At 41.6% G+C, this 121,896-nt stretch overlaps 1 protein-coding gene across 4 annotated transcripts; it reads right to left on the bottom strand.

Annotated features, from left to right (window-relative positions):
• Positions 1 to 2,159: 2,159 nt before the first annotated feature.
• LOC307197581 (uncharacterized protein) lies at positions 2,160 to 54,520 on the bottom strand. Of its 4 annotated transcripts, XM_079943633.1 has the most exons (9): positions 54,390 to 54,520; positions 33,700 to 33,801; positions 33,471 to 33,570; positions 29,045 to 29,152; positions 25,558 to 25,622; positions 25,071 to 25,143; positions 17,483 to 17,643; positions 11,737 to 11,887; positions 2,160 to 2,644 (listed from the first exon to the last, which is right to left on the bottom strand). In XM_079943633.1, exons 2-6 carry the CDS (start codon positions 33,700 to 33,702, stop codon positions 25,108 to 25,110), a joined length of 312 nt encoding a protein of 103 aa, XP_079799759.1. In that variant the 5' UTR covers positions 33,703 to 33,801; positions 54,390 to 54,520; the 3' UTR covers positions 2,160 to 2,644; positions 11,737 to 11,887; positions 17,483 to 17,643; positions 25,071 to 25,107. The 4 variants fall into 4 exon arrangements, 1 of the variants encoding a protein (XP_079799759.1); XR_013831454.1 differs by lacking the exon at positions 25,558 to 25,622; XR_013831456.1 differs by lacking the exons at positions 25,558 to 25,622; positions 54,390 to 54,520 and adding an exon at positions 52,121 to 52,146.
• Between the last annotated feature and the right edge of the window lie 67,376 nt (positions 54,521 to 121,896).

Here is a 121,896-nt window from a genome sequence, read left to right as displayed (position 1 = left end):
GGGGCTCCTCTTCCATGCGGTGCGCGGGCTTCTCGTTGTGGCTTCTCTTGTTGTGGAGCACGGGCTCTAGGTGTGCGGGCTTCATTAGTTGTGGCACGCGGGCTCAGTAGTTGTGGCTCATGGGCTCTAGAGTGCAGGCTTAGTAGTTGTGGTGCACGGGCTTAGTTGCTCTGTGGCACGTGGGATCTTCCTGGACCAGGGATCTAACCCGTGTCCCCTGCATTGTCAGGTGGATTCTTAACCACTGCGCCACCAGAGAAGTCCAAAAGTGTCTTCTGTTATGTTAATGAGGTGACTTTTGGAAAGTCTCTAAGTAACCTAAGTATGGGGGCTGGTTGCCAGGGGAACCAACCCTGTGATTAGAGGGTTGGAACTTTCAGTCTCACCTCCCCCTTTAATCACCAGTGGCCAATGATTTAATCAACACTGCCTGTGCAACAGAGCCTCCATGAAAACCCCAAAGAACAGGCTTCAGATAGCATCCAGGTTGGTGAACACTTGGCCATTCAGGGAGAGCAAGGAAGCTTTGGGCCACTTCCCACATACTTGCCCTATGCCTTTCTTCCATCTGGCTGTCCCTGAGTTGTGTCCTTTTGTAATAAACTGGTAACAAGTAAGTAAAATGTTTCTTTGAGTTCTGTGAGTCACTCTAGCAAATTAATTGACCTCAAGGAGGGGGTTCTTGGGAACCTCTGATCTATAGCTATTGTCAGAAGCACAGGTGACAACGTGGACTTGTGACTGGCTTCTGAAGTAGAGTGGGAGGCCATCTTGCAGGACTGAGCCCTGAGCTTGTGGGATCTGACACTATGTAGCTGTAGAATTGAGTAGGACACCCAGCTAGTGTTGGAGGATTACTTGGTGTCGAAACACACACACACACACACCCGCCCACACACACGTTGGAACATGTGACCAAGTTCTGCTCAATAAGATGGAGGGGAAATCTCCTGGAACCTTCTGAGAAAAAATTTTCCTCCTGAAAAGAAAGAGGCATGTGAGAAGAAAGCCCTTTCCTCCCTCATTCCCAACTTGATCCTCTTTGCTCTGGGGATTGTCACGAGTGGACCTGGGTTTTAGAGCTGCAGCAGCCGTCTTGTGGACACCAGGTGGCAGGCTTGGGGGTGGAAGCCGGGATGCTGAGTCAGGTGGAGAGCAAAACTGAAAAGAACCTGGGTTCTTGCTGATATTACTGAGCCATCGAACCTACTCTGAGACTGCCTAGCTCCTGACTTTTCATTAATTGTAATAATAATAGATGTCCTTATGATTTCAGCCAGTTCTCTCCAAGATTTTTTTTCACATTAATCATGATTTAATCATGATTAAAATGCTAATAATTTAATTATTATCACACTGGGGTAAAATGGCAGGACTTTTGAGGCATTGATGTGGAGGCTGGAAAAGAAAATTAATTATATTTCTTTATGTTATTTCCTTAAAATATAAAAACTCAAACAGAAAAGTTTAGAAAGTAATTAAATATTACAATTTTACAAAACTTCTTGTTATAACATATCAGATTTTTACATGAGAAACTTGAATTTGCATCCATAAAGTTTGTGTATCATGTTTTATGCTTAAAGTGGCTCCATGCAATTCCTGTTTGGGTCTTTTTAATGACGATCATGTTACATATATGATAGGTACCATCAGTGCAAAGCTTTGTTAGCACAGGAAGCTATATAAAAACATACACTATGGTTTTATTGTTTTCTTAAATAAATTTATTTATTTATTTTTGACTGCGTTGGATCTTTGTTGCTGTGTGCGGGCTTTCTCTAGTTGCAGTGAGAGGGGGCTACTCTTCGTTGCGGTGAACAGGCTCCTCATTGCGGTGGCTTCTCTTGTTGTCAAGCATGGGCTCTAGGCACGTGGGCTTCAGTACTTGTGACACATGGGCTCAGTAGTTGTGGCTTGCGGGCTCTAGAGCACAGGCTCAGTAGTTGTGGTGCACAGGCTTAGTTGCTCCGCCACATGTGGTATCTACCCGGACCAGGGCTCAGACCCGTAACCCCTACATTGGTAGGCGGATTCTTAGCTATTGCGCCACCAGGGAAGCCCAAAACATACGCTATTTTTACAACAAACTTTCAGAAATTTCCAATACTAACGTTTTATTTAAAGGCTCTAACAGCAAGCATATCCTTTCCTGTCACTGGTAAATGTTGGAATTTCTTGTGATAGTGCAAATGGCTTTCAAGTCCCATCAGACTTAAAGGTGAAATACTGTATATTTTACAATAATGATGAACTACCACCAGCAAAGCACAGAGGTGTGGTTCAAGCAATCACTTGCTGGTAGCCTGCATCCAGTAAACAGGCACAACTGAGGACGCAGTGAAGTAACCAACTTATATAAAGGCAGAGATCGGGACCACTACGTACCTGGAAATGGACCAGCTAGGAGACCTGGCCAGACGCCCAACCAACCCCATGCTGGTCGGCTTGGGCACCATGTTCCTTGGGCATCTGGAACACAAGCTCCTCCAGCAGCCCAGGACGCCTTGGCCACTGTTCGTAGCAGCGAGCTCTGCAGCTGATGTGGACGTCCAGCTGGTGGAGCATCTTCTGGACCACATTCAGCACATCTTGCACCGTCCCAGCTGCTCAATGGAGGACCACAATGAAGACCTGGTGCTTCCTGGTGTGGAGGGTGCATAGCTTTAGTACTTGTCAGTTTTCTTTTGTTAATGAAATCCAAATTTGAACTGGCTTTAGACAAAGAAGGGAATTAATGACTTCCCCTTCAAGGATGGTATTACCAGGAATGGCTTTCTCTCTCTCTCTCTCTCTCAGACCTTACATAGAAAAAGAATATATTTCATCAAGTTAAATTTTTAAGTTTAGTTTTAATTTTTATCTATGTTATAAAGGCACGTATTTTAAAGAGTTAAATAATTCTGCAAGGCTTGTTATGAACGAGAGTGATCTCCCCACCCCTATTTCCCAGGCCCCAAAGGAATTACAGTGTAATTATGTTTAGACAAATATTCAGTAGTCATAGTTGCACCATAGGGTATTCTGATTCCTTTTCCTGTTCTGCACACCTTTTTGTTTTCATTAGAGTTAATAATTTTCCTTTTCTCCTTGTCTGCTTACTTTTTTGTGTATTAATTCATCTGAATTAGTCACCACCAGTTGTGTAAATCTCTTCTCAATGTATTCAAACACTTTACAACTTCTATCGATTTCATCTTCTGAAGAAGTTTCTTCAATGTGGATTGGAGCAGCTGAAGAGCAATTGTCTTAAGACGTTGTCTTCACCATCATCCTGGGGATTTCTTATGTTTCTTCCTTATGGCAGATCCCCTTATGTCTTCACCTCTTGGTTTATTCCCTAACTTCTCCTTTGTGTGTGTGTGTGTGTGTAGTAGATTCCTGTGACAAAGTATAAGGAAGGTACAGTTTAAGATCTGTGTATCTTCACACTTTATGGATTTGAGTTTAAAATTCTAGGCTATGTAGACTATTACTCAGCAGTGAAAAGGAGCAAATGGTAGCTACTTGTAAAACCTTGGTTGAATCCCAAAACATTAGGTTGAATGAGGGAAGCCAGTCTCAAAAGGTTCCTTACTGTAGGATTTCACTTATATGACACTCTGTAAAAGACAAAATGATAGAGTGATGGAGAACAGGTCAATCATTGCCAGGGTTTAAGGGTGAGGGGAAGCTCTGAGTACAAATGGGCCACACCAGGGAAATTTTGGGGGTGATGGAAATATTCAGCATCCCGATCGTGGTGGTGGTCCCCCAAATCTATACACGTGTTAAAATTCATAGAACTGTACACTGACAGAAAAATGTCATTACCTGTATTATAAAACAAAAACGAAAGAAACATCCTAGGTTATAATTCTAATTGATTCTTGGTGTTTGAGTTAGTTGTGTCCTGCAGTCACCATGACTACCAAATCAGCAAAAACCGAACCACTGCTTCTAGAGGAGATACAGAGTTGGGTTGCTTTGAGTCCCTGGTCATGACATTTTCATCAACACATCAATACATAACTTTATTTTATGTGTGTTTCTGTTGAAAGACAGCTTATTTAATATATATTGTTCATTCATTAGCGTTGAACTCTCTGCCAACAGAGCTCACGGTCATGCCTGAGCAAAGCTTACCTACCACGCCGATGTTCTCCACAAGGCTCATGGCAGGCTTCTTGTACTTAGAGCACTAGATAGCAGTTCAGCACTAGGCTTGGGGGCTGTTTTAAACAGTCTGAAATCACTAACAAAAAGCACACACACAAAATGTGGCCCTAAATAGACTGTGAAGAGGCCACTTGCTTAGGTATGAGATCTGAAACAAGAAGGTAGAGCATTGCCTTGGTTGGCCTCAGCTGGAAATGCACGCTTCATGTGATTCAATTTTTTTTGCTGCTCTGCACGTCTTTGAATGACCCCAAAAGCTTCTCGAGTATTGATTTTGGTGATAAAAATAAACTGTAACGAGTTGATAAATTCCAAATACTGAATCCGCTAATAATGAGGATCAACTATATAATTGTCCCTCGGAAATCTGAAGGCCTTGCTCCACTGTCTTTGAGTTTACCGTGTTGTTGATGATATGTCTCATGCCATTCTGATTGTTGTACTTTTAGATGCAAACTTCGTATTTTTTTCCACTAGCTTCTACCTTTCCTTGTCCCCTTGTAATCTGAATTTTAATGATGATATTTATTGGTTGGGTCTATTTCCACCCATTGCATGGATCCCTGCTGTCTAATAACTCATGTCCTCTGGTTCTGGGAATCTTATTGGATTTTTTTTTTTTTCATTCCCTCTGTTTCCTCTGTTCTCTTCCTAGAACTCCCAGTGTTCGGCATTGGAACTCCTGCATTGGTCCTCTCCTTTTCTTAATTATCATTTCTCTCCAAGTTCCACGTCTTGTTATTTATTTATTCTTTTTGCTCTACTTTCTGGAATATTTCTTCAACTGTGTCATCCAAGCTTTCAACTTAGTTTTTCATTTCTGTGCTCATATTTTTAATTTCCCAGAACTCTTCCTTGTTACCTGAATTTAAAAAAAAAGAACTCTGATTCTTATTTTGTGGCTGCAGTATTTTCCCTTATCGACGATGTTAATGTTTTAGGGAGAGAGAGTTTTGGTTTCCTCCGTGCGGGCTGCCTTCAGCGGTTTGGTTCTTTTAGCCTGTGTCTTTCAGTTTTCCTCAAAGGTCTCGTACTCCTTGGGTGTCCAATTGTCTTCTAGAAGAGGCAGCCTGAGCAGCGCTGTGGAGTGACCTGGCTGGGCTGTGTCATTGCCGATCACCCACCTCCCTACACTCACATATCAGTATCTTTAGGTTTTCTTCTTTATGGGCAAAATTTCCAGAGAATTCTTGTCCACTCACCTGCCTGGAGGAGTTCAGCCTTCTTGCCTGGTCTTGGAAAGGGTGGGGAGGAAGGCCGGGGTCTCAGCAATCAGAATGTCACCTTTCCCCCGTCCCCTCTATCTTCAGTTTAGTCCCCGTCCACAGACCTTCTTTCTCTTTCATCCTCTCAAAAGCACAAAGCCCAGTCATTTAACCAGGTTTGAAGGGCGTCGGGTGCCCAGCATGTGGCATGGGGGAGGGGAGAATGGGGATTTGACTCTTTCTTAGATTTTCGGCGCACTCTTACTATTTTGGGTCACACTTCCACCTCCAGCTTGCAGAGGTATCTGGTGCCGCTAATTCCCGAGCATCTCCAGGGCTCCTTTCTGGCCTCTCCCACTGCCGGCTCAGGATTTGGCTCTCCTGGATCTGCTGATTCAGTTACCACTTGTTCGCTGCATTCTCAGTGTTGCAAGAGAATTCTCAGAAAAGCTAAAATCATGACTCTCATACTGGTAGAAAAGTGAACACACTTTAAAGATTTTAAGATTTTAAAGGGTGGGGGGAAAGTGTGACTACCAAGGGGCAGCATGAGGGTCTTTTCTGGACAGTGATGGAACTGTTCTGTATCCTGATTGTGGTGGTGCTTACACAAATCTATACATGGGTTAAAATATATAGATCTGTACATTGAAAGGAAAAAGATCAAGTTATCTGTATTGTAAGCTAAAACAAATTTTAAATGTATTAATTAATGAAAAATTTAAGGAAAGGCTTTACCCTTGGAAAGGTATATAATCTGAACCCCTAGAACTGGGCTCTGTGGAGGTGAGACTTGAGGTTCAGAGAGGGAGTGTGTGTGTTGATGGAGTTCTACACGCCCCTCCTTTTCTGACACCGTATTAGGGGCAAGTTGGTTTCAAATTTCCTGTCTCTCCTCCTGTGTAGTCAGTGTAATGCTCTCTCCTTCCCGAGATGTTCAAGTCCTTATTCCTGAAAACCATGGACTGGTTACCTTACTTGGCAAAAAGGACTTTGCAGACATGATTCAATGAAGGATCTTGAGTTGGGGAGATGACCCTGGATTGTCTGGGTGGGTCCCGTGTAACCACAAGGGTCTGTATAAAAAGGAGGCAGGAGGAGATGTGGTAATAGAAGAAGAGGTCAGAGAAAGAGAGAGATTTGGAGATGCTACACTGCTGGATTTGAAGATGGAGACAGGCGCCATGAGCCCAGGAAAGCAGGCAGCCTCTAGAAGCCGGAAAAGACCAGGAAACGGATTCTCCCATTGAGCCTTCAGAAGGAATGCAGCCCTGCCGACACCTTGGTTCTAGGACTTCTGGCTTCCAGAACTGTAAGCTAATAAGCCACTTAGTGTTTTAAGGTCACTAATTGTGGTGATGTGTTACAGCAGCATTAGGAAACCAATACACCTCTTTTCACACATTCATTCAATATCCCTGGTCTGTGAATGTGTTTGTTCTTTGGATCCTCCTTTGAACTGGTTCTAACACCTCCACAAGGAACCAGACCTGCTAACACCTTGAATTTAGCCCAGGGAGACTGAGTTTGGACTTCTGACCTCCATGACTGTAAGAGAGTACATTTGTGTTGGTTCAAGCCACTAAGTTTGTGGTAATTTGGTACAGCAGCAAGAGGAAACCTCTCTGCTTTGGGACACAAAGGGAATTTTAGTGCCTGTGCCTCAGATGAAAAGGTTGGTGTGGAGAAGTGCTTGAAAAACTCACTAACATAATAACTCAAAATGAAGCCTGCAGCCTGAATTAAAGTAAGCTTTTATTATATCAGGATCACTTATGTGGTTTTCAAAATGCATTCAAATCCCCAAGTTCCTATTAATGTATCAGAAATTCAACTAAAAGTATGAGAAACAAAGATAGTGTTGGGTCAGCATTTCTGTTTGACCATAGTACATAAAAGGTTCTTGAGACCTCCTGTAGTTGTAGGAAATAAAGCTGGTGTTAATGAGGCCATGTCCAAGAGGTGTCAGAGACAGAAGAAAATTATACAGTGATGGTTACCGACTTTAATCTCTTTTACCACATTGCAAAGAGGACTCAATGGTTGAAACATCACAACTGACTTCCTTTTTGATTTTTACCAGAGATTTCATTGTCTGCTTTGTTTTTTTGTTGGCAGGGATGTGACATTTTTTTCCAAAAAACTTATTCAGCACTTCAAGGTGTCATTACTCTTTAGTCTTGTGTCCTAGCATATTTGGCTCAAGTTAAAAAAAGAAAAGGATGACTTTGGTGTGTACACTTGGCTGACCAGGCCTAGACTAAAAATGAGAAAGAAAAGTGAGCAGAATTGATCAAGAAGATTTCAATAAGGTCTCATAACAGCTCATTTCTGGCACAAATTGCACTTTTTTTTTTTTTTTCCTTCAAGGCTTCCCATCTGGGAAATGCTTAAAGAGACACACAAATAACTTAGTTTAGGTCCCAGCTTCTGTTGTGGGTTGAATTGTGTACCCTCCAAAATTTATGTTGGTTGAATCCCCCAGGGAGCTCTGGGGGCAGTGTTGCACATACTCAGCTGTTGTCTTGGGCAGCTTGGGCTGCTATGACAAAAATGCCATAGACTGGGGGGCTTCAGCAACATAAGTTTGTCTCCTACACTTTTAGAGTTTGGGAAGTTCAAGATCAAGATGCCAGCCAATTCAGTTTCTGGTGGGAGCTCTCTTCCTGGTTTGCAAATAGCTGCCTTCTTACTGTATTCTCACATGGCAGAGAGAGAGGCAGAGAGAGGAACGGGAAGACACAAACATTCAGTCCATAGCACCTGTCTAGATCTGTTCTGTTCAATATGGCAGACCCCTAGCCACATGCGGCCGCTGAGCCCTAGAAGTACGGCTAGTCCAAATTGAAATGTACTGTAAGTGTGAAATACACACTAGATTTTGAACACTCAGTACCAAAAAAAGAATGTGAAGTACCTTATTAGTAATTTTTAATATTGATTACATGTTGAAATGATATATTTTTACTGTAATGGGTTAAATGAAATGCTTAATTAAAATTATTTCTACCTCGGGGCTTCCCTGGTGGCGCAGTGGTTAAGAATCCGCCTGCCAATGCAGGGGACACGAGTTCGAGCCCTGGCCCGGGAAGATCCCACATGCAGCGGAGCAATTCAGCTCTTGTGCCACAGCTACTGAGCCTGTGCTCTAGAGTCCGCGAGCCACAACTACTGAAACCTGCGTGCCTAGAGCCCGTGCTCCACAACAAGAGAAGCCACCGCAATGAGAAGCCCGCACACCGCAACAAAGAGTAGCCCCCGCTCGCCGCAACTAGAGAAAGACCGCGCGCGGCAACAAAGACCCAAGGCAGCCAAAAACAAACAAACAAACAAATAAGTAGGTAAAAATTATTTCTACCTGTTTATTTGTGCTTTTGTGAAAAGTAGCTTCTAGAAAATTTTGAATGACACAGGTGGATGGCATTATGTATTGGATAAAGCTGGTTTATACCCTTGCACCTATTGGTCATTAGTTAAAGGCTTGGTTAAGGCATTTCTAGCTCTGCCTGATCCCAGGCAGAACTGCCTTTGGCAGCTTGAAGTGGACAAAAAACCCAGTGCAGGGCTATGGGAAGCAGGTACAAGTTGAGAGTCCGTGTGCAGGAAAGTGGGAAAGGGGTGCTCAGAGACATTATATACTCACATCAACTGTTCTAGTCTGTGGAGTACTTATACAATGACTTAGTTTTATTTTCATTTATAAGAACTTTTTTTTTATAAGAACTTCTTTTAAAACAAAAGTTCATCATAATCAATACTGTGGCGTCTCAGGCTTGACACACTAGTCATATTTCTAAGATAAAGTAAACACAGAACAATTAAAATAGAATCATATTTATCTCCTGTCCCACTGATGGTGCAAATTTTGGAACATTCTGGCAAAAACCAAGTTTTTTAATCTTCAGCAAAGGAATTCTGTAGAAAGAATAGTCAATCATTCTCTGATATGTGTAATTATGACTTTCCTACTTTTCGATTTTATGAAGCCATTTGAATTCCTCCAATGTGTTACTTTGACACTTAATGCAATGTTTATGCAACTATCATAAAAGTTAATTGTCTTCCTTCTCAAAACTATTTGAAATCCTCATCCTTGGTCTGCCTTATTGACATGTGCACATTAAAGTATGATTATGTGACAACAATAATTTTACAACAATGAATAAATGTCAAATTAATTATGTTAAAACAGTAATTTGTCTGCTTCCTTCCTAATATGTATAATTATTAATTTGGAGGAAGTGTGCGGAAAATATTAAGGATATTGTCAGAGCTGAGGTTCAACCTCTGAAGTGATGTTTACTTTGTCTTCTGAAATGTATTATTTGGAAGTTTCCTTTTTGTCCATATCTGTTACTTGGTGGTCAATAAGTTTTAGGGAAATTCCAGACTATGTCTTAGATTGCAAACCAGTGGCTAGGAGGTGTCAATGGCCACATCACCAGAACTTTCTGTTCATGAAAACTTATTTTTTTGGTGGGAGAGGGGGCAGGGTTTTTGTCTCTCACAATAAGGATTGTACCATCTTCTAATTTTGTTTGTTTGCCAGGATATCTATGCAGCTAAAAATGGAAAGCACATGTGCTTCTTTTCATTCTTTAAATATTACCTTAAATGTATATCCTCAAAGAATCCTTCCTAATTTAGGCTTCACAATTTTGGTAGTGTTCTTTGCCGTCATCTAAGATGATACAAAGAGATGAACCGAATCTCTTTCTCTTTTTGTAATTATACTTAGTTTATAATTTTCCATGTGTGCATTTACAGAGTACTCCTTAACTGGAGATGGAGTTGGTGAAAAGCATCGTGGATGTAAATGGGGGCTCTGGCAGACTGGGGTTTAGCTGCCGCCCTCCTCTCTACTGTGATACGGTATCAATAGTACTGCAAAATTTCTTACTAGAAATTACCAGAGCCCAGAGACCTCAGCCTGTTCTCAGGGCGCCTCCCTAATCCTTGGATGATTTGAAGCCTGCCTCCCTTTTTGGGGGGCCGGCTCACCTCCAATCTTCTGGGTGTGTTGTGGGCAAGCCCCTCCTCTCTCTCCCACACCAGGACCTGCCTCTGAGTGCTGAGCCCTTTCTCTTTTCCTCACTGTCTCCATCCTCCTTTTCCCCCTCCTCCACTCCATTCCCCTTTCTAACAGCCGGGGCTGGGACTAGGGTCAGTGAGTCTTGCAAGTGGAGGGATACATTCTGTCCTTATTTAATTTTTAAATATTTGTTCATCATGGATTTTTTGGATTAATTTAAAAACATATTGCATTAAAATGTTATTTATCCTGATTACTGAGCTTTTTGGGGCCTCCTTAAATTTTTTACCTGAGGTGAGTGCCTCACTTGCCTCACTCTAAACTTGGCCCTGCTCCTGAGCTCTTCCCTGATAAACTGAAGTAAAGGCAGCACAGTCTTAACAATTCTTGATAATCCTTGAATCTGGATAATGAGTATATGGGGCGTCATACTGCTGTGTATGTTTGAATTTTTTCAATACAAAATACAACTTTACGAATATAATACAAATAGATGTGTAATAGAGAAAGCTTTGTTGTATTGCTTTACATATATATTATACATATAAATATAAGTATTAATTATAATTAAAAATTCTACACTTGTATTGTAAAAATTTGGAAAACATTTTGCAAGTATAATGAAAAAGATTAAATCCCACATCTCAGAGACCACCGATGATGTTTTTACGTATTGCTCTCCTATCTTTTGCCTTTGTGTGTGTGTGTGTGTGTGTGTGTGTGTGCGCCTGCATGCATGCGTGGGTGTGTGTGTTTGTGTATATGTATAAGATATCAACCAGAGGCAGATGAAGACATCAATTAGAAAGGCCCATTGGCATGGGGATTTGGGGCTTCAACATTTGGGATCATATTTTATAATATATGCAATTGGCACTTTCTATTTTTGCTTAGTATGTCATTAAACATCCATAAAATGATTAAAAATAACTTCTTTTATGTCTAATTCTGATCATAAAAGGGATATATGTTAATTTTAGAAAACTCTATGTTTGTATGTGAATGTGCACTTCCAAAGTATCATCAGACTATACACATTGTTGAATTATATATATATATATATATATTTTTTTTTGCGGTACGCTGGCCTCTGTTGTGGCCTCTCCTGTTGCGGAGCACAGGCTCTGGACACGCAGGCTCAGCGGCCATGGCTCACGGGCCCAGCCGCTCCGCAGCATGTGGGATTTTCCCGGACCGGGACACGAACTCGTGTCCCTTGCATCGGCAGGCGGACTCTCAACCACCGTGCCACCAGGGAAGTCCGAATTATATCTTTTTATGGAACAAGAAATCATGAATATTTTTCCAGGTCAGTAATATTCCATGATATTTAATGGCTACCTTGTATTCCATCAGATGAATATAGATGAATGTGTTGGTTAAGAACACAGGTTTTGGCATCTTGTCCATCTGTTCTGATCCCTCCTCTACTCCTCACTAGATGCGGATCTTGGGCAAGTTATGGAACAGCTCATGCCTCTGTTTTTTTTCCCTATAAAAGTAGAAAGAAACAGTGTATATCTCATATGATTGTTACAAGAGTACATGGCAGAAGGTCCATTAAACCCTTGGAACAATGCCTAGCATATTATAATCAATAAAGGTAAGATAATAACAACAACGATAACAATAATAATAATAAAATCATCTAATCCTCTCTGACTGGATATATAGGTTGTTTCCTGCTCTTTGCTTTTTAAAGTAGTGCTGTTAGCATCAACCCTTTTCTTAGGCTAAATTTTTAGATGTTAAAACATTGGATTCAAGAGCACAAATGTTTGTGAAGTTCATGCTATATAATGCTGAGGTGCCTTCTATAAATTTGTGCCAACTTCTGTTTCTACCGTCCACTGAAATACTTTAAATACCCTTTTTGCCAAGTTAGATATTATTATCATATTAGTTTACATTTCTTTCATTAGATATTCACGCTTTTTCCTTCCCTAGTCCCTATTACTCACACTTATTTTAATATTATCCCCTTATACGTCACATAAATGACATTGTTTTCATTCTTTGCTGAACCAGGGTATAGACAAAATTAGTATTGTTTAAAGCAATGTGGGGTCTTTTGTTTAAAAAGAGTAACACGGACACATGTAAAGAGTGAATGTGTTTCCCTCACATCCTGCTCACTACAATAACTCTTAACAGGTTTTTTGGTATCCTCTGGACCCTTTAAATAATCATTTGAAAAATAATAGTGAGCAAATAATATATTTTTGTCATAATAATGCAAGCAATGTTCAAATATATCTATGAATGCTTATTTTAGAATGACATCTTACTATTCTTACTGAATGCAGAATGCTTTGTGTCTTCAATTCTGTGTCATGGATAAACTTCCACACTGGTATAAGCAGATCTGCTCAATTTTTCAAAGCGTCTGCAAAGCATTCTATATCTCGATTATATGACTCTAATTAAAATGTATTAGTCATTCCCTATTGATGGACAGTTGTCTCCAATTTGTTAATATTATATTTTGGTGAGCTGTGACAGGGCGAGAGAGAGGCATGGACATATATACACTAACAAACGTAAGGTAGATAGCTAGTGGGAAGCAGCTGCATGGCACAGGGATATCGGCTCGGTGCTTTATGACCGCCTGGAGGGGTGGGATAGGGAGGGTGGGAGGGAGGGAGACACAAGAGGGAAGAGATATGGGAACATATGTATATGTATAACTGATTCACTTTGTTATAAAGCAGAAACTAACACACCATTGTAAAGTAATTATACCCCAATAAAGATGTTAAAAAAAATTATCTTTTGGTTCATTCAACGTCTTTGTACCTATATTTTTGCTTATTTGATTACGGATAAATATCTAATGTTCAATTGTTGCAGTGATTTTTTAAAAATGCTAATGCAGTCAGCAAGCAAAGATAGATAAGTTAAGATCTGAGAAAATACAGTTGTAATCCCTTTTTCCCCTGCCAGCGGTTGTCTGAGGTATTCCAACATAAATAATACATGTGCTTAATTAAAACAAAACAAAACAAAACAAGTCATTTCCACCCAAATTTGTTTTAAATTCTTACTTACAAACATTAATTTTGTCTTGTTTTTTCCAGCCTTTGCTGTGAAGTTTAATTTTTATCTGTAACCTAAACCATCTTTCAAACAAATCATTTATTCCAAAGGTTTGCAATGTCATAATTGCCTGGTTATTTGGATGATGGACGTGTCATATCTGAAAACAAACTAGTTATCGTGTGAAATTTATTTCAACATGCGTTATCTAAACCACCAACGATGAGAACACTGCATGGATAAATATGATAAAAAATATGATGGATTCAGAAGCACAATGGTCAGGTTTAGTACTTAGTCATTTTTATTATATTGTTGGGTAAAAAATATAAAAGAAGACCAGCAGAGGGACTGTTAATGCATCTTAGAATTTTTGCCCGTTCTCTTGCCTGGGAAGGAGGTAATTCTAGCCTATAAACTCTTGAATGCTTTACAAGTAATAGAAACCAAGTGGGAAAAGCATGTTCTATGTTTTAGTGCTGACATCCTCAAAGGAAAAAAAAATTAAAGATTCAGAACACTTGGCTGTGATTCAGTACCTAAACACTTCCTGGTGTTTTTCAGAATTCCCTGGAGACCCATAAATGCTTCTGTACTGGAGGTACCCACTACCGCTGCACACTTAGGCCAGTTTATCAAACTAACGAGCTCAAGAGTGATGCTATTTCCAAGTTCAACTCCATGAGGGAGGGACAGAGAGAAAACAAAACCAAAATTCAGACAGAACAGTAATCCTAAGGGCCGGACTGACAAGAAATTTATTAACTCATACACACCAAAAAGTTACCCAGTGTAATATTCTTGGTGGAGATTTTACTACAAATCTTATGCTAGTTCCTCCAGTCCAAGCATCATAGATAAAGCACTGTGGTTTTTACACTGGGTGATGTTTATTGATATAGACTTGAAAAACAGCACTCTACAGCTTTTTCCACTAGCATAATATTTTCAAATAACTGTGAAATGTACAGAATGTATTTTTCTCGTTAGGTGCCTAATGCCTTGAAAAAAAATTAACAGAAGGGGAAGGAGGTCCTAAAATTCATTTAAAGGAACTTTTTCTTTGACTTGGAATTTGAATGATGGGTAAAATTGGGGGAAAATAGTGAGTTTCTGTGTAATTTGTGTCATCAGAACAACCACTGTATTAGAACATGAGATACAGTATCAACAGATAATAGAAAATGGAACTTATACGAATGTGTACTTTTTTTTAAACAACTTTATTGGAGTATAATTGCTTTACATTGTTGTGTTAGTTTCTGCTGTATAACAAAGTGAATCAGCTCTACGTATACATACTACCAAATATAAAATAGATAGCTAGTGGGAAGCAGCTGCATAGCATAGGGAGATCAGCTCAGTGCTTTGTGACCACCTAGAGGGGTGGGATAGGGAGGGTGGGAGCGAGACGCAAGAGGGAGGGGATATGGGGATATATGTATACGAATATGTACTTCTTAAAAGCTTTTGTTATCTATTATTTTCTAGCTGTGTAGGCAAAATTTAGACACGTGTTGGATATACTTCTATTGACAGTAACATATCATATAATTTAAAATAGTAAGTCCCTCTTACAGTTTTGCCTCACACAATGCTGAATCATTTTGAAATTCAACTGGCGTTTGTTTAAATGGATTATTCAAATACCGTCAATCAAACATTAAAAAAAATTCTCAGAGGTAACTTACTTCAGTTTGGCTCTAATATTTACAGTGTAACCAAATATGAATTTTTGAGTTGTAAAGGTGTTCTTCTAGCATTACAACTTCGGGTTCTTTTTATTCTTTTTCATTTTCTTTCTTCTTTTCCCCCACCACTCTTCTTCCTTCTTCAACAAATTCACAGAAGTAGGAGGCCTTCTGTATTAACTTTATTGTTTATTTGAAAAATTCTCTTTCGGGCATATTTCGACATATCATTTGGATGAAGCATGACAAAATTTTTAATTGTTCTACATTTTTTCTTGTTTTATGGTAGAAAAACAAAACTAGTAATATATATGATCTGCTAATATTTCTTAACCTTTATATATGTGCCCAAGAGAAGACATTTTTTCCTGGAATGGCATTTAAAAAAAAAGAAAGTCAAGTATTATGTATATAAGTCTTGCATTCTTGGTAACATTTTTAACTTTAAAACATTATTATTTACATTAATGCCTGAAGTACTTCCCCTTGAGGAACTACCTGTATTTTTTGCATAATGGCCTAGGTTTCAATAGTAATATTTTGTAAACGATGATGGTAAAATTTATGTTCTTGGACTTTCAGGCCATGATTCATTCTCTTTTGAACCTAAAGAAGAACATTTCTTTCCCAACTGAATGGTCATGCCTCACATTTATTCTAGCCACATGATCTACTACTTTTGCCTTAAAAATGCATGATCATGTTTTTATCATCAGGAATTTCATACATGAGTCATGAAGCCCATGGATTTCCTCATGCTTAACATGCTCTTATTTACTTATCTTTTTGCTATTTATGGTTGATACTTTTGGGAGAAGAACTTGTATTTGTATAAATCAAAACTTAGAGCCTATGTTTGCAATTAAGTATATAAATTTTTGCAATAATGCTGGAAACAAAAAGAGTGTGAAGAAGTCCTTTAGGGGAGCAAACACTGCCCCTCCCCAGTGCCCCTCTACCCCAAATGTGTACAGCAGGGCTTCCAGGTAAGGACAGGAAATGGTAATGTTACCACTACTTTGCGTTTCTGTGACCGTTTATCTTACAGTCAACCCCAGGATTTTCCCTCTCTTCCAACAGTATCCTGTTTTCATTTTCAGATATTATCTTTCCCTCATGAGCATGGTTAATCAAAGGGTTCTCACTTCGCACTGTGGAGGCCAAAGAGGTCTCTTCCAGAAACTTCTAATTATTCCAGTGCAGCCAAGGGTGGACAAGTGACCTAAGGTCAGTAAATCAGATTCTCTTAACCCAGGACTTTGAATTGTGAGTGAAGTGACTCAGAGATGGAAAGATAGTCCAAGAGCAATGACCCCTGACTCCTGTTCTGCACTAGCTCCTGCCTTTGTTCCTGACCTTTGTTCACGCCCCATGCTGCAGCCTTCCCATAGATTCTGGAGGCTCCCAAACCTCCTTGCAGTGAATGCCCTTTTTGCTTTTGCTGGCCAAGTAACAGTGCTCGCCACCCAATAATTCTAACGGAAGGAGCATCTACATTTCTCATTAACCACACTGGAGTGGGGAGCAGGCATCCCCACCCCCATTTATAGATTGGGAACTGTGGGTTCAGAGAGGCTAAATGACTCGCACCAAATCTCACAGTGAGTGCCTGACAGAGCTATAATTTGTTCCCACAGTTTCTACTTCAGAGGTATGTCTTCAAAGGTAAGTTTGATTTCCTTCTGTGGCAAAGCATGGCTTAGATACCAAACAGCTTTGTGTTTGCATCTTGGTCAGTGGCTGAAACTAAGTTTCATTCCCTCAAATATAAATGAGAATAACAATATAAACTCCAAAGGACTATTGTGAGGACCATATAAGATAATGATCTTGGAAAGTACTTATCACAGTGCTTGGCATGCAATTTGTGCTCAGTTAATAACGATTCCAAAATGAGGAGTTGACAACGTAAGATTCAGGACCTCTAGATGTTATATGGGCAGGTCTAATACAATTAAAGCTCCTTAGCAGTAGAAGAGTTGGTGAGATGGAGAAGCACCCTCAGAACAACAGGCCTAACTGGGTTTAACCAGATTGCGTGATCAGGTGGCGGGGCTACTCCTACACCAGCTGCCTGTCCTCCGAGCTCTTCAGGAGTCATCAGGTATATGCATCTCCCCGTCCAGGACTATGGGAACCATGGGAAAACTGGCACAGATTTTTTCTCTTGAGGATTGATCAACCAAGACTTTGTTGGGTCGTGCCCTTAGCAAGGAGATTGAATGCACTGTAAAGAATATAAAAGGCAATGCAATGGAGTGGACAGAGCTGAGATCTCAGAGTTTGAATTCTGACTCCACCTCTCACTGGTTTTGTGACCTTAGGCAAATAGCTTACACTTCTGAGCAACAATTTCTTACCTATAAAATGGGCATAACTCAGCTGTCATCTGTGGGCTTCATTATCCCACATCTGGAGAAACTTTCACCTCTGTTCCTCAGGTTCCAGTGTTTGCGGATGTCCAGCTTTACCTTCAATACTTTGCTGAATCCCTGAGAGACTTTGATCCAGACACCATCTGCTGGAAGATGAGAGAGGAGAAACCTTGAAAAACAAAGTTTACTCAAGAACTTCCTTTAAATGGGAAGAGATTGTCTTAAAACTAAAAGAGGCTAAGATACAGTGATGGGCAAGTTTGTTTGCTTTTCCCTCTTGTGTGCGCCAGACCTGGGTTGTTTAATACAGACCGTGATAATGGACACGGTCTGTATCTTCATGTCCAATTTTAGTAGCCACAAGCTACATGGGCTACTGAGAGCTTCAAATGTGGCTGGTGTGGCTGAGAAACTGAATTTGTAATTTTATTTAAATTTAATTAAGTACAATTTAAATTGAAATAGTCGCATGTGGCTCATGGCTACTATACTGGAAAGCTAAGCTCTAGAGGAAGAACAGGCCAGTTATAGAAAACAACGATGCTCTATTTACATTGAGTGGTAGAGTTTAAATTAGTGACCTTGTGACGTAAGCAGCGTGGCCTTACTTCTGAGATTCTGGGGGGAGTGCAAACATTCAGACCATGGACCATGAGGCTGGGATGGAAATGGTGGGTAGAGAAGGGTGAAGGGTGGCCCTCTGTAGCAAGAAAGAAGAGCCATAGAAAATGATCATTAGAGTCTGCTATGGGTCAAATTCATATACTGAAACCCTAATCCCCAGTGTGATGAAGTCTTCGGGAGGTCATTAGGTCATGAAGATGGACCCCTCATGGAGGGATTAATGCCCTTCTAAGAAGAGACATGAGGAAGCTTGTTTTCCTCTCTCTTAGCCATGTGAGGGCACACGGAAAAGGCAGCAAGCCAGGAGGCAGGATCTCAGACAGCAGATATGCCAGCACCTTGATCTTGAATTTCTAGCTTCCAGAACCATGAGCAATAAATGCTGGTTGTTAAAGCCACTCAACCTATGGTTTGTTATAGCAGCCTGAATAGACTAAGACAGGGTCCCTTTTTGGGTTATTACTTTTTTTAGAGTACTATACTTTTTGGCATAGAGGAAAGTTGATCTTACAGAGCAGGTGGGGGAGAAACCCAGAAAAATGCAACAGTTAGCCAAAAGTGAGAGAAGGTTACTTGAAAGATACTATTTTGAACTCAAAGAGGCTGCATTTAAACCAGAAGAGACAGAGATACCTTAATGAGCAAGCTTTAATTTTTATTTCTGCATGTCCCTCTCATCTGGCCACCCCACTGCCCCCCAGGGCCTGTTATAGAAAATGAAGATACATTTTCCCTTGCGTATCTGAACACAGCTTGCTGAATGTTATTTTTTTTTTACCTCAGCTACAATAATTGCATATTTATCTGTGTAACTAGTATTCAATTAATGTCTATCTTGCCTTCTTGACTGTTAACTCCCCAAGGGCAGGGGTTGTGTTTGCTTCCCTCCCTATTGCATAAAGGACCATAAAGCGTGTGTGCTCAGTATGTTTTTTCTGATTGTCCAATGACTGGCACCCAGCAGTTACTCAGTAATTGAAACTCACTTAGTAACTGAATCTTTCTGTCCGCATATAGTAAGGGTCCCCCAAATAGGGTAGTTGAAATGTGCTTTTTGATATATGCTGCCTGATAGAGATTGTTGGAGTCATTTGTCTGTGATTCTGACAAATAGGGATTCTTTTTCTTTTCTTTTCTTTTTTAGGAATCCTTATTTTTAATAGATTAAGAGGAATGGTTACTTAAGGACAATTGATTAGTTACTTAACAGATTAAAATACTGAATTTAATTTACCTAAAAAATTATAAATATATGATTTCTAGAATTATCTAGATAGCTGTTTCCCCAAACTTGTACAAGACTTTTTGCCATGGGTACATAAAATGTGTACTATCATTTATTTTTACTTAATGAACCCACTTAAGAAAGTAAATAACTATCTGAGCATCTTCTTTGACATGAATGTCTATAAAATCACAGATTTACTGTGCTAAATTTTCCCTAATACTTTTCTAATACACAGGAAAATAAACGCATACCTAGTAGAGTATAGAATCGTCAATGATGCCACTTGAATATGTAGCATAACTTGGGGAACTCCAGATGCTTCATTACTGAAGTCACGTTTTATGGATTGTACCTATTTGTTACACATAGAAGGCTGGGGCCTCTAAATTCAGAACTGTAGCCCCCTCCACACAAAGGTGGTAGCTGACTAGGGTGACCAATGGGTCCTGGTTTGCCTAGGACTTTTCACTGCAAGTTCCATCTCTTGGGAACCCCCTGAGCCCTGGGCACCTTATAACTGGCACACGCATGACTGAAAGCCACCATCTTTTTAGATTTGGCTCAGTTAGTCCAAAGACCTTGGGGCAAGGAAGCAATGGCAAGGAGGAGACAAATAAAGACCATCCTAGATGTGGAGGTAGGAAAACCGGGCTTAAGAAACAGACTCTACTGCTCATTTACTACATAATTGTCTTAATTTGGGTTTCCTAAGTAGCAGACCCTGAAATACAGATCCGAGTGCTAGTAGATTGAGAGGTGACCCCAGGAAACACATAAAGAAATGGGGCAGTGAGACTAGAATTGAGAACAGCCAATAAAAGATGCGCTATCACGCAAGTTAGTTCTGTGAGTAAATGGGGCCACATCCCTTGTGGGAACCCCAGGAGCTAGAGTGGACGGCATGCCTCCCTGACAGGATGGAGAGGGAGCTGGGGTATTTATACACCCGTTCCTGTTGGTCATTTGTTGAGAACTGCTCTTGGGGATGTTAATTCTCCAGGACTTCTGGCCTGCGATGAGTGCATATGCAGAGTGGGCTCCCTCCACTGGAAGGAGCCCCTAGGCAAAGAGATGGGATGCTGGCAGTGGGAAGCTGCTCTAGAGAGCACAGCAATGGAAATGCCTGAGGGGCTGTGGGCAGACACCAGCCAGGTCCCTCCAACAGCCTTGGGCAAGGCAGTTTCCCTTCTTGAGTTTTATTTTCGCCAATCATGTGAGAAGCTAGAGTTTGAGGAAAGCTTCCTAAAACTGTGGACATGGACCACTGCCAGAATGAGAGATGATTTTAGTGCTACATGGACATAGCTTCAAATAGCGCTGAATCCTGATTCGTTCAGTCCTTCTAGAAATATGGATGAGAAAGTCTACCTTGGGTGCTATTTTGTCCCAAACACTTCTTTTCTCTTGCAACCTCCTCTTTTTCATAAAAAAGAGCAAGCCCCAATGCAAAACCCAGTCTCTAGAATGTAATACTACTGTTTTCTTTTAATTTATTTTTATGGTTAGTTTCTATTTATGGTATGTGATCTTGGTCTTTAAATGAAAGTCAAACTGGTTAAAGACAAATATTAAGCTAATAACTGTACAGATGGGATGTTAATATGGTAAAAATCACGAGGGTGAGATACTGAGTAAAATAAACTCTAAATGCTCTCCTGATTCAAAAGTTCAGTGTTTCTGTGTTCTTTGAGAACCTTGCTGTTTTGGTGAAACTCTTATTGTTGGTCTTTTGGATCATATGTTAAACCTTCTCAGTGTTTAAGCGTTTAATATCTTTTCCCTGTTACTTGTGTGATGAGTTCTTTGGTGTACCGAATAGGGAAAAACTACGATTAACGGTTGTATAAAGATGGCCAGTCTTGGTTACTTTTCTGAAATATGCTGTGGTAGGCTTCCTCAGCACCTTTCATTTCTGCCTAAAGAGGGATTTTAATTTGGTCGTTATCACTGTCTGCATCAGGCCACAAGTCAGCATCAGCAGATTTGTACTGAAGGCCAAAGAAGAGTTTTTAAGAGGGGCAACTGTGTCCTCATCTTATATTCATCTGAAGTCATGTTTGCAAGATTCAAGGATTTCTGAACAAAGAAGGTATTTTAATAAGAAAAAGTGATTGTTTCCAATCTTGATGTGCTTTGAGAAAAAGAAAGATATTTTAGACTAACCAATTGCATTTAATAGTTGAAGAGAAAAAGCATTGTGAAATGTAATGATTTTAACAAAGAATACTGTGATTTGAAGCAATATATTCTAAGCATAGTCTGTTTTATCCATAGCAAATCTGAGTTGCAACATTTTCTGGAAAATAGGTCAAATTCTGAGTATTTTGTATAAACATTATCTCCCACTAGAGGGCGCTCTTTAGTTGCATATTTAACATTCTCTTCCTTTTTGTAAAAATAATAAAAAAAAATGACTACAGTGCTATGAATTCTGATACAATTCTCCTTGAGCATGTTATGAAATTTTCTCCCAGACATTGTTTTATTTTCAGCTTATGTGTGTGAAATTCCACTTTAAGAAGTATAACATGATCCTGAGTCTTTCAATATGTATAAAAATCCCCATGGTATTATGGTACGATAGAAGCAAAGACATAAGTCTAAATTACTGTAATCCCATAGGTCTTTTGACTATTGTTTCTCTATATATGTTACTGCACAAAGAAAATTTATTGTAAATATTAATACCGTCCGCTTAGATCCTTTGTGAAAAGACAAAGAGAGGCAGTGTGGTCTAGGTGGGTGATTCTGCCGGTTTTTCCAGAGTGATTTTTGTTATCTAAGCCAATTTTCCAGGACATTCTTTTAATTTGTTTTTCAGGATTTCAGTCTGTTTAGCTTGTATTGTCTTAGCTCTCTGATAATCATGGCTTACTTTTCTATTCTTCTAAATTCTTTCCCTTTCTCTTTAGATTTGGGCTTCTCAAACTATGCTGTATGAGATGCTAGTATTCTTGAAACCCCACTGAGGTATGCTGCGTTTAAAAATAAATTATGGGGCTTCCCTGGTGGCTCAGTGGTTGAGAGTCCGCCTGCCGATGCAGGGGACACGGGCTCGTGTCCCGGTCCGGGAAGATCCCACATGCCGCGGAACGGCTAGGCCCGTGAGCCCATGGCCGCTGAGCCTGCGCCTCCGGAGCTTGTGCTCCGCAAAGGGAGAGGCCACAACAGTGAGAGGCTCGCATACCACCAAAAAAAAAAAAAAAAAAAATTATGACTTTCCCACCTGATTTTCAGAAAAGTAAATTAATCAATAGGGGTTTCTCAATTTAAGTTGTTTCAGTGCTTTACATTTTTCTTAAACTGCTACAGTTTAAGGCTATAGTTTAATATGATATTGACATAATGCAGACATGCAAAATTTAGTTATTTAAAGTTTTATAAATTGATTTCCATGGTGTTCTACAAAAGACTTCATCTGCATATGCTTGAGAATTCTAACTTTGTCCTGAAATTACAATTCTTTTTTAATTTTTGTAATTACACATATAATGTAGGAACATGTTTTCATAAAAATTCAAACAATAATCATTTCATGACATAATTTTTAACATAGAGGTAAACATTATAGTCCCTCTTTATCCCTTCCTGAAAATCCTCATCCTTCCTCAGAAGTAATCACCGTTCACATGTACATGTACAGACTGCAGACATTTCCTATGTGTATCTGTACTTTAAAAATAAACTGTTGGAATGAATAAAGAAGATGCAGCACATATATACAATGGAATATTACTCAGCCATAAAAAGAAACGAAACTGAGTTATTTGTAGTGAGGGACATGGACTTACAATTTGTCATACAGAGTGAAGTAAGTCAGAAAGAGAAAAAGAAATACTGTATGCTAACACATATATATGGAATCTAAAAAAAAAGGTTCTGAAGAACCTAGGGGCAGGACAGTTTTAAAGATGCAGATGGAGAGAATGGACTTGAGGACACGGAGAGGGGGAAGGGTAAGCTGGGAGGAAGTGAGAGAGTGGCATGGACATATATACATTACCAAATGTAAAACAGCTAGTGGGAAGCAGCCGCATAGCACAGGGAGATTAGCCTGGTGCTTTGTGTCCACCTAGAGGGGTGGGATAGGGAGGGTGGGAGGGAGACGTAAGAGAGAGGGGATATGGGGACATATGCATATGTATAGCTGATTCACTTTGTTATAAAGCAGAAACACACCACTGTAAAGCTATTATACTCCAATAAAGATGTTAAAAAATAATAAACTGTTAGCTTTTATTACTTCTACCTTATGTAATTATAGCCTATGTATTGATATATTGCTTTTTCTAGTTAACAGTGTGTCTTGGTGACCTTTTTATTTTACTATGTGTGGACCTAACATAGTCTTTACAACCATTGGAGAATATTCCATGGTCTCTGTGGATGTTCTTTCATTTATATTCAAAGATTAAGGTTGAATCCAATTTTTGAAATATTTCACACAACCCTGCAGGGGACACCTTTGTTTATATATCTTTGGTGCCCATGTTGATGGGTCTGTTGAATGGATCTCTGGTGGGGGGGCGGTCCTCCAGGATCACCTGAAGCTTGTGAGAACTTGGGAAAGCCCTAAGCCTCCATGTGTGGATTTTGTGAAAAATCTCAGCCTCTGGTTCCTCAAGGATATGACTGCGCCCAAGCTGATTCAGTTTCTCAGAGAGAAGTGGCATCTGAGACCATTAATCTGATGAGGTAAACCTTCATTAAAGAAAAAATGAGAATTCAACTCTGAGTACTTGTTGAGTACCTGATCTGTGTAAGCTGCTGTGCCAGTCATGGCTTTAAATTAAAAAAAAATAAGTTAAATAGAGTCTGTGCGCACAGAGGGCAGCTAGCAGGCAGGGTAAATTGAGAATCCAGCTAAATCTAATCCCAGCCAGAAGAGTGGGAGACAGTGGAGCAGGTCAGAGAGAGGGAGAGAGAGAGAGAGAGAGAGAGAGAGAGAGAGAATCGCCCAGCCGCGGAGGCTCCTGAAGGAGGCGGCATCCCTGATGGGTCTTGAGAGATGGGCAGACCTTTCACCCGTGATGATGAAGGGCAGGGTGGGGAGTAGTTGGAGTGGATGAACTATTGTTTGAAAATGACATGCATTCATCTAGCAGAAAATTTAGAAAACAGAAAACACTCTAAGAAATCCTATTCATTTGCCCTCCCAAAGGGAAACACTGCTATAATTTTGACATAGTTCTTTTGGGTATTTTTTTCCAATGCATATTTTGTAATGGGGGGGGCACTCATCGCAGCTGTTGGGGTCCTTAGTGAGACTGACTCAGCTGACAAGAGCGGATGCAGAGGCCCCCCCCCCCCGCCCCCCCCACCCGCTACCCTGAGAGCATCTGGGAAGGGCCTGATTGATTGCCTGTTAAAAGGAGCTCCAATTGTGAACACTATGAAACCAGATACTCCTTCCTCAGGCTCAGCCTCTGGGATATACAAGTGGCTGATCACCATTTCCAGAAGGCACCATCCATTGTAGTGAAGAGAAAGTCAAAAAAGTGGAATGTACCCATCAAAACATGTTACATCCTTCTACACTTGTCGAGATGTCAATCCACACTGTTAGGGGATTTTTCTCCACAGGGCTCCATCACTCTTGTGCAGGAATGGTGGTAAGGGATAGCTGGGAGGATTCCAGGCTTTCCAGGTTAAGGAAGAAGTTTCTGTTTGCTCATTAAGCAAACTTAAAAAAGATAACATAAGCATCAGGAGGATAGGTACCTCTCTTTATGGTGTTTGTCTTCCATCCTGGAGAAAGTTATCCTCCCCAGAAGAACGGGCCAAATGTCTTCCTCTAAATGTAGCAAGAAAGAAGCAGAAGACAAGTTGATATTTTTTCTCATGAGACAGTTTGAAACTTCAGATCCTGCAATACATTTTAAGTGTGATTTTTAATGGAGTGTAGCCTGGACCAGCAGGGTTTTGACAGGCAGAAGAAAGAGACAGCATCCCAGGGAGAGGTATCAGCATGTATAAAAATGGGATAATAGGTGTAATGGGGGATGGGAGTGACTCTGAATTGCCTGACTTAGATGGAACAGATGGAAACTTCTGAAGTTCCAAAGGTACCGTTACATGTGGATCAGGTCCTCAAGAACTGTGGCAGACACTCTCCATTTTTCTGGCAGCTCAAACCCTTTTTGCATCCTTCCTAGGCACGGGAGATTCTCCACGTTGTAAGAACTGTCACCTACCATAGAAGGCTCACCTTCCCAGCCTCCCTGGCACCTCTTGTATAGCCACAGTCAGACAGCCACTGCAGATCCTGAGGTCCTGCCAGGGAGACAAAGCAGGCACCATGTGGAATGCATTCTGGTGACTGGAGTGGGAACCCCATCCAGGCTCTGGAGGCGGCAGCTGCAGGGACGTTAGGACTGCTGTCCAGAGCATACAGGGTGATGCAGGTGGTGCAAGCTGCAGGGTCTGAGTCTGCAAGGGGACATCAGTGTCCCCCTGGAGCAGTTCTGCAGTGGCATTGTGGGCATTCTTCCTGGCTGAGCTGCCTCCAAGCCTGGTTCTCAGTCTCTCATGAAGATTCCCTGACCACAAAATATCATTTCCCACTCAAAACAGCCAGAGATGGTTCCTACTGCAACTCTGAATGCTGACTTTAGGATGAGTGCCTTTGAGAGTGGTGGGAGACGAGGCTTCGTGAGGTATCTGTGACGTAATTTGACACTGAACAAATGTCTATTAGGACTTGGCTATATAATAATAAAATTTAATTTCTCAGACAATTCAGAAAAGAATGTATTAAGCACATGAAAAATTATGCAGCCTCAGTAATAACAAAATTGCAAATAAAATCCAACATTACTTTTATTTCAGAGAGCTGGAAAAGATTTTTTAAATGCTCGGTGCTGATAAAGATGTGGAAAAATAGACATTTGCGGTTCCGTCAATATAAACGTTTTGGAAAGAAACCTGCAATAACTAGCTAAGTAATTCACTAACTTTATATGGCCATGTGCCTTGATCCAGCAGTTTCACTTCTAGAAATTTACCTAGGGAAATAATTAGATGGGTACAGAAGAAATTCAGATAGATGGGGATAAAAACGTCAGCTTTATTTCTGATAAAAATTTTTTTGGAGGATGTTTTTAGGAGTGCGTCCACCTGGGCACAGCCCACCCAGGGAAAAGCTATGTTTGTCAAAGATTGTTGCCTCAAAGATTGCATGGTTCTGGGACAGAGAGGAAAGGGAGCAAGTTGCAATTAGCCTTTTAATATGTTAGCCCATCCACCTGAGCAATGCGGACCAATGGCTATCACCCATCTATCAAGTAACTCACTCCTCTGTGGGGTGGGAGCAGGAGTGTCACTGTGATTGTGGTCCCTCTTTAGGGAAATGTGAGACACAGAAAATAAATGTACCCTGCCCAGCATCATCGTGTGATTCCATTTTTGCTTTGAAAATGTGTGTATGTTTGTGGAAATAGATATACAAATAAGCCTGAGATGGATGTTTGATCAGTAGTTCTCCCTGTGGGTTGGGACTATGAGGAGGATCTTTAGTTTTTCTTTATTATTTGACTTTCAAAAATACACAATAATTATTTTTCATGAGAAAAAGCTGAAATGTTTCTATTAGAAAATGAAGTTTCTGTTCATATTGAGTGTAATTCTTACTTTATGTAAATGACATCTAGTCATACAGCAACCATCTTTTATAGTTAGCTAAACATTGGCAATCAAGCTGTACAAGTTCCACAATGAGAGAAACGGCTGGGATTCTTCATGTGTTCTCTGCTGTCCTTTCAATGTTTGGATGTAACCCAAGTCCCTCCTCTGCTATCCCTCAGACGCCCTCTTCAAACCCTCTTTATTAAAACCCATTTCTCATGTTTCCATTGTACCTTGAGTGAGAAGTCATTCTCAGTACGTTAATTTACTGTGGGAACACACGAGTCACAGGGAGGTATCAGGATTGAAAAATAAAGTGTTTACAAATAATGATTCTTTGGGGGACTTGAAGGCAGTAAATCTGGAATCTGGTAAACCTGTGTCCCAGATTTTGTTAGGGTCGCTGTTTCAGATGCAGTTCATTAAAATGAAAACTAAAAAAAGAAAAGACAAGAAAAAAGGCAAGTGATTGGTGTAAGAGGATTATTGGTCTCTTTCACTTACCTTTTCATTTTCCCCCATTCAATCAGCTTGTATTTAAGACTAAAAATAAACCTATTTAAACTCACACCTGAAAAATCAGTGAGATTTAGGAGGTAATGACAAGGAGGACTGTATCTTTTGTTTTCAGAATTTCAATACCACACCTGCTCCTTCTACCTCCACTGGCCTCTGTTGAAGTCCTACTTTGTTGCAGGCACATGGAAGACAATGCTAGTTGTCTATCTAGTATCTGTTCTCTTTTCCTCCTTGTTAGCAGAACCCCAACTTTGTTTAAGCACGCAATGTGTCCAGATAAAAAAAGTGCTCTTCCACCGTCTCCCTGGCAACCAGGGGTAGCCATCTACCACAGTTCTAGTCAGGAAGACTGAGCTGGTCTTTCTGTCAAACTTCAGTTTCCTGATACATGTGCAGTCACTTCCTACCTTCCCCCTGTTGTCCTTTTGCCTTTATTATTCTTCCCATCTGGAATACAGATGTGATGACTGGAAGAGAAGCAGCCATCTTGTGACCATGGGGATAAATGCCTTATGCTGAGGGTGATGGAGCAGAAAGAAGGAAAGGTCTGAGGGCTTCACTGACCAGCCCTCGCCTATAAACCTTCAGACTTCCTGTTGTATAAGACAAATAAATCTCTACTTTTTAGGCCAGTGGCTCAGGGTTTTCTCTTATTTGCAGCCAAAAGTATTCTTTTAAAAAACTGAGGGATTTACATAACATAAAATTAACCATTTTAAAGTGAATTCAATTCAGTGACATTTAGCACATTCACAGTGTTGTGCAACTACCACCTCTATCTAGTTCCAAAACATTTTTATCACCCCCGAACCAAAAGAATTCTTAATTGACACAGGTGTTAGACCAATATTGTCTTATTGAATGCTCAACAGTCCTAATAAAGTGGATATTGGTACCAGACATTTTCTATCCAGCATGCCTTCTTCCATGTCCTGGTAACAGCACACAATTTCCCTCTGGGGAAACAATGTCTTCCCCACAGTCTGTCCATGTCATTTGAGTACTGTTGACACCATTATGGCTCCATCATGGGCATGTGGATAACCAGAGCATTGCTGATTTAGGGATGGGCTTAGGGATGGGCACATGACACAATTTGGGCCAACGGTCAAATGGCTGGAGAGGGGTGTTCTATTTTTCATTAGAAAAATATGTAAGCCAGGAGCACCTGGCTGCCATCCTGCTCCCATATGGAGCTGGTCAGCCTGAGTGTGAAGCTGAGATAGGGGAAAACGGAGACAAGAAACAGAGTCACCAGGTCTTGATGAGATTTTTGAGCTTCCAAATGTGGCTGGGTTAGAAGCCAGCTCTAGCTTCAATATTTTCAAATACTGAAGTGAGTTAATCTCCTTTTTCTTTCTTAAACCCATTTGAATGGAATTTCCCATTACACTCAAAAGAGTACTACCACTCACTCAAGAGTATACCGTCCCCGTTTTACAGATGTGAAGCCTGAGCTTCAGGATGGTATAATTTGTCCAAGACCACCCAGCTTTGAACTCAGGTCAGTATCCCTCCAAGGCTTGTCAGTTTACCAGTAAGAAATCACTTACCTACTTCTGTTCCATGCTGGCTGTGTCCAAAGCTGGGAGTTAAGGTCCACCATCTTGTTAGTGAACGCAAATCTGTGATTCTCTTGGGTCCCAGGCCGAAAACACTTGCTGGACACAGGCAAGAAGAAAAGTAACATTTCCTTGAACAGATTAATGGACTTAGTATTTACAGTTAGCTATTTCTGAGTTAGTGACAGCAACCTCTGTGGGTTATTTATTAGATTGCATACGACTCTGAAGCAAAACAGCTTTGATATGGTTTCCCAGTGACCAGATGAACTGTATTATTAGGCAGTTGATAGAGGGCTTCCTAATTACAAGAAATAAAAAGAAAAATCTGAGGGCTTCCTTGGTGGCGCAGTGATTAAGAATCTGCCTGCCAGTGTAGGGGACATGAGTTCGATCCCTGGTCCGGGAAGATCTCACATGCCACGGTGCAACTAAGCCCCTGTGCCAAAACTACTGAGCCCGCGTGCCACAACTACTGAAGCCCGCGCCTAGAGCCCATGCTCCACAACAAGAGAACCCACCGCAACGAGAAGCCATGCACTGCAACGAAGAGTAGCCCCCAGTCACTGCAACTAAAGAAAGCCTGTGCGCAGCAACGAAGACCCAACACAACCAAAACTAAAAATAAATAAATGAATTTATTAAAAAAAAAAAAAAAGAAAAATCTGAGTACTCCTTCCCCTCCAACATTCTTTGCAAAACATGCTTTGCTAGGCCCTGGACTAGTTCACTAAAATGTGTCACTAGCAAAATATCGAAGAGGCAGAAGAGCCTGAAGGAAACAGTTTTATTGAGTGCCTCTGTGACAAAAATATCTTCAAAGGGAGTTCTATCAATTTTATTAAGCTACATTGTGCACTTTTACATGACAAGCATATCAAGCACAATAGCATTTGAATTAGCAATCAGGTTTTAATAGTATTTGACACTTCCCCACCTTGTACTGGCAGAAGCTGTCTCTCTGAGGAGAGATGCCAGAGAGGAAAAGTCAGCCTCCCGTGGAGAGATGGGTGGCGTCCGAAAGTTCATTTGTGAATTTGTTGGTTGTTGCTCAGAACACGTTTTTCCCACAGTAAGAATGGTGTTTAGGGTCCTGTGCTGACACTTAAGAGCCAAGTGAGCCCCTTTTATCGATTACAGGGTTTTGGTTGCAAATAATAGAAACTAACTCTGGTTAATTTAAGCCAAATTACTGGAAGGCTAGCGGGAGCCCTGAATCAGTGGGAAGGTTGAGGGACCAGACTTTCCGAGAGGGAGCCCCAGAGAGCTACGCAGCAGACCCACAGTAATGACGGCCATCACAACGTCTGACATCACCCCGTCTACCAAAAACCTGATCCTTCTCGTGGTCCTCCACCTCAGTAAATGGCTCCTCAGGCCAGCGTGTTGGAATTGTACTTGACTCTCTTATTTCTCTCACGCTTCACATCCAGTCTTTCGGTAAACCTGGTTAGCTCTACTTTCTAAATATATATGGAATGTGATTACTTCCTATTCACCCCACAGTTACAACCCTGGTTCTAGGCAGTATCATTTCTCACCTGAAGTACTACCATCACCTCCTCGCTGGTCTCCCTGTCTTCTCCCTCAGTCTACATTCCACTCAGCAGCCAGAAGGATTAAGTTAAAATGGTTGCCTCATGTCTTTGTAAGTGGCTTGATCTGACTTGATCCAGTTCCTGACACCTCTCCTGCCTTCTCACCCACCATATTTCCATTCCATCCCTCTGCTCCAGCCACATTGACTTCCTCCTTTCTGTTCCTCAAACATACCAAGCAGGCTCCTGCCTCAGGGCCTTTGCACTTGCTCTGCCTTCTGCCTGGAACACTTTTGCAGAGCTTCTCTGTTCAAATATAGTTTCCTCTGATTGCCCTCTAAAATAGAAGCCATGTTTTCCCCATCTCTCTCACAATCTATCCCCTTCAGCCTACTTTATTTTTCTTCATAGCCTCATCACCACGTGATGTTATATAAGACACAGATGTGTTTATAGTCTAACTCCCTCTTAGGATATAAGCTACTTGAATTTGTCTGTTTTCTTCAATTCCATGTCCTCACACTGCACATATTAGGTGTTCAATAAATTTTTTTCAGAGTGCATGGATGAATGCATGCATGGGTAAATACAGGAACAGCCCTGTGGTGGAAACAGACTCATTAGTCATTGTGCTCCCACTGGAAAGAATGAACTCCAATAATTTTCCATTTCAAAAATCACATTTCAGGGAGGGGTTTCTGATGAGTGTATGTTGACTAACAGGCTCATATCTTACCAAAAGGAGAACAGGATGGAAGTCCCATGAGCTTCCCCAAAGGGAAGAGACACTCCCAAAAGGAACCTACTCCTTATTTTCAACAAATGGTAATGGTTCTTGGGACATAAGTGAGGAAGTTCTGCCCACCAACATGTGAAATTACGCATAGAAATGAAATAACTTTCTGTTCCAGTTTGGGATAGTTGATGCTTCCAGTAACCAAAACCCAAGTTAACAGTAGCTTAGACATACAAGGGCTTATTTTTGGGGCATAACAAATCAGTGAGAAGGCAGTTGCTGGTACTGGTTCAGTAGCAACACATCAGCATCTGGGCTGGCATTTCTGTGATCTTCTTGGTCTTTCCCTCATGGTCACAATATGGCAGCCACTGTCCAAGCTTCCTGCCTTCACACATCCTTCGAAGGAAGAAAGGGGTGGAGGACAAATGACACAGTGTTTTCTTCTGGTACATCTCTCTCTAATCACAGAAGGAAATATCCTTACTAGGAGTTGTCTGAGACTTCCTATTTTCTCTTTTTGGTAAAACTGGAGGACTTGGGACAATGCCTATTTAGCCTTTCCAGTCTCTATGGTAAGAGTTGGGCGTTGAGAAGGGTGTTAGAAAAAAAAAAAAAAAGCAAACAACTCGATTTTTAGGGACTTCCCTGGCAGTCCAGTGGTTAAGATTCCGTGCTTCCACTGCAGGGGGCCCAGGTTCGATCCCTGGTTGGGGAACTAGGATTCCGCATGCTGAGAAGGGTGTTGGGAATGCTTTTAGGTGGTTGACCAAAGCTGTCTGCCCAAGATCAAACAGCTAGAGGGTTAGGACTTGATTTAATCTGAGTTTTGTCTGGTGCCAAAGTCTATCTCTTGGGCTCCAGGTTAAATTGCCTCTTGGGAGGAAGGTTTTGTTTTCCCTTTCATTTTGCTTTGTTTTGTTTTTAGATGCTGTCTAGGTAGCCAGACACAAGTGGCCATATATTATATGATTCTGTTGATATGAAATGTCCAGAATAGGCAAATCTGCAGAGACAGAAAGTGGATTATCGGTTGCCAGGGTCTGGGGAGTAGCAGTGAATGAGGGAGGGTGACTACTAATGGGTATGAAGTTTCTTTCTGGGGTGATGAAGATATTTTGAAATTTGATGGTGGTGGTGATTGCACAATTTTATGAATATACTAAAAATCACTGGATTGTGCACTGAAATATAGAATTTTATGGTGTGTGAATTATAATAAAGCTGATATTTAAAAAAAGGTAAATGCTGAACATATAGTTTTTGTAACCCCCTACATTTAAAAATACACCAGGATCTTCAAAACATCAAAATGCCCTATGCCTCTCCTGCCCTCTCAGGGCTCTTGGGCATATTCACCCCTGCTGAGCTCCCTGGGGTCCAACCTGTCTATTAACTTCCCCTGCCCTCCTTTCACAGATCAGCACTCATTTCTCTCATTCCTTTTAGGTTTCCTTTCTAGGTATTTTTCCATATGTACTCACACATGAAAAACAATTTATTTCCCTCGCACTCTCATGACCTCATTAAATTGCAAATTCCATGAGACGGTACTTGACATTATAGCTAATATTGTTTCTACGTAGTAGTTGCTCATGTGTTGCTAAGTGGAGGGTCTGATTATAAAAATATTTGAGCAGGACTTTAAGAAGCTCCATAGCAATATTAGACTAGCTGCTTTAGGATGGACATTCTCAACCCAGGCTGTGCTTTAGAACCCCTGGGTAGCTTTTCCAGTGCTGGCGCCTGGGGTCCATGCCCAAAGCTTCTGATTCCATTGGGATGGCGTCAAGGGTAAACCTAATATTCAGCAAGAACTGGAACAGTGGTTTTCAAATGAGAGTGATTTTACTCCCTGCCCAGGGCACATTTGGCAATGGCGGGAGGTGTTTTTGGTTGTCACAGCTTGGGGAGAGGTATGCGCTGTTGGCATCTTGTGGACCAAGAGAGGCCAGGGATGTTGCTAAACAACCTGCAACGCCCAGGGCAGTCCCCACGACAAGTAATTATCTGGCCCCAAACGTCAGGAATTCCGAGGTGGAGAAACCCTGGGTTAGAGGAGTCAGAGAAGCCTGGCTAGCTGCATCATACGAGTTTAACTCTGGGGCAGATGGTGGAAAGTAGAAACGCATGAATACTGTACCCAGGTAGCCAAGTGGGTAACCATGGGGGTTCAACACAGCTTTGAGTTTGGTCTCCTCATGTGTTCCATGGATCCAGACCTCCTTTGTTGATAAGCTCATCTGAAAGCAAGCCAGAAGTTAGGTTGTTAAAATTCTTGTTATTTTTACATGCATTCTACAGCTAAAAGCCATCAACTGTCAACCACGATGAGCAATTCACGTTCAAAATGAAGAACTTCTGACAATTACCATGTGTCTTTATGCCTTCGGCATGCTTTCAGAATTATTGCTTTCATTATGGAGCAAAACTTGGGCCACAGCAACACACTCCAGACAACAGTACGCCAGCGTCTGTGATAAGGGGAACAGTAGATAAGAACAAACATCCACAGGCTCAGGAGAGAAGCCTCTGTGGGCCGGGGTGAATGCCCAAATCAGACGCGGATCACTCCAAAGCCATCGAAGCAACAAGCATCCTATACACCTTGGGACAAATGTTGACTCTGCGGATTTGTTTGTTTGTTTAAAACCAATCACTTGATATGATCTCATAAGCTATTCGAGAGATTGCTATCATGGATAATGAAAACAAAATGACAGGCAGATAAATTTAGTTGCTGTTTAAGAAATCTTGTAAGGTATTCTCAGTAGTATAAAGATAAGGAAATCTCATAATTGAAAGAGCTGAAAACAGCATTAGCACTAGAGCATATAAGGAGAGTAAGGAAATCAATTGTGGAATGTAGGAAAGAAGTTCAGATAAGGCCGAGCTCCCTTCAGTGAATAAAACTGCCCACTATGAAAGCTAGGCGACCTAGCCTAGTGCTTTTCAACCTAGGCTGACCAATAGAACCTCCTGGACAACTTTAAAAGCTCTGATGCCCAGGCTGTACTCCAGACCAATACAGTCTGAACCTGTGGGGTGGGACCAGGTTACAGCATTTTGTAAAGCTCCCCAGATGGTTCCACTGGGCAGCCACATTTGAGACCCACTGGCAAGTACTCCCTCTCTCTCCCCACTGTGGTACAGGGCTGGCATCTTGGCTTGGCTCACATCATACCCTGCTGCACTTAAACCTTGAGGGACGTAGAGGTACTTTACTTAGTATTTGTAGCAAAGGCGTTGGGACAGTGTTGTGAGCTCAATGGCAGAAATATCCAGTAGCAGCAGTGGCCATGCTACTTGGGTAACTGGGTATTAACAAGAGTTAAGGTCCCTCTGGAGTGACCTTGAAGTGGTTCCTCTGACACAACTTCCCTTGCTTGGCTCCTGCTCATTTTTCCAGCCTTCTTCTCTTTTGGGGGACTTCCTGATTTCCTGCCAACAAATTAATTTCTGCTAAGTTAACCAGATTTGGTCTGTTACTTGTCGCCAAGAACCCTGATGGGTATATTTATTGAACATTTTCTTGAAATTGACAAATTAAAAAAAAAACAACCTGTTTCAGCTTCATCCTAAGTAATGGTATCCATGGAATCACTTTAGATGTGTTAGTTTTATTTTTCTGAATATACATAAAATAAATACACAATGTTAGAAGTAGACATCTCTATGCTACTTAAAACTGTCCTGTACCCCAGCTGTTCATGAACTACCTTTTGGGAAAGGTTGCGTTAAGATTCTTTTAAGTGCAGTTAATAGAAAGCGGGTCTGAGTAACTTAAGCTGAAATAAGGAATTTATTGGGCTTTCTCATAAAATCAAGGAAGCAGCCATGGGCAGGGCAGCCACAGGGCAGCTTGGGACTTAATGAAGGCTGTGGCTCTTTTCTCTCAAGTGCTCCCAATAATGTGGTTTAACTCGAAGACATCTCCCGCTGAAACCTGCAAATACAGGGGAGGAAGAGGTTCAGTTGTGGCCAGGAGAGGCAGGCCATGGTGTGTAGACTGCTGCTGGGGGCCCTGGTCCATGTCTAGGGGCAGTTCCCAGCGCAAGGTCATTGACTGGAGCAAGGTAACCGCCTGAAGAGGTGCCTTCCACATTACAGGAGAATTCACACGACCTGGTGGGATAGACTATACGTCAGGCAGGATATGTTCAATGGCAAGTGACAAAAAAAAAAAAAACACCCAAACCCCCCAAAGGAAAAAAGGGGCTTTACTGACTCAGAAGACTGGAATGTGTAGGAACGAAAACCGGCTGAGTCATTGCTGGATCCAGGTCTCAAATGGTTATGTCAGGACTTAGTTTCACCTCCCTCGCTCTCCCCGGCCTCCAACCCCGACCCCACGTTGGCTTCATTCTCGGACAGGTTTTCCCTTCCTGGCAGCCCAGAAGTTCGGGGATTATTTGTCCTCTGTAGAGATGCCCATCTCAGTGCCTGGAGCACCTCTCTTGAGTAGTCTGAGCAACATCTCAGGAGAGATTCTCATTGGTCAGGCAAAAATAACCTGTCCCTCTGTGAACCAATCACTGTGGCCCTGGGAGGCTTGGCCCACACTGAGTGGCCAGGCTTTGGCCAAGTATCCACCTTGGGTGGGCTGTGGGTGGGGTCAACTCCCGTCAAACCACATGGGCTGAAATCTGGTAAATATTTAGTAACTGGCTCTGGGGATGGGCAGGGGACATTTCTATGTGCAAATACTCCCACCATGCCTGATTTCAGACTACCTGCACAGTCTCAAATGGCTTAGAAGGTTGCTAAAAATTTAACAGTCAGCTTTCATGAGCTGGTAAGACAAGGGAGAGGTGGCAGAGGCCAAGAGATAGTTTACTAAAAAAAAAAAAAAATCATCATTCTAGCACCAGCACCAGGATGATGGGGAATACGGTGGGCCAGACAAAGCCAACAAAAGCACCCTACAGAGAGTAAAGAAACTTCCATTTATTTTACTAGATATCTATTGAGGTGTATTTCCACAAAAGTGCTAGGAAGTGGGTTCTAGAGGAGAATTCATTGATCCGTCACTAAGTATTTATTATCTACCAAGGACAGAGCCTGTCTCAATTTTGGGGCACAGAAATGAACTCATCACCTAGTGTGGGAAGCCAACATGTCACAAAAGGTAAAAGATATGGTAAGTGCTCTAATAGAGGACAGGTGTTAGTGGAGGGAGCAGGCAATCTAAACAGGGAGGGAAGGACTAGGGGACATTCCAGAGAGCAGGACTTATCTGTGCTGCTTCTCGCAGGATGTGTGAGAACTTGTCAGAGTAAAGGGGTAGACATGCCAGGCTGAGGGTACAGGGTTTGCAAAGTCATAAGGGTATGAAGTAGCTCTAAGTGGTTTCAGATGACTCACGTGGGAGGGGGAGGCGGATAGTTGGGGGCTAGATCTTGCATGATGTGTTAAGGATGTTGGATTTTATTCTGCTGCCATTGAGAGCAATTAAGGTGTTTCAAACAGGAAGAAGGGTCATGATCCAATTGGCATTTTAGAATGGCTGGGCAGCTGTGTGGAGGACTGATTCTAAAGGAGGGAAATTGAAAGCAAGGAGATCAGTAGGAATTTAGGTGAAAGAAGGTGGGAGGAGCAAGGAGGTGAAGTGGAATCAACTTGGTGGCCCATTGGGTGTGAGGGGGAGGTGGAACCAGGAACTCACCATTTCAGTCTAAGAGTAGCTTTAACCCATTTGGAAAGACAGGCTTATATGTAGGAGAGAAACATAATACCTACATGCTAAGGAAGTAATGCCTTAGAAATAAAGTGTCTTACTGGTTTAATATCATAAGCTAAAATGATTCATGATCAGGAAGAAGAGAGATCCATATTGGTTGGCACAATTCAGAAAAACTCATGGATGAGGTAGAAAGGGATGGGCTCTAACTAGCAGGGATTGCATTAGTCAGAATGAACCAAAAACTGCGGTGCTGGTGACACACCCACACTCCTCGTCACTTTTGGGTTCAGGGCTCAAATGATGATGGTGAGATTCCATCTTCCCTCCCCACTGCCCTTTCTCTTTTCCTCTGGGTTGCCTTCATTCTCAGACAGACGTACCCCCTTTATCTGGAGAAAAAGAAAAAAAGTCCCCTTTTTTCTAAAGAAAGGGGATCTGAGATTTCAATTTTTGAGAGATTGCAAGTTTGAAAATATTTTTATTCTTGAGTAACAATTTGGCTGGTTACGGAATTCTTGGTAAGAGATACTTTTGCATTAGCATTTTGAAGAAATGTATTGTCTTCCAGTTTTCAGCATGGCTGCTGTGATGTGTGATGATGCTTTTCTAATCTCTGTCTCTCTGGGAAGTTTTCAGGATTTGAAATTTTATGATGATATAACTTGGTGTGGACTTCTCTCACTTACTAAGCTGGGTAACTAATGGGTTCCAAACTTTCTTGTTATTTCCCCCTTTTCACTCCTAATTTTTAGTATTGTTGTTTTATAAAACTTCTATTATTTGGATGTTGTATCTTTAATTTTCTTCTTAATATTTTCTCTCTATTGTCTACCTCTTTTTCCTTAGTTCTACTTTCTGGGAGAATTCTCACCATCGTCTTCCAAACTATCGTTTGAATTTTTAAATGTTACACTCTTTTAATTTCCAAAAGCTATTTATCGTTGTATGCATTTTATTTATGAATGCTTTAACACTGAAGATATTTCAGTATTTCTGACATTTTTTTCTTGCACATTACACAGTCTCTATTTCCTTAGCGTTCCTCCTTTTCCCCACGTCTTCATCTCTGAATTTTATCTTAGAGGTTTTTCTCAAATACATGTGATGCTTGGATGTCCATCTGTATTTTGAAGTGAGGCACTAAAAGCACACTCAACGCTTTACGTCTGGGATGACTGCTGACAGGTAGGCCTCTGAGTGGGAGCAATGGGCTGTGACTTGCCTGTTTCATGGAAATCCCCCAGGATGTCAGTATCTGTAGTTTTCCTTTCTCTTAGGTGAGTTTTTTTCAGAGAGGAAACAGTGAGCCTCTCACTTGGGAGGGAGGTGAGTGCTGACCTGGTAGCCCAGACTGGGAGCTGAGCAGAGACAGGATGGTGAGGGTCTTTGTCAGTATGCCTGCTTGTATCATAAAGGGCTGTCACTCTCAGCCTCCTTTGTGCTGGGTGTCCTTCCCTCCAGAGTCTTTAAACTCATGCCCTTAGTAACTTTCATTTCTGTAGGAGGAAGGTGGGGGAGGAAATCCTTAAGAGTTTTCCTGATTTCACTCCAAGCCTGCACTTCTGCCTTCAGAAGTAACTGGTGCCTCCCAGTCTCAAAGTTCTCCAGGTGCTGGAGCTGAACTGGCTTCACGATGCCTTCCCACCATCCAGTCCTGGGCTAATGGGAAAGTACTGGGACCTAGTCACTTACCACTTGTTCATTCATTTTCCATCTTTAAAAATGTGGCTGACATTTCTCTCCTGTCATTGTCTGTTCTCCCACTCTCTTTGTCCTTGTGGAGTTTATAACTCTTTAATCCCTTTACCATCATTTTAGCATGGTTTTGAGAAGAAGAGAAGATAAACCGGTGAATTCAACCCACCATTTTAAACCGAGGTCCTTTAATATACTTTCTATTCATTTTTAACATGTCCATCCATCCCCCTCTCTCTTCACTGCTGCTCCAGACAGTCGGACACCTTGCTTGAGCTGTCCTTGATGGCTTTGTTCAAGTCGTTTCCTGTTGAGTATTTCACAAGGTCAGCATCCACAGAGCTGAGGTCAGCCCCCCAAATGTGCAGTCACAGGAACTTTAGAAGAGCATCTTATTCCTTGTAAATGCTGCCCATCATGTCCTCACCCGCCCTCTTTCCTAACTGGAAGGGGGAAATGGGGCATGACGGAAGAGACTGTGATCTTTGTGACAGATCCTACAGTCATACAAAAATGCAAATGGGAGCCACAACATGGCTGTCCATTTTTTGGTTTTATTATATTTTGAAAGCCTTTTAATTTTCTTTTTCTGATAAAGCCTTTTGAAAAACACTCAATTCTAAAAATACTCCAACAGTGTAGAGAATCAACACAACCTTCCCTAGCTTGTCTCCTTTAATCCTGTGCCTTATCTTTTATACATTTGGTTTGTATCCTTCCATATCTTTAATGCAGACCTTTATGCTTGTACCAGCATATGAGAGTTCATTTATTCATTTAACAAGCAGTTATTGAGTCTCTATTTTGTGCCAGGCACTGATACAGCGATGTAAGCAACATGTTGGTGAACAAGACAGGCCAAATCCCTTCCGTTCTGGGGATGTACGTTCTAGTGAATGTGTAAAGCTTTAAATATCCAACACACTTTACATCCACAAATACACACACTCACTGGCCATATTATGCATAGCTTGTTTTTTACTAATCATCTAGTACATCTTTCCATATTAGTACCATAGATCTTCTTTATTATTTTTAATGGTTGTGCGGTGTCTCATTATATGAACCCATCATTTGTCTACTCTCCTAATAATAATCATTTAGATTACTTCCAATATTCTTCTGTTACAAACAATGGATCAAGCATGATTTGTGCAAATATTCCCCTATTGATCAACCTTGAAGGGTTTCCAGTTTTCTATTTAAAAATCTTTAATTTTACAAACAACTTTGCAAAATTGATTTTGTACATTTAACTTTGTACTCCTGTGCAAGAATATCTACAGTGCGTGTGTTCCTAGCAGAAGAACATTGGGGTCAAATGGAACAGCATTATACATTTTGAAAGCTATTGCCAAACTGCCCTAAAAAAGTTTGAATTTATTTAAACTCCCACTAGCTATGAAGGAGTGTGCCTGGTTCTGAAAAAGGTGTTTTTGATATGTATGGTGATTTTTTTCATTTTGCCACGTTGCATTTCCCTAGTTAATTTAAATTTGACTGTGCAGGACTGTATGCTTCCAGACACTGCTTGATTTACACCATGTGAGATTTCTTAACAGACTCTCTCAAAGCAATGTGGACATTAAAAACTTATCATTTTCCTTCCACTAGATCTTGAACAAACAAGCTAAAGAAACTTGGTCTCAGACTCATCTTTGAAAAAGTCATTTAATGAAAAAAAAATCTAAGAAAACCCCCCAACTATACATCTATATATAATCTTCAATCACTTTTAATCCATAACAAAATGTTATCCTTCAGTTCATATTTAGAAAAGCAAAGCAAATTTTATGTGTAAGATCATCTCTATCTACTCTCTCAATAAGCAATCTCAAAGATCTCTATGCAGGTTGTGGCATGGTTTGGTTGTAAATGAATGTGCATTACTAGACGTGAAAACCAGAGTCATCCAAACGTGGTGACTAGGATGGGCAACGTCAGACATCACAATATGAACAACGGTCACTCACAGCAACTTCAAGAAGTTATCTCCAATCACCTACCTTCCTTTCACAGAAGAGCTTTTCTGTAGGGTTGCTCAAATCAGATCCTTGCTCCTTTAATTTCTTTCTCTCTAAGCGAATGCAAATTGTGCTTGACTTAACCAAGCAGCTCTGCTTTAATTTGCTGGCAAGATGTGATGCGTAACCAAAATGGATTTTTAGGCCCATCAAATGTCTATACTATATGGTTCAAAAGCAGAGTGACCTTTACGACTTGCATTGTGCATTGCATATCTAAAATCAGAGACCAAGATTGGAAATTCTCACACTATTTTCCTTCATTAGAGGAGAAAACAGAATTCAGTTGGACACATGCACTAAAATTAGATTCTTAAATAAACAGCCAAGGTCTTAATAATTCATGCAAAGACACGGGGAAAAAATGAGGAAAATAATTGAGCAATGGCGGGCAAATACCATGTCGTTTTGTACTGCCTCACACTAATCATTGGTACCGTATATCTCTGATATACAGGTTTATTAATGAAACGAAAAGGCATCTACTATGGATAAATAATACATCATATGGCATTCACATATGCTATGTGTAACAGAGATCAGTGACACCTATCAATTCATTTTAAATCAGGTCATGCGTACTTCGCTCAGTCTGCAGTTTGTCAATCTCTACTTTCTGCTTAATAGACGTCGTGGTTTGCTGTGCTTAAAAAAAAAAAGGCACTGTAGTGAGGAACCAGGTGAGATATAAAAATAATTTAAAAAATCAGCAAGACTCACTCTGCCTCCGTAAAGGCAGCCTAAACAGTGATATATTTGTACATTAATCATCACTAACATGGGCTCAGCCTAGAGATTTAGTGAAAGAATTCAGCAGTGCCATTAAGAAATGAAGACATTTTGCAAACTTTTTTTTTTCAATTCTACAAACCCATTAGGATATTTATGACTCTGGATGAAGAAGAATTAGTATCATTAACATGAAGGGGTTGTCAGGGAGGTTACAGGAAGCCAGGGGTCATGGGACGGGGGGCAGGAAAGAAAGGCATAATCCAAACTGAGAAAGTAGATTAAATAGAGATTTCTAAAAAAACAGAAAATAATTAGTGGTATAACATAAATAGACATCATTAGCTGTAGTAATGTCTATGACAAATAAATAACATTTGAAAACAATAAAATTCGTGGTAATGTACTGTGTTGTAATATTGCTGGCAACATGTGGGAAGCCTCTGACAGATGTTCAACAGATGTGGCAATTAGCAAACCTTATGGTCATGCCGGTAAGATTATTATGCAACACATTCTCCAGCAAAATTAGATGATTTCCTTCTTTGTGTGGCTTTATCCACGTGGAGAGTGAGCTAGTCTAATGTTCCATTTAAGCAAAGTCGTTAGCTGATATCTCCTCAGCCACATACATATGCAACTGTGTGTGTGTGTGTGTGTGTGTGTGTGTGTGTGTGCATACATATACATATATATTTTTTGATGTCTTCTGAAAGATTTAGAGTAATTCAGAATTTAAACAAGAACAATATCAATTCAGCTGTGTAGCAGATACTTCAATTATAATCGCTAATGGACAAATTGAGAGATAAAAAGACTTTTCTATCATGTTGAAATTCAATGAACAGTTTTCAATTAGGCTCAGGATATAAAAGGAAAAAAGAAAGCGACTTTTCCTTGATGTTTAACATTGCTGAGAAAGATGAGAGGAACTTTGCTTTTTCATTATACTGAAGAGATGCATATAATGCGGCATATTTAAATTATAAATCAGGTTGCTATCTGCCAACTGAAAGCAATATCAATTAGGACTTAGGTGGATTAAGCTTTAAAATGCCTTATATTTAATGACAAAAGTATGACTGTTAATCTCCACAGCCATCAAAGGGATAATTTAAGGCAGCAAGAAATCAAAGAATGATGCCACAAAAATAGGCCCTTGCAGCTTTTTGGATAGTATTATCGTAATTAATGTACTTCGGATGACTTTTTTGTGGGCTATGGGCTTTCACAAAAGCATTTATTGCAGGCATAAAATATAAAACTCTAAAGAGTGGGTTTGACTAAGGTTGACTGGAGGGTCCTTACCCTTTCTGCTCAGTAATTCCTGTAAAATAACAGTTTCATTTACAGGCGCAATTTATAATGTTGAATTTATGCCAGTTCATCTGATATAAATCATGGTAATAGCATGATCTATTGTATGTCACTTGAGCGAATGCAAATTAAATATTGTTAAATTAAAGAAAAACTGTTAAAATAACATTAGGTTGTAACTAGAGCTGCTGGAATAAAGGAAATGTGGGGTTAAGGATGAAATTTCACTATTGTAGGTCTCAATCTGATACTGGAATGTGTTGCCCAAAACAAATGTACATATGCAAATAAAAAAATGGGAATGTGGAATTATGGACAAAGTTATAAATCCACTCCAGAGCATCCTTTCATTTTGATTTCTAACCACAACCCTAAAAATTAAATAGCTGTTTTTGTACTGGGTTTTGCTTCCTACAATTCTTTAATGTCTTATTCAGCAACTGGAAATGAAGTTTCTTTTGTAATTACTTGGTGGTTTTTTTTTTCTTTTGAGTCATAGGCTTTTTTTTTTCTTCCAGGAGCACTTTCAACAAAGCTATTGTTTATTTACTTCTCCAGACCCCAGCATCTCTCTGTTAACAGGCCCAGAGAAGAGAGCACAGGGGGTTAGTCGGTTAGGCAGCTGCTGCTGATTCTTTTCATTGCTTCTACAGTGATACGTTGTGAGGCCAAATCAGCAGAGCCGATTACAGCTTCAATTCTTGAATGTGTTTCTGGAAAGCCTGGGTCATTAATAAGCAGAAGTCATTAAAATGCATCTATCAGACAAATTTACTTCCTCCTACAAATAAGAATTCTCTTTATTCCACTTCAGAAGTTGATTACAACTCGTGTTCAAAACGAACCAGAACCACTGTGCTAAGATAAATTTGGCGTGGGAGGGTGGAAGGAAGAGGGAAAGAAAGAGGCGGTGGGAGGGCACAGAGAGGGAGGAGGTGAGAGGCAGGCTAAGATGAAACAGGGAGTACCGGCAATATTATTTCCCTTTTACTTAAAAAAATATACATTACAAACCATATCATCAATGGATCACACTTGGCAAGGAATAAGTTGGGGATTTTGGTGTGTGTGTGTGTTCTGTTTCACGTGTAACCTAGCACATTGTCAGAACTCACTAAATGTTGATGGATGACAGGGTGACATACCCATTATAACATCAATTAATTTGCTGTCAAGAAAAAGTGGGTCCTTCAAATTATCCAGCCATAATTGCCTTGGCTTTGCTAACTTTTCCCCCCTCCATAACAGGTTATATGAGTAGTTAGCAACACATATGCTTCAGAAATATTCAATAAAAGGCTGCATTTTTTTCCCACATGCCATGATAGAAAAAAAAGATATAATGATGTGAATATGTGGTTATCCTGATAGACCAAGGAAGCAGCATGGGGGCTGTAAAAAGGAACACTGATAGTAGTGCTGCATAAACCGGGTTTGAAGATGAGCTGTAATATTTATTAAGCACTTATTTGCCAGGTATATACTAACCAGGGCCAGGACTAGGGTAAGGAAAGTGAGGCACTCACTGTGGGTACAAAATTTAGGGGGGAGGGCACATCAGAAAATTCAGTTATCAAGATAACTCATATTTTGTGCAATATTTTAAAAAATCAAAATTAACATAAAATCCAAAATGAACAAAATATCAAAAATTTAAATAAAGACAGTGCTGTAAATAAATAAAGACAGTGGAGCCATATTGAAACCTAAGGCAAAAAAGGAAAATTTGCATTTCCCATATGATGCTCATATGTATTTTTTTAATTGTTAGTTTTTTTTCCAGAACATTAAAGTTGGAAAAAAATACTGAAAAACTGACAAGCAGTTGTATTAAAATGCATAACATTAAGTTTAAATATTTTATTTGTACCCCAAACAGAATTGATGATAGTTTCACTTTTCTCCTTGAATGGAAGTAAAACCATCATCAACATTTTTAAAATCTAATTCAGAAAAAAATTAACCACTAAAAATATATAAAAGCATGTTTATGGTAATGTATATTTTTTTGTTTTGACTAAGAATCCAGTATGCATTCACACAGAGTTGTTACTGATCCTACTTTTGCGTAACATTTTGATATTTTGTTCATCATGGATTTTTTCCGATAACTTTGTTTTTTTAAAAAAATGTTGCATCAAAATATGATTGATCTTTTTTTTTTAAAAAAATAAAGTTAACACTCTTTTGGTTTTGTTTTGGTTTTTTTGGCCGCGCCGTGTGGCACGCAGGATCTTAGTTCTCTGACCAGGGATCGAACCTGCACCCCCAGAAGTCGAAGCACGGAGTCTTAACCACTGGACCTCCAGGGAAGTCCCAAAATATGATTGATCTTGATTACTGAGTTTTTTGGCATCCCCTTAAGTTCTATGCCTGAGGCAAGTGCTTCATCCACCTTTCCTAGTCTCAGACTTAAAGCACTTTATATATTATTCATTTAATCTTTCAATACACCCACAAGGTAGGCCTTATTATTATGCCTACTTGCAGATGAGGAAGCTGAGTGGCAGAGGACCTTTCAGTGCCGCCCGCCCCCCCACCGCCCCATTCCCTAGGCATTCTGTGGCTCTGCCCCAGGGCCTTCTCTGGTCCCCAGTGAATGGTCTTATCTACATGGGTATAGAGGTACTGCCCTGTCATTACCCCTGAGAGCAGCCCTCCACCACTGCTGGCAGAGGATGAAAATCCCCCCATCCCCCTTCCTTGCTAGGCGGGGCAGTACTGAGGCTTGTCTCCTGGAGGGCCTGGCAGGATTGTGTCCAGTTGTCCCCAGCAGTAACCTGCTCCTTGATGAGCAGTAACTTTCCATATTGGGCTCCCTCCCTTCCCTGTCTTGCTTCCTACATCCCCACCAGTGCTTCTGGGGAATCACCTCCCAAATAAACTACTTGTCCTCAAAACCTGTCTCAGGGTCTGTTTTGGGGGAACCCAACCTGAGATACTGTTGTACAGAGATATTGGTTAAGTAACTCATTAAGTTTCTATATTTAAGATGATGTGGGAGAGTAGGAATTCACACCAAGGGAGCCAGCCTCTAGAGTCTGTGTTCCTTCCCACACTCTGCCAACAGCTTGGTGAACTCTGGCCTGTGGGCCAAATCTGGCTCACTGCCTTTTTCTGTCTGGCCATGGGCTATGATTATTTTTATCTTTTATAATAGTCAAAAAATAATAATGAAAAATTACATTTCTTGACATGTGAAAATATGAAGTTGAAATGTCACTGTCTATAAATAAAGTTTTATTGGCACACAGCCGTGCTCATTCATTTACATATCACCTGCGTATGCTTTCTAGCTACAGGGGCAGAGCTGAGTAGTTGTGACAGAGACTGAATAGCTTGCAAAGCTAAAAATATTTACAAACCTTTATGCAACAAGTTTGCTCAGCCCTGCTCTATGGCCTTTCTATTCTAGCTTTGTAGCTTATTAGTTGGGTGGCCTTAGGTAAGTTCCTTTACTTCTCTGAGTCTCATCTCAGATTTTGTAAATATAAAATGGGATAAATAATTGCTCCCTTATAGTACTTGTGAAGATTTAACATTTGAGGTAATATTTGCAAAGCTCCTTGCACACAGCTCACTTCCTGTAAACATAATTTCCATTTCTACCAAAGTAAACTTTATGAAAATATTGTTATTTAAGTTGTCCCTTAGCCTATGAAAACCCTATTTAGTAACCAGCAGATTTTTCTGGTGGATTGGCCTGGAATAGTGTTTACATTCTATAGTTAATGGTGGGCCTAATTGCCTGTTAGCTGCAGATTCCTTTAAAGTTGGGCAAGACGTGGGAAAGCAGAGAAAACAAACGCATAAAAACAAAGCAGCATGGAAAATGTCAGGGGTAGTATGTGAGAAACTGGAATCAATATTCAAAATGCATGCATGTCTCAATTTTTCTTTGTTACTGTGTCACTGTTTGGAAAAGTCTAAATTATGCTTGCAAAAACTTAACATGCATACATATGTATGAAAGTATACAATTTAGCAGGGATGAGACAGACACACACAACAGTAGGTTTTGCTTAGAGTAAGAGGCAGAAGCAAGTAGTAAAATTCACTTCCTTACACAAGTGGAGGAGCGGGTCACTGAAGCAGACCCTTCTCAGGGATGTATAAACTGATGGTGGGAAATTTAAAGGGTGTGTCTACATTTCTCTTAAATCCATCTCCTTTCCCCATTCCTACAGTCCAGACTGCCTTCCTCTCTCCTGCTTATGGCTTCCCAACCTGGTCTCCTTCCCCCCAGTGGTTTTCAACTGGGGTGATTTTGCTTCCCAGGGGATTTTTTTTTGTCATAATCACGAGGATGCTACTGATATCTAATGGGTACAGGTCAGGGATGGTGATAAAATCTTACAATGCACAGCCCCCCTCCCCAACAAAGAATTCTCCAGACCAGAATGTCAACAGTACCGAGAATCCCTGCTCTAGTCATTCCCTCCGACGTGTTCTCAATTCAGAAGCCATAGTGATTTTTACTTTCTAAAATGTAAATCTGGGGAGTTCCCTGGTTGTCCAGTGGTTAGGCCTAGGCACTTTCACTGCCATGGCCTGGGTTTAACTAAGATCCCACAAGCTGTGCGATGTAGCCAAAAAAAAAAAAAAAAAAAAAGTAAATCTGATGACCTCATTTCCTTGCTTAAGACCCTTTATTGTGTTCTCATTGCCTGTAGGGTAAGACCTGAATCCTTATTCATGATTACAAAGCTCCCTTGTCTGTTTTTTGCCTACCTTTTCCCTCATCTCTTTCCTCGTCCCATTCTTACTTTATAAACGCACTGTGTCCTTGCTTTCCTACAGACTTTGCATAAACTGTTTCCAAAAGCTGAGTCACTTTTCCACAACCCTCTTCACCTTCTCCCGGCTGACCGCGCTATGCATGAGTGGTGTCAAATATCAGCTTACAGGTTAGCTCCCCTGGATGGCAGCTACCATCTCTCCAACATGATGCTTAATCCCTTTCATTGTAATTGCTTGATCAATTATCTGCATTTCTATTTAGACTTGAGGCTCTCCCAGGGCAGGGATCGTGTCTGTCTTTTTCACTATGACATGTGCGGTGTCTGGCACATAGAAGGCTCTCAGTAAACATTTATTGATGGATGGAGTGCTTACGCTAGTTTGTTTATATGAAACAGTCTATTTAGAATGCTGTTAAGACATTTACAAGTATAGATAGTTGTGATAACTCATACTTTGGGGTTGTGATAATACTGATGTGCCATGTAATTCTACCAACTGAAAAATGAAGAAAGGAAGCAGAAATCCAAAAGGGTGGAACCTGAGCAATGTAAATTAATAGGCTGTTCTAGGTCCTTTGGAGAGGATGGAAGAATACTGGTTAATTTAGTAAATTTAAAAAATAAATTAATTAAAAAATCACTAGATAATGGGCAATGTCACTGTCAAGATCTGTGGAGGGTATAAGATTTCACTTTGCTTTCTAGCTGACAAGTGAGCCTGCCACAGTTTCATGGATGCTGGCGGAAGACATAAGACTTGGGTCAGAGAAAAAAGATTTTGATACTCCATAGCACAGCAGAAGGCATGAGCTTCCTATTTGTATCTGTTCCCCTTGCCTGCAAGTCCCATGTGAGCGCTGTGGAGTGGCCTAGGTAGATTTTGCACATGCAGCAGGTTTATACTATAGCTGAGGACCCCCATGTTTAAGAAACTTCCAATATCATTATAAAGGGGCTACTGGCATATCTGCTCAACCTTTGCCTTAGAGGGGGGCGTTACCTTTATTCTCTCGTTCAGGAAACAAATCTGCTTTCTGCTCTGGAGGAAGACACAATTTCTATTTTTCAAGGATATATGCTATACAAACAAACATCCTTGAGAAGACAGTCTGGGACAAAACCTGTCACAAGACATGTAGAAACACCATGCAGAATCACCCCCTCCCCACTGGGAGTCACCATGATGCACTGAACTGTTCATGCTTTTAGAATAAGCTTCAGACTCAACCTTTTTTCTACCCTTTGAAGTTTGAGGTAACATGTCCTTGTATACTCATTTACATGCAAGATAGATGGGATGAAGAGAAAACGTAGAAACATGCCTGGGTTTTTCTGTATTAAGTTATTCTTGTACACGCATAGATAGAGCTTGCTGGCAAACATTCGAAAATGTATTTCTCTGGGAATGGCACCAGCCACCAAACCATCACATCTTGTTGATTCCACCTTCCAAATATTTCTTGAATTCACCTATTTGTCTTCACCTCCATGGCTGCCATCTTGTTTCAGGCTGCTATTTTCTCTCTTGGGGGTTATAGCAATGGCTTCCTAAGTGGTTCTCGCCTTCTGCTCCAGGCACTGCTTAGCTTGAGTCTTGAAGCCCAGTTTCCTTATCTCTGAAATGGACATAGCAACATACCTACCCCATAGAATTTTTGTGAGAATGACATGGAATAAGGTAAGTCAGCCTGACAAGTACTGAGGCTCAACTAATGTTAGCTCTCATGATTTACTACTTCTATATGCACAGGCCCTGAATTCATATTCTCTAATTTTGATTTCTTACAACCAACATGTACTCTGAGGCAAAAATCTTCAAAGTGAAATCACTCCTTATGAATGGAATCAAGTAAGGCCAAAGCATTTTTGGCTGAGAGCCGCTACGCAAGGAGAAGGGGTTTTAAATTGGGAAAAAGGATAAAATAGATCAGTCGATGCTCGCCCTTCAAGGAAATAGAATTTGAACTATTCTCCTACGGCAAAGCTACTCCATCTCACTGGGAATGCACATTTGCTAAGCGCATCAGAATTTTAAAAAAAGATTTGAAAGCTCTTCTCTATTCTGTGATTAATTGAACATATTTGGGCCAATACAGGAGGAATAAAATTACCACATCACTATATATATGTGAGATAAAATATACGATTAAAAGTATTTATTATACTGATGTGGAAAAGAATAATATGTTAAACAGATAAGCACGTAATAATGCATATTTTCCCCATAAAATTTAATTTATCCCTTGGGCTGAGTATAAACTTTCCTCTTGAACAACTTGCTTTCCAACTATAGACTGCTGAGCTAAACTGCTTAGTTTTACAGCAAATTGATCACTACTGTAATATTTCAGGAGCAAAATGATCCTCACCAGTCAGTTTGATTTCAAAGGCCAAAATTTATAGTATTGTTCCTGATTTAGTGATAAGATTTTTTAACATATGGAGCATTTTATCACCTTCTATCAGGACATGGAGTTGAACTTACAAATGAAAAAAAAAAAGCCAACAAAAGAGGGACCATAAATAATATACTACAGAATGACAGAAGAGTTTAATATTCTCTTCGGACTGGTGGGAAATTACTCAGATTTCTGTCCTTGTAAACATATGTCCTGGTCTCTACGGAAGATGTGTTATACGATCTTTATGCTCCTGAAAAAGTCAAAGACAAAGCTGTAAGTCCAAACCACAAGGACTTTGCTAATGCATAAAGGAAACTTTATTATATGTATGCTCCCCTGTGTCCCAACTCGACTTTATTCAAGGCAGATAAAATGTAGTCATTGGACACTTCTGATACGTTGAAAATAGGTGCAGACATTTAATGATGGGAAAGTTCATGACTCAGTAAAGATTACTCCCTAGCTGGTAGCTTAGGACAGAAAACTATAAAATCAAATTATGATAATCACTGGAGCCAGGAGAAAAAAGTAGGCCCACCGAGCTCTATTTCCTGAATTTTCGACTTCATTGTACAATGAAGCACAAGGAACAGATTTTTGATAATCTCGGTAGATTTGCAAAGTAAAACTATTTTGTGATTCCTACAGTGATTTTTTGGGAGATGACAAGTTTGTAAGGGAAGCGACTGGGGTAAGATGAAACATGCAATAATAGAGAATAAAAACAATCTGCTTGCACCACAATCTACTCACATGTATCTGGAATTTACCTTTTGAAGTGTTGGTTTTACATTAAACCAGTAAAAACAGATGTGGTTGTCTTGGTTTTTAACCACCAAAACCTAAAACTCATTTTTTCCCAAACAACATTTCCATCACATAGCGGTGTCTACCTGTCCTGACATAGGAGTTAAACCATTGATCTGGGGCTTAAATAGGATTTTGAGCTTCAATTGTCTATTTTATCCCATGTAACTTATGTGTTGAGTCAGCAAGGCCAAATACACTTCTAGCAGACATCAAATCTAGATAGCTGGGGTCTGCAAGTTCTTTATTTTTTAGCCTTCACTCAGATCCGTGTTTTAGGGAGAGGGTCGACATTTTTCTACCTGTGACATTAAGAATATCTATGCCTTGGAAAGTGCCCTTGGCTGAAAAATCTCGCTGATGATTTTATATGGACTATCAGCCCCCACTCTGTCAAATTACACAGCTGCTAGCATTAATAGGAGGCCTTCTTTTTGATATGCTTGTTAAATTTATAGAGTTCTTACTACGTGCTTGGTTTTTTTGTTTGCTAAACATTCTTTTTTTCTTTTAACCATTCTGTATCATTAAGGTATTGCTGCAAAAGCTCAGCGACATACACATAAGCATTTGTTACTCTTGCTTGAGGGCGGCCAGCTAAGTGGCCTTTGTCTGGATTGCTCGCATATGTGGGTGTCAGCTGGGGCCACTGGGTGATGGATGACTTGTCTCTGCTCCACATCTTGCATCCTCTGGCAGGCTGGCCTGGGCACGTTCTCATGATAGTGGCAGAAGGCCAAGCAGGATACACAAGACTCTTGAGGCCTAGACTCAAACTGCCACACCATCATTTCCGTCGCATTCTATCGGCCAAAGCAAGTCACAAGGTCAACCCAGGTATAAGGGAGTCTTCCTCTTTATCGAGAAACACTGTAAAGTGATCTGGCAAAGGGTGTACACACAGGGATGAAAAAGAATTGGGGCGTGTAATGGAATCCTCCATATAGCTCATTAAACCTGACCATCACACTATGCGGTAGGTACTGTTATTATTCCCATTTTGCAACAGAGGAAATTAATGCATAGGGTGCTTAATTAATGCTGTAAACAACAAGAAAATCTCCAGTCAGAAATTGAGAGAGTCTGGGCCCTTGCTGCTGTACTAGACTGGTTGTAACCAACACAAAACCTGTAGCTCATGGACTTGGGCTTTGGAAATCTCACACCACCATGGTGGAGTGAGTATCAATTTTAGTTTGCAAAGTGAAATGCACAATGGAACTGTAGTCTCTAGATTTCAACCTACTTGTTGACTGGGAGCTCCCACTCTGCTGACTAAGTTCTTCCTGGAGATTCCCTTCTGTCAGGGACATGTGTCCTTGTTTGTGGTTGCTGAGCATCTGAATTCCCTCCTCAAGTCTGAGGAGCCCTCATGTGCACAAAGCTGAGCTCACCTCCCACTTCTGATGATGGAAAGGTGCTTTCCCAGTCTCCTTGGAAGTTCTAGATTCTGTTGAGAACAGGAAAAGCAGAGATTGCACAGGATCCATTCTGGCAGTAGGCTGTAGCAATAGCAATGGTCACGTCCAGGCAGAGGTAGAAGTTGTTCTGACATCAGTGTCCAATGTCCAGCACTGCTTAAACTACAGGGTCTGTGCCCAATGCTGGCCATAGGGGGCATCACCATGGGACCAGCCTCACAGCTCAGTTTTAGGCATTGTTATGACTGCAAGTCTCCAGAGCTTCTCGTTCTTCAGAGCTTCTGGGAGATTCTGTGAGCTACAGAGAATACTTTAAAACTTTTTTTTTCCGCTGAAATTAATCAGAATGAGCTTTTGTTGCTTGCAGCCGTGAGTCCTGATCCTTCCTGATTTGTGCCACAGTTTGGGGACCTTGCACTGTGTCCAGGCATCAGAGATGAGTCCCTTGATCTACTGGCTTTAAACCACATAGGCATGTCCACTGCCCAATTTGCCTGACAAACCCAGCAGCTTCCTGCTAACACTCTGCCATGTTTGGGATGAAGGGACTTTGGGGGAGATGCTTATGGCCCCATCTGCCTAGACTTGCTGTGTGATCATTCGCATTTTGGGACTTGCTGCCTCTTTAGTGGGCTACAAGAAGTGAGGTACAGGCCTCCCACCTTTCTGAGCCCATGGACCACCTTCCTTCTCTCTTTTGCTTAAATTCATCTTCTCCAGCCTGGAAGGATTCTCCTTCTATTCTGGGGAAACCCCTTTTCCTACATATTTTGTCCAATATGCTTTGGGTTTGTTTGCAAACCTCCTCTCTCTGTCCTTTAAAAGTCACGTTTGTTAATTGCAGGATTTAGGAAAAAGAGAGCCAAAAAACCTTGAGAACATCTTGAGTTCTGACCCGAACTATTGAATGCAGATCTGAAAACCTGATTAAAAGTGAGGAAGAGGGCTTCCCTGGTGGCGCAGTGGTTGAGAGTCTGCCTGCCGATGCAGGGGACACGGATTCGTGCCCTGGTCCGGGAAGACCCCACATGCCGCGGAGCGGCTGGGCCCGTGAGCCATGGCCGTTGAGCCTGTGCGTCTGGAGCCTGTGCTCCGCAACGGGAGAGGCCACAACAGTGAGAGGCCCGCGTACCGCAAAAAAAAAAAAAAAAAAGTGAGGAAGAGAGGGGTTCAATGCTGGGAGAAAACGCTCCTTTTCCAAAGGGTCGCATCTTAACAGGATGAGTGTTGGGACCTCTGGCAGAATAGATTTCCAAATGCCTGGCATAGTTTTGGTCTACTATGTTTTTTTTAAAAATTCATGTTCATGACTAATTCGAAATTTTCTTTTTTTTTTCTTTTTTTGAAGATGTTGGGGGTAGGAGTTTATTAATTAATTAATTTTTGGCTGTGCTGGGTCTTCGTTTCTGTGCGAGGGCTTTTTCCAGTTGCGGGAAGTGGGGGCCACTTTTCATCGCGGTGCGTGGGCCTCTCACTGCTGTGGCCTCTCCCGTTGCGGAGCACAGGCTCCGGACGCGCAGGCTCAGCGGCCATGGCTCACGGGTCTAGTTGCTCCGCGGCATGTGGGATCCTCCCAGACCATGGCTTGAACCCGTGCCCCCTGCATTAGCAGGCAGATTCTCAACCACTACGCCACAAACGAAGTCCTGGTCTACTATTTTGATCTCATGTCCTGACATTTATTCCTCCTCCTTGTAAGGCCAACTGGCCCGAGGCAGGGGAACGCAATCAGACTCACAGGTTGCATCAGACCGAAACTTTCCGGACCACCCAGTTCCAGAAACTGACCTGGAGACTTTCCGGACCACCCAGTTCCAGGAACTGACCTGGGGACTTTCCACCCGGCCCAGCCTTCCCGCCTTTCGAGGGGCGGGACTAACGGTCCCAAGACTGATGCGACCCGCACCAGATATTGCCACGATACCCGAAAAGACCACCAAATAAGGAATACCCTGCGCCTTCCCGGATTCACCACACCCCTTTCCCTTCTTCCCCTATAAATTCTGCCAAAACCCTCGCCCAGACGCGACTTCTCTGGCCCCTTTCTCTCGGACCAGTGAACCTCGCCCAGGAGCATACCCAAATAAAGCTTGTTTAAGCTCTCCTCCGTTTCTTGGTGCCGTTCCTTACACTCCTGTTCCACAGAACCCATGTTCCCGTTGAACCAAACTGTCACCGGCAAAGCCCAGGAACAATTCCCAGGAAGTAAAAATAGAATCTGGGTAATAAAATAAAGCCTAACCTTTTTCTCCTGTGTGCTTCATCTGGTTTCACTGGCTCACAGGCTGCTACGTGCAGAGGCCTCGCACCCGGCGCTTCAGACCAGAGTTCCTGATGCAAAACATCTGCGCCGGCACCTCAGCTGGGGCGCCGTGTACACAAGCGCTGCCCTCGACACTCAATCCAAGATGGCAGCGGCAGACCGTGCGCAGAGACACTGCACCCGGCACTGTGATCTGGAGCCGTGAGCAGCAGAGCCACTGCTAGCCCCGCGAGAATTCCGCCTTCTCCCTTCCCCGCTGCTAGCCCCGCGAGAATTCCGCCTTCTCCCCTCCCCGCTGCTAGCGCCGCGAGAATTCCGCCTTCTCCCCTCCCCGCTGCCTGTGGGGCAGCGTGCGCTCCCGAGCTTTTTGCATCAAACAATGAAGCTTTCCTTTGCTTCTGAACTGAGCTCCGTCTCATTTTGTTGTCCTGAGTGACACTGGGCAGGAGGCCTCTTGCTGGGGACTGACTCCAGAGGGTCATAACAAAACCAGGTAACGTCTCCAATATCTCCTTGCTTCCACATCTCTCTGCACAATTATTATCTCCGTCTGACATGTCCCTTATTTCCTGGTTCTTAGAGGCCAAATCCTAACTGCCCTCAAGAAGAAATGAAGATGGTGAGGGGAATACAGTCAGTAACTATATAATATCCTTGTATGGTGACATATTGTAACTGGACTTATCTTGGAGATCATTTTGAAATGTATAGCAGTATCGAATGGCCATGTTGTGTAACTGGAACCAACGTAGTGTTGTTGGTCAGTTATACTTCAAAAACAAACAGACTCATAGAAAAAGAGATCAGATTTGTGGTTACCAGGAGTAGGGGTGTGGGGAGGGGGAATTGGATGAAAGCAGGCAAAATGTACAAACTTCCAGTTGTAAGATAAATAAGTACCAGGGATGTACAACATGATAAATATAATTAACTGCTGTGTGTTATATATGAAAGAGAGTAAATCCACGAGTTCTCATCATAAGGAAAAATTTTTTTTTCTGTTTCTTTAATCTTGTATCTATATGAGATGATGGGTGCTCACTAAACTTATTGCGGTCATCATTTTATGATTCTCAGTCAGTCATTATGCTCTATACCCTAAACTTATACAGTGCTGTATGTCAATTATATCTTAATAAACATGAAAGAAAAATGAAAAAGAAGTGAAGAGAGGAAATCCCCATTGGCAGGCAGAGATACTATTTGAATAAGCGTTTCGAGAAATAGTTTGGCTGTTTTTGGAAATGTGTATAGACAGAGTTCTTATTTTATGAAGGCTTATGTTTTGATAGAATAACTAGTTGAAAACTTGAACTTTTGGAGTTCTGGGGTAGTACCATGCTGCTTTTCCTCAGGGAGAAGATACATTTCCTAAGCCCCTCCTTCCTTGGAACTCTGGGTTCTTATCATCAACCTCATTTGTTCACTGACTTAATAACAGGAATGGGTGCAGAGGAGAAAGTTTCAAGTGCTCAAGAATAAATGGAATGATAATTTTAATGTCAGTTTAAATTTAAGTGGGCTAGAAATTACCTATGTGGATTTCGTCCTCTTGTGCTCTCTCTTCCTTCTCTTTTATCTTGAAATGGTAATTTTCAAGGATGTCTTCCTTCTTTCAAAGACATTTATTGAGAATTTACCATGTGTAAGACATTATGCTAAGCATTGGCTTTATGTATATAGTAGAACATTAAACAAGTTAGGAATAATGGGGTGGTGTAAACATAAAGCAATTTTATTTTATCTCCCACTATCACTTAAAACTTTATTGAACTGGCAGGGGTTTTCCTCTGCCCTTAGATGATTTTTATTTTGATCACTCATTTTAATAGAAATTTCTACAGTTGCTCTGTTACTAAACATAGGTTTAGTTCAGAAATTAGAATGTCTTGCACCATATAAGAAGCCAATTTCTGAACGTGACTTAAATTGAAATCTCCTTCCCTTAGACATGCTCTTCAGGAAAGCCTACATCCATTAAATAGGGACGTGGTCACCTTCTTTCTTCCTTTACTCTGTAGATACAAGACAGTTCAAAGGGGTTTCTGACCTTCTTCTTCAGAGAATGGGGATGGAGTTGAGGCTGGGTGAGCAGGGAAGTGTCCACGTTCCTGATAATGCTGTGAAATGCCTCCACAGTCTGGCACTAGCAGATGTGTAAGCTGACTCTTTTCCCTCTCATTGTCCTGGGTTCTTTGGAGATTCTTCTCCCACTGCTGAGAACTTGCATAAGAACTTTTCTGTTTTTCCATTAATTCTTGTTTAGGGGACAAGGATTTCCCTTGATGATGCTCTCCCTACTCAAGATATCCAGATCCCCCAACTCTTTGCTCAGAGGGTTTACAGGTACCTTGGATTATTGCATTGAACTGTCTACATGGGGATGTGTTGGCACTAGGTCTCATATTCTGTTCTGAGGTCCTGGAGACAAAATGCCATCGGTAATGAATTCTCTCTTGCAGCTTCCGGATTCCAAGGTGTTTACTCCTTCCCCAGTCTGAGCCACTTGTCTGCCCCCTGCCCCCCTTTCCTACTATCCAAGTCTGAGCCCTATTTATTGGGAGACAAAAATTCCCCCTGGAAACATGCATCTAAATTTTTCTGTCTCAGAATTAGTCTTGTGGCTTCTTTGACTCTGTTTTTGGTTTGGGAGAAAATGTTCCTCGGAATGCCAGTGAGAACAGTGGGGGAGGGAGTGAGGCTGAAATAACGCAGAACAATAGTTCAAGACCTACTCCTGCTACAGACCTTGATTAAAGGGTCATTAAAGGTTTTTCTAAGAGGTGTTATTTTTTGCTGGTACTGAAGGATAAGTTTGTCTCTGAGGTAAAGTAAAGAAAAAGGATGTTCTTGACAGAAAGGATAGGGCCCCAAAGGGAAGGTGTCTGAAAGTACATAACACGTGTGTGAAAATGGAAGATCCTTCATGAAGAAGCACTTGGTTTGTCAAGCGAAGGGGCTTGCCATTTACCCAGCAGCCCCTGAGGACTCTTTGGAATGTTGTAAACAGGTAAGTGAGGTGTTCAAGAAAGACAGTGACACCTATAGGAAAAAACTAACAAAAGACACGTAAGATATCTATGGAGAAATTTACAGAAACGAAGCAGGCACTTGAAAAATAGAGAAATCTGCCGTTGTAAAGCCCAGTAGTTGTGCTGTTCATTGGTCTGATTTTCATGTCTATTTTTTCCCTTGATTACTTTTCTGCTGGATGTGGAAAGGTAAGGAATGGAAACAAAACTTATTTAAATATTTCCTCCTCCCTTCTCTGCTCCTCTTCAGAGAGTTGTTGAAAAAGTGAAAACAAAGCAAGACCATTTGGGTTTTAGAAGTAAGTGGGAAAAAAGAAACATGCCAAAAAGGATATGTATATGTGTATTCACTTGTAAAAAAGTGAATGAATAAATAAACAGAGTACATATGGCAGTGTTAGTATACTCATGGAAAAAAATTTGGAGGAATATACACCAAACTGGGAATATCAGTGTTTTGGTGTATTTTCAAGTATTATATCTGAAATACAATATTTTTAAAAACAATAAGTATGTATTACTTTTGGAACCAGAAAAAATGTGTATATATATATATATATATATATATATATATATGTATACACACACACACACACCCCTATTAAGATGTCACACTTAAAATAATATCCAAAGTCCTATTAGGGCTCTCACGGCCCTACCTGATTCCACCCCTCGCTATCTCTGCCCTAATTTTCTTCCTTTCTTCCTCTTGTTCACTTCCCTGCAATGCAGTGGCCTCCTTGCTCCTTCTTCGTCATGCCAAGCACATCTCCACTTCAGTCTGCATTTGCCTACATTTGCGGCCCCAGGTATTTGCATGAGTCCCTTCTCCAGTTCAGATAGGTCTCTTTCAAATGTCATCACTTCAGAAAGGTGTTTCTGAAAGTCCTCATCTCTTAACTTACTTTATATTTCTTCATAGCACTTACCCACTAAATTGTATCATGTCTATTATCGATCTATCGGTCTGTCTGTCTGTCCGTCTATCTTCTATCTATCTCAATCTATCAATGTAAACTCTGTGAAGACTTTTCCTAGAAGAGTCTCTGACACACCGTAGGAATTCAATGAATATCTGTTGAATAAATGAGTAAATATATATAAATATATATAAATCATTAGCTTGTAAACAGACAGCAATTTAACTTTTGTGTAGTAAGGGTTGAGTTTGCAATCTCAGAACTTTTGAAAGTTTGGGAGGGATAATTCTTTGTTTTGGAGGCTGTTCTGTGCATTGTAGTATGTTTAATAGCATCCTGGCCCCTACCAATTAGATGCCAGTAGCTCCTCCCTCCCTGACCCCTCACCAGTGGTGACAACCCAGAATATCTCCAGATGTTGCCCAACGTCCTCTGGGGGTCAAAATCCTTCCCCTTTCCCTCATTGGGTACCACTGCTATGGGAGAAACCCAGAGTCAAATACCTCTTCATCATTCTAAAAATATGTAGAGCATCATGAAAGTAAACAGGGTAAATTTTGATCTACTGCTATGCTATAAGAAGGTGATGAGCTTAAAATTCCATCATGGATTCTCATACTTTCATGAGATTTACTCAGGTCTCAGCACCTCTCTACATTTTGGTTTTCTTGTTTAGTATAAATGCAATCCAATTTAATCTGTATATAAACATATCAATTGCATATTAAAATCAACATATTATAAACATCAGGCTGAATGCTTTCTTGAAGAAGCAAACTAAAAAAATTCATGCATATTAATATCACAGATAAGCCAATTATTATATGAAGTAGTAAATAAAAAAATATGATTAATCTAAAACTAGGAGTTTCATAAAGCAAAATATATGATATTAAGATGAGACTGCTTTAGAAACAATATTATGAATCCTCACATTTTACATGTAATTTGTTTAAAATTAATTTCCCAGTGTGCTATCTTATTTTTGTTTCACCTAGACTTATACTAATAAGTTTTATGAAACATTGATATTACTTAAAATCACAGCACAGAGAAGAAACCATTTCTCTGCTCTTAATTGAGACAACACACACTGGTTAGCTTCAGAGTACTCAAGGCCCTGAGGCTTTGCAGATATGCTGGAATTCTTGATTATATGCTGGAAGGGAGCAGCGATGCAGCTCACCTGGTTTATTAAACAATCAACATTTTGGATTACCTAATAAAAAAAATAACCTTTATAATAAAGACAGTACAATTTTGAGCACTTAGTATGTGCAAAGCCCTTAGCACTATGACTACTTAATTCAGTCCTTACAACGACCTGGAAGTTTGATATTATTATTATTATTTACTTATTTTTAACATCTTTGTTGGAGTATAACTGCTTTACAATGGTGTGTTAGTTTCTGCTTTATAACAAAGTGAATCAGCTATACATATACATATATACCCATATCCCCTCCCTCTGGCATCTCCCTCCCACCCTCCCTATCCCACCCCTCGAGGTGGTCACAAAGCACTGAGCTGATCTCCCTGTGCTATGCGGCTGCTTCCCACTAGCTATCTATTTTACATTTGGTAGTGTATATATGTCCATGCCACTCTCTCACTTCATCCCAGCTTGCCCTTCCCCCTCCCCATGTCCTCAAGTCCATTCTCTACGTCTGCGTCTTTATTCCTGCCCGGCCCCTAGGTTCTTGAGAAACTTTTTTTTTTTTTGAGATTCCATATATATGTGATAGCATACGGTATTTGGTTTTCCCTTTCTGACTTACTTCACTGTGTAAGACAGACTCTGGGTCCATCCACCTCACTACAAATAACTCAATTTCATTTCTTTTTATGGCTGAGTAATATTCCATTGTATATATGTGCCAGATCTTCTTTATCCATTCATCTGTCAGTGGACACTTAGGTTGCTTCCATGTCCTGGCTGTTGTAAATAGAGCTGCAATGAACATTGTGGTACATGACTCTTTTTGAATTATGGTTTTCTCAGAGTATATGCCCAGTAGTGGGATTGCTGAATCGTATGGTAGTTCTATTTTTAGCTTTTTAAGGAACCTCCATACTGTTCTCCATAGTGGCTGTATCAATTTACATTCCTACCAACAGGGCAAAAGGGTTCCCTTTTCTTCACACACTTGCCAGCATTTATTGTTTGTAGATTTTTTGATGATGGCCATTCTGACTGGTGTGAGGTGATACCTCATTGTAGTTTTGATTTGCATTTCTCTAATGATTAGTGATGTTGAGCATCCTTTCATATATTTGTTGGCAATCTGTATACCTTCTTTGGAGAAATGTCTATTTAGGTCTTCTGCCCATTTTTGGATTGGTTGTTTTTCTTGATATTGAGCTGCAAAAGCTGCTTGTAAATTTTGGAGATTAATCCTTTGTCAGTTGCTTCATTGTAGATATTTTCTCCCATTCTGAGGGTTGTGTTTTCATCTTATTTGTTTTCCTTTGCTGTGCAAAAGCTTTTAAGTTTCATTAGGTCCCATTTGTTTATTTTTGTTTTTATTTCCACTTCTCTAGGAGGTTGGTCAAAAAAGATCTTGTTGTGATTTATGTCATAGAGTGTTCTGCCTATGTTTTCCTCTAAGAGTTTTATAGTGTCTGGCCTTACATTTAGGTCTTTAATCCATTTTGAGTTTATTTTTGTATATGGTGTTAGGGAGTGTTCTAATCTCATACTTTTACATGCACCTGTCCAGTTTTCCCAGCACCACTTATTGAAGAGACTGTCTTTTCTCCATTGTATATTTTTGCTTCCTTTATCAAAAATAAGGTGACCATAGGTGCGTGGGTTTATCTCTGGGCTTTCTATCCTGTTCCTTGATCTATATTTCAGTTTTTGTGCGAGTACCATACTGTCTTGATTGCTGTAGCTTTGTAGTATAGTCTGAAGTCCGGGAGCCTGATTCCTCCAGCTCCGGTTTTCTTTCTCAAGATTGATTTGGCTATTCGGGGTCTTTTGCGTTTCCGTACAAATTGTGAAATTTTTTGTTCTAATTCTGTGAAAAATGCCATTGGTAGTTTGATAGGGATTCCATTGAATCTGTAGATTGCTTTGGCTAGGATAGTCATTTTCACAATGTTGATTCTTCCAATCCAAGAACATGGTATATCTCTCCATCTGTTTGTATCATCTTTAATTTCTTTCTTCAGTGTCTTATAGTTTTCTGCATACAGGTCTTTTATCTCCTTAGGTAGGTTTATTCCTAGGTATTTTATTCTTTTTGTTGCAAGTAAATGTGAATGTTTCCTTAATTTCTCTTTCAGATTTTTCATCATTATTGTACAGCAATGCAAGAGATTTCTGTGCATTAATTTTGTACCCTGCTACTTTACCAAATTCATTGATTAGCTCTAGTAGTTTTCTGGTAGCATCTTTAGGATTCTCTATGTATAGTATCATGTCATCTGCAAACAGTGACAACTTTACTCTTCTGATTTGGATTCCTTTTATTTCTTTTTCTTCTCTGATTGCTGTGGCTAAAACTTCCAAAACTATGTTGAATAATAGTGGTGAGAGGGGAGAACCGTGTCTTGTTCCTGATTTAGAGGAAATGGTTTCAATTTTCACCATTGAGAACAATGTTGGCCCTGGGTTTGTCATATATTGCCTTTATTTTGTTGAGGTAAGTTCCCTCTATGCCTACTTTCTGGAGGGTTTTTATCATAAATGGGTTTTGAATTTTGTCAAAAGATTTTTCTGTATCTATTGAGATGATCATATGGTTTTTCTCCTTCAATTTGTTAATATGGTGTATCACATTGATTGATTTGTGTATATTGAAGAATCCTTGCATTCCTGGGATAAACTCCACTTGATCATGGTGTATGATCCTTTTAATGTGCTGTTGGATTCTGTTTGCTAGTATTTTGTTGAGGATTTTTGCATCTATATTCATCAGTGATATTGGCCTGTAATTTTCTTTCTTTGTGACATCTTTGTCTGGTTTTGGTATCAGGGTGACGGTGGCCTTGTAGAATGAGTTTGGGAGTGTTCCTCCCTCTGCTATATTTTGGAAGAGTTTGAGAAGGATAGATGTTAGCTCTTCTCTAAATGTTTGATAGAATTCACCTGTGAAGTCATCTGGTCCTGGGCTTTTTTTTTTGTTGGAAGTTTTTTTTTTTTTTGGTGGTACATGGGCCTCTCACTGTTGTGGCCTCTCCCCTTGCAGAGCACAGGCTCCTGACGTGCAGGCTCAGCGGCCATGGCTCATGGGCCCAGCCACTCCGCGGCATGTGGGATCTTCCTGGACTGGGGCATGAACCCATGTCCCCTGCATCGGCAGGTGGACTCCCAACCACTGCGCCACCAGGGAAGCCCTGTTGGAAGATGTTTAATCACAGTTCCAATTTAAGTGCTTGTATTGGTCTGTTTATATTTTCTATTTCTTCCTGGTTCAGTCTCGGAAGGTTGTGCTTTTGTAAGAATTTGTCCATTTCTTTCAGGTTGTCCATTTTATTGGCATATAGTTGCTTGTAGTAGTCTCTCATGATCTTTTATTTTTCTGCAGTGTCAGTTTTTATTTCTTTTTCATTTCTAATTCTATTGATTTGAGTCTTCTCCCTCTTCTTCTTGATGAGTCTGGCTAATGGTTTATCAATTTTGTTTATCTTCTCAAAGATCAAAGTTTTATTGATCTTTGCTATCGTTTCCTTCATTTCTTTTTCATTTATTTCTGATCTGATCTTTATGATTTATATCCTTCTGCTAACTTTGGGGTTTCTTTGTTCTTCTTTCTCTAATTGCTTTAGGTGTAAGGTTAAGTTGTTTATTTGAGGTGTTTCTTGTTTCTTGTGGTAGGATTGTATTGCTATAAACTTCCCTGTTAGAACCGTTTTGCTGCATCCCATAGGTTTCGGGTTGTCGTGTTTTCATCGTCATTTATTTCTAGGTATTTTTTGATTTCCTCTTTGATTTCTTCAGTGATCTCTTGGTTATTTAGTAGTGTATTGGCTAGCCTCCATGTGTTTGTATTTTTTACAGATTTTTTCCTGTAATTGATATCTAGTCTCGTAGCATTGTGGTCAGAAAAGATACTTGATACGATTTCAATTTTCTTAAGTTTACCAAGGCTTGATTTGTGACCAAAGATATGATCTATCCTGGAGAATGTTCCATGAGCACATGAGAAGTGTATTCTTTTGTTTTTGATATAAATATCAATTACGTCTATCTTGTTTAATGTGTCATTTAAAGCTTGTGTTTCCTTTTTTTATTTTCATTTTGGATGATGTGTCCATTGGTGAAAGTGGGGTGTTAAAGTCCCCTACTCTGATTGTGTTACTGTTGATTACCCCTTTTATGGCTGTTAGCATTTGCCTTATGTATTGAAGTGCTCCTATGTTTGGTGCATAAATATTTACAATTGTTATATCTTCTTCTTGGATTGATCCCTTGATCATTATGTAGTGTCCTTCATTGTCTCTTGCAATAGTCTTTATTTTAAAGTCTATTTCATCTGATATGAGAATTGCTACTCCAGCTTTCTTTTGATTTCCATTGTTATTTAAAAATTTATTTAGTTATTATTTATTTTTGGCTGTGTTGGGTCTTCGTTGCTGCGCGCAGGCTTTCTATAGTTGTGGTGAGTGGGAGCTACTCTTTGTTGCGGTGTGCAGGCTTCTTATTGTGGTGGCTTCTCTTGTTGCGGAGCATAGGCTCCAAGTGCGCGGGCTTCAGTAGTTGTGGCACATGGGCTCAGTAGTTGTGGCTTGTGGGCTCTAGAGTGCAGGTTCAGTAGTTGTGGTGCATGGGCTTAGTTGCTCCAAAGCATGTGGGGTCTTCCCAGACCAGGGTTCAAACCCATGTCCCTTGCATTGGCAGGTGATTCTTAACCACTGTGCCAACCAGGGAAGTCCCTTGATTTCCATTTGCATGGAATATCTTTTTCCATCCCCTCACTTTCAGTCTGTATGCGTCCCTAGGTCTGAAGTGGGTCTCTTGTAGACAGCATATATACGGGTCTTGTTTTTGTATCCATTCAGCCAGTCTGTGTGTTTTTGTTGGAGCATTTAATACATTTACATTTGAGTTAGTTATCAATATGTATGTTCCTATCACCGTTTTCTTCATTGTTTTGGGTTTGCTATTGTAGGTCTTTTCCTTCTCTTGTGTTTCCTGCCTAGAGATAAGGAAACACAAGAGAAGGAAAAGCATTTCCTTTGTAAAAAAGCATTTGTTGTAAAGCTGGTTTGGTGGTGCCGAATTCTCTTAGCTTTTCTTGTCTGTAAAGGTTTTAATTCCTCCATCAAATGTGAATGAGATCCTTGCTGGGTGGAACAATCTTGGTTGTAGGTTTTTCTCTTTCATCGCTTAAATATGCCGTGCCACTCCCTTCGGGTTTGCAGAGTTTCTGCTGAAAAATCAGCTGTAACCTTATATTTGTTGCATTTCCCTTGCTGCTTTTAATATTTTTTCTTTGTATTTAATTGTTGATAGTTTGATTAATATGTGTCTTGGTGTGTTCCTCCTTAGATTTAGCCTGTATGGGAATCTCTGTGCCTCCTGGACTTGATTGACTATTTCCTTTCCCATATTAGGGAAGTTTTCAACTATAATCTCTTCAGAGATTTTCTCAGTCCATTTTTTTCTTCTCTTCTTCTTCTGGGACCCCTATAATTCATATGCTGGTGCATTTAATGTTGTCCTAGAGATCTCTGAGACTGTCCTCAATTCTTGTCATTCTTTTTTCTTTATTCTGCTTTGCTGTAGTTATTTCCACTGTTTTATCTTCCAGGTCACTTATCCGTTCTTCTGCTCAGTTATTCTGCAATTGATTCCTTCTAGAGAATTTTTAATTTAATTTATTGTGTTGTTCATCATTGTTTATTTGCTGTTTAATTCTTCTAGGTCCTTGTTAAACATTTCTTGTAATTTCTCCATTCTATTTCCAAGATTTTGGATCATCTTTACTATCATTACTCTGAATTCTTTTTCAGGTAGACTGCCTATTTCATCTTCATTGATTTGGTCTGGTGGGTTTTTACCTTGCTCCTTCATCTGCTGTGTATTTCTCTGTCTTCTCATTTTGCTTAACTTACTGGGTTTGGGGTCTCCGTTTCTCAGGCTGCAAGTTCGTAGTTCCTGTTGTTTTTCATGTCTGCCCCCAGTGGCCTCGTTTCGTTCAGTGGGTTGTATAGGTTTCCTGGTGGAGGCGACTGGTGCCTGTGTTCTGGTGGATGAGGCTGGATCTTGTCTTTCTGGTGGGCATGACTGCATCCGGTGGTGTGTTTTGGGGTGTCTGTGAACTTATTATGATCTCAGGCAGCCTCTCTGCTTATGGCTGGGGTTGTGTTCCTGTCTTGCTAGTTGTTTGGCATAGGGTGTCCAGCACTGTAGCTTGCTGGTCATTGAGTGGAGCTGGGTCTTAGCATTGAGATGGAGATCTCTGGGAGAGTTATCGGTGTTTGATATGACATGGAGCTGGGAGGTCACTGGTAGACCAATGTCCTGAACTTGGCTCTCCCCCTTCAGAGGCACAGGCTGGAGCACAAAACCCTGTTAGCCACACGGCTCAGAAGGGAGGAAAAAAAAGAAAAATATAATAAAATAAAATAATTAAAAAATTATTAAAAAGAGAAAAAATTAAAAAGTCATAAAAAATAGAAAGAAATAGAGAGCAACCAAACCAATAAACAAATCCACCAATGATAATAAGCACTAAAAACTATACTAAACCAACCAACCAACAAACAAACAAAAAAGAGACAGACAGAACCCTAGGACAAATGGTAAAGGAAAGTTACACAGACAAAATCACACAAAGAAGCATACACATACACACTCACAAAAAGAGAAAAAGGAAAATAAATATATATATTAAAAAATAAAAAGGAAGAGAGCAACCAAACCAATAAACAAATCTACCAATGATAATAAACTTATTATTATTATTTTTTTTTGTGGTACACGGGCCTCTCACTGTTGTGGCCTCTCCCGTCGCAGAGCATGGGCTCCGGACGCGCAGGCTCAGTGGCCATGGCTCACGGGCCCAGCTGCTCCGCAGCACGTGGGATCTTCCCGGATCAGGGCACGAACCTGTGTCCCCTGCATCGGCAGGCGGACTCTCAACCACTTTGCCACCAGGGAAGCCCAGATAATAAACTCTAAATACTAAACTAAGATAAACATAAAGCCAGAAACAAATTAGATGCAGAAAACAAACCCCAAGTCTACAGTTGCTCCCAAAGTCCACCGCCTCAATTTTGGGATGATTCGTTGTCTATTCAGGTACTCCATGGATGCAGGGTACATCAAGTTGATTGTGGAGATTTAATCCGCTGCTCCCGAGCCTGCAGGGAGAGATTTCCCTTTCTCTTCTTTGTTCGCACAGCTCCGGGGGTTTAGCTTTGGATTTGGCCCCACTTCTGTGTGTAGGTCGCCTGAGGGCGTCTGTTCTTTGCTCAGACAGGACGGGGTTAAAGGAGCCAGTGATTAGGGGGCTCTGCCTCACTCAGGCCAGGGGGAGGGAGGGGCACTATAGTTATAATTGGAATGCAGGGTGAACCTGTGGTGGCAGAGGCTGGCGTGTCGTTGCAACAGCCTGCGGCGTGCTATGTGTTCTCCCGGGGAAGTTGTCCGTGGATCACGGGACCCTGGCAATGGTGGGCTGCACAGGCTCCCGGAAGTGGGGTGTGGATAGTGACCTGTGCTTGCACACAGGCTTCTTGGTGGCTGCAGCAGCAGCCTTAGCGTCTCATGCCTGTCTCTGGTGTCCACGCTGATAGTCACGGCTCGCACCCATCTCTGGAGCTTGTGTAGGCAGTGCTCCGAATCCCCTCTCCCTGCGCACCTCGAAACAGTGGTCTCTTGCCTCTTAGGCAGTTCCAGACTTCTTCCCGGAGTCCCTCCCGGCTAGCTGTGGCGCACTAGCCTCTTCAGCCTGTGTCCACACAGCCAACCCCAGTCCTCTCCCTGGGGTCTGACCTCTGAGCCCAAGCTTCAGCTCCCAACCACCTTTCTCCCTGCCCCGGCAGGTGAGCAGACAAGCCTCTCGGGCTGGTGAGCGCTGGTTGGCACTAATCCTCTGTGTGGGAATCTCTCCGCTTTGCCTCCGCACCCCTGTTGCTGCGCTCTTCTCCATGGCTCTGAAGCTTCCCCCTCGCCTGCCCACTGTCTTCACCAGTGAAGGGGCTTCCTAGAGTGTGGAAACCTTTCCTCCTTCACGGCTCCCTCCCAGAGGTGCAGGTCCCATCCCTATCCTTTTGTCTCTGTTTATTCTTTTTCCTTTTGCCCTACCCAGGTACGTGAGGAGTTTCTTGCCTTTTGGGAAGTCTGAGGTCTTCTGACAGCATTCAGTAGGTGTTCTGTAGGAGGTGTTCCACGTGTAGATGTATTTCTGATGTATTTGTGGGGAGGAAGGTGATCTCCACGTCTTACTCCTCCGCCATTTTGAAGGTCTCTCTGGTATTATTATTAACCCCAGTTTATAGAAGGGGAAACTGAGAGGCACACTACTTGAGGTCACGTACTACTAGTAAGTGGTGGAGGTGGCCTTTGACTCAGACCTGGTAGACTCCAAAAATGCAACATAACCATTATATCACTCTCTGCAGAGATAATTAGCAGCCTTATGTTATCTGAATTGCTATTTTTTGTGTTAAATAGATTTTCTACATTGATAACTTGTCAGTTTTTGTATCCTTATTCATAATGTCTTTTCACAAGATCAAATGGACTCTAGCAGAGAAAAATATGCCATGAATAAATGAAAATCCATATTATAAACTTAGGGAAAATGGCTAGACTGTGAAAAGGGAGACATGCAATGAGAATGCTGTTAGAATGGTCTAGATAAGAGAAGATGGCAGCCTGGGCTAGGCAGTGGTAGAAGCAAGAAGAGAAGAGGATGGATTCTGGAGACCTTTGAGGATTGGCAGGGCTGGGTGACTGGGATGTTGGGAGTGAGGATGAAGGAGAAGAGAAGAATGGTGCTAATTATCTGAGCTGTCCTCTTGGGAGGGAGCCACCCTTCATTGAACTGGAAAGGGTGTGTGTGGCAGGAGATGTGGGTCCTCGTTGTCCTATGTTGGGGTGCAGTGCCTGCAGGACAGTGAAGTGAAGACGTTCCTCAGGCAGTTGGATACGTGGGCCACTCTTCTAGGCTACTTCTCACTTTCCCCCTTGAATTGGAGATGCTTCCACACACTATTCTTCTTTACCAGAGTGTTAACTCTGTGAGGGCAGTGTCAAGGTTTCTTCATCCCCGTCTCCTCCAAAATGCATGATGCATTGCTGCTACTTCAAGAAATATCAAGAAACGTGAAGAAATATGACCCAGCTTTATCTTGGCCTTGCCCCTGTTTGTCCTGGGCTGTGTCCTGTACTTTCCCATTCACAATATGCCATTTCTTCAGTTCTCTCCAGCTAAAGACCATTGTGTTCAAGCACATCCCTATGTATTTTACGCCTTCTTACACTTTAAGGTCCATTACAACTTTCACTTCCTCAATGAAAACTACTTCTGAGCTTCCTATGGGCACTCAATGTAACAGTTTTCTCCTTTTAACCTTTGAAGCATCTTATTTGTAGCCTTTTTTCCAACCCACCATAAGCTTCTTTCTATACCGATTTATATTTTAACAGCGTTTTCTGGTGCTTGAAACATACTAGGCAGGTAACACATGCTAGCTTATTCTTATTATATGCTGGTATCATATATTTGTGCCAAGGGGCATGCATTCAAATGCCCACAGGGTCCTCCCAAATCCTAGCAATGGACCTTGAGCAAGTCACTTAACATCTTTGAGCCTCAGTTTCCTCATCTGTGAAATTGGATCATAACAACATCTACTTCATAGAGTAGATGTACAGATGAAATGCACTTAAATACATAAAGGGCTTAGAAAATTGCCCGACACATAGTTGTAGAAGTGTTAGCTGTTATTTTTATGGGGACCTACTAGTGAAATGAATCAAGCAAGCTGAAATTGAGAAAATTTTTTTCCTTGAAGCACATGAATTGCTTGATCTGTTTTAATTTTCCCACTTTAGATAGAGATGTGGGTATAAGGAATAGTAGTCATATTTCTTAAATTCACTGTAAGGAAAACAATAGCATAAGTATGGTGATAAATGGCACCTGAGACTCAGCTTCTATGCAAAGGACGTTAGGGAGTGGTGGGGACTGGAAGAAGTGGAGCGAGCTCATGCAGTCTAAGGGGGCAGCCACTACTCAGGCGAATTGTTTTCATGTGGGAATGCAGACCTCCTTATGTTATGGGATTGTCAGGTTTTTAAAGAGAAGCCAAAACTGAAATCTTATATGAAGTCTCCTAATTTTTAAATGTTGGCAGCTAAATAAGTAAAATTTAATATCCTTTGCAGTGCAACAACAGGAGGGTAAAAAACCCCTGCATCTCTAGCTCAGCTTGGCCCCCAGGCCACCAGTTTGCAACCTCTGCTTCATCTTATAGCTTCCTCTAGGGTTTGAACTGTGACCTCCCCACAGAAGATAGGCAGATAGATGTGAATGGAATTGAATTTTGGTCAAAGAAGTCTGGAGCATTTTCCATACATAAAACTGGGCTTATAATTTTTCTTTTAATAATCCAAAAGATATTTCCCATTGTTACTGTATATTTTTGTCTTTGTGTGCACATTGGTAACATGCCCTGAATGCAGAAAAACCATAAACTAGGTCCTTTCCTTGGACAGGGAAATTCTCTGAAACAAAAGTAGTAAAAAAAATCCATCATTTTCCTGCCAAAGAAGTATATACTTCCCCCCCCCCAAACATACACAGAGTTTGATACAATAAAAAAAAAAACACGTCAGACCAAAATGCTAAATTCATGCAGTTTAAAATTTTTAATCACTAATTTAAGCAGAAATCCTGAATTGGTTTTCCTGCAAGAACACAACTCAACTGCTTAGTTTCCCTTAAGACAACATTGACCTCTACAAGGAACGTAGTTATTTGTTTTTATTTTTTCTCCTTCCCTTCCAGAAGTTTGTAGGTTTTTTTTTTTTCCATTTTGTAGAATTTAATAATGGGTGAAGTAACAAATGAGGAGATAAAAATATTCCTGGAAAACTCTAGGGCACATGTGGGTATGTAAACAGATATTGTAGCCATTCCCTCAAGTTGCATCAGTATTTGACTTTATAATTTGAGCTCTGCTTATTACTAAATTTAACTTGTATATGTGTGTCTCTCCTTGAATTCAAGTACATGGCAGGATCAGAATATATAACATGCCAAATTATCTATTTCATCAGCGCTTCTGTCGGTTTATGTATTGGTTGGTGCATTGATCTATTTTAACATGGTCTATCAAGGAAGGCATTTCCACGTCTTTGTTTCTTATTCCTTCTTCTTTCCTGAGAGCTGTTCCTCCCCTCTATTTCAAATTGCCCTCTCTTCTCGTTGGCAAATGTTCAAGGTATAGCTATTTCCTTTATTATTCCCTCTAAACTTTCTTTGTTCCCATCTCTGTCTTTTATGATTTCGACTGTGTCATCAGAAACTGACTGCTGAGCCTGCCAATTAGCCTTTGTTAGCGCTGGCCTCAGCCTCCGCGTGTGTGTGCTGGACAGGAGGGCAGGTCCTATTTCGTATGTACTGCTGTGTCCCCACGTGGAGATACGCCATTACGGACAAAAGAGCAGTAGTAGATGGGCTCAGATTAGCTGCTGACAAACTTCCTGTGTTGTGTGTATGGTGGCAGTGGGTTTGGGGGGTGGGCAGGCCAGGGCAGGAAAGGGAACCAGGCCCTGACCATGCACCAAAAAGCAGATTTAACTGACAAGGTAATTTTTCAACACTTTACCAAAATATCAGTTGTTCTGAAATGCTTTCCAGCAAAGCCGTTGTCTGCCTCTATTGGTGAGTGCAAATGGGGGTTGGGGGCACAGTGACAGAATTAACCCACCTTTTTCTGCCCCTTGGTTCCATCTGCCCAGTTCTGCACCATCAAGTGGCCTCTCTCCTTAATGAATATTTTGGGGTACCCTGAAGGATGAGGCAAGTGAGGCACTCGCCTAGGGGTGCAGAATTTAAAGGGCACCCCAAAACTCCATTATCAAGATAAATATTTTAATGGAACATTGAAAAAATCAAAATGAATGCAAAGAAATCCACTATGAACAAAATATCAAAAATTTAAAATGAGGACAGGGTCAGTACAGCCGTTGTTTCCTGATGCCTCAGGCTCCCACATGGCTTGGCTATGCAGTGCTATTCCTGATTCTGTCTTTATTTAAAATTTTGATATCCATCTTATGGAGGAGAATACTGAGAAACTGGGTTCTCAAGGCTCCAAGGTGTGCTGTATTATGTGGAGGTGCCCCCCTGTAATACTCTTTGATAAAGGGGCCCCAGACAATCTGCTGGTACCCCCATGTCTTACAGAGGTCCCGTGCCTAAAGCATCTTCAGTGTTTACTCACATTTTCCAGTTCTGCATCAGACTTGGGGACAAGAGTCCAATAGGGTCTTGGCCAGGAGATAAACCCAAGAGCCTCAAACCATGTTATATTTAGAACCACGCCTTCTTTTAGGTGACTAAGAATTCTGTACGAGGCCAGTCTCACTGTGTTGGAATCCTTGTTCCCTTGGGATGACTTCTCTTCCAGGATGCTCCTCAGGCTCCCTGCAGGTTTCACCACAGTGAACCAGACATACCCATCACCCTCATCACCTTCATCACTACTGGTCCACGTTTATTGAGTGCAAAGAGCACCATTTCTCATTTAATCCTCACAATCACCTTGTCTGGTGGGAAAAATGATTATCTGCCTTTTGCCAGTGAGGAAGCTGAGGACCCAAAGAGTAAATTCCCTGGCACCCTCTTGCCTGGAAGCAGTGGAGCTTGAATTTGACCCACGTCTCCCTCATTCTAGATTTTGAGCTCTTCACCTCTCCCAGTTTTGTATTTGCTCTAGAGTCTGTGGCGTCTCTAGAGCCAGGAAGATGTGTAGAACTTTATTTGCTCTACACTCTCCCCCACCCCCCAACACACTGCCAAAGTGCTGGTGCTCTGCCCCTCGTTAATACTGTGGTCCTTGGTCAGTAGTTCTTGGTCATACTGGTGATTAAGGCAGAGAAACTGCCCTGAGAGAGTTCAGCCCAGAAATAGAATGAAATATCTTATCAGTTAGGGTTGTTGGCTGTAAGCAACAGAAACTAACTCTGGTTAACTTAGACAAAGCCTGAGTTTATTAAGAGAATACTGGCTTCTCACAGAAGATCAGGAGAGTTAGGGATTCAGGCTCAGGGGCCACATAACCTCTGGTTCCAAAGCCCTTAGCCCTATTTAACTATTTGCCTTTCTGTAGATGTGCGTTTGTGGAATACATACCCTAAATGAGGGGGCCACCAGGGAAATTCAGTAAGAGGTGATAAAGCCCTCCAATGAACATCTTAACTTGGAATCACAGCCTTTCCTCAAATAACAGAATCTAATGACTCAGAGAGGCTGAATATGTTGCCCACGGTCACAACAACGTTATACTCATTCCTATCGTAGAGATGAAAATCTTGAGACCTACTGAGGTTAAGTAACTTGCCTAAGGTTTCTGAGCCAATAAGTGACAGAACCAGGATTTGAACCCAGACTACCCACCTCAGACACCAGGCTTACAACCATCTGAAAAATAGAATTTTGTAAACACCAAATCTAAAAACACATTTAGAAAGTATAGAAGGTTTAAATTTACCTTTATATTTGTGTCAAAATACATACCCTATGCTGAGGGGTAAATCATTTTACTCTTGATATCGACCTCTTCATTTAATTCTTACAGCGTTATTTAAAAAAACATTCCCTGTGTATATATCATCCAAGAGTTTTTTTTAACAAAAATGTTCATAACTACTTAAATTTACAAGCAGTATTACCTTTGGGGTGTAATTTCTAGAAGTTTACCATCTGTTATGGAAAGAAATTGAGAACTTTAAAAACGTTGCTTAGAATATGGCAATTTAAGTGTATCTGTGAGTTTAGCCTTGTCTAAACTTATCAGCCTTGTCTTTCTCAACCACCCTGAGATCCCAGATTCCCAGGCCTCAGCCACCAGGGGCAGTAATAGAGTGCTGATCACCGACCTGCATCATAGCCTTTACCTGCACGGTAATACTGCCCCACAGATCCTGCAACCCACCTTTTTCTCAGGCATTTCTGAGAGTTCCCATGTGGGGTCTCCCATGTGCATACAAACTATAGGATCACTATTTATCCCAACTTCTGTTTATGGGAACAACTCCCATGAAAGGGTTGAGACAAAAGGATGTGCGTTGTGCTTATTTTGTCTTCTTGATCTCCTTGTATCTCCCCATTCTCCCTCTCCAACTCCCACTGGGGACCTGAATAAAGCTGGGTCCTTGCAAGTTTCTTCCCCCTCAACATGTACATAGATTCTGTCTTATTTAGGGTTCTCCGAGAAGAAGTTGAGATAAAGGTCTAAGTGCAGGTCGTTTCCTTGGGAGGTGGTACCAGGAAATACTAAAAAAGGGATAAGGAGTGAGACAGGGAAGGAAAGTTGCGTCATCAAGACAGCTACCACCACAGGCAACTGGAGTTTAATGCCTTCTGGAAAATTCTGGAAGCCAGTGTAGAAAAACACCTCACAGTTGCTCCCACCGAGGAGGGAGGGAGTTGGGGTATTTATACACCAACACTGTCAGTTGGTGGTTGAAGGCTGCCTCCCGAGGTCCTCCTGGTCCTTCTGATCTACTGTGCCAATGGCCAACTTGTCTCCAGAGGCCAAAGAAATCTCCCAGGCAAAGAAATGTAGGTGCTGCTGGCTTTGGATGTCAGTGTCATTCACTCAGGTGATAAGAGCCTGGCCCTGAAGTGACGGGTACAGATGCCACAGGGCTCCCCATTTCACTTATCAGAGGGAGCTTTGCATGTTTCTGTCCATGGCCTTGACTCAAGAAATTCCATATTACCCATCTTCCTGTTTCAAAGTCAAGAAAATTTTGGAAGAAAATGTTAATGCAAAACTGTTTTGCCAAGAGTAGTGTTTGGTTGTTTTTCTGGAACTATCTGGCCAAATATCTCAAATTAGTAGAAGGACATTTTCTTGTGCCCTCCTCTCTTACCCCTCTTTAGTAGATACTGCTTAGATTCATTTGTCATGGTTTCTCTATTTCCATGTGACAATAAGAAGATTAAATCACACAGCTTTAGTTTTTTTTTTGTCTATTTTTTTCACTTACCTCTGCTATGACTAGTGTTTCTATTTATTTTAATTAGAATTTGGTCTTTTATTGAACCTATTTTCTTTCTATGGAATTTTTTATAAGCTGTGTTCAGGAATGCACAGCGTTTCTAATAAGCTGAAAAGAATTCTTTTCTTTCAGTTGAGACAGTGTGTGCCATCCAGGCTTGGTTCTAGTGGGCTAGAATTCATTTCAGAGATCAGGCAAATGGGTCATAATAGCAAATGAAGCTAAATTTTATTCTTTGGAATCATTCCAGTTCTGTTCTAGTACCTAAACACTGAACATTTACTTAATTTTTTTACTATTATAATCTGGGCCTTCCTTTTTTTTTTTTAATAAATTTATTTATATATAAATATATTTATTTATTTTTGGCTGCATTGGATATTTGTTGCTGCATGCGGGCTTTCTCTAGTTGCAGCGAGTGGGGGCTACTCTTCATTGCGGTGCGCAGGCTTCTCATTGCGGTGGCTTCTCGTTGCGGAGTGCGGGCTCTAGGTGCGCGGGCTTCAGTAGTTGTGGCACGAGGGCTCAGTGGTTGTGGCTCACGTGCTCTAGAGCGCAGGCTCAGTAATTGTGGCGCATGGGCTTAGTAGCTCCACGGCATGTGGGATCTTCCCGGACCAGGGCTCGAACCGATGTACCCTGCATTTGCAGGCAGATTCTTAACCACTGTGCCACCAGGGAAGTCCCTGGGCCTTTCTTTCTATACACTAACTGCTGACAACACCAACACCAAGAGTAGCTGGTATTAGATAGTGCTGCACTGTTTCCAAATGTTGGGATCCCTGTTCCTGCCTCTTTTGGCTGTGTTATCTGGGGTGAGTTGCTTTACCTCTCATCAATTTTCTTCATATGTAAAGCGGGCATGATAATAAAGCCCAACTTATCCGTCACTATATTTATTAAACAGACTTAACGTATATAAAATGCTTAGTCCAACGCCTATAACATAGTAAACACTTGATCAATGTAAGCTTTTATTACAAAACACAGACACACACGTTTTATTTAAATGGAAGCGACATTGTATGCTTGTGAGTCTGTATGTGCATCTAATATTGAATTATCAGGTAATTAATTCATGGCTTGTGTGCATATATATATACCATGGAGTTGGTAAACAAATGTATATACATAGATCTGTGAGTCATGCTCTCATCCCAATGCCTGTGGCCTTAACTTTGAAATGTCAATTATATCACAGCTAAATGGGTGCACATGGCAGTGTGTTTGAGCGTCATTCGGCCTTCTCGATCAATATTGACCTAATTTTATCCTGAGTAGCTCTATTTCCCTGCATTGGTGTGTGAACGTCTGTGAATCGTCTCAAGGAAATGAAGTCATAGTAAGGTCCGGAGAATGTGATGAGATGATTACTCTGAACTAAATCTCTTTGGTCCTGTACTCTGTCACCTCCATTTGCCGCTGTGGCTCACCCCTGGGGAAGGGAAACGACTCTCCTGTTTAACTCTGAAGAGGTAGGAGGAAAAAAAAATGATAATAGGAGTAGCTAACAGTTACTGAAAACTCCCCATGTGCAAGCACTTCATTGCAAATTCCTTACTGCCCTGTGGAGCCCAAGCCTTTATTCCTGCCATCCCTAATTGATAGATAAGGAGACTGGCTGAGTGAACGCCCAATGATGCTGAATACCCGGCAGGGCCAAGACTGCAGCCCTGCTGCTCAGCTCTAGAGCTTGCCATTTAAGAAAATAAACTTTGATTTTTGGAATAATTTTAGATTTCCAGAGGAGTTGCAGAGATAGAACGAGCCTACTGTTTCACCATTGCATTTTACTGTCTCTTGAGACGCCAAGATTTTACCAAATCATGTCAACTTTATCACCAGCCCACCCAGCTTCTTAACTGTAGTTCTGACCTTAGTTATAGGCCCCGATTAACTACATTCAAGACCCCATTGGAGGACACGATGCAAAATTTATTCTTTCATTTAGCAAATAGTGACTGAGTGCTTTCCTCGCGCCTCGCATAGAGTTAGGGACCAGGTGGTGAGCAATGCAGTCCTGCTGATTTGTACTCTGGGGAAGTAGACATTGCACGCGCACACACACACACACACACACACACACACACACACACACACACACACACACACACACACACACACACAGTCAGCTGAGTATAAATCTATAAGGAGCAAATGCTGAATGCATCCAGCAGTGGAGGCTAACCTGGTCTGTGAGGTATGGGGCAGGGAAAGGCGGGCAGGAAACATTTCCTTTAGGAGGTGATGTTTGAGCTGATACTTTGAAGGGAGAATGGGAACTAAAGGTAAAAACGTGGGAGGGGAGGACTGGTACAGGCAGACAGAACATCTCCTACACAGACTCTGGCGTCTGCTATCAGCTTTCTTTTAATGAGTTTCTGGCTCAGAAAGGTGAAAGAAATTTTCATTTCCTGGAATGCCTGTGCAGGTGCTTTTATTTCTTCCACCCCTTTTTAGGTCTTACCCACTCTGTGATTTTCCCCTTGGCCAGCTCTCTCCTTCCCAGAATTAACCACCCTATACTATATCTGAGCCCTGGACATACTCCTATAACCTCACACAAACACTATTTTAATTATTTTCCTGGAAATATCTATCTCCTCTACTATAGTGGTTGCTCTTTGAGGAATATATCTTATTTCTCTTTTGTATTTCCAAATAATGAGTGCATAGCATTCATGCATACATCAGGCACTTTGCTAAAGCTTTTCATGCACTATTTTATTTATTCCTCAGGACAAACCTGTGAAATTGGACTATTTATGCCCTATCATTCATTTAGCAAACATTTATTCTGCACCACCCACTGTGTCAGGCACTGCTCTAAATCAGGGTCAAATCTGGCCCTCTGCCTGTTGATGTAAATAAAGTTTTATTGGAACACAGCCATGCTCACTCATTTACATACTATGGATGCTTTCATGCTACAACAGCAGAGTTGAGTAGTTGTGACAGAGACCATGTGGCCCACCAATCTAAATATTTACTATCTAGCCTTTTTTTAGAAAAGGTTTGCTGACCCCTGTTCTAGATACTTGGAACACAGGGGCAGGAAAAAATAGACAAAAATCTTTGCCCTCCAGGGGTTTACATACCACTTGTAGCAGCGATTGCTAATTGTTCAAAACTATTCCTGGGCAATGGTTGCACTATATTTCCTAGGCTCTCTTGTAGCGAGGTGTGGCCATATGACAATTCGAGCCAATAGAATGTGAGTACAGAGGCAAAAGAATAGGGACAGGACCTGCACCTCTGGGAGGGAGCTGTGAAGGAGGAAAAGTTTCCACACACTAGGAAGCCCCTTCACTGGTGGAGAAAGTGGGTGGGCAAGGGGGAAGCTTCAGAGCCATGGAGGAGAGCGCAGCAACAGGGGTACGGAGGGCAAAGTGGAGAGATTCCCACACAGAGGATCGGTGCCAACCAGCGCTCACAAGCCCGGAGGCTTGTCTACTCACCTGCCGGGGCGGTGGGGAGGGGGGGGGGGGCTGGGAGCTGAGGCTTGGGCTTCGGAAGTCAGATCCCAGGGAGAGGACTGGGGTTGGCTGCGTGAACACAGGCTGAAGGGGCTAGTGCGGCACGGCTAGCCGGGAGGGAGTCCGGGAAAAGGTCTGGAGCTGCCGAAGAGGCAAGAGACCATTGTTTCTGGGTGCGCGAGGAGAGGGGATTCAGAACGCCGCCTAAATGAGCTGCAGAGATGGGTGCGAGCCGCGGCTATCAGCGCGGACCCCAGAGACGGGCATGAGACGCTAAGGCTGCTGCTGCAGCCACCAAGAAGCCTGTGTGTGAGCACAGGTCACTCTCCATACCTCCCCTCCCGGGAGGCTGTGCAGCCCGCCACTGCCAGGGTCCCGTGACCCAGGGACAACTTCCCCGGGAGAACGCCCGGTGCACCTCAGGCTGGTGTAATGTCATGCAGGCCGCTGCCGCCGCAGGCTTGCCCCGCCTCCATGCCCCTCCCTCCCCTGGCCTGAGTGAGCCAGAGCCCCCGAATCAGCAGCTTCTTTAACCCCGTCCTGTCTGAGCGAAGAACAGACGCCTTCCGGCTACCTACATGCAGAGGCGGGGCCAAATCCAAAGCTGAACCCCGGGAGCTGTGCGAACAAAGAAGAGAAAGGGAAATCTCTCCCAGCAATCTCAGGAGCAGCGGATTAAAGCTCCACAATCAACTTGATGTACCCTGCATCTGTGGAATACCTGAATCGATAACAAATCATTCCAAAATTGAGGTGGTGGACTTTGGGAACAAGTGTGGACTTTGGGAACAACTGTAGACTTGGGGTTTGCTTTCTGGATCTAATTTGTTTCTGGTTTTATGTTTTTCTTAATTTACTGTTTAGAGCTTATTATAATTGATAGATTTGTTTATTGATATGGTTCCTCTGTTTTTTATATTTTAATATATATATGTATGTATATATTTTTCCTTTTTCTCTTTTTGTGAGTGTATATGTGTATGCTTCTTTGTGTGATTTTTGTCTGTATAGCTTTGCTTTTACTGTTTGTCCTAGTGTTCTGTCTGTTCTTTTTTTTTTTTTTAGTATAGTTTTTAGCATTTGTTATCATTGGTGGATTTGTTTTTTGCTTTGGTTGCTCTCTTCTTTCTTGCTTGCTTTTTTCTTTTTTTAATTACTTTTAAATTTTTATTTATTTATTTTTTTGCGGTACACGGGCCTCTCACTGTTGTGGCCTCTCCCGCTGTGGAGCACAGGCTCCGGATGCACAGGCTCAGCGGCCATGGCTCATGGGCCCAGCCGCTCTGCGGCATGTGGGATCTTCCCGGACCGGGGCACGAACCCGTGTCCCCTGCATCGGCAGGTGGACTCTCAACCACTGCGCCACCAGGGAAGCCCTACTTTTTTATTTTTAATAATTTTTTAATTTTAATAACTTTCCTTTCTTTCTTTCTTTCTCTTTCTCTCTCTCTCTCTCTCCCTCTCTCTCTCCTCTCTCTCTCTCTCTCTCTCTCTCTCTCTCTCTCTCTCTTCCTTTTTCCTCCCTTTTCTTCTGAGCCGTGTGGCTGACTGGGTCTTGGTGCTCTGGCCAGGTGTCAGGCCTGAGCCTCTGAGGTGAGAGAGCCGAGTTCAGGACATTGGTCCACCAGAGACCTCCTGGATCCATGTAATATCAAATGGCGATAACTCTCCCAGAGATCTCTATCTCAACGCTAAGACCCAGAACCACTCAACAGCCAGCAAACTATGGTGCTAGACACCCTGTGCCAAACAACTGGCAAGACAGGAACACTACCCCATCCATTAGCAGAGAGGCTGCCTAAAATCATAATAAGTTCACAGACAACCCAAAACACACCACCGGATGTGGTCCTGCCTACCAGAAAGACAAGATCCAGCCTCATCCACCAGAACACAGGCACCAGTCTCTTCTACCAGGAAGCCTACAGAACCCACTGAACCAACCTTACCCACTGGGGGCAGACACCAAAAACAATGGGAGCTACAGGGCTTCCCTGGTGGCACAGTGATTGAGAATCTGCCTGCCAATGCAGAGGACACAGGTTCGAGTCCTGGTCTGGGAAGGTCCCACATGCCGCGGAGCAACTAGGCCCGTGAGACACACTACTGAGCCTGTGCGTCTGGAGCTTGTGCTCCACACCAAGAGAGGCCGCGACAGTAAGAGGCCCACGCACCGCGATGAAGAGTGGCCCCCGCTCGCCCCAACTAGAGAAAGCCCTCGCACAGCAATGAAGACCCAACACAGCCAAAAATAAATAAATAAATAAAATTTAAAAAAACAATGGGAGCTACAAACCTGCAGCCTGCAAAAAGGAGACCCCAAACACAGTAAGTTAAGCAAAATGAGAAGACAGAGAAATACACTGCAGATGAAGGAGCAAGGTAAAAACCCACCAGACCAAACAAACGAAGAGGAAATAGGCATTTACCTGAAAAAGAATTCAGAGTGATGATAGTAAACATGATCCAAAATCTTGGAAATAGAATGGAGAAAATACAAGAAATGTTTAACAAGGACCTGGAAGAACTAAAGAGCAAACAAACAATGATGAACAACACAATAAATGAAATTAAAAGTTCTCTAGAAGGAAGTAGTAGCAGAATAATTGAGGCAGAAGAACAGATACGTGACCTGGAAGATAAAATAGTGGAAATAACTACCGCAGAGAAGAATAAAGAAAAAAGAATGACAAGAATTGAGAGTCCCAGAGACCTCTGGGACAACATTAAATGCACCAAAATTCGAATTATGGGGGTCCCAGAAGAAGAGAAGAAAAAAATGGACTGAGAAAATCTTTGAAGAGATTATAATTGAAAACTTCCCTAATATGGGAAAGGAAATAGTCAATCAAGTCCAGGAAGCACAGAGAGTCCCATACAGGATAAATCCAAGGAGGAACACACCAAGACACATATTAATCAAACTATCAACAATTAAATACAAAGAAAAAATATTAAATGTAACAAGGGAAAAGCAACAAATATAAGGTTACAGCTGATTTTTCAGCAGAAACTCTTGCAAGCCAGGAGGGAGTGGCAGGACATATTTAAAGTGTTGAAAGGGAATAACCTACAACCAAGATTGCTCTACCCAGCAAGGATCTCATTCATATTTGATGGAGAAATTAAAACCTTTACAGACAAGCAAAAGCTAAGAGAATTTAGCACCACCAAACCAGCTTTACAACAAATGCTAAAGGAACTTCTCTAGGCAGGAAACACAAGAGAAGCAAAAGACCTACAATAACAAACCCAAAACAATTAAGAAAATGGTAATAGGAAGGTACATATTGATAACTACCTTAAATGTAAATGGATTTAATGCTCCAACCAAAAGACATAGACTGGCTGAATGGATACAAAAATAAGACCTGTATATATGCTGTCTACAAGAGACCCACTTCAGACCTAGGGACACCTACAGACTGAAAGTGAGGGAATGGAAAAAGATATTCCATGCAAATGCAAATCAAGGGACTTCCCTGGTTGGTGCAGTGGTAGGAATCCGCCTGCCAGTGCAAGGGACACGGGTTCGAGCCCTGGTCTGGGAAGATCCCACATGCCTTGGAGCAACTAAGCCGATGTGCCACAACTACTGAGCCTGCGCTCTAGAGCCCGCGAGCCACACCTACTGAGCCCATGTGCCACAACTACTGAAGCCCGCGTGCTTGGATCCCGTACTCTGCAACAAGAGAAGCCACCGCAATGAGAAGCCCGTGCACCACAACAAAGAGTAGCCTCCACTCGCTGCAACTAGAGAAAGCCCTTGCGCACAGCAATGAAGACCCAACACAGCCAAAAATAAATAATAAATAAATTAAAAAAAATGGAAATCAAAAGAAAGCTGAAGTAGCAATTCTCATATCAGACGAAATAGACTTTAAGATAAAGACTGTTATAAGAGACAAAGAAGGACACTACATAATGATCTAGGGATCAATCCAAGAAGAAGATATAACAATTGTAAATATTTATGCACCCAACATAGGAGCACCTCAATACATAAGGCAAATGATAACAGCCATAAAGGGGGTAATCAACAATAACACAATCATAGTAGGGGACTTTAACACCCCCTTTCACCAATGGACAGATCATCCAAAATGAAAATAAAAAAAGGAAACACAAGCTTTAAATGATACATTAAACAGGATGGACTTAATTGATATATATAGGACATTCCATCCAAAAACAACAGAATACACTTTCTTCTCAAGTGCTCATGGAACATTCTCCAGGATAGATCATATCTTGGGTCACAAATCAAGCCTTGGTAAATTTAAGAAAATTGAAATTATATCAAGTATTTTTTCTGATCACAACACTATGAGACTAGATATCAGTTACAGGAAAAAATCTGTAAAAAATACAAACACACGGAGGCTAAACAATACACTACTAAATAACCAAGAGATCACTGAAGAAATCAAAGAGGAAATCAAAAAATACCTAGAAACAAATGACAATGAAAGCACGACCACCCAAAACCTATGGGATGCAGCAAAAGCAGTTCTAAGAGGGAAGTTTATAGCAATATCATCTTCCCTCAAGAAACAAGAAACATCTCAAATAAACAACCTAACCTTACACCTAAAGCAATTAGAGAAAGAAGAACAAAAAAACCCCAAAGTTAGCAGAAGGAAAGAAATCATTTCTTTCCTCATTTCTTTTCACTCATTCCTCCAGAACAGGGGTTGGCAAAGTATGACACATGGGCTACCGCCAGCTGCCCCATCACCCTGCCTGTTTTTGTAAATAAATTTTATTCGACCCAGACACAAACTTTGCTTCATATTGTCTACGGCTGCTTTTGTCCTACAAGGCCAGAGTTGAATAGTTGTGCCAGAGACTGTATGGCCTCAGAATTAGAAACATTCACTATCTGTCCCTGTACCTAAATTGTTTGCTAAGCCCTGCTCTAGAGCTGATCAATGTTTGCATTTCTTGTCTGTTATTTCAGACTCCTTTACATGTTTTTGAGTAAGTCTGAATATGTATCCAATTATACAAACACATCTTTGCACATAAACACACACATATATGAATGCATATATATATGTACACACATACACACACATATACACACCTATATATTTTAGCTTAAAGGAGTCATACTATGTATATTGTTATACATAATGTATCTTGGTAATTTTTCCATATCAGTGCCTATAAGTTTACTGTTATTTTGAGGAAAGGATATGGAATCATGGTATGGATGTACAATAATTTATTTGATCATCCCCCCACTCCACTGATGAATATAAAACTTGTTTCCAATTTCTGTCAGTCTTGAAGGCTTCAAACTGCCTTTGAAAACCCAATTGTAGCTGCCATTCACTTAATTTGTAACATGTTAAGTCTTTGTAGCAGGGAGGCTAAGTTCATTCCATGTTAGAGTTTCTTACACACAGTTAACAGGACCAAAAATATATTCTGCATTTCGGATCTTAATTATGCACTTAATTAAAATTCACATTGTGAGTAAAAGGTAAGGACTATATTAGATTGCGGTTGTTGGCATCCTGATTAATATACATATAAGCTTTAAAATCTGTTTTTACATTATGGTAGATTTTCCAGAAAGAAACACGAAGCTTTAAAATGCATTTTAGAAAAGACAGAAGGAGATATGAACTCGGTGGAAGAAGTCCAGCTTATTCCAGAGCAGACGATAGCTGTATATAACAAAAAAGGGAGCCAAAAGTCACACCTTAATTTGCGTGTGGTTTAGAGCAGGCAGGTCCTTCTCTCTCGCAGAATTAGAACCGGTGCAAAACCAGAGAATGAGAAATGCCAGGTATCAAATTCCAGAATAAAACATGCATGTAATTTTCTATTTTATAAAACCAAATAACCAAGTTTCACCAATCTGAGGGTCAGGTTTCGGTGGGAGCACCTGCTTAGTTTCTTCCCAAAGCTTCCGTTCCTCCTCAACTCACATTTTCCAGTGTGAGAACCTCATTTTCCATTTTTTTGACCCTATAAAGGTCCCCTTTATTCTGCGAGTAATCTATGGGCTTGATGTGAATTTTCCACTTTGTTTGGTGCATTTCCATTTATAAGCCATGTTTTTCTCACCTTCTGTGCTTCACGCTCAGTTTATTTCCCCTAAAGAATCAAGAAATGACTGTGAAAAGTTTGTTCACGTTTTGAGGTGGCCTCAATTCTTCTACTTCTGTTCTCCGGAATCTGCCACCTACGCCCCCCCCCCCCCCCGCCACCACCCAGTTCTCGACTCTAGCTTTTTCCTTCCTATTTCAGCTTTCGGCCACAGTGACTCTTAAACCCTTTACTTTTTTGATTACTAGTATTCCCTTTGCTCTTTTAATTTTGTTGTCTTCCTTTGCTCCTTTCTTCTTTGTTTTCAGTCTCTGACCTATTGCTTCTCTGCGATTGTCTTTATACCTTGAACAATTTTGAGGTGCGTATTAAACGTCTGAGGCAGAGAGCACTTGTTTTCTCCTAACATCTCCCTTTCTTTCTTAGGAACGAGAACCCCAAAGGTTCTCCAGGCATGTGTCACTGAGAATAACATGGCATAGCCCAGCCTTTTCTGGGACTAAGGAGACCACTTCACCTCTTTCTGGCCTAATGGATGTGAGTAGAAGTGCTTTTTGCCACTGTCTGGGGGCACTTGTGCACAGCAAGGGCATTGACTGCTTGCTTGCTGGAACTGGTTGTGAGGGTTGGCAGAGCAGCTCCCTTGGACCTGGACATGGAAGCCATGTCTTGACCTTGGTAGACCTGATAACCACAGACACAGGTTAACACGGGTATCTCAGTAAGGCCAGGAGGTAAAAGCCAACACCACCAAAGAGTAGAAAATATTACCAGACGCTATTGGAGAGTAGAGTACAGTGATAGACCAGATTCTGCCTCCTCATGTGATTATATGCCCAAATCTCCTAGTCTTTGGAGGCTGCCCAAGGGAGAAGGAAGGAGAGAGAGAGTGTGTGTGTGTGTGTGTGTGTGTGTGTGTGTGCGCGCGCGCGCGCGCGTGCGCGCATGTAGAATCCTGAATTGATTGTGTTTAGCCCCAAATGATGGCATTTACCTGGAAGTGACTACATTTTCTGCTATTAGGTAGATAGGGGATTTGAGAAAAAAAAAGAAATTAGAGTTACAAAATTAAAAAAAAATTATATTCTTTTACACTCATATTTGTGTTCTGTGAAAATTATATCCACTGTGGGAGTTTGGGCCCAAGAGGTCAATTGGGGATCATTGCTGAGTTTTAAGCACAGCTGTTACACTGTCAGATTTGTGTTTTCTTCCAAAGTCTTTTGTCTACAGAATTGTGACCACGTGATGGTCACAGATCACTTTCATCCCCTCGTGGAGACTCTCAGCTGTCCTACATATGTCACTATATTTTTGCAGAGTCAGATGGTCTTTAATGAAATATTTTCTATTGTCATCATTTGTGATCTCCACTATAGCCCTGTCTTTGTATATTTTCTTCAAAATAGGATCCAAGTCAATTTTGGGAGAGAGTGTTTAGATTTTCTTGGTCAAATTTAAGAACTGCAACTGACTCAGTCACTCAACTGATAAGGAAAAGCAAAAAAATAGAGCATGACTTTGATTTGAGAAATAAAATTTTAAAACATGTTGCCTTTTCATGTTTTTTGTTTGTTCATAAAGTGGTAGTATAGTAACATTAAAGAATTTTTTTAAATAAGAAAGAAAAGCATTCACAATGACCTCACTCTGGGTTTTTGGTTGACAAAAACAAAAACCGAATTGAAACAAGCTGAGATGGAGACAGCACATATGGGCTCAAGTCATGGAAAAATCCAGGAATAGGGCTGGTTTCAGATAAGGCTGGATCCCGAGAGTCCACGAACATCCATCAGCATTTCTCTGTTTCTTAGTTCTGTTTTCAATGTGTGGGCATTGTTCTTGAGCAGGACAACCCTTGGAGTGGCAAGATGGTCACGAGCAGCTCCAGCTTCTTACACCATGGTTTCAGCAACCTCAGCAGTAGGAGGTCTCATTGTTTTTGATATTAAAGAAGAAGAAAAATCCAAGGAAGTGATTCTCATTGGTCTGCTTGGGCCCATGCTTCTCTCTGAATGAATTACCATGGCCAAGGCAATGTGATGACCTATGGAGGCCAGGTCTGGGGCATGTGCCTTACTTTGGATTTGGGGGTGGGCTAACCCCAGGGATCACATGGATTAAAGATGATAGAAAGGTAGTTTTCTCTCCCCTAAATTAGAGTGTTGTTCCCAGAAGGATAAATACACGTTGAGTAGGGAAAATCAATAGAGAGCCACCAAACTTATAATTGCATTCTCCAAACACAATGAGGGCTTCCATTTTCTATGTTTCCTTTTGTCTATGTTCATAAACATTACACATTTATTTAGTAACAATTTTAATGTAGAGTAGACCAGGCATTAGCAAACTACAGCCCAAGAGCCAAATTTGGCCATCACTTGTTGTTGTAAATAAAGTTTTATTGGCACAGAGCCACGCCCATTCACTCAATGTTGTCTACAGCTGTTTTGATGCTGCAGCAGCACAGTTCAGTAGTTGTGACAGAGACCACATGGTCCTTGAAACCTAAAAATATTCACTATTTGGCCCATTACAGAAAGACTTTGCCATCCCTGGTGTATATTGGAATTGGAATTCTGCTTTTTTTTCACTTAACGGTTTCTTTCTTCCTTTCTTTTTTTTTTTTCAGAGATTTTTTTTTTTTGATGTGGACCATCTTTTTTTTAATAAATTTATTTACTTTATTTATTTATTTTTGGCTGCGTTGGGTCTTCGTTGCTGCACGTGGGCTTTCTCTAGTTGCGGGGAGTGGGGGTTCCTCTTCGTTGCGGTGCACGGGCTTCTCATTGCGGTGGCTTCTCTCTAGGTGCGCAGGCTTCAGTAGTTGTGGCATGTGGGCTCAGTAGTTGTGGCTCACGGGCTCTAGAGCGCAGGCTCAGTAGTTGTGGCGCACAGCATTAGTTGCTCCTTGGCACGTGGGATTTTCCCGGACCAGGGCTCGAACCCATGTCCCCTGCATTGGCAGGTGGATTCTTAACCACTGCGCCACCAGGGAAGCCCTGGAACAACTTTTTTAAAGTGTTTATTGAATTTTCCACAACACTGCCCCTGTTTTATGTTTTGGTTCTTTGGCCATGAGGCATGTGGGATCCCAACTCCCCGACCAGGGATCGAACCCGCATCCCCCGCACTGGAAGGTGAAGTCTCAACCCCTGGACTGCCAGGGAAGTCCCGGCTGAACAGTTTCTTGTGAATAATTTCATGTTTTCAGTCTTCATATCCGTTATTATAAATATTGGCTACAGAAATACTTCCACTGGGTTGAGTGATTCTCCTTTAGTCATATGCCCCCAGGTAGAGAGCAATACTAAAGGTTTCTGTAGGAATCCACTCTTTTTATGCATGTGAGTAAAATGTAGAGGCCTTTTAGGTGCTTGCCCTGTGGCCCTCTAAGCTTAACTCTATTGAAGCCCTATGGCCCTCTAAGCTTAACTCTATTGAAGCCCTTGTCAAACTGTGATTATGTTTTCCTTACATAAAATATGTCAAGTGCAGGGACAGTGATTTCTTAAGTATCTTATTTTAATATCTAGCACAATGAAAGGCACTTAATTAAGTATGTTATTTACTACCTGTGAATTTACAAATTCTACTGTTGGTAGTAGAAATCAAATCATCTACCGCCTTACTTAAAACCTTCTGTGGTTCTTCCATTGCTCTTAAGATGAGAGAAAAAAAATCCTTAACTTGATGTATAGGTGCTGTGTGGTCTGGCCTTGATTTTCTTCACACCTGGCTTTCTATGGTCCAGCCATGCTGGTCTAGTTTCCATGCCTCCAGTGCCCCATGCTTCTTCCTGCCTCCGGGGCTTTGCACATGCTCTCTGGAGATTATTGTCTAAGACAGATGGTGTGTAATTCTTCCTATTCCATAAGCATCACATTCCCCTTCTACATATTTCATCTACAAACCTTCATACAAAGGAATTCACTCACCAAACATTTATGTATTACTATGTGCCACGAACTGTTTTAGAGTGAGAACAAGACAAAAGTAAACAAGACAGGTGCAGTTCTGATCTCATGGAGCTTCTCTTCAGTGGAGGCAGCAGACAAGTAATCCATCAGTTATAACACAGAATGACAGGTGGAGGTGCAGGAAAAGAGAAAGCAATGTGGGACCAGAGATGAGGGCACCTGATCAGGTTGGGGAGCTCAGAGAAGACTCTTAGAAGTTGTGATATCAAAGATGCCACAAGAAGGATGCAGATTTGGCAAGTGAAGGGAGGGAAGTATGCTCTTGGTTGAGGCAGCAGCATTTGCAAGCCCCAGAGTTGAGAGATGAGGGATGCTGAGAGGATTTCTGAGTTTGTTAGAGAGCCCAGCTATGGTGTGATCCCCCTGGAGGCTGGGCCAGGCCCCTGGTCCTCTCTCTCTCCGATGGGAGGAGGCAGGTTGGCCTCCAGGCATTCTCAGAGCCTCACATCCCACTGTGGTTTCCCTTTGCTCTCCCTACTCCTTGCTTTCACTACAATCTGATTGTTAGGGTATAGGCCAGGATTACAGTTTGAATTAATATCATGCTCATTTCCTGCAAACTATGACTTAGATCAAGGGTTGGCTGATTGTTTTCTGTAAAAGGCCAGAGTAAATGTTTTAAGCTTTGCAGGCTATTCCAGTCTCTGTCACAAATTCTTAACTCTGTTATTAGAAGGAAGCCCTGGGCAGTATGTAAATGAGTGGGTGTGGCTGTGTTCCATTAAAACTTTATTTAGAAACAGGTTTGGCCAGAGGATCAGAGTTTGCTGACCTTTGACTTAGATGATCAGCAACATCTTTATCTATGTCTTGACTTACTAGTTAAAAAAACCCCAAACACCTTTTATTAGTGTTTTCCAAACTGTGCTTTGTAGTCTGGTGTTTTAATGGAATTTTGTAAGACAGAAGTCCCCAACCTTTTTGGCACCAGGGACTGGTTTCCTGGAAGACAATTTTTCCATGGATTGGGGCAGGAGGAATGGTTCAGGCAATAATGCAAGCGATGGGGAGCAATGGGGAGCGATGGGGAGCGGTGGGGAGCAGTGGGGAGCGATGGGGAGTGGTGGGGAGCAATGGGGAGCGGTGGCGAGCAATGGGGAGTGGTGGGGAGCAATGGGGAGCGGTGGGGAGTGATGGGGAGCAACGGGGAGCAATGGGGAGCGGTGGGGAGCAGCAGATGAAGCTTTGCTCCCTCGCCCTCTGCTCACCTCCTGCTGCACGGCCTGGTTCCTAACAGGCCGCGGGACCGTGGCTCGGGGGTTGGGGACCCCTGGTGTAAGAGTCTGCGGAGGTGTCGGAATGATGAGGGCCAAGAGAGGGAGGCCTGACCCCAGGGCAATGGGCATGTTCATGAACCTGACATTTTGAGAGACTGATCTGTGAAATCAGATCTTCTTTATATGTGCGTGCATACAAATGCCTAAGTGTGGTGGTAAAGAAATGGTGACATTTTTTTCCACAGGAAAATTGCACTTTTGTGAATAACTGTTTACTATTTCTATAAGGATAAAGTCCCAAAGGAGTTATCTTCTAGTCTGAAGCAGTAGGAAGATCAGAATTTATTTAGTCTGGACGTGACTTTTGGTTGGTTTCAAGAGAAAATGATGGCTCTTGTAATGACTCAATTTGCTTTTTAGTCAGACCAGCCAGTGTAAGTTTTTGGGTGAGGGTCAAATTCTTGTTTTCTTTTCCCATGAAAGATGTTATTTGAATGACCTTCCAGCTGGGGCTTTTATGGTGTCCTATCCAGTAGCGCTTCTTCCCCACTTGTGCCAGGATTAGGGGTAATATTTCCCTCTTTCCTTCTGGCTGCCTCCCACTCTGTTCAGTCTCTGATTCATGAACTTCTCCCTGACTCCACACTCTAATTTTGTGGCACTCTCTTAGCATCCTTTCACCGTTTCCTGAGAGTGCTTAGCACTGCTTGTCGTGTTCCAGTGGGAAGTGTGAGAGGGATGATTTGTTCGTGTCCAGCTCCCCCACTGGAGAGGAAGACCTACACCAGCAGGGACCACGTCTATCTGGTTCACCATTGCACTGCTGATGCCGGACACAGGGCAGTGCTCAGTAAGAATCTGCCAGACAAATTAGCATTTGTGGCTTTTCACTGGCATGGAATTGTAGAGAAATTTGTAGGGTACAAATGACTTAGAGGAACAGTTCTGCAGTGATGTCAATTAGGAACAACCTGTTAACCTGTAACAGACTACTGACAAATAGTAACTCAAAACCTAAGACCTTTATGGTTTACTCTAGAAGAGGATGTTGTGCTATTGGAATCCTGCCCACCATCACCCCCTTCCCCACCATACACTCACAGTGTTCTCACGTAGGTCACTGGCTTATCACTCAAAGCAGGATTCTCTGCCTCAGGGCTGTCTCTGGACTGGGCCCTGGATGGCCAAAGGGGTTATCTGCTCATTAACACTCTGAATTGGTTTCCTTCCCTTCCCTGTCTCCCCTGCTCTTCCCTACTGGTACTTCCTGGGATCACCTTCCATGTAAATTATTTACACCCAAATGCTGATCTCAGGCCCTGCTTCTGGAGGAAACTGATATAGAAATATTTACTTAACAGAAAGCCCAGAGGTGGACAGTGCTGAGGCTGGTTCACTCAGCATCTCGGCAAGGTGGTCAAGCACCCAGACTTTTCTATCCTTCCCTTCCCCCCTCGGCAGCAGGTGGCTTTGTACCTTCAGGCATGTTCCGTCATGATGACAAGATGGCCACTAGAGCTTCAGATAATGCACTCGCACCTGAGCAACCAAAGTCGTAAGCGCTGGGCTGGGGGTAAGAGTGGAGGAGCGGCAGGTGAGGGGCTCTCTCTTCACACGCTCTTGTTTTTGAAACAAGGAAAACATGTTTCCCAGAAGGCACCCCTTTGTGTCTCATTGGCCAGAATTGGGTCACATGACCTGCACTTGCCGCAAAGGAGGCTGGGAAGGTGAATCATTGGGTTTTTTTCAGTCTCTGGGGTGGGAGGAGGGTCTGGCCATTAGGAACAGGCATACAGAGCCGTCACGTTCACTATAGCCGGGTGCACCTCCCCCTTTTAAAATATTTTGTGGCAATGGGTGGTGAGACCACCAATCTCTTTGTCAGTTAAAGGTGGGAATACGCGACAAAAAGTGCTTCTAGAAAGGAATTTTAATCTGTTCATGGCTGAAAAGTTTAAATTTTACAGCAAAAGTTTGAAGTCTCTGTAAACGACAGAGATGAAAAGGTCGGCATTTAAATCTGTTTCCTTAACAGATGGCTCCCAGAGTGAGCCGAGATCGGAATTCACTTTCTGGGCTCCGCCACTCTCCATAAAGCTGGTCGTGTGGTTTATGACATCAGCAGAGCCCCAGAGTGAATTACAGCTTGTCCTTGTATTCACTGTGGTGCCATCTATTATGCTACTGTGTGTAATGTTGATTAGGAAGGTGTCTTTGATAGCTCAGTGGAGGAAAAAGGACTCATGTTAGAGGCCTGAATTACAGTAATGGTTAAAGACAAAGGTACATAAAGAGAAGGCTGGACATTAACAGCCTTTTGCATTTTTGTGTGTCTGTGTGTGAAAAGGAAGAGTAAGATTAGATCAAGTCATCAAAAAAGGACGCACTCCAAATTTATGAACAAAGACTTTCCTGTCGCTCCCCACAAATAATTCCTAGTTGAAGTCTACGTGTCTCCTTAATAAAGTTGGGCTGCTTACCTAGTGCTGGGTGAAACACATACACTTAACCCATAATTTTTGAGTCTTGAAAAAAGAGCTGTCTGTCACTCTTGGCACTGAAAGTCAAGGTCATAGATCAAAGTTCATTACAAAAAACCAAAAGTCAAAATTATTTTCTTCACGGGAATTTTACTGGGTTAGATATTGCTTGAAACAGCCATTGGTTTTAACTGGGACACTTTTTGGGTAATAAAATTCTAGAAATGGTATTTGTGTTAACATTATTTGACCAGGAAGAGTTAAGATTTAAATAATTGTTGTAAAGACAAACCTCTTCGGTAAACTATACACAGTGCTTCTCAAATTTTGGGGTATACCAGATGCTTAGACCTTTGGTCAACTTGCTGAATCAGAGTCTCGGAGGGTGGGGCAGAGACGCCTGCATTTTTAATAAGTTCCTCAGGGAATTCTGATGCGTCCTACCAAAGTGCTGTGTTGCCGCCAAGGAGCTTCTTTTAAAAAGTCCTCATCCTATTCTAGATGCATTTACCAGCCGCTGTGCTAGGCCTTAGCGGTTAGACCTGTCCAGCATGGTATCCACGAGCCACATGAGGTTATTTCAATTTTAATTTACATCAATTAAAATGAAATAAAATAAAAATTTAGTTCCTCAATTGCATTAGCCACCAAGTGTTCAATAGCCACATGTAGCTTAGTAGCTAACATATTGGACTGCAAAGATCTAGAACATTTCATCATTGCAGAAAACTATTGGACAATACTGGACTAGACAGTAAACAAAGTAGATACAATTTCTGCCTCAATGGAGAAAACAGATCAGTCCCCACCCCCCCATAAACGGACAAATCAACAACTACAAATTCTGTTTTATGAAGGAAATGAAGGGCTGTGACTAGGACTGTTACATGATTTGTGGCGCCCAGTGAAAAAGTGAAAATGCAGGGCCTCTTGTGAAAAACATTAAGAATTTCAAACAGCTATAGCAGAGCATTAAACCAAGTCTGGGGCCCTCTGAGCAGAAGTTTTACACCCAACAGGGCTGCAATATACTAAAATCAAGGGCGGGGGGGGTAAGGATGTCACAAATGCTCCTACCAGCAAGTGACAGTCTGAGTTGGAAAGACGAGAAAGAGCTAGAAATGCAGAATACACAGGAAAATAAGGTTTTGGGCAAAGGGAACAGCCTACACAAAGGCCCCCGAGGTGGGAAAGATGTAATATTCCAAAACCTGAAAACATTCCAGAGTGGTTTAGGGAAGGAAGGACAGCAGGGGTCAAGGCTGAAAAACGGGTCATGATTGTGTCCTGGCAGCTGGTGGCTGTGCGGTCAACCCCAAATCCCAGTATAAGCTCACTTGCACAGTTCGGCCCACGGCCCCATTTTGGGTTTCCTTAGTGAGCCTGCGAGCATCCCTAACTAGTAAGGAATCCTAATCAGGCAGAATGAAATCCTACTTTTTTATTTTTAAGACAAGAGGAGAGAGGCACAGGAAATGATTTGCTTTGATTCACAATCTGGTGCCGTAGAAGGTTAAGGAAATTGGTGAGAATGCGCCGGCTTCTGAGCACAGACTGGCGCTGGAGCGCCTCTGGGATGGAGCGTTGGGCAGAAGATTCGTGACTCTCCCATGTGTGGAGAGAAGCGTTGCCTTGCACATGCTACTTCCCAAAAAGGTGTTTCATCAACAGAAATGCTGATTCTCTGGCTCCCTGATGCTATATTTAGAAGTGACATTTACATTTCCACAGATCAACAGCCCCGTTTGGATATAGTTCCAAGAGCTTCGCTGTCATAGGGAATGTGCTGGCTTTTCTTTTTCCCTGTTCCCCTTTCTTAGATGTTGGGAATTAGCGAAATTCGGAGGCATCTGTAATTTGGTAGATAAAAATAGCTGAATATGATAAATTTGTACATTTTTAAAGAGGTCACAGTGTAGTATGGTGACTTTCAAAAGGGCTTGGGGGAAAATTTATCCTACACTATAGTTTCTGTCTCATTCATCTACAAAATACCTCTGTGGACTCTAGCTAAAGGCCCCTCAAGCCCTCAAAAGCCTTTCCATTGTTTTTTTTTTTGGGGGGGGGCTAATTTTGAATCTGAGTTTCTGATACCTTAAGGTGGCTTACTTATTGATAGTTTGAAATCAGAGAGAAGTTAACTTCTTTTATTCAGCAGTAAAACATCACTTCATTGAGGCTTTATGTCTGTGCTGTGCTATATATGTGCATATTACTTTGTGTCTGATGGTGTTTAAATATTCTAAGTATTACTTTTTTGACACATTTTCTTCTTGGCAAAATAGTTCTCACAGCTATTGGTAAAAAAGGAAAGGATCCAATTTCTTACTTCCTTGTCAAGAGGATGGACAAAATTGGAAAAGTAAAGATAACCATTGGTGCCCATTAATCTATGGGATTATTGATCTGCCTTTGGTAGTAACATCCTTCAGGCTTCTGGAACCTGATCAAGGGACCCCATAAAATTATGAGCACGTGCTACCATCAGAGGGCAGTGTGCACTCTCTCCAAGAGCCCATAAAAATTATGCGTTTCCCTGCCGTAGCTAAAAGGATTTGTCTGGCAAAGGGCAAACCCATTAGGCATAAACATGCAGCATTTTTTGCTGTTGCCTGTCATAATGGAAACAATGATCTGAAAGTTCTGATTAAACCTGCAAGATTTCCTATCTAGTGTGTCTTCAAGCATATGCTTTTTAAAGTTATTTCTTTTAATTTCCAACTGTACTAAAGAGACAGGAGTTTAGAGCTGGGATAACTTTTTTAGGACTTTGGTAGGGAAAGCTCTCTTGAATCTGTGTCGCGGCACTCATTGGAATACAGATGGTCAGTAAATAATGGGTCTTCATCAAAACAATATCCAAAGTTAAAAAAAAATTGCTTTAATGAAAAAGGAGTTATGATTAGCTCCAAGATGTGCTGGATAGTTCTTATCCACCAAAACCTAATGCAAACGTGAAGAATTGGTGAATAACTTTTTCAGTCCTGGTTTTTCTGAGACGCATAAAAAAGAAATCTCTGTATATATGACCGTTGGTAAGCCAGTAAACAAAGGCCAGAGAACCCATTTGTACAAACCTGAGTATTTGCATTTAAAATATGGTCACCTGTGACTTTGTCAACGATGGGAATTTGATTCATCTGTGGGCATAAAATCTCTGTTGGAGGGTGGACCTGGAGCTGGGAAAATTACGATTGCGTCGACTCAGGAGCCAACATCAGCTCGTGGTTCAGGTGTGAGATTGTAAAGGAAAGGGTCTGGTAGACTCGTCTTTCAAAAATTTCAGCAAATAAATTGTTTGCTTTACAACTTCAGGCGCAGTCGTGAGGGGCAGCGTTGTTTTTCTGCTGACTGCGACAGATTGAGCTCTTCTGCTGGGATTTCTCAAGAGGGCAGTAAGGATTCGAGGCTCTTTCAGTATTTTTCTGAAATGACGGATCATCGTCGTGCAGCTGCCATGGTTAGGGAACGCAGCACATGCTCCTGGGCTGGAGAGAGCTGCCGAATGCTCCAGAAAGGAAATGCTGCTGCCTCCTCTTATGTCCTCCAAGATGATATTTTGGGATGATTTCCCCCTTTTCAAAAAGAAATGTATGGATTTATTAATAGAGTGTAAGTATTGATACAACATATATGTATTAATGGTTGACAAAGGATTTAAAAATTAAATGGCTCCTGGGATGGTGCCTTGATGGCTGGGTAAAACCAGGAATGGTTAATCAAGACAGAATAGCTGGGAAAGAGAAGTTCATGTAACCCAGTGGTCCTCAACCAGGGGGCACTTTTGCTTCCAGGGGGCATTTAGAGACATTTTTGATTGTCACAGATGGGGTTCTCCTGACATCTAGTGTGTAGAAGCCAGGGATGCTGCGGAAGACCCCGCAAGGCATAGGGTAGCCCCCTCCACAAAGAATTACTTGGCCCCAAATGTCAGCACAGAGCTTGAGAAACCCTGATACAAACAATCGGGTAGCCAGGAAGGGATTGTGAAAATAGATTATAGAACACTAAAGAAAATCTAGTTTATTTTCAGTGTGTTAGACTCTGAAGATGAAAAGCCAGGAAGTCTGTGATATTCAGGATTGTTTTTCTTGTGCTTCCTAGTAAAAGTGTTAAGTTCTGAGACCCAAGCAAATGTGAGCCCGCTTGGCAAGGGGAGTCGTTGAGGTGGATTTGCTGAGCGGTGGGAGAATGCCTTTTTATATGCTGCTGTGAATTTGGGGCTGGTCTTTGTTGCAGTTCCCTAGATGCAGGGCCTCCAGATGCTGTTTTTTTTTAACCGCAGGTTCAGTATAGAGATGCTGATGTGCCAGTGCAGAAACATTCTCTTGGGAAGGTTCTCAAAATGGGATGTTTTGCAAATGGCAGACTTTGGTTGGATATTTCTACAGCTGCATTTCTCAACCAGGGGTGATTTTGTTCCCCAGGGAAACATTTGACAACGCCTGGAGACATTTTTTGGTTGTCACAAGCAGGGATGGTGCTACTAGGTAGAGGCCAGTGACGCTTCTGAAGATCCTGCAGTGCACATGACAAACCCCTCCCCTCCCCCAATGCAGAATTCTCAGGCTCCAAATCTCAATAGTGCTGAGGAGGAGAAAGCTTGTTCTAAGGTTTCTGGCTTTGCATAATACATCATAATGCATTTTCCTTTCCTTCCTGCTCCAGAATCAAAAGTCTCACCGTTGATGAAAATTTCCTATCCTCAAACATTCCACAGATGATTTGCTTGTAGGGGCAAAGAGTGGAAATTGCATGCACTGTGTTTGTAAGGTTGATCCATGCACTGCCAGGCATTTTAAAGGGACAGCTGTGTGCCCAGAAGTAGGCATTTAGACAGAGAAAACAGGTTGGGGACATGCCGTCATCCTGGAAACGCAATGAATTTTCCAAAGACCCAGGTACAGGGCCAGTCTTTGCAAGAACTGGAAGGTGACATGGCTTGACAGAAATATGCAGGAATGAGTGGACATGGTAACCTGTCAGGAGAGAGGTGAGGAGAATAAAGACAACATGAAGCGAGGATGAAAAGCTGGCAGTCTGGATGGAGTTAGACCGAAGCGGGTTTGAATCCCAGCTCCACTATTCACTGGCTCGGTGATTTTGAGCAAGCTACTTCCCGTCTCTCAACTGTAGTTTCTGCATCTGTAAAATGGGAATAATTGTGCTCTTTAATTTAGTTTTAATTGAATTAGGGCTTTAAATGTAATATGTATTAAAGAGCTTTGCAGAGTGCTGGGTATCTCCAAGTGCTGAATACATGCTAGCTACTTTAGTATTATGATCACGATCACTGTGAACACTATTTTCATTGTTCCAGAATTTTTGTGCTGAACAAAGATTTTACATGTCGCCAAGCATTGCTTATTCGCACCCCCTTTCTACTAATCTGAGAAACTAGAATTTTAATTGTATGATTTTGGGGGTATCTCTTTCATATATCTTTTCTCATATTTTGAAATTTTGTCTGCATAGTGGGAACATTTAAAACCATTAGTCAAAAGATAATTGTTTGGGTTATTTGCTTACTCACATTGAAGGAGATATATTTCTTTTTTTTTCTGTTTGGGTTAAAATAATCAGGAATTAAACAAATAATGTAACAAGGTGAAAAACTATCCTGGCAGGTAGCACTAGAATTTCCCTCATGTAGATAAGACTGAATTCCTAGGCCAGCAGATGTGGCAGGTGTTTAGGGCAGAAATTCTACACGCTGTGGAACAGCTGTGTGACAAGGCAGAGGGAATGTTTCCGCAGGCACACATGTAGAATGTCTCTGTCCCTAGAAGGGCCACATAGGTTATCGCAGCTCATGATGTATAAAGGTAGGGGCTAGCCTCCCATTCAATTGTTCAGCCGCTCTACAAACATTTACAGGGGACCTTTCATGAGTAAAGTGAGGCTCTGCTGAGGCTTGAAGCTAGACAGGAACTTTTATCTACAAGAAGATTGCAGACAGGTGGGCCATCCCAGAAGTGTCCACGTGACAAACAGGATACCCTTAATTTTATTAGTACTCCTCCTTAAACCACATGTCTGGTCAGGTCACAAAACTGAGGATACACGCCAGAGTCCGTATAATGCCCTCCCCAGAGGTGGGCAGCCTTCACCTGGGAGGGGCCAGAGAATAAATATTTTCTACTGTAGGTCTCTGTTGTTACTACCCAACTATGCCGTTGTAGTTTGAAAGCAGCCATGGACAATTTGGAAACAAATGGGCATGACCGTGTTCCAATTAAACTTTATTTATGGATGGTAAATTGTGAATTTCATGTAATTTTCATATAAGAAAATATCCTTTTTTTTTTTTTTTTTTTGCGGTACGCGGGCCTCTCACTGTTGTGGCCCCTCCCGTTGTGGAGCACAGGCTCTGGACGCGCAGGCTCAGCGGCCCTGGCTCACGGGCCCAGCCACTCCGCGGCATGTGGGATCTTCCCGGACCGGGGCACGAACCTGCGTCCCCTGCATCGGCAGGGGGACGGACTCTCAACCACTGCGCCACCAGGGAAGCCCTATCCTTTTTAAAATTTTCCAACCTTTAAAAAATGTAAAAACCATCGTTAGTTCCTAGGCCATAAAAGAACAGATGGTGGGCTGGATTTGACCTGTCCACCCCTTAACCTAGAACATGACAAAGGAGGGAAACCCTACCCTTTCCAAATAAAAATCCCATAAATTCCTACTTTTCTGTCTTTAAGGTGAAAGACACCACCCTGGATATTTGAGGACTTGATTTGATTAACTCTATAGGAATCAGCCTGCCAATACTTGACTACTTACCCACACTGTCTCTGTTGGTACTGCTTGGCCCTGACATTTGAAAACGGGGATGGCTGTGTTCCAGTAGAACTTTATTTACGAAAACAGGCTGATGTGGCCCACTGGCCCTGGTTTGCTGGTCCCTACCTTCCATGATCTAAACATGCCTATCTCCCCCATTCTGATGTCGTCTTCTACCTCCCACTTTTTCTCTCAATTTGTTCTGTCCCTGTAGGACTTCTGCTACTTGCTGGGTGTGCCAAACCAGCTCTTACCTTGGAGATTTGGTACTTGCTGTTGTGTCAGCTTGAAATGCTCTTCCCCAGGCATCCCCTTAGGTCACTCTGCCCTGCATTAAAGTTCATCTGTTATTCCTCAGAGATGTCTTCTCTGCTATCCTATAAGATAGCAAGACCTTTTGTCCTGATAGGCACCATCCTTTACTACGCTTTATTATTCTTCACAGCATTTCTTGTCATATATATTTATTGTCTCTCTCTCTCCTAGGGTGAGAGTTCCATGAGGGGAAGGTCTTAGTTTTCTTTTCCACTTCTGTCTTATCTTTAGTGCTTAGAAAAGTGCCTGGTGTATAGTAGGTGTTCACTAAATGCTCTTTGAATGCATAAATAAAAATACTTAGAATTTTGCTCTTTGGAATCAGACTGCCATCTCTTATCTGAACCCACAAAGGAGATTTAAGGTTTCTTTTACTTAAAATAAAATTTCAGCTGTTTGGTCTTCCTGCTCATGGAGACAGTGGAATGTTCTGTAGTAACCCTAATGACACAAATATAATGTAAGTCACAAATGTAACATAAAATTTCCTAGCAGCCATATTAAAAGGGTAAAAAGAAAAAAGTGAAGTTAATTTTAATAATACATTTTATTTGCCTAATATATCCAAAATATAATATTAACATGTAATCAATATTAAAAAAGTTACTAAATGGGTATTACACACTGTTTTTGGTACTAAGCCTTCAAAATCCGATGTGTATTCTATACTTGTGGTATTTCTCAGTTTGAATAAGTCACATGTAAAGTCTTCAATCGCCATATTGGTTAGTGGCTACTATACTGGACAGCACAGGACAATAGAGTTTGATTCAGGACAGGAGACAGCATAGTGCCCTGGTGACTCATAAGCAGTTCTTCAGTAGCAGTTAAATACCTGATTTTGGCCAACCTTCATTGTGTTGTAGTCTGCCAAAGTTTTGGGATAAACCATCGCTGTCAAAATTTATTGGTGCTCAGGGGAAAATCAAGATTTCTGTAGTATAATGCAACGCTATAAATTAAAACGAATGCTTTTTAAAAAATTATGATGTTACATCATGCTTTGAGGTAATATAATGTGACAGGTTGTAACTTTTGTAAGATTGCCTTAATGTAAAGCAGGAAGTGAGTCTGAGAAAGTTTCCATTGCCCAGGACTTGAGAATCTGGGCCACGTTTCAGCTGGCCACGATAGTGTGCCACTGCTCAGATGTTGGCGCAGCAGATTCCAGCTGAGTCCTTAGTTCAGTTTGGTGTGGCCCTTGTGTGGTTCATGTGGATTTTAGGTTTATTCTAAGAATCTCCCAAGGATTAAGAGGGAAATGAAGAGAGATCTTTGTAACAAAACCACTCTACAGGGTTATATGATTTTGGAACTGGAGTCCCCACTGGTCTATATGGCATGACTGGCAAATAAATTTCATCTCAAATGCAAGCTGAGATTGGTGTTTAGTGGTTTTCTGGGGTCCTGTGTTAAGAAAACTTCTGAGGATGCCTCTGGACTCATATGAGAGAGTATCTTATTGAACCAGCAATGTTTGCCATGGGCATGGGAAAGGGATAGTTGCCGTTTATATGCTATGTATTTGCCCTTCCTGACCTAAGGTGTCTATTTCCTGCTTCTGGGGTGGGCACATAACAGGAGTTTCTTTTTCTGGGCTAAGAACAGTGCCAAAGTAGGGGTGAGGGTCCTGCAATTGGGTTGAACTAGAGGCCAGCTTACTTGAGGCAGCCAGTTGGCTAGAAAGCTAGAACTGTGGTCAATGCCTTGCTGACCTTGTTGTGTGGGAAACAATCCCCAGTGCTACGTCTTGAAGTTGAGGCAGGGATGAGCACAGGTCTGGACCCAGAAGGATTAAGAGAAGAATGGAATGTGTTATATAAAATAATTGGCATAAGCAATTCTGACTAGAGAGGGAGAGCTTGCAGGGCAATGGGCTTCATGGTGATCCAGATTGCTTAGTAGTGTCTGCCTGGAGCTCTGTGTTGGAGGGGTGCTGAGGTTGTAAGGGTTTAGGGAGAAAAAGACTTATGATTGATTAGTAATGTCTGCCGTGGGTGTAGAAGATGTGCAAACCAGCACACATGCTACATAATTACAGCCTCTGATTTAGAGGCATAGTGTGCTGGGATCCAGAGAGTCATGATTGATTGTTAATGTCTGTTATGAGTATAGGAGTTATGTAAGACAACACACACGTCATTGTATATTGGCAATCTAATTTAGAGGTGTGGTATAGGGATGACATAAATACGTTCCCTTGTTGTCTTTGACAGGTGCATGTTTTGTTTTCTCTCTTTACATTTACATTATTTGTCCATTTGACAGATGCCCATTTAGTTGTCTAGGTCTATGCTGGGGCTAAGCTATACTCATTCAGTATTAAATGAGTCTCCCCAAAACTGGTAAGTGCCATCAAACAGGTAGAAGAAAAGGGCCAAGGAGTTTAAGAACGGCTTCATGAAGGAGGTGGCATTTGAATGGTGTATTGAAGATTGGGCAGATTTTCAGCATGTGGGAATGAGGGAAAGAGCATTTGGGTGGAGGCGACAGCACAGGCAAGAAGATGTGTTAGGAAAGCATGCGTGTGTATGGGGAAAAGTGAGTAGGTGAGTTTTGCAGGAGTGCTTCCTGCATAGAAAGAACAGTGAGAGAGAAGATGGAGGAAGTTGAATGGGGTAGATTCTGGGGGGCCTCAAATGCCAAACTAAAGAACTGGGACTTAACAAACTGACCATATTGAGTGATTTGGAATATTCAGTAGCTTCTGTTTGTGTGGACTGAAGAGGTACCAGGTAGATGCCTTTACCACCTGGCATTTCCACCATCATAGCTTAAGCCCTCAGGGCTTAACATAATTTATTTTCAAGAGCCTGCAAATGTGTGACAGGATAAAAATTATATTGATTATAAAATGTTCCCCCATCCTTTCCACATTCCTTGCCTCCTAAAGAAGACTGTGGCTTGGCTTCATTCTATCTCCTCCCCTTTTCTGCCCTTCAAAGAGGGCCTTATGCCACGTAGGTCTTTGCGGTGGAGAATAAAAAGGAAGAAAAGGAGCAAGATTGAAATAGGTGTTCGGTGAATTGAGCTGGAGGATGGTTTCCGAGTGGTTTGAGGTGAGAAGTCGGGCTGTGCAAGGCCGTGGGGGACACAGGAGAAATATTTAAGGGGTTATTTCTTGCAGTCAAATATAAAGGACTGGCATAATTCTGAAATCACTTTTGCTTGCGTGCAATGGGTTCCTTTAACTGTGACATAGATCGGGGACAACACAGGATGGGTCCTGCGTCCCAACTTCAGAAACGTTACCCATGGAGGCCACCTTGGGTCACACTTCAAATCCTCATCAACCACTAGGAAGATGCTCATCCTGTACATCAATTTGGTTTTCAGGTCATCCTCAACGGGAAAATTCTCATAGAGTCGAAACTACCCCTGGGGGCTTCCCTGGTGGCGCAGTGGTTAAGAATCCACCTGTCAATGCAGGGGACACGGGTTCGAGCCCTGGTGCAGGAAGATCCCACATGCCGCGGAGCAACTAAGCCCGTGCGCCACAACTACTGAGCCTGTGCTCTAGAGCCCGCGAGCCACAACTACTGAAGTCCACGTGCCACAACTACTGAAGGCTGCGCGCCTAGAACCTGTGCTCCGCAACCATATAAGCCACCGCAGTGAGAAGCCTGTGCACTGCAACGAAGAGTAGCCCCCGCTCGCCGCAACTAGAGAAAGCCTGCGCGCAGCAATGAAGGCCCAACACAGCCAAAAATAAATAAATAAATAAATTAATTAAAACAAAACCAAAACGAAAAAACTACCCCCAGAAAATCCCCAAACTAATTACATAACAATACAGCACCTTTCAGTAAGTCCAAGCCAGCCAGGCTTTCCTCCAGGGTTAGTATAGGATCACAGATTCTTTGGTGGAACTCCAGATGAAAGAGCTGGCTTGCGTTTAGAGGCACAAAATCTACGGTCAGCAGGGTGAGATGCGCACCTGTGGGAGGGACGTGCTGATGAATGACAGAGGGGAGCTCAGATTTACACCTCATTCTCACACCTGTTCTGGGCACACGCTCACTGAGGAAAACGGGGAGCAGACTTAACCAGCATGCACGGTTTTCTTCCTTTCGGCCTCTGTCTTGCTCGACCCAGCACATCTTGTAGATTTGGCAGGAGCTGAATGCATGTAGGATGTGACTCTATAGCATGATATTATCATGAACACCCAGGATGGCTTCATAGGACCATGACATGGAGGAAGAGGGTCAGGAAGTCCCCACTGCAGGCTGCCCACTGCCCATCCCGTTAGCACAGAGAAGAGCATCCAGGATGATTTCGGTGGTTGGAGAGAAAAGTAAACTAGAGTTTAAATGTATTCTTTACTTTCAGTGCTGATTCCTAATTTCTACATAAATACAAGCCCTGGCGCGAGGACAGAGGCAGAAGCGTCATATGTATGTGCCCTCCCTCTGGAAGCCAGCTAATAATTTCTCATTAGCCACAGTACGTGAAAGAGACTGCTGTTCCACTGGAAGCCTGTTGACTGTGATAATTGTGTTTGAGTCTGGAGACCTCACCTGGTACCTTCCTGCCCAGGTAGGTGACGTTTTGGAAACTGCATAAACTCTGCATGACCATGGAGGAAGGAGGAACCTATCTGCCCCTCAGAACATGGGACATGGGTGGGGGAAGTGTGCTCTCACAGCCAAAGCCATAGAGATGATGGCCCCATTGTTTTCCTGCCAAATGTGATGTGACCAGTTGGGAGGAATCTGGCAAGTTCTTCTTACATTCTACATTTTCCTGTTCTCTCATTTCAGTCCAGCCTTTTTCTTTCACTTTTGGAGTTCATTTCTATCTTGCTTTTTCCTCCCGAGCTGCCTTTGTGTAGCTGCCAAAGGAAGGCTTGTGCTTTCGATGGGAAGAGAGGGTTATCTGCTGCCTTCAGCGCCCACACTTGCTCTGTGAGCTCCCTGACACGGGGGGCTGTTCGAGGCATGTGATAAGCATCCCCCCACTGTCGGAGGCTCCCACCATACAGCTCTTCATCCTCTCTGTCACAAGGCCTGCTGGGACCCCACGTGATGCACAGCAGGAGTCCTTAGAGGTTGGCTTCTCTGAGGGTGGGGAGAGCTAAAAAAAAAAATGCCTACCTGACCATGACCTTGAGAGTCAGAGAGGGCAGAAAATTCTTTTTCTTAGAAGTCCTGACTTCTTTTGGTTTCAATAGTTTGTATACTGGTTAGGCTGGAACATATCTAGACTTCTCCTGCAAATTCTGTCAGTGGTCTAACTTTCTGTGCCCTTGTATTTAGGGAATTGTACACAGTGGCGGTATTAAAACTACTAAACTGTAGGCACCAACCAGTCATAAGAGAAGCCCAGTCAATCAGAACAGGTGCTGGAAATGAACAGTTGGCATTGCCTTGCCAGGGTGTGCCTGCTGAGTGTGGCCTTATATGTACCCCACGCTGCTGGGGCACTTCCTGTGCCATTGAATCACACAGCTGTCTTAGGGGCTAGTGGAGTCCATCCTATGTGCTTTTAATATATATCAATCAAAAGTATATAAAGCAAAGGAGAACAAGAAAAAAGCAATCTAAATAAGGACGCTCACCAGTCTATGTAACACTTAATGCTCCACACAGTGTGAGATGGGAAATGAGAATTTGCTTTTCCTTCGGTTGGTCTCAATTCCTGCATTTCACTTAGAGAGTGGGCATCTCACCCTGTTTGCTGTGGTTCTAGCATTTAAAGAGGCATATTGGTCGTATAACATGGCCTTTAAGTGCTAGTGAGCTCTAGAATGGACCAGAAAAGTAACCATCTGTTTCAATTCTGTAGAAAAAGGATCTGCGCTGGGCTTGCTGGGAGATGGTGTATAGGTGTAGTTGGTAGGTAGGTGTAGGCATGACACCCTTTTAAGGATAATTTGGACCATTTGTAATTTGCGCTTTTTGTGCTGCCTCTAGAGCCCAACTCCTGTGCACGTTGTCTCTTGACTGTGTTGGCATCTTGTACTTGGCTAACTCAGATTTAGAGAGGAATGTAAAGCTGCCTTCTAGGAAAATGGAAGTCAACATGAGACCATTCAAAAGTATCCTCCTCTTCTTAAGGTCACTAGTCATTTGGTTTCTAGACCAAATAAACCCCACATTTCATCATTCTACCTCTTCCCATGATAATAAACCAAGATAATCCCACATTTCTGATGGTTTCTAGCATTGTGTCCCTAGAGTAGAAACAATACAGATTGTGTGTTCAACATCTGGATCATTCATTTCACACCTCCCACAGGAATCTCTTAGTCCGTTAACATCTGGATTTCCCACTTGCAAACAAACCCCAAATTACACAGGAGTTTAAGTTAGACTTTCATCCAGATAAATTGTCTCACAAATCGGGAAGGAGAAAAGTGATTTTAGATTTATTTGCAGAACAAGGGCTATTATAGAGGTAGGTACTCCATCTTTTATTTATTTATGTTTTGGCTTCAATATTTTGGGCAAATTTGACTTTAAACTTAGTACCCCATCTAAAATGTTGATCCTTAAGTAGATTTCAAACAGAATGTATCAATAACAAAGTCATGTGTATGATCTGTTGGCTAAACAATACTGGGCTTTTCAGAATTAAAGCATCCATTTGTGATTTACCTACATTAAATAAGAAATTGAATAGAATTCCTTTTTTTGACTCCTAAGTGGATTTCGTAGCTAAAAAAGAAGTAGTAAATACAAATAGACAGGAGGAAAATTTAGTTTCTCTGTACTAAGTGCTGAACTAGTCACCAGTATTCAGTAAGTCTTGTTGATTCGATTTGAATTGAAAAGAGAAATGAATAGTTGGTGTTTCTTATACTGATGACTACCACAAAGACCAAAATGAAATTTCTGATGAAGCTGAATAAAGGTCAAACTTTAAAAGACAATTGCATATATATTTTGAAGGAATGAGACCAGCAGTATTCCAAATATGAAACAACAAGGACACATCGATGATGTGGAAATTGTCACCTCATCTCCTTAATAGTAAATACTTAAGTACTAGAATAAAATGTGATTCCAGGTGGAGTTTTGGTGTTTCTTAGAAAGCTGAAGTAATCTGGACTAATACATCTGTGTTTCTAATTGTGATAATTTCTATTTGTGAAGTAACTGTAGAATAGTTATCATGACTAGTTTAAAGAATAACTTTGAAATCTACATATTTATACATTGGTTTTCCTTAGAGATAAATTGTAATTAGGAAGCTTTCTTTAAACACACACACACGCAAACACATATACACACACGCAAACACATGTACACACACAAAACTTTACTTCCTAATGAATGGGATCTTCTAGTCAGTTGTCTTTTCGCTCACGTGAGGAATTACGGAAACGTGGTTGCACGTGTTGATCCAGGGGTGGTCCTTAGTATTGGATAACGTTTGTTCTAAAGAGGGCTGTAAGTAGCAGCCTTGATCTTTTCTCTGAAATTCCTTCCCTCCTTCAGTTTCTGGAGAAAGGAAGCCGTGGTAAGATTTGTGTACCATGGAGTGGATACAGGGGCTCCTGGAGGTTCCTGCACCCTTTCTCACTCACTCCTCCGCTGGTAATATCCAAAGTGCTCACACCTTCTTACATCTATCTCTTTTGCTCATGCCATTTCTCTTCTTGGAATATGTTTCTGCCCTCTCTCTTTCTGGCTAAATCCTATTTGAACTTCGAGATGCGGCTTAAGCAACCAGCAATTAGGTGCTCCCCTCTTGGCATTCTCATTGCCCTCTGGAAATATTTTGGTGGTAACACTTTGGTAATTATTATTCTACCAGTGCGTCTCCCTGCCTAATCTGTGTTCTTTTGAAGGGCAGGGTATTTTTCTTTTATCGTATTATCCCCAATATCTGCAGAGTCTAGAACATGGTGAAGCTCAATTAGACATTCTAGTCAGTATAATAAATTATCTTTCAAATCATTCCATTTTTTTCATTGGGGAAGAAGTGTCTGGAGGTGGGCGTGTCAGCACACTGCTGGGGGATTGGGCTGTGCAGATTTTGCCAACAGTGTAGTGCTTTATTCCATTGTTTTGGTTTATTTTCCATAATAATATTTAATTTCTTTTGAATATCAAATAACATTTTGGAGGGCATATGGGTTTTTTTTGTTGTTATTGTTAAAGGGAGGGGTCTCATATTTTAAATGTAAGAAAATAATTGGAAATATTCCTTTTAATCATAAGAACAGCTAACATTTGTTGAGCGCAGACTATGACCCAGACAATATTGCCAGAATATGTTCCTGCTACTGAGTACGAAAAGGTCACTATTTTATTTTAAAAATTAATTAATTAATTTATTTTTGGCTGTGTTGGGTCTTTGTTGCTGCACGCAGGCTTTCTCTAGTTGTGGTGAGTGGGGGCTACTTTTCATTGTGGTGCGCGGGCTTCTCATTATCATGGCTTCTCTTGTTGCGGAGCACAGGCTCTAGGTGCACGGGCTTCAGTAGTTGTGGCACGCACGTTCAGTAGTTGTGGCTCATGGGCTGTAGAGCACAGGCTCAGTAGTTGTGGCGCACGGGCTTAGTTGCTCCGTGGCATGTGGGATCTTCCCGGACCAGGGATTGAACCCGTGTCCCCTGCATTGGCAGGCGGATTCTTAACCACTACACCACCGGGGAAGTCCCAAAACGTCACTATTTACATCTCGCTTGGGTGCATTCCATTGGCTGGAGAAGGTCACATGCCTGTACCCTAGCTGCAAGAGAGGCTTGGAATGTGAATAAATAGATTTTAGTCTTTATAGTTGTAGGTGGTCACTATGTTTCATCCAGACTCATTAGTAGGAATTCACCCGTGTCTATGAAAGAGGGTTCGTGTTTGGGACTGGCAAGGACGCGTGGCAAATGGCCACTATGTCCTGTAAGCTGTAGCGGGTGCTCCCAGAGTCCCACCCCTACGCCCTCACCGCTTCATTAGACACTGGCCCAAATTCCATCATCCAGCACCTGCATTTCCTTTCCAAAGGACTTTCTCTCGCTTCTGGATCCTGTTTTACACCGGATGCCAGCGTGGCTGAGAAGGACTGATCTCCAAGTACCCAACATGGTACCTTCATTGTTAACAAACCCTGTATTGGCTGCCTCCCCTTTCCTGTCTAATGTCCCCCACTTCCCTACTGGTGTTTCCTGGGATCACATACAGAATAAACGACTGCCACATACTCATGTGTGAACTGATCATGGTCAGGGGAATAGAAAGCTTTGATTGGGTCAGTCAGGGTCATGTGCCCACCTCTGCAACCTGGGCCCCGGGGAGACTCCACTTAAGACACACAGACCACACATGGTGGAGGTCTTGTTTTCAAAGGAGGTCTTGGGGGTAATTACCAACATAAGAAAGAGTAGATTCTGAGCAGGACTGAAGAAGAAGAATCCATTAATAATATGTTGGTCAGCAGAATAGACGACTCCATTGGGAATAAAAACAACAACACAGACTTGAAATGCAAGTGAGAAAAGGAGAAAACAGGGGATCAGAAACAGCTTTGGTGTAAATTTAGATCTCCTACAAATTCCTTGAAACAGTTTTGGGGGAAAACCAAGGGACAGGTGGAAGATTCCAGAAAATGAGATTCCAGAAAAATGAGGGAAAAGAAATGGCCAGAATGTTAGGAGAACTTGTTGAGTTTGGAGTCATAGAGGACAGAGCAGGGAAGAGCCACATAAAAGGACTGGAGTCAAATGCCACTGAGAGAACCAGAGGGGAAGAAGGAAGGCGGAAGTGAGGCTTCGGAGCGGGCTGGGATGCTGGCTTAACAGAATGACCGCAGGTCTGAATCGAATGCAATCGAATTTTCCCGATTCGGCTCTCACAATGTTTCTCACGCTCTGAGTAATCTAGACCTAAGTTTCAGTTTTTGCCAGCCACTGTTCTCTAAAACAGGAATTGCTAAGAATAATAAAACTCTTAGGTTAAGAGCTGTGAACTTACAGGAAATTACTGAAATGTGCTTAACTCTTGATCCTCACAACCAAGAATTTTTAAAATGCTTCAACCATTTCATCATAATTTTACTTCTTCTCAAAGTATTTTGAGATAATTTTTATGGAAGATACCATATAAAAATAAATTGGTTTGAAATGGCAGAGGCTTTAAAAGATTATAATAGATTGATAAAGTGGGTCACCTCCTTACATGTTGGGCACGATGCCCAGAGAAAGAAAGTAAAAAAGTAAGAAAGAGACAAAAGTTGGGATAGGGCAAGAAGCCTTTCAGCCGAGAAAAGCAACCACACAATGAGAATAGTGACCTTTCAGCTTTCAAGGAGTGACCTTTGTCCTCATGCTCAAAATATATTCTGGTGGAAGACACTCCAAGAACTTTAAGGTTTATGAGAGCTAAGAATAGTGTGCAGGGGTGTGTGTGTGTGCGGTGGAGTGTGTGTGTGTACGCTGATGTAGACATAATAGCACATTATGAACATAGGATCATATCCACGTAATATTCCAAGAAGGATGGGAAAGGAGGTATAAATCAGAACCTTTGCCCTTGGGCAGTTGGTCTGGGTCTAGGAAACTCTGCTGGTTGTCAATATATTGACGCAGCCCTTCACACACCTGGTGAAATCTGTGGACGCCAGTGCATGTGCGTCTTCCCAGCATGAACTCTTTTAAAAAAAGTATTGACTTAAAAATACAATATTAATTTGGGCTCATTGCAGAGATCTGGACAATATGGAGTAGCACAAACCACTCTGGATCCCTGACAATATAGACCAGGGTCTCAGAAGCACCTGGAATCAGAGCTGCTGGAGCTACTTGCTAGAAGTGCAGCATTTTTGGTCTCGCCTTAGACCAAGTGTATCAGGGTCTTGGAATCTGCATTTTTCTTCTTCTTCAGCTTTTTGTCCTCATTTATACATTTAAATTGAAATTTTATTTATTTTTGCATAGATGAAAAATGTTCATAAGTTTAAACTCAAAATATTTAAAAGCTACATAGGGAAATGTAAGACTTGGTACCATACCTGATTTTCAGAATACTTGTTTCCCTCCAAGATGCAAACCCTGTTACCAGATCTTTCTAGAGACATTCAATACTTGTGCAAGTATATAGGACATTATCTATCTATCTATCTATTTACCTACCTACCTACCTCTATTATATAAAAGACTATACATACACACTTACCTATTAAAAATGGAAAGGGTAGCAAACCACATACATGGTTCTGATTTTTTTAACTGCATCTTGGGAAAATTCCACATATGTACATTCAGAGCTATCTTGTTAGTTTTTAGGCACTGACTTGATACTTCATAATTGATCAGTTTCCTCCTGATGGATATTTTAGCTTGTCTCTAGTATTCGCCTCTGACAGACAATGTCATGAGTAGCCTTGTTATTTTTATACATAAGGAGAACATAACCCATATCAGTTGGTATTTTTGGTTTCAAGCCGCAGAAAATGAACTCTGGCTTACTGAAACAGAAAAGGAATTTATGAGAGGATCTGAAGAGGGCCAGAGCGCCAGAGAAGCCAGGAAAAAGGCCAAAATCAGTCTGTGGGAGGAACTGGTATCATGAAGACACTCCTGGGTCCGGATGCTTCTGCCTACACTAGGCAGAAATGGGATTTCAGTTAGAATCACTGCTAGTGCCATTTCTGGAAACCAGATATAGCTCTGTCACTGTTGCTGCTACCTTAGCTAGAATAGATGATGCACAAGCTCTGCTTCTTTGTGTTATAAACTCCCAAAGACTCACTTGATTGTTGGAGCCTATGTTATATATCCTTACTACAAAGGAGTCCAAGAAAGTGAGAATATAGCTTCTACCGTGGGAGTTTTGTAAGAAGGTCAAGTCCTTAAACAAAAGGGGTTGTGCTGGCTGGGTTTCTCCCCAGAGCAAACCCTTTTCCAAGAGCTTGGGTCCAGGGAGTGTATTTGGAAGATGCTTCCAGGAAGCACAAGTGAAGGAGTGGGGAAAATGGGACAAAGAAGGGAGGAAAGTCAATAAAAGAAGCATTAGCCGGTGGTTTACCACTGTGGGCATCTGGGCCTCAATCCCTTTGGGAACCCTCTGAGGAACTGTGTAGGACAAGCTTCAGAACTGACCCACCAAGTGGTGGGAAAGCTGGAGTACGATTCCTCCAACTCCCATTCTTCTTTGGTTGAGGGTTGTCCCAATAGGGTCCTTCAACTCCCAGCTGAGTAAGCTTTCCCGGTACCGGAGAAAGCTCCCAGGGAGAGAAAGAGTCATGAATGCTTGAGGTAGGAAGCTGTCATTGTGGGCAGAAAATGTCCACTTTGGCGCCTGGTCAACTTGGAGGTGGACCAAGTGTATGGGGTTAGGAATTAACAATGGGTTCATATGCCGGAAAACCAAAAACAAGAAGACTTGTTGAGAAGACTTGAGAAGACTTCAGAGGAAGAAAGAAAATGGATAACCTTCTAAACAGAAGAATAAACACAAGTGTGGGTTACTTGTTGCTTGCTGAACAAATACCCTCCTGATATATCTGATCCCTAATGCAGGGTGCGTAAAAATACTGATAGCAGTAGGGTCAATATTGTGGGAAACTTCTAATTTTTTTTACTATTGACAGATACCAGCTACTATGAGGACATCAGACATAATGTTTATTTTATAATTATCAGCTTGTGGGAATATATTTCTATATGCCAATTTTTTTTTTTTTCCTGAGCAGTACTGATGAGTACACACGAAATTGTGACTGCACCATTAGGTTTGATGAATCCATATAATTGCTGCACAAATATTTTGAATTTAATTGCATGTAATGTAGTTAACACTCTGTTATCAGTGCCAATAAGGGGAGCAATGGCATGGATAATTCAAAACAGTGGAAAACCCAGAATCATTTAAGTGTGACTTTGGAGGACCATATTTGACTCAGGGCTGCAGATTCACCTTTCTAATTACATTTTGCTTTAGACTAGTAGGAACATTTATTTTCATTTGATAAAACATGGACTGATAGGAGAGGAAACTTGTTGAAATGTATTCTGGGTGTTGGTAGAAGCTGGCATTAGAAGTTTTCAACAGATAGCCACTTTTAGGTGATTGAGAGTTCACTGGCTTAAATCTCATTAAAGGGAGGCAGATTATTTCTCTTCATTATTCATGTATGTTAAGTACCAGGCTCCGTATTAAGTCTTTTACAAAGATGATCTCATTCCTTCCTCAAACCATCTGTAATTAAAGGGATGTTTTGTGGTGCAGAAGAAGGAAACTTCCAGAATCAAACTGTGGAGGTTTCACATCTTAGTTTCTGTCAAGTTATTTCGTGAAATGGGTTCAAGTTACTAAATGAGTTTCCTCCTCTGTCAATAATAATATTGCTTAACCCATAGCTTTGTTGATGGCCCGTGGTGACAAAATGAGATAATCTCTATAAACATGGTGACTGGCTTATTACAATTATACCCAGTCCATTTCACCGGGAGAGTTAGTTTAAAAGTCAGCGTTCAGGGCTCGTTCTGCTTACTCCCCAGGCTGAGTTCTCAATGAAGCCTCTAGAACAGTGCTCCTTAAATTTTTAAGTGCACGCACATCACCTGGAGAACTTGCTGAATGCAGATCCTGACTTAGCACGTCTGGGATGGGCCTGAGATCTGGCATTTCTCACAAGCTACCAGGGGATGCTTGTGTTCCTGACTTGTGGACCACACACTGAGTAGCAAGGACTGGATAGTTTGGCTCGAACATTTCAATTTCAGTTGGATTTTCTCCTTTGCATCTGTAAGCAGGTTCAGAGAAGAAGCAATATGCTTTCTGTCTGCTCTTCTTCTATACATGTGGTCCAACCCAGATTTCCATGAAGTCTTCCTGATCCCTCAGGTCCCTTGGTTTTGTCCCTGGTCCACTTTTCTAGTATAACTATACATGTGGTCATAGGCTGGGAAGCAACAAAGAACACAGACTCTGGGGTCAGTCAGGCCTGGGTTTGAGTTGAAGCTCTGCTGCTTACTAATTGTGTGACATTGGACATATAACTGCTCTGAACTTCAGTTTCCTCATCTGTAATATGGGCATGATGGTCAGACTCACCTAATATGGTCATTGTGAGACTCAGACAAGATGCTTAATGTAAAAAGTCTTAGCTCAGTGGTTAGCACTGAGCAAGTGCTCAAGGAGCTCCACAAGGTTTAAGTAATGTGAGGGTGGGCACTGTGTGTGTTTTGGCATTTACCAGTGAGTCTAACCCAAACTTGGCTGACTCTCTCTTCTTTGCCAGAAACTCACTTTCCCAGCCTTCCTTTTAACTAACAATTGTCATGTGATCTAGTTCTGGCCAATGAAATGTAAGATGTAGTCTTCCAGGAACTTCTTGGGAAAAAACAACAACTGGGATCTGGGAAAGAAAGGAACCACTTGAGGAAAAGACCTCTGTCCCTTCTGTGTTTTATATTTCCAATGTCCTGCCTTTGCATGTGGTTGTGATAGCTGGGGTTGTGGCAGCCCTCTTGTTACCACAATGCTTCAAGTGCTGCATTGAGCCTGCATTGCAACTCAAACTTCTCCCTCTGTCCAGTCCTCCTGCGCTTCTTTTCCCTCAAGGATGTTGATCCTAAGAGCACTTTCTAATAAAATCCTTGCATGCTAATCTCTGTCTCGGAGTCAGCTTCCCTGGGAATCCAGTTTATATGAATGTATTTGTAAATATATAAATACAAGCAGTGTATGTTTTGGCTACTCACAAAGTCTTCTATGCTGATACAAAATAGTTAACATTTATCTCTGTGTGTTTGTTTCTGGTATCTGAAATTCCCTTCCAAGGTTGGAAGGAATTCTTCCACCATATAAATCTTGGTTAGAATCAAATTCTTTAATTTAAAACTGAACATGACAAATGCTCACTTTCCCAGACTCCCTTGCAGCTAGGATGTCCGGCACTGCTCTGTGGGCAAACTCCTTCTGAACTTTGCCTTGGTAGTCAGTGATGGTCATGAAATAGTGGCAGAGGGATATCTTTTTGGTGATGCTGCAGCTACATTTATGTTTCTGGTACAGCAGTGCCAGTTCAGAGGAATGGCCTCTCTCCAGGGCTCAGAGTGGGCAGGTTCTGTGGTGCTGGCAGAACAAGCTGCTGTCTCCAGCATGTGTGGCCACAGCTCATCCTCACCAGACTATAACAAAAGCTATAACATGCTTTTTCTGTAATTCTCGATGAAAAGCCACCTTTTGCACTGCCATTTCTCCAAGCCTTGTTATCTAGCCTTCCTGAATGTTTCTGTGAGCTTCCCAGTAACCTTTTCTATGTAAATCAACCAGCATCACTTTTTCTTATTTGCATCACAGAACCATGGCATACCACATAATAATATTTAATTTGTATCCGTGGATTTTTAAGGTCTTGACGTACTGTTGGTATCATTACAGATAACAACATAACTATTGCATAAAGATTTACAGTTCACAGAATACCTACACATGCATTATTTCATCTGTTCCTCAAATAGCACTGTGGGTTAAAGTATTTACTTTAAGTCTTATTTTATAGGCGGCATCTGAAAGGTGGAATGACCTGCCTAAGTTAACTAGTAAATAGCAGAGCTGGACTGGAACCTAAGCCTCCTATTTAATGCTTTTAAAGTTAGAAATCCTTTGGTAGCAAATATTGTGCAGAGCAAAAATCTGAAGCTCTGATCATGTTGGATAATGGAGATGTTTTAAGGAAAAAAATTCAAGTCATAAAAGAAAAATGTATTTTTCTTAATTCAAATAATACAGAAAAATAGAAGAAGAAAAGGTAACCAGAGGAAACAGTTTCTTTTGTATTCTAGTAATTTTCTAGATATACTTAAGCATATTGAGGGGTATTCTTATTTTCTACAAATCAGAGCAGATTACACATAATGTTCTTCAACTTGCTTTTTTCTTGCATTTAATGAAAAATCTCAGACATCTTGTCGATATCATTGTATATAGCTTTGTTTAATTCTAACTGGCATTCATCATTATATGCTTATATCTTAATGTAAATGGTCAGTCTTCTGTTGATGTATGTTGCCTTAGCTCTGGCTTCCTAGAAGCAGTGCCCACGGTAGGCGTTTGTATACACATGATTTATCAGTGGAGAGGAACCCAGGCAACCTTCCAGAAGAGACTCAGATTTGAGCCATTAGTGGCCAGCTGTCACTGCTGTTTGGGTGGAGGGATACCAGCTCACTAAAGGGATCTGGGTGGGACACCAACAGCATCACGTACATATACTTATGTGGTTGCCAGTTTTCTTTTTTCTGTATTAGACTGTTGTGATGAACACTCTCATATTCGCATCTCTATGTGCTGTGAGAAATTCTTAGATGTGAAAATTCTAAACCAAAGGATGTGGTAGAGAATGCTAGATACCCACACAATGTCCGTGGTTCCTTCCTCCTTACTGACAGAACAACAATTTGTTGGCTGCATCCACATTCCTAATTCTAAAAACTAATCATACTTCTCAGCCTTCTGTGAAGATCGAGACACAGTTTTGATCAATAAAATCTAAGTGGAAATCACTGGATGTATCTTCCAGGAAGGCTCAGGAAGGTGGGAGACAGTGACAGCAGCATTCACCTCAAACTTATTCTTTGCCCCCCTCCCTGACCCTCCCCCTTTTATTTCCTGGAACAGGGATGTGATACTAGAGGTGGTGCAGCCATCTTGTGATTGTGAGGTGACAGGTCTTTTTGTCTGAGCAGGAGACATTAAGGAACATTATAGGATGTTTAGCAGCCCTGGACTCCCTACAGCAGCTTCTATTTATGGAAGGGAAAAAAATGCCTTATTTGTTTAAGCTTCTAACAGATACAGAGTATGTGCATTTAAATGTCGGTGCATGCAATGGAATTAGATTTCGTGGGATGTTAAGCTCTAAAGCAGGGTCTCTCAACCTCAACATTCTTGTTATGTGGGGCAGGATGATTCTATGTTGTGGGGGCCTATCTTGTGCATTGTAGGATGTTTAGCAGCATCCTTGGTCTCTACTCACCAGATGACAGTAGCACCATCCCTTCCCAATTGTGGCAAGCAAAAATATATCCAGACATTGCCAGATTGTTGAGAATCACTGCCCTAAAATCAGAGTAAGGCAAAAATCTCATATAGTCAAAAAGCACACATGAAAAATACATTAAATTGGGCTTCCCTGGTGGCACAGTGGTTGAGTCCGCCTGCCGATGCAAGGAACACGGGTTCGTGCCCCGGTCTGGGAGGATCCCACATGCCGCCGAGCGGCTGGGCCCGTGAGCCATGGCCGCTGAGCCTGCACGTACGGAGCCTGTGCTCCGCAACGGGAGAGGCCACAACAGTGAGAGGCCCGCGTATCACACACACACACACACAAAAACAAAATACATTAAATCATTGACAAAATATAGAATTCATTCATTCCTTCCAAAATATTTATTGAAGTTCTACTATGCACCATGTGCTATTCTTGGTGCTAGAAGTGGAGCAGTATACAAGGCACAAAAACACAGATAAAGATCTCTGTCGCCCCTGGAGCTTACATTCTACCAGGATAAAACAAATAAAAATAACAACAACAAATTGTATGTTTTGTACTCCTGGGCATGTAACACCTTAACGTATCTTCTTCATCATCACAAATAATAATAGTGAGCAATGGTTTGGAGCAGGAATCTGCACACTTCAGTCAAGGGTTAAATCTGGCCCACTACTTGTTTTTGTAAATAAAGTTTTATTGTCACACAGGCATGCCCATTTTTGTATTGTATCAACAATGATCGAGATGAGTAATTGTAACAGAGACACTATGGCCCACAAAACATGAAATATTTACTCTCTGTCCCTTTGCAGAAAACATTTGCTAAATCCTGGTGTAGAGATTTATAGTTCACAGAATGTATATGCGTGCATGACCTTGTTTATTCCTCAAAGCAGCCCTGTGAAAGAGTTGTTTGCTCTTTTGTTTTCTGGTGAGAGTTGGAGAGGTTGGATGACTTGCTCACGTGCACTCTGCAGATCAGGGTGGTCGTCTCATCAGGGAGTCTGTCTTTGTAAAGAAGGTCCCCTTGGAAGAGCTCACTGAGAAGTGACAGAGGCTTGTAGGCAGTGACGATAGGAGTCACGTGGACGTCTGAGGACAAGCATTCTCGGCAGAAGGAAGATGCCTCACGTGTTTGAGGGACAGTGAGAGGTCAGCAGAGTCAGTGTCAGATGCCGTGGGGAGAGGAGCTGATGGGACAGAGCTTCTCGCTCTGACTGTGACATGAGACTGTGGAAGTTCTTGAGGAGAGGAGCAGCATGATGTGACTTAACGGTTTTAACAGAAAACACCAACTCTGTGTTAAGAGCAGACTGAGAGAGTCCAGGGTGGGAGCAGTGAGCCCAGGTGGATGCGGGGGGTAGCAGTGGCTGTGTGAGAAAAGGTGGATTCTGAACAGACTCTGAAGGGAGACTTGGTTGCTGATGGATCGGATGGGTAGGGGTAGGTTGAGAGAGAAAGAGGAGTCCAGGAAGACACTGAGGATTTTGTCTAGAGAACCAAAAAGATGAAGCAATTGACTGAGACGGGAGAGCAGGTTTGGGAAGGGCCTGGGAACCAGGAGTTCAGTTCTGGACACATCTCATTTCAGATTCCTGTTACGCTCACTGAATTTTTGGAACTGCTGTGGACTAAAGACAGAAGCAAAAGGAAAACGCATGACAGTATATTTGGACCTTCAAACCCAACCATCCTAATTTAACAGAATTATATGTTTCCCTACAGTGAATAGAGAGTGGGCGGAGAATTCTCAGAGGGTTTCCTGTTTGCTTGTAAGTTTTCCATAGGTCTGTAAACCTTTTCTGTGAAGGGCTAGATAGCAAGTAATTTTGGTTTTGTGGGCTGCTTTAGACAGCTAGGGCTGCCGTAACAAAGTACCGTAGACTGGGTGGCTTAAACAATGGAGATTAATGTTCTCACAGTCCTGGAGGCTGGAAGCCTGAGATCAGGGTGCCAGCATGGTCAGGTCCTGGTGGGGGCCCTCTTTCTGACTTGCAGATGGCTGCCTTCTCACTGTGTCCTCACATGGGGGGTTAGGGGAGATCTTCTTCTTATAGGGCCACAGTCCTATTGGATTAGGGCCCCAGCCCTATGATGTCATTTAACCTTCACTACCTCCTAAAGACCCTATCTTCAAATACAGTCATATTGGGGGTTAGGACTTCAACACAATTCAGTCCATTGCATGGGCCACAATCTCTGTCCCAGCTACTCAGCTCTGCTGTTGTAGTGTGCAAACAGCCATAGGCAGCGTGTAGACAACAGGTGTGGCTATATTCCAATGCAACCTATTTACAAAACAGGCAGCAGGCTAGTTGGCTCCACAGCTGTAGTTTGCTCACCCCCGGTTTATGCCATTCTATAAACGTAACGTGCTAGTAGATTGGTTTACTCTGAGGACTGAGAACATCCTAACATATGCAAAAGCAACAGAGCTTGGCATATAGTAGGTGCTCAACATATGTTTGCTTTGTTTAATGCTCTAGTTGACATATGTTCTATACAAAAGTATGTGGCTACCTGTTTCCTAATTGGCACTTCCTGTTCTGCCCCCATCACTCTCATGCCCCTGGAATTGCTCTCATGACACCTTATCTTACAGTGAGATTGCATCTGACATGTACATTAGGATCTAAAGTCAGTTTTAAATTAGTGCTTGATGCAAAATCATTGTGTCACCAAATCATCTCTAACATGGCTGTACCCAATGACATTCCCATCAACAGTGTATCTGCAGAGAGAGTGCCTAAGCTCCAGAATTTTGACCACTTATTCATATACGTCCCAACATTTAGGACAGAACAGGAGAGAAGCTGATCCATTCATCATAGAACCTGGGGAAAAAGCTAAGGACTCTTCTATGGTTCTGAAACGTTTTCTGGAACGACAGATGAGGAGTTTTGTATAGGGTGACGGAACCTGGAGTGTTTGGACGGGTTGATAAGATGGTGATTTATTTTGATGTGATGGTGAGGGCTGCAGAGGGATGCTACTACTATGAGTCTTGTTAATACAAAAATATTAAACCCGTTCCTGCTCCCTGCGTTCCTCCGATGGGAAAGATACAACACATAGGAAAACAACATTCTTTACTAGAAATATTGCTTTGCATGCTTCTCTTTTATTGTTTTGTGTTGCTGGGACAAATCAGAAAAGAAGCAAGGCAGTGAATAGAGGGAATCATGGGGAAAGATGGCATATTTGGGGTCTGCAAATGGATACTGAAAATGTAAAATAGCCTAATGATTTGTGATGGTATTAGGGCAGTTGCCCCAGCTGGTGGTATTAGTAATGGAATTTTGAACTTCTCAATGGATGTGATGCTGTGCACATGTGAATAAGGCATGTGGTCATCTGAATAGTAGCACCCAAAGCCCCCATCCCTAAAAAAAATTCCTCATTACTTGCATCTCCCACCCTGTGCTAGAGGGTTTAAAATTTGCTGCAGTAGTAGTCTTTCCTTCATGAAAGGTGAAGCAGAATGAAACTTGGTGAAGTTCATACTTTGGTTTCTGCTGAGAGCTTAGGGTTTTTTGAGCACTGTATTAGTTATCTATTGCTGTGTAACAAAGTACTCTAAAACTTAGTGGCTTCAAGCAACAATAAATATTTATTATCTCACAGTTTCTATGGGTTAGGAATTCAGAAGTGGCTTAACTGGGTGGATCTGGCTTGAGGTCTGTCATGAGATTGCAGTCAGAATGTCAGCTAGGGCTGTAGTCTGAAGGCTTGAATCCAGGGGACTGGCAGGTCCACGTCTAAGAAGGCCCACTCACATGCACCTGCAAGCTGGTGCTGGCTGTTGGTGGGAGGCCTCAGCTCCTCTTGATACGGGCCCTTTCAGAGGTCTGCTTGAGTGTCTTCACAGCATGATGGATGGCTTCTCCTAGAGTGAGTCGAGACAAGGCACAAGATACAAAGTCTCTTATGCCCCAAGCTCAGAAATCATACAGTCATTTCTGTAATACTGTACATAGCTCAGCCCTATTTAACGTGAGAGGGGCATGCACAAGGCTGTGATTATCAGGAGGCTAGGATCACTGGGGCCATCTTGGAGGCTGCTTACCATAAGAGCTTGCCATGCATCAGATACTACCTCTATGAACGTTATCTCATTTGATCTTCAGAGGAACAGCAGCAATACAAGGTGGGATCTACTACTAATATGAGGAATGAAAACAAATTAGTTCCACTGATTTGTCTAAGGTCACACAGCTAGTGAGTTGTGGAGCTGGGCTTGTCATTTACACAGCTGAGTTCAGAGCCTGTAGATTACGCTGCCTCCCATACCCTCCTTAGAGAGACCTGAGTTCAAATCCTAGCTCTGCCCATTGCTTGCACTTGATTTTAATAAGGCAACCTGATTACGCTTGCACAGACCAAATGCAGTAACGATTTGGAAAGCACAAAGGCAGTTCTTGGCATTTTGAGATTTCACAGAATATTTTTTCTTTTTTCTTCTTCTTGAATATTCTAAACCGAGGATACCTATGTAATAGGTAGTATGAGAGAAATTTTACATAGTGCATGTATGAGATGTGTTTTTTAAATTATGAGTTATGTATGTAATATATATTTGGAAAAAAATTTATGAATTGTAATTGACAAATTACTTAATTGAATCTTGGTTTTCATATCCATAAAATAAGCATACAAATACTAATTTCTTAGAGTTGTATGGATTAAAAAAGATAATTTATATCAAGGGCCAAGCAATTTAAAGTTCATAATAGGCACTCAATAATATTTATTACTATTAAACCTGTGATGAATGTAAAGTATTCTGGGAAATATTCAAAGTTAAGAACTGGAACCATAATCACCTGCAACTATTTCTGCACTTTCTGTATTTTAAGGGAGATTCTTTTAGTAATTCGAGTTCCTTTTAAGATTATGACCCAATGGTAGAGGAAGCTAAGAAGGAAATAAGATTTTCTTCTTAGTTACATTAATAGCATCAGTGAGAATTAACTTTTACAGTCACAATCTTGATAAGGTAAAATATTTAAAAAGCAGGTGTTTTTATATTTAAGAAAACTGGTTGACTTTATTTGGTATATATATGTGCCTTGAAAAATTTTTCTTCCCACCCCCTGAGGTTGCCTAATTGTCACAGATGCAGATATTCTGGCTGTATGTTCCTTTGGGTATGAATTCACACCACTCTGGTTTACCTTAACTGGAGGGACCTAGCCTCCCACAATTTAATTTGCAAGCTCTAATGCAAAGCAGGCTTATTTGCTTTGACAGGCAACTACAGGATAAACAGAAAGGGGCAGATTTATATAGTCAGCTAGCACTCTGCCATTATGAGAAATATGGCTTAACATGAAAGGAGATGAAAAAGAAGAAAAGATCCCAGACATCATGAGATTCCCCCTAAAGAACTTATTTCCAATGAACCCTGGAAAATAGAACCAGGAAAGGCTCTTGGAAGACCAGAAGAAATAAATATTGATAAATTTATTCATAATTTGTGTCCCATCTTCTGCAAATAATTTGATGTGGTTTAGAAAAGTCATTGAATCTCTCTCTCTCTCTTTTTTTTTTTTTTTTTGGATATTATTGCCCGAGGCATTCAAATAACTTTGGAATAGATGGTCAAATTTCAGGATATCAAGCCATTGGTTTGACTTTCTCTGAATTTGAGATTTTTTAATCTTAGACAATAATCTTAGACTATAATCTTAGTGATGAAAACAATTGAGGATATAAGAAGATAACATGATTTTAAATGTAGTATTTTTCCTTTTATAAATATAATGTCAAAGGCAATGTGTGTTTTTGAAAAATATAACAGTTAGAAAGTAAAAGAAAGATATAGAAGTAAGAAGTTATCCTTTGTCACTGTTGACAGTGTTAATAGTTTTGAGGATAGTTTGTGGTGACCCTGTGCTATTGCCCTTTCTAAAAACAAAGGTTTCCTCTTGTGGAGCCGTTTTCTGCCTAATTTGATCCCATTTGAGGAGCTGGGTCATCCTTAAGCTCCGTGGATGGCTCATCATGGGCAAAGATGGAATAGATATGGGAGACTCTCTTATGTTGTTCAAGACACCTTGGAATGAGGTGACATGTTACTAACAC

The sequence above is a fragment of the Stenella coeruleoalba genome, assembly GCF_951394435.1.
Source record: "Stenella coeruleoalba genome assembly, chromosome: 15".
NCBI lineage: Eukaryota > Metazoa > Chordata > Mammalia > Artiodactyla > Delphinidae > Stenella > Stenella coeruleoalba.
This window is presented reverse-complemented; position numbering and strand designations above follow the sequence as displayed.

Bases quoted from the DNA above. Each gene is read 5' to 3' on its own strand.
- LOC307197581 (XM_079943633.1), bottom strand. The intron at 29,153-33,470 runs GTACAGTATTCA...GCCTGTGTCCAG, and splicing joins TTACCCACTTGGCTACCTGG to CAAGTGTTTTCGGCCTGGGA. The intron at 25,144-25,557 runs GTGAGCCTTCTA...TGCTACATTTAG, and splicing joins GTGCCAGGGAGGCTGGGAAG to AGGAAGACATTTGGCCCGTT.